This window comes from Telopea speciosissima, chromosome 2, assembly GCF_018873765.1.
Source record: "Telopea speciosissima isolate NSW1024214 ecotype Mountain lineage chromosome 2, Tspe_v1, whole genome shotgun sequence".
Taxonomy (NCBI): domain Eukaryota; kingdom Viridiplantae; phylum Streptophyta; class Magnoliopsida; order Proteales; family Proteaceae; genus Telopea; species Telopea speciosissima.
Genome location: NC_057917.1, coordinates 15,070,433 through 15,214,611, shown reverse-complemented (window position 1 = coordinate 15,214,611; position 144,179 = coordinate 15,070,433). Strand labels below are relative to the sequence as shown.

At 40.6% G+C, this 144,179-nt stretch overlaps 5 protein-coding genes and 2 long non-coding RNA genes across 10 annotated transcripts; 5 read left to right on the top strand and 2 right to left on the bottom strand.

Moving 5' to 3' along the window:
• The first annotated feature begins 7,867 nt into the window (after positions 1-7,867).
• LOC122650277 (probable lysine-specific demethylase ELF6) lies at positions 7,868-64,671 on the top strand. Of its 3 annotated transcripts, none has more exons than XM_043843646.1 (8): positions 7,868-7,880; positions 19,757-21,065; positions 21,676-21,754; positions 21,893-21,960; positions 34,489-34,639; positions 42,903-43,588; positions 61,755-62,210; positions 62,378-64,671. In XM_043843646.1, exons 2-8 carry the CDS (start codon positions 19,913-19,915, stop codon positions 64,252-64,254), a joined length of 4,470 nt encoding a protein of 1,489 aa, XP_043699581.1. In that variant the 5' UTR covers positions 7,868-7,880; positions 19,757-19,912; the 3' UTR covers positions 64,255-64,671. The 3 variants fall into 3 exon arrangements, with proteins under 3 accessions (XP_043699581.1, XP_043699582.1, XP_043699583.1); XM_043843647.1 differs by lacking the exon at positions 7,868-7,880 and adding an exon at positions 51,289-51,298 and having other exon boundaries at positions 19,505-21,065; positions 61,765-62,210; XM_043843648.1 differs by lacking the exons at positions 7,868-7,880; positions 21,676-21,754; positions 21,893-21,960 and having other exon boundaries at positions 19,505-21,065.
• Positions 64,672-75,128: 10,457 nt separating this feature from the next.
• Positions 75,129-75,262, bottom strand: LOC122649799. Its single transcript, XR_006331332.1, has 2 exons — positions 75,220-75,262; positions 75,129-75,186 (listed from the first exon to the last, which is right to left on the bottom strand). It is a non-coding gene; the product is annotated as an uncharacterized LOC122649799 (long non-coding RNA).
• A 962-nt stretch (positions 75,263-76,224) lies between these two features.
• Positions 76,225-76,905, top strand: LOC122650484. The gene is made up of 3 exons (XM_043843896.1): positions 76,225-76,787; positions 76,830-76,860; positions 76,896-76,905. Exons 1-3 carry the CDS (start codon positions 76,280-76,282, stop codon positions 76,903-76,905), a joined length of 549 nt encoding a protein of 182 aa, XP_043699831.1. The 5' UTR covers positions 76,225-76,279.
• On the top strand, positions 76,879-119,343 carry LOC122651573 (BEL1-like homeodomain protein 8). Of its 2 annotated transcripts, XM_043845014.1 has the most exons (5): positions 76,879-77,304; positions 77,353-77,719; positions 88,610-89,016; positions 89,104-89,164; positions 118,579-119,343. In XM_043845014.1, exons 1-5 carry the CDS (start codon positions 76,919-76,921, stop codon positions 119,092-119,094), a joined length of 1,737 nt encoding a protein of 578 aa, XP_043700949.1. In that variant the 5' UTR covers positions 76,879-76,918; the 3' UTR covers positions 119,095-119,343. The 2 variants fall into 2 exon arrangements, with proteins under 2 accessions (XP_043700949.1, XP_043700948.1); XM_043845013.1 differs by having other exon boundaries at positions 76,879-77,719.
• Positions 107,439-130,800, bottom strand: LOC122651576. The gene is made up of 3 exons (XR_006331474.1): positions 130,542-130,800; positions 125,722-125,725; positions 107,439-107,450 (listed from the first exon to the last, which is right to left on the bottom strand). It is a non-coding gene; the product is annotated as an uncharacterized LOC122651576 (long non-coding RNA).
• Positions 122,603-123,374, top strand: LOC122651575 (probable acetyltransferase NATA1-like). The gene has a single exon (XM_043845016.1). The coding sequence runs from the start codon at positions 122,622-122,624 to the stop codon at positions 123,315-123,317; it is 696 nt and encodes a 231-aa protein (XP_043700951.1). The 5' UTR covers positions 122,603-122,621; the 3' UTR covers positions 123,318-123,374.
• LOC122651574 (probable acetyltransferase NATA1-like) lies at positions 129,766-130,675 on the top strand. Its single transcript, XM_043845015.1, has one exon. It carries the CDS (start codon positions 129,803-129,805, stop codon positions 130,496-130,498), a length of 696 nt encoding a protein of 231 aa, XP_043700950.1. The 5' UTR covers positions 129,766-129,802; the 3' UTR covers positions 130,499-130,675.
• Positions 130,801-144,179: the final 13,379 nt, after the last annotated feature.

Here is a 144,179-nt window from a genome sequence, read left to right as displayed (position 1 = left end):
ATGCCGGCGAGTAATGTTCGGTTGGACACTTCTACTTGTCCGTTTGCTTGTGGGTGCGCGACCGAGATTGGTCGGAAGTCAATGTGGAAGTGCTCGCAGAATTCTCGGAAGGCCGGGTTGTTGAATTGCGTGCCATTATCAGTGATGAGAACTTTCGGTAGCCCGAACCGGTAGATGACCTTATCTCGGAAAAATTTTTCCATGTTCTTCTCAGTGATGGTGGCAAGAGGCTCGGCCTCGACCCACTTGGTGAAGTAATCGATCGCCACTACTACGTATTTTCTGTTTCCCGATGCCGGGGTGAAATCTCCGAGAATGTCCATTCCCCACATAGCGAATGGGATTGGGCTCAGCATTGAGGTTAATTTTGTTGCTGGTCGGCTTGGGATTGGCGCGAACAGTTGACACTTCTCACATGTTTTCACGTATTTCATGGCCTCTTCTTGCATTCTTGGCCAATAGAATCCTTGCCGAAGTATCTTGTATGCAAGAGCTCGGCCGCCCATGTGACTCCCGCATATTCCCTCATGCACCTCGGCTAGTGCATACTCGGCCCCCTTGGGTCCCAGACATCGGAGAAGAGGGGCCGAGATTGCCCTTTTGTAGAGTACTCCGTCGATCATCGAGTACTTGGAAGATCGGATCTTGACCTTCCTTGCTTCGTCTCGGTTCCCCGGGAGCAGGTCATTCTCCAAGTAGTTGACAATGGGGTCCAACCAGGTCGGCCCATCCTCTTCAATGTGCTTTATGCTTTCGTCTTGTAAGGATGGCTTCTCCAATATTTCTATGTATACTGACCGGCTCAGATATTTGAGGTCGGCCTCGGCCAACCTAGATAAGGAGTCCGCCGCGGCATTCTCTTCTCTCGGTATTCGAGTCATCTCGAAGTGTTCGAGCTCGGAGATCAGATCTCGGGCTCGACCCAGGTATGCTATCATCCTCTCGTCTTTTGCCTCGTAGTCTCCGTTGACCTGGTTGACCACGAGTTGGGAGTCTCCTCGCACCTTCAACCGCTTTATACCCATAGCTTTGCTGACTCGAAGTCCAGCTAGAAGGGCTTCATACTCGGCCTCATTGTTTGAAGCGGGAAACTTGAACCTTAGGGCATATTGGACCAGAAAGCCTTCGGGGCTTACAAGAATTAGGCCGGCCCCGCTTCCTCCGGAATTGCTTGAGCCGTCAACATTCATTGTCCAAATCGGGTCGGCCGTAGCCCCGACCTCTTAGACTGCCTTTTCTTCTCCAACCTCATGTTCGGGCCCCGTGCATTCAGCAATGAAGTCGGCCAGGGCTTGTCCTTTTATCGCCGTCCTCGGTCGATAGCTTATATCGTATTCACTTAACTCAACTGCCCAGGAAATCAGCCGTCCCGAAACGTCGGGTTTGTGTAATATCTTTTTGAGTGGCTGGTCGGTCAGTACCACGATCGGATGAGCTTGAAAGTACGGCCTTAGTTTCCTTGCAGCCGTGATTAGGGCGAATGCTACTTTCTCGAACCTAGAATACCTTGTCTCGGCATCAACAAGAACGTGGCTGACATAGTATATCGGCCTTTGAGTTCGACTCTCTTCCCTGATCAACACCGCACTGACCGCTACGGGAGTGGCGGCTAAGTAGACTTGAAGCTCCTCTTTTGGTTCAGGTCGGCTGAGAAGAGGTGGGTTCTCCAAATATTTCTTCAGCTCTTCAAAAGCTTCTTGGCATTCGGATGACCAGATAAAATCTTTTGGGTTCCGGATATTCTTTAGGGCCTTAAAAAACGGTAGGCACTTGTCGCCCGATCTCGACATGAATCGCGCCAACGCCGCCACACGTCCGTTTAGCCTTTGTACTTCTCGGATCGTCCTTGGAGGACTCATCTCTTGGATTGCTCTGATTTTTGCCGGGTTGGCTTCGATGCCTCTGACAGAGACCATGAAGCCGAGGAACTTTCCCGAGGTCACGCCGAATGCACACTTGGTAGGATTCAGCTTCATCTGGTTCTTCCTCAATACGCCGAAGGCTTCTTCCAGGTCGGCCAAGTGGTATTCGGCCTTCAAACTTTTAACCAACATGTCGTCAACGTAGACTTCCATGTTCTTTCCGATCTGCTCGCGGAATATATAGTTCACGAGGCACTGGTATGTCGCCCCGGCGTTCTTCAATCCGAACGGCATGACCTTGTAGCAGAAATTCTCTTGGTCCGTTCGGAAGGCCGTGTACGACTCGTCCTCCTCATGCATCATGATTTGGTTGTACCCGGATTACGCATCCATGAAACTCAGCAACTCGTGACCTGCCGTGGCTTCAATCAAGAGGTCGATCCGAGGTAATGGGTACTCATCTTTTGGGCAGGCCTTGTTGAGGTCGGTGTAGTCGACACACATTCTCCACTTCCCGTTCGGTTTAGGGACCATGACGACGTTAGCCAACCAGGTCGGGAATTTCTCTTCTCGGATGAATCCTGATCGGCGAAGCTTCTCCACCTCTTCCTTGATTGCCATTTGCCGATCAAGTGCGTAGTTCCTTCTCTTCTGCCGGATTGGTTTCCGACCCGGGTCCACATGGAGTCGGTGCTCAGCTATGTGTCTGGGTATGCCCGACATGTCAGCGGCCGACCAGGCGAAGACATCGGCGTTCGCTTTTAAGAAAACTCCGAGCTGCCTCCTTTGATCTTTATTTAGTAGTGATCCGAGCTGGACCACTTTGGCTGGGTCATCTTCGCTGAGATGAAGTGGGGTCAGGTCTTCTACGGGTCGCCCTCTTCTCTCGATAAGCTCATCCCGCTGATCTTCGGGGAGATGTTCGACGCACATGGCCATTCCTCGAACATTACCCTTGTTTTGCTTGACGAAGGTAGCGTAGCACTCTCGTGCCTTCTTTTGGTCGCCTCGGACCTCGCCGACACCATTCTCGGTGGGGAACTTCATCTTCAAGTGAGTCGGGGAGATGATGGCTTGGAGGGCGGTCAATGACGGACGGCCGAGTATGGCATTGAAAGCCACTACCGACCGTACCACCATGAATTTGACTGGGATCGTTGCCTGGCAGGGAGCTTGCCCAATTGTGACAAGTAGATCGATCGAGCCCTTGATAGTCGCGGCAGCTCCCGAGAACCCGTGAAGCGAGGTTCCTTCGGGCTTAAGCGCTGCGTCGTCGAAGCCGAATTGTCGATACGCTTCCAATGACATAAGGTCCACGGATGCGCCGGTATCGACCAATACACGGTGTACGGGTCTGTTCGCAATTTCTACCTGCACCACTAAAGCATCGTCATGAGGTAAACTTATACCTTCGAGGTCGGCTTCCGTGAAGGAGATCGTCACCGCCGGCTTGAGTTTCTTGGCGGGCATCTCGGCTACTCCGACAAAGCGAGCGTTTGCCTTAGCCTTTCGAGTACTCTCTTGCCCGGGCCCCCCGAGGATAGTGTATATGGGGGCTCCCTTGTCATTGCTCGGTCCGGATCCGTCCTCCTTCTTCTCGGCTCGGATCTTGTCATCATCTCTTTCAACTCGCCTGTTTTCGGCCCTAGGCTCGGCTCTTCTTTGATCTCGGTCTTCAGGCCGCCGACCTCCACGATCTTCTCGGCCTCCTTTGACATATCGCTTCAAGTGGCCCGCTTTTATCAGCTCTTCGATTTCTCTTTTCAGCTGATAACAATCTTCGGTGTCGTGACCGATGTCCTTGTGGAATTGGCAATATTTGTTGGGATTCCGAGATGACCCCGCTTGCATCGGTCGGGGTCGGCGGATGTACCCCCCATCTTGTATTTGCATCAGGATCTCCTTGCGAGATGCATTCAATGGGGTGTAGTCGGGGCTCCGAGCTCGATCCGACCTGTCCGCTCGGCGATCCATCCTTGGCCTTTTGTCTTCTCTTCGGTCATCTGTTGTCGGCCTTTTCTTGTCGGTACGACCTTCGTTGCCCTTCCGGGCCTGGAGGACCTCGGCCATATTTGCGAACTCGTTGCACCTCTCCAAGAGCTCGGCCAGGTTTCTTGTCGGCTTCCGGGCCAAGTCCTTGATAAGGTCCATGTCGGCCAATCCGTTGCTCATAGCCGTATGGGCCGTGGCCTCATCCAAATCCTTGATATCTAAGGATTCCTTGTTGAAGCGGGAGACGAAGGCTCGGATCGACTCGTCGGGCCTTTGTTTCACGCTGAGGAGGTTGACCGTGGTCTTCTTATGTTTCATGCTACTCTGGAAGCGCGTGACAAAGGCTCGACAGAGTTGAGCGAAGCTTCTTATGGAATTCGGCGGCAACCAGGAAAACCATGAGGTCGCCGCGCCTTTGAGGGATGCAGGGAAGGCTCGGCAAGAAACGATCTCAGTTCCCCCGTACATGGTCATCATCGCATTAAAGTAGTTGATGTGATCTGTCGGGTCGGTCGTCCCGTCATACCGGTTGAACGGGGGAGGTTTGAAACCGTGTGGTAGCGGCGCGGTCATGATCTCGGGAGGATAAGGGTGACGCCCGACCAAAGAGTAGGCGTCCGGGGTCGCCTGTTTCTTCAACCCCTCCACCTGCTCGGCCAAATCTCGTAGCCGCTTCTCCAGTTCGGTTTCAGGTGCTTGGCCAACCAGCTCCTCGGCCCGGGGTTGATAGGATCGGTCGTCTCGCTGTAGTCGGCCATTCTGGTCGGCTCGGTCCTCACCGTCCTTCCTTGTTCTCTTTTCTTCTTGGAAGTTGGACCCTCGGGGACTCCCCTGTTGTTCTTCTCGGGGAGGTGAGCTTGGACGTCGGGGAGTATGACGCGATCCCTCTCCATGTCTCGGTGCGCGCCTTTCAATCGGGTCTTTCCTTTGTTCTCGGAATCTCCTCGGCTGTTCTTCCTCTCCGATCCGTCCAGAAAATACCGACCTCCTCGCTATCGAGCCGGCCGGTTCGATTTCCTGCCCCGTTCGCGGGCTCTGGTGATGTTCTTGTTCACCCCGCCGAGCGCCTCTGGGACGCGGAGGTGGAGTCTTCTGATGAGACGGATGCGAGGACGCGGCTCGGCTCGGCTCGGCTCTACGCCGGCCACCATTTTGCTGCAAGTTTCTTTCAGCGCGCACCGGAGCTGGAGGGGGCGCGGCCAGCGGCTGGCCCATCAGCCCTCCTCGGGCCATCTGGTTCATGAAGGTGCGCAGCATCTCGTTGGTGTGGAGCATCTGCAGCTGCAAATCCATAACCTGTCGATTATTTGCCGGGGCTTCTGGGTCCAAATTTTCCGGCAAGGGTGGCGGTGCTGGTAGGCCGTTCCCGTCCAAACTTGGCTCGGCCTGTACCAGGCTAGCCGCTGCCGTGGTTAGCGCACCTCCTCCATTCCCACTCTCTGGAAGGGGAATGGTGCCCGTGATGGGCTGCATACCCCCTGCCCTAGGGGGTCTTCTGTTTATCCCCTGCCGAGAGGTTTCAGGGGGCGGTGATCGCCTCGTTTGCACAACAGGTGAGCCATGCTGCCCTGACCTCGTGTGCACCATTATTATTGTTCTGGGAATTGGTAGAAACGACAAGGCTTGCTGATGTCGTTCCCACAGACGGCGCCAAATCTGTTGCGTGTGAAAACCTCCGGTACTTGGTTCGCCCGCGGAGGAACCTGCAAGAACCAAGCAATGAGCGCAAGAGGGCCGGTGTGGCTCCGGCCTAGGACTCTCCGATGCTCAAGTCAGGTCTTCAACGCGACAGCGTAACTGCGTAGTAAAAAGCAAGATGTGGAATAGAGCTCCATACCTGGGTATTTATAGAGTAAGTAGGAGATGAGACGGTTGGGAGAGTCCTAGTATGGTAGGAGTCCTTCTTTCGGAAGGTTCTCTCGCGTAGAGCGGAGTGGAGAGTTATTTTCGGGGTCGGACTCTTATTAAGGTAAGAGTCCATGTAGAGTGTGATTCTGTGTTGCGCTGGGATAGTGGCTCGGTCCTTATCCCGTGATTCTCGGGATGTGCTGACGTGGCCCGGAGATCCCCGGTGGGGTGCTATGGGAGCCTCAATGGAGGAGGGCTCGGCCTACGAGGTCGGCATGTGGGGTCGGCAATGGAGGTCAGCCCGAGTGGAGGTTGGTCTCGACCATGAGGTCGGCTAGGAGTCCCTGGCTGACCCGCATACTCTCGGCCTCAGTCACCGGCCAGCTCGCTCAAAATAGGCTTTGTCAGGTGACTTATCGGATATGGGGTCGGCCCAATTTCCTGCTCGGCCCAACTCGGTTCTCGGATTGAGGTCTGGTCGGCCACGTGGCAGCCTCTGATAGGTGGGGTGTTTTATGCCTCATCAGGGCCATAGGTCTTACCATACATAAATCAACATATATATCATGGCTTCTAAGATTGATGAATGGAAACATGAGCGGGGGAGATGTTTATCACAAAATTATGTGCATGGCCACCCTAGATAGAAAGCATCATGAACATGAAGTTGGTGAAATCCTTCCTTTCCATTAATGGCTCATAATCTAGAAATATATTATATTATTAATATGACACCAATCGATAGGATCCTTGTAAATATTTCTTCTTCGTTTTTTGGGTTATTAAAAATATATAACGAAGTTCGGAATTCTCCCTACCCTAAATGGAGTAAAAATAAAATAAAAAATACACGAAGAGAATTCCACAACAAAATCAACGGTTTATCCTTATAGTTGAATCAATTTGAAAAGAATACAATACAGAGCCAGCGTAAAACAGTCATACATCTGAGCTACCCGAGAGTACCGAGCCAACTGCGAGGACTGGTCAAAGGACCATACCCCTACTAACCCTTACTGCTACTACTTCATTTTCAATAAATAAAATAAAAACCAATAAGAGGTCATGAGTTCAAACCACCTTGGGGCCTATCCCCATCCCCTATCCCCCTATTAAAGCTCTCAAATTCTCAAAAAAAAAAAAAAAACAATACGTTACGCTCTTGCCTCACCCTCCGATTCATACCTAAACATTATAGAATTGTGAGTTTCGAATTCTTGGCTCACAGAGCTGGATCATGTTCTTAAACGTCACGCTCTTGTCTTATTCCTGTACTCAATAATTTACTCCAACACATAATCCCCTGTTGAAAAGGTTCAATTCAACAATATTACGTTCAAATCATATATATAATAATCTGGGCCTACTTCTAGTGATTCTAGCGATCGGAGGAGGACGAGACCTTGACAAAACTAATTTAGCATTTTTCCCCACTTTGATTTTTGAGAAGAAACACATCAAAACCCACGGCGATTCTTTGAAGCAATGAAAAGACTGCACTATAAATATTTCTGCATTATTGCATCAATAAGCATGCTTAGTTTGAAAAGTAATATTACAAATATAAATAATTTAAGCCGCCTTAGATTTTTTATTTTTTTTTGGTAGAAAAGCCGCCATAGATTCCAACAATACAAGGTTTGCACATTTGCATTTAGTTCAACACCTGAGTGTGAACATAAATGACAGAAAAACAAAGTAATCATTAAATGCAACACGCACCAAGTTCTACCTCTCTAGTTCATCATTGAATGGCTGTGGACGACAAGACATCCAAGAGGATGTCCTCCATGGTTTGAGGTATCGATCAGTATCTTTTCGGACGATACGTACTGGTTTTGCATGTGATCGATCTCAATAAATTGCCAATATCATACCGGTGACTTGGTATGGACAAAGGTTAAAATGATCAAAAAATCCATTTTTAAGAAGAGAATTAGGGACAGGGGTGGAGGTGTAATTAGGAACAGGGAAGGTGAAGTGGTGCCGGGCTTTGCCAACTTCTACGGTAGATGCACCAACACCTTAGCTGAACTGAGATCTTTGAGGGATGGCCTAAGGCTCTGTGACAGCTTAGGATTCAAGGAATTTCATGTTAATTCGGACTCGCCGACAACTGTGAAGTGCATAGAGAAGGGAACATACGGGAATTGGAAGGGATGGTATTGGTTCCAGGAGGTGTTAGGTTTGGTAAGCTCTCCAAAACCGAAGATAGAGTTCACTTTCAGAGAAGGAAATAGGGCGACAGACTATCTGGCGAATTTAGCTTGTGAACAGAAGAAGGATTCCACGTTCTATGGGGAATCACAGTTGCCTCAAGAGCTGCGGCAAATTTCTCATGAGGACGCTATAGGTCTTCCAGTAATTAGGCTTTAAGATTGCCAAGCTTGTAGCGGTGGGTGTGAGCTCTATTAGGAGCGTTTGAGAGAGTGCGAGTGAGCCTCAGGGCAGCTTGGGTTTGGGGTAAGGCAGGTATGTCCCCCCCTCTTGTACTCCTATTCTTTTTTATTATTGAAATAAATTCGTAGGGGCTGTCCCGGGTCCCAGAGATTATTTGGGGTAAAAAAGAAAAATAAATAAAAAAAAGAGAATTAGGGGCAAAATTGTCTGATAAAGCCGATCCATGCCGTATCAATTTTCGAATTGATTGATACACATTCTGATACAGGATTACCTCCAATCTCCAACACTAGCTTGACCAAGATTTTAAAACACAGAATTGGCAATGAAATTGGTCATTGGAGATTTCGATTCAAATCAAATCGAAATCGATCCAAATCAGTGCTCAAGAACCCTAGAATAGGTCCTCAGATCTAAAAACAGGTAATTTCTAGGATTTTGGATGTAAATCGGACATGTCGGATCGATGGAAACCAAACTCAATCACGACCGATTTCCATTCGAATTGGCCAATTCACCGATCCAATTCCCGATTCAACCATGAGCATGACATCATTTGGCAATGCAACAGATAAACAACTGTGCTGCATTGACCTTGATTGGATGATTCCACAAACTTAAGTTGCTAAATTCCCATAATTTCCTCAACCCATCATTTAAATGGTTCTAGAAAAAAAAAAAAAAATTGGAGTTATCTGTGCGTCCCACTAATTATGCCTCATTTTGTGGTTGAGGTTCCATGACCAATACCTCTGGAATCAAAAAAATCAATCCAGATCCACTCCCTTAACCTTACAACTCTTACTATATAAGGACCTCACCTTCTCTTTCTAAGCCATTCAAAATATCTTTTTATTTCTCTGTAAAACAGCTACCTTCATATAGGTAAGAATGAAGTTGGTAGCTTTCTCCTGATGGTAAGCACTTGCTTGGGGGCACAAAGGAAAGCTCTGGTGGATGAAAAATATGGTCAAGAAAGGCTCTTGGAGGAAGAAGAGATGGGAGGGCAAGGACACAAGGATAGCAGCACATCTGGATACTCTCCAAGGGATTCAAACGACCATCATGGCATGACCCGAGATGACTTCAACAAGCCGACTGGCTCCCCAGGAGGAAGTGGTAATGGTAAAGGGTAATACTATTATTAGAACTAGTAATTAGAGGTATCTATGGTGAGAGCTGGTGTTCCTGCTGGTTTATGTAACTAAATAAAATAATCTTTGGTCATGGATCTGCTTATTTGATGAAGAAAGAGATCCGTAGTTGCTCTGAAAGAGCATAAATATGTTGATCGTAAGCACTGATGGGTATTTAGGGTTGTAAATATTGAGTAGATATTGTTGTTCCCATTCTCAAAGCTAAAGAGGGTCGTCGTTTGGTGCGATGGCAAGGTCTTGTTACCGTCAATGCAGTGGTGCTGGTTTGAATCCTGGGAATCAGCCTCTCCATTAAGGGGACAAGGCGGACACTTGGGAGCCTTATGCACTAGAAATGGCCCTTTTATTCTCACAGCTAGACTCTCTTTTTTTTTTTTTTTTTATAATGGGGGGAAGGTAACAGCCAGGAGGCTCAAACTCGAAACCTCCTAGTGAGCATGGGCATCAAGCGCATCACAGCTCACCAACTGCGCTAGGCAGCTGTTGTGGCTCACTTTATACCTTTCTCGCCCCCCCCCCCCACATCAAGCATAAGGAGTGCAGATCAGGTCCTCGTATGAGGACTGGCCTTGGGACCTTGGGACCACCCACATGGAATCCAAGGGATCCCCAGAAGGGTCAGTGACTTCCATGTGGGTGGTCCCAAGGTTGGTCCTCGTACGAGGACCTGATCCGAGCTCGAGCATAAGCTCAACTTCTAGTAATTTGTCATACTTTTAACTATGGATGTATCTTATTGTTACCAAGTAAGTGAATTTAGAAGTTGTAACCTTATTTTTTTTTTTTGGTACTATTCTCAAAATCATTTAATGCACTATTTAAAGTCTCTCCATTAAATACAACATTAAATGATTTGAAAATAAGACAAGGGGCAAAAAGAAAAGATTACAATCTTATTGTAATCAACCTTAGTTACAACAAGATACATACATATATGCAAAAACCTCAGCTATAAAATAGGGGCTATGGAATCTATGAACTACTCCTCCCAATTACCCTTGGGCCTTGAAAATTCTCTGTTTTATTAATTTTCAGATTGTAGATGAGTCAGGGTCCAAATTTTGTGTACAAATAGGTTATGTAATTCTCCATCTACTTGTCAAATTTGAACCCAATAGGAGTTTGGTCATGTGGTAAAACAAAGCTTCGAAATTCATTACTTTTATTTGCAAAGCAAATAAATAGCTGATAATACATGGAAAGATGTCGATACATGGGGGTAATGACTTAATTTTGCTGTAAAATATGAAATGGCCAATCCAAACTATTTCTTTCTTAACCAAATCATCCTTCAATGTGCCACATTAGATTGTCAATCAATGAATGCTTCCGTGGTAGATTGACCATAAAACTTTGACCTTTTTTTATAGGGTTTCTTCCCAGTCACTATGCCTATGTTGCTTCCGTTCAATGGGAGCGGTAAAGTAGAGACCACCTCTTCTTCGATCACCCATTTACCATTCACGTTTGAAAAACAACTCTAAGCTTATGCTCTCCTTGTAGGATTCCTAGAAGAAATGTTTTGTTGGATACAAAATGGGTTGGGGAGACATTTAAGGGTGACTCTATTAGTGCTACTGCAAAGCTGGTCTTTTGTTGCACTATTTCTCATATTTAGATGGAATGGAACTTCCGCCTACCTTGGAATAGAGCCCAAACCAGACTGGTCATCCTCAATGGTATGTGAAGCGATATGGAGGCTATATGTTGTACTGATCCTCACCAGTCCCCCACCCAAAAAAAAACCCTAAAATCAGCAAGAATGTCTATCGATCTTGTGGAGCATGGGGGGCGCAACCAGTTTGGTCTCATCCTAGTTTATTGTTCCATCGTGGTGGTTTTTCTTTTGGAATGCTATATCTTCATGTGTTGGTGAGGTTGTGAGGTTGTATCTTTCTCCCCCTTTTTTGTTTCTTAGCTTTTGTCATGGAGGCTTCTTTGATTCTTGGGGCTTGGTCTCCCTTGTTAGTCAAATCATCTACGGCGCCTTGCCCGTAGCAGCCTGAGTAGCGTACAAACAGGGTGCCTTGCAATGACCGCCTTATCCCTACCTGAACGCTTTGCCCGAGCGGGGGTAAGGCAGTCATTACATTGTGCCCTATTTGTGCGTTGCTCAGGCCGCTACTGGCCGTAGATGATCTAGATCCAAAAACAACGCCCAGAAATGGGATTTGCAGGAAAAAAAAAAAAAAAAACGAAAAAGAACTAAAGAACTAACACACAACACAAAGGATTTACATGGTTCACCCCCAAGAAGGTAGGCTACATTTACGGTCGGCGATAGAACTGTTTCACTATTTCTCTGAAGCAATTTTACAAACCATCAAATCTCACCTTAACCCTCTCAACGAGATAAGAACCCTTTATAAAGAACCCCTAACCCAAAAAAGAACAAAAATGCCCTTAGAAGCCTAAAAGACCCAGCCGGTCTGGTTCGTAGCAGAACTAAACATACGTCGAAATACATATCGATTCGAAGGTCTCAACAAGCTCTACAAGAAACGGTGCCTTTGGCACTGACATATGCACTTTTAGGCCTTTACGGCACATTTTGAAGACGAAACGGCCCTCCAAAGATCCCCCACTACACTTTCTAGACTGAGATCAGGCTTCACCAATAACATCCATTTGTATGAACATTTATAGAAGATATGCAAAGATGACAACAAGAAGTATTTTCAGAATCCTCCTCCCCCATTCATTTACATAAATATAGGTGATGGGTTTGCCTTTGATGGAATTGACTGATGATATCTTCCCAAATATGGATTACTACGGGTAAGCAGTGAAATTAGGTATCTGCTAACACAGTTAAATACCAGAAAATGTCTCACCTAAAATTGATGGGAATTAACCAGAAACATCTGAGAGAGTATCTTCCCTACCTACTGTGCTTGACAAGACCATTGTGCTTGATTGACTTTAGCTGGTCTTGGGCCATCCACTGCCAAACGATCCTTCCCCTCCCATTTTAGTACCAATTAAGAGACAAGAAATTTGTCAATCCACCATCATTTAAATTGCATTAAAAACATTTAAAACAATTTAATTCCACAATATCTAATTCCCACTCAATTATGCCTCATTTTGGTGGAGACCCCATTAATTAATCCTTTACACGTTTTCTTTTCTATATAAAGTGCCTTTGAGTCCCTTTGCTCAGCCACCATCACTCCCTCAAACCACTCTTCTTCTTTTAGTTTCTATCGTTTGAAGATGAAATCTGTAGTAGTTCTTCTGTTGCTGATGATGATTGTAAGCTCTTGCTTGGCAATACAAAGAAAGGCTCTGATAAAAGAAATAGATGGGCAAGCCCAGAAGGGCCAGAAGCTTTTTGAGAAAGCTGTGGGAGTAGAAGGTGAAAAGGAAGGTAGTACAGGTGGGTACCCTACAGGAAGTAGCCTAAACAACCACCATGGCATCCCTCGACAGGACTTCAACAACTGGAGTGGAAGCCCTGGAGATGACGGTGGAAATGGTGGTGGGAAATAGTAATAAGGCCCTGTTTGGCAATTAATGTTTATTTATGAGTAAAGTTCTTATTTGGACGAAGAAGGACGTCTACCTTTCATGCAAACCCATTACTAGGCGGGCATGCATGTGTGCATGCAATAAAGCATCCTTAGGGGAAGGTAATCCGTTGGATGTCCATCCAGGCTAGCCGTAAAATAGCCGTTATATATAGTTATCGATGTTCATGTATGTTTCTTTAAGTAAGTAAAGTTTGTCTTATCAGGAAACAAAATGAAAAGTTTGTCTTAAATCAATGGGATGCTTAACCTTATTATTATCATTTGGAGAAAAGTTTTCTATGGTGGAGTGTATTACTGCCAAGCCCAGAATTAGTTGGGAGGGGGGAATGATCGCCCCGCCCCTTACAAAAGACGAAAATCCCGCCCCCTATGATGCTTTTGCACGTCCTCTCATTGGACCCTGTGCACGTGTAAAGGTCATACTCTCCTGCAAAGAACCCCCAATCATATCATTTATATGGTTTGTATTTGCCTTTTTTTTTTTTTTGCTAAAATAAAAATTCATTCAGATAAAAACAAGATTTTGATACAAATTACCAGAAACCAAGGAGTGAAGTATGATCATAATGTCTTACATGCCAATGATAGGGTTTTCTTAACTAGAGGACGGGCAAAACCAATGGATTCCCTAGAGATAAAGTTGTAGACATAACTTACAAGACAAAAGGATAAATTCAATATATAACCTTGGGTGGAGAAGAAACCACCAGTGAAGGTATGACAGACAAAGCTCTATACGTGCCCAGTTTGATGTCTAACACTTTTATCAAATTAACAAGTGGGTATGGCTTAGAAATTCTCCGACCTTCCATTCCAACTTCGCTTTCGACACTGAGAACTTGGCCAGTGTTCGATCCATCCTCCGGCCCATGAAAATGAGGAGAAATGGAGAATTAAAAATAACAGATCCAATGGGTAATTGAGCTTCCAACATAGACTCTTCATTGTCATTCTCAATAGCCTGTACGATACCCGTCGATTAGTCATAGCTTCACCAACAATAATGGAGGAAAACATTGACGGCTCTAAGGTAGCAAGTAAAGGGTTGTTGTCGTTGTCATGGAAGATAAATCCAGACCTCCATTTGAGCTATTAGACCAAAGAGATGCATCACATTTAAGCCATAAACTTGGACTTTGTTGTTCACGTGGAACGATGACAGCATCAATTAAGAAGATATACATCATCTTCAAACGCCTACGAATTTGTTCTAGCTTCACTGAACCACACTTTGTTTCCATCAAAAATAGCAAATCTAGTTTATCATCTTGGGAGAGATATGATTGAGCAAGAAGCGAATTTTCAGGACGGCAGCATAACCGAAATGTTAACCTCAAATTAAAAGACATAGCTTACCAAACAAAAAATACTAATTAAAAGACATAGTAAATTCATGAATAAAAGATCTGTACCATACACCTAGTATTGTAACAATGGGAGTGCATGTAGGGGTATCAACATGGGTGCGTTTTTTTTTTTTTTTTATCAAGGGTAGGACGGTAGATCCGTACACTCCCATGTAGAGGTGTTAATCGGTTGGTTTGGGCTAGTTTCGGTCAGGCCTTATTAGTCCTCCTTACTTTAGGATCCCGCACTGTGATCAGCCTGTTTAAGTAATTGATCCTCATAAGCTAGGCATGGTCCTATTTGTAAACGTTCAGTAGAGTATCGGTCCGGTCTATAATCGAGCTTGTACTAAACGTGCTAAATGTGTCTATAAACGGGCTCATACTAAATGGGCTATAATCGGGCTACACAAGTGTGGTCCATATAGCTCCTAATGAGATTCAATTGGCCGGGATGAAACAAGAAGTTACTTGAGAGACTGGTCCTCACTGGGCCAATGCTAAATGAGTAATTATTTGGAACTCTATGAGCCTCAATCTCTTTTTTTAGTAGAATGAGCCTCAATCTCTATGGGCATATATATGATGGCGCCATTTCGAACAATATAAACGAACTTGATTATATGCTTCATTATTTGTGGTTCATCAACTTCATAGTGCAATATTATTCAATTATCAATTCTATGTTTTTACTCGGCCCGTAGTCCTTTATTTATAGCTTCCGTAATGCAAGATGATCAATTAATCAAGGAGATTAAGAAAAGGTATATTTGCGATAAATTAGAAAATTATTGGGTAATTACGGTAAAACAAATGGTTCATAAATGGGCTTAAACATGTTGGTCCTTAAACGTGTCGGACTCGATCGGATACCCATAAATGATAGTGATAATTATAGGAACTCGAAGCCAAATGAGACCTAAGATAGGGAATGGGATGAGTGAAGGATGATGGGTGGGGTTCAGGGCAAAGATATATACTATCCTATTGGTATGGTTGTTATCCATGTAACAATGGAAGATGATGTTTTTGAAATCATTAAACAAATGTGAGCCATTCATTTTTTTTTACGTATATATTTATTTTAATCTAAACCGTCTATTCCTACTCAGTATTGGGAAGTGAACAGTAATAACTAGAGCATTGGTACACATGCATAACATACATGAGATGTGTGACAATATAAAAATGGGGCATTTTGATTGAATTACAACCTGAAAAATTGACATGTAGCTAATTTAGATCATATCCTCCCTATGAAATGTCAAAATGGACACACTACAACAAAATTTGTTTTGTTTTGTTTTTTTTTTTAAGGAAACCTCGTATAAGGATGTTCTGGATACATTTTACCAGGACAATAAATTTTATTTTTTTTTAGAAAATTGTAAACATTTGGTTGTATAGTTTATTTTTGATTAAAATGAATAAACTCTTGGTATATGTTTAAAATTTTGTAAGTAAAGTATATTTAGTTTTATAGGAAATAGGTTAAGAAAAGAGCAAAAAATTAAATACGAGGAAAAAAAATAATTTAATATCTTTTACCGGCATTTCACAAACGTCTCAAGTACATATCATCTATCCACGTGGTAGAATAGATACATTGTGCCATTTGGAAAAATATCAGACCATTGAGACAATAATAATAATTCACCTTTATCTTATGGATCGAGTTTTCCTCCACCCATAGAGGACTGTTCACCCACCATCCTAAGGTTCACAAACCCCTATAGGATTTAGTATATTCCCAAAATATCCTCTCGATGCCCTCTCCTGCCTTGCGATGAATGGGATCTTATATATTCACCGTAGGTGGAGGAAAACTCGATCTATATCTTATTATCATTATTTACATCATTACTTTTGTTCTATTTTTTTTTTCTTTTTGATCCATTTTTTTCATTCAAATCATAAGCTTAAAAACTTTAGGTCATCAAGTCATCCAACTAATCATGGTTTTTGGTATTAGTTTCGGATTGGTCATATCGGTCGAATCGTATTGGTGTTGATCATAACGATACCAATACCAACACCTCACTGTATCAGTGGAATCAGAACAAAGGAGGGAAAACTATCCCAAAAACCTTGTATCAAATTTGAAGGGAAAAATTTGGCCTCTAGTCAAAGTTATTTTTGTTGCTCAGAAATCATGCTATGAGTTTCTTTTGTTGGCCTGGTTGTTTCTAATTCGATACCTACTTCAAGCTCGGCCTGGTCTACTTCAAGCTTGCCCTGGTATCCTTTACCTATTGGATGGTTTAAACTCAATTGTGATGCATCCTAGATTCTAGAGAGGAAACGTAGCGGGTTGGGCTTTGTCCTTCAAGATCATCATAGTTTCTCGTGTTGCGGTTTCAAAGCCTGTTCAATTCAATGATATGTTGGTAGGAGAGGCAATAGCCATCTGTGAAGGTATAATGGAAGTTCTCTTAGATGGTGCTTACAAGTAAGTTATTGGTGGAGTGTTATTCATGTTTACAAGCAGGTTCTCTCTCGACCTTGTCGATTTGGATGATTGTTGATGATATCCGACAGCTTCCATCATATATTAATCAGTGTACTTTTCATTTTGTTCCAAGGGATGCAAACTTTGTTGCAGACTCCCTTGCCAAGAGGGTCCTGTCTATTATAGATAGGACAATTTGATCCAATTACGATCTTTGTGTATCTGATGAGGTTGTTTCGAGAGTGTAATATATATGATCATCTATAAATGTTCATTCTACCCAAAAACAAAATTTTGAAACATAAAACAGTTCAATTTGATTTGATACGAATTGATACCAGTATCAACCAAGACCAATACAGTTACCTATACCAGTAGGGGTGTCAACGACTCAAAGGGCCGGGTTAGGCCGGACTTGCCCTAAACCCTAGCCCAATCCTAGGAGCCTTAACCTAAACCCAAGCCCAGCCCTACCCTGCTAGGGCCAAGCATACCCTCAACCCAGCCCGACCTCGGCAAGGTTTTCTCAAGCCCAGCCCGGCCCGACATACCTCAGGCTATAAAAAAAAATTATGTTTGTTTTTTTTTTGCAAAGAATCTGTTTCAAGACTTGAACTCCTAACCAACTAGTCACAATAGAGAAACATTGATAGTTGCATCAAAACATGTCTTCTATTTCTTATATAAATATATATTATATAATACAGTGTTGAGCTGGCCTTGCCAGGATCGAGGCCTCAACCCAGGCCATGCAAATATAAAATCCAGCCTGACCCTTGCTTATCCTCAGGCCCAACCCAGCCCTGTCCAGGCTTAGGGCGGGTTTGGGCGGGCTCAGACTTGCCTGGTTTTTTTAACACTGGACCATGCAGCTAATGCCATACCCAACAAAGTTTTTTCTTTTTAAAGGGAAAAATGCAAAGACCTGTGTGCTTCTAATTTTTTTTGGGACGCTGTTTTCTGTGCCACAGCGCAGGCTGTGCCCAGACTGCTCCCAGGCACATGGGGTGGGCGCAATGACCACCTTACCCCCTGAGTGGCAGGCCCATGTGCCTGAGCGCACCCTACGCTGCGACATAGAGAACATTCTTTTTTTTCCAGAAGTAAGGCAGTAGGCTAATCTGATCCCAGTTTAGACCTGAGCTGTTCAGTTAATGGTTACCACCTCATGTCCTCATGCAAGAGAAGCCCTTACATATTTATATGTGATAATCAGAAATCGTTTTCCATTAACAAAATATAACCATAGAAGAAGCCATCGTTCCGATATCCGATGGCTTGTGATGGGTCTGTGACAGCCGGGGCCGGCCCATCAAATCATGGGTCGTTTGTTTGATGGTGAGTGGCGACAAAATCGCCATAGGCCCCAAACCCGGCAAAGATTGCGTTTGTGCCCATCTCTCTGATCAAGATCTGAAAGTATTTAGTCTACCGTAGAGTTTCCCTTTATACATCATATTTTTGGGGTGTCAATCTATCGGTTTGATTCGGTTTCAATTGAGTTGAGCCGGTTTCGGTGTAAGAAAAGGATGAATTGGAAACCAAACCAATAAGGGAAGGTTTGGGTTTAACTTGTTTTGGTCCAATTTAGATTCTGTTGAATCCAGTTTCTCTATATTGGTTTGATACCAAGTTCGGTTTGTGTTCGATTTACATTAAATAACTATACATAATTATGAGCGGGAAAAACATACATTTTTTTAATGATTTTCAAGTTGGTACCAATTTCTTATCGATTTTGGTTTGATTTTCCATGTTCAGTGAAGTTCCGATCGATTTTGATGCAATCCAATGTTCATTCGGTTCCACAATAGTCTAATCTGAAACCAAACCAATAAGAAATCATTTCGGTTTGATTTGGGCTATTTCAATTGCTTCGCTCGGGTTTCACCGGTTTGCGCTAGGATTTGACCCCCCAAGTTCCATTATATCAGCATTCAGCAATAGTAAGGCTAGGGGTGTCAACGGGCTGGTTCGAGCCGGTTTCGGTTCGGGCTTTTCGATTTCGGTGTGACTTTTATAGAAACCGAAACCAAACCATTAAGAAATATTCGGTTTCGGTGCGATTTCGGTTTCGATGCGGTTTGGTTTCGTGTCGATTTCGGTTTATGATAACGGGTTGATATCGATTTGGATTCGATTTGGTACCGGTTTTATATAACTAGTAAGGTCCAATTAGTGCTAATTTTTCTTCTCTTTCTCTTTTAAGTACATAAAATATTTCAAATACAATGCATATTTGTATCCTATGTCCTATGGCCTATGGATACAATTGGTTGCGTAATCACTAACAAAGGATATGAGATAAAGCGAGAAACTATCACAACATATTTAGGAGGCAATGGAGCATTAGGCATTTACTGATTTACTTATTTACTTATTTATCGGGTTAGGTCGGTTCGATTTGGGTTCGGGCCTAACGGTTCGAGTTACCGGTGCACCGTCGGGCTAGCCCAAACCAAACCAAACCGTTTGCCTTTCTAGATCCACAAACCGAACCAAACCATTAAGAGTTCGATCCGGTGTGGTCCGGGTTGGTTCGGGCCGGTTTCATCGATTCGGGTTGGGTATTGACACCCCTAAGTAAGGCCATCAAGAAGCACGGCTGGAAGCTAACTTGCGCAGGTGGGGTTAGTACACTCATAAACCCCAAGGACTCAAGGAGATCTGTTGAGGCTTAGATACTTTGATTCGAATATATTTTTTTTTTGGGTGGTGGGTGGTGAGAGTAGTTTTGATCTAATTTGATATTTGCTTATGTTTCAGTGTTTTGTTAGAGTCCCGGGAGCGGCCGGAACTGTAAAATCCCAACTGAAATCGTACGGACTAGAAACCGAAGCTTCACTTTCGCGCTATACAGTAGCGGCGTATGTTAGAGTAATCTAAAGATTGGGATTCTACAATGCGCATGGATAGAATGTTCCTCGAAACCCAGGCAACCGGTTTTCAGTTATCCGTAAAATCGAGTCTCTCTCTCTCTCTCTCTTCTCCCCTGTGTTCTTCCTTCTCTCCGAGTGCTTCTATGCTTCCTTAACAAAAACCCTACTTATTCCGTAGCCGTTGAAGCCTTACAGGTTATGTTCTTCATGTCTTAATTGCAGTATTAGGTTTTTAATTTATCTTATCATGTTAGTTCTCTTTTCGACTTAATGTAGTTTCATTCAATTAGAGACTCACATGTACCATCTATCAAATTTCTTCAATCTAGGGTTTCAATCGAGTAAGCTATTCATGTTTTATTTGAAATTTCGATTACCTGTTGTATTGGATTGACTTTGTGGGGTTATTTATATTTTCGTTCGAGCTCTGTAAATCTTGTTTATTAATGGGTGATGTGGATATACCTGCTTGGCTAGAAGGTTTGCCTTTGGCACCTGAATTTCACCCCACAGATACTGAATTTGCTGACCCAATTGCTTACATATCAAAAATCGAGAAGGAGGCTAGTGCTTTTGGAATCTGCAAAGTCATCCCACCGTTGCCCAAACCTTCCAAAAAATTTGTTTTTTCTAACTTAAATAAGTCACTCTCTCGGTCCCCAGAATTAAGCCCTAATGCTAATGCCTCAGCTATTTCTCCTTCTGCTGAAATGGGTTCCGGGTATAAAGGGAATGATGGGGATGTTCGGGCTGTATTCACAACAAGGCACCAAGAATTAGGTCAGAGCATAAAACGAACCAAAGGCCTTCCTCCAGTTCGGCAGGCATCAGTTCATAAGCAAGTCTGGCAAAGTGGGGAGGACTACACACTGGAACAGTTTGAGTCCAAGTCAAAGGCTTTTGCTCGGACTCACTTGGGTATGATAAAAGATGTGTCCCCACTTGTTATAGAGGCATTGTTTTGGAAAGCATCTTCTGAGAAGCCCATTTATGTGGAGTATGCGAATGATGTGCCGGGCTCAGGCTTTGGAGAACCGGAGGAACCATTTTGGTATTTCCATAGGCAGAGGAGAAATAGGAAATTCTATAATAAACGTCGAGGAAGCAGTACTGCTAAGGATCAGGAAAGGGATATTGTAAATAGCTCTCACAAGGATATAGAGAAGGATTCTCCTATGAAGACTGATTCTGATCCATCTTTGGGGAGTTTGAACCCCTCTTCAAGCTTATCAACTCCTCTACTAGATGAGGGTTCAAAGTTATCGAAGCAAAAGATTCCAAATACTTGTAGTGACAGGGAAGGTACTGCTGGCTGGAAGCTTTCGAACAGTCCTTGGAATCTACAAGTTATTGCACGGTCACGTGGCTCACTTACTCGGTTTATGCCAGACGAAGTCCCTGGTGTTACTTCTCCCATGGTTTACATTGGCATGTTATTCAGCTGGTTTGCTTGGCATGTGGAAGATCATGAGCTTCACAGCATGAATTTTCTCCATACTGGTTCTCAAAAGACTTGGTATGCGGTTCCTGGTGAATATGCCTTTGCTTTTGAGGAAGTTGTTCGTGGCCAGGGTTATGGAGGAAATATTGACCGCTTAGGTATGCAACTTGATTTTTTTTTCTGAGTAATTGATCCATCTAATGAATATTGTATTAGAAAGTCATAGAAACTTCTGCTTGAATATCCTGCCTTGAGGCCTAAAATATATTAATCCCAATGGAAAATTTTCAAATATCCATACATTTTGGCAAAAAGAAAAAAAAATATAAAAACTTCTGTACTTCCAGCATTCAGTTGGTGTATGTAATTTTTTTTGCTTCTGTTATTAACAATTTCAGGGTGCAAAAATTAGCTGATTTGATGACTGTAATCCCTCTTTCTTTCTACCATTGACATATGGACCTTGACTAATAAATGAATGCCTCGTGATTTATACTTTCAATTTTTTCCCCTGTCCAATGCAGAAAATTGCCATACACCTCCCCACCCCCTCTCTGCTGTCTTCTGATTTTTCTGTAAGATATTTGCTTGTTTTCATGTGGTAAAATTTATGCTTTATGAATCGATGGATACTTCTTTAATTGTCTTCTTATGAAACCTTACATTTTTTATTCTCATTTGAATTTCAAAAACTGTGCCTTCAAATGTGAACGTAATACCTTCTATCACTGTTGTATGTTAGTCAAGTCTATTTTGTTTTCTTTTCAGCTGCATTGACACTCTTAGGTGAGAAGACGACTCTATTATCTCCTGAGGTAGTTGTTGCATCAGGGATTCCTTGTTGCAGGTGGTTACTACTTATCTAGAATTATTCTTTGATTGTTCTTCCATCAGCTGACACCTATAATTAGACTGACGTCTTTTTTTTACTGGTCATTTATCTTTGGAGAGTTTGACTAATTTTTATTTGTGGTTCTATCTATAGGTTAGTGCAGAATCCTGGCGAATTTGTTGTGACTTTTCCAAGAGCTTATCATGTAGGATTCAGCCATGGTAAGTTTCTAAATGGACTTTTTGTCTTTGATCTTACAAAGTATAGCTTTTGTAAGTTTGTTTCCTGTACAAACCTTAATAGAGTATTCTAACACCTATAGGTTTTGGGTTAAGAAACCATATGTAAACCAGAATGGCGGGAAAGTAAGGAACAGCCAGAATTAGGGAACAATTGATATCTTAATCAAACTCAGTCTGATTAAGGCACTAGGCAGAAACTTAGGTCGATGACTTAGATTGGCAGGTAGAACACAACCATATAGTATGATGCAAATTTGAGGGTCAGATTACAAAATATGGAAGAATCACATTTTTAACAGATTACCAACATCCAGACAGGAAATATAAATACCAGAATTGGAAACTCAAAAATTTAAAGTAGAGGTATAGAAACTGAAACTGAAATAAAAAAAACAGAAAACAGCAATAGAAACTCAATTTAGAAATCCATATTTAGAATTTAGAGTTTCAGTAGGGTTTCGAAACTAATGGAGAAACTGAGAATTAGAAACTGAATATTTTAACGGCAGAAATCTGATTAGTTGTATAGCATTCACAAGAGCAAAGCAGCCTCAAAGAAAAGTGAGAACTAGTGTTCGCAAGGTTGGGAAAAGTGCAGAAAACTGACCTGAATTGATTGGAAAGAAGATAGGGAAGATAGAAGGTAGATATAATCAGGAATCTACTTGATTTACCTGCCAAATCCACAGCAGAAAACAACTATTGAATCCACAGCAGTCCACAAAAGCAACACTCTTTGAATCCCAGAAGATTAAGCCTGAGATCCACAGACCAAAGTAACAGCCAAAGCCTTCTTATTCATATTATTGGTGGGTAGGGCTGTGGCCCCTTACATACTTATATAATAGTGCTAGACAGGCTCAGACTCAGACTCAAAAAAGGAAAAGTCAAAACCAAAATTCAAGAGGAAACATGAACTGGCTAGGAAACTGAAATAATAGGAAAACAGCTTGAAAACAAGACTGGAATTATAATAACCTATTCCAGCCGAACTACTACCAACATAAAGTCCTAATTAGAATCCACAATTGCTGGTTCATTGGATGTACCAGAACTGAACCACAGGGTCTGGAACTGAACCACAATTACTTAACCTATTAGGTAACTGAAATAGGCTCAAAGCAGAGTCCTAATCCAGCCCCACTAAACACATAAAAGAAAACTACTAAAATCACTTAAATTGAACCATAGTTGAGCCGGTTCAATTTATGAACAAAAACACCAAAATAAAACTAAGTATGGAACTAAAACAATTATTTTCGTATGCAACTCTATTACCCATACTTTAGGTCTATAAAAGTGACCTATTACATAGAAAACCCTTGCGATCAAAGGCCCAACATATTAATAACCGAACCCTAGACTTATTCCTAAGCAAAGAAGCCCAATTTGGTGATATATCTGCATCAAGTAGACTACCTCCAAAGTAAGCTATTGGGTTGAGGAGTTCTAGGTCTAGTTTGATTCGTGTTTTGAGTTATCTATTTAAGCATATGTAAGGGCTATGCCTTGCACACGAATTTGATGAATGAGATTAGGGCTTCAGCTTTTGGTTCTGTGGTGATTCAGTACCTCCCTGCTGTGGTGATTCAGTAGGATCCCTGGTGGTGATTCCAAGGTAGTCTTTCAGGTGGCGATTCCTGAACACATATCTTCGTCTTCTTTTTATTTTTGTTTTTCCATCCATTAAATCAGGTCAAATCTTACCCGTCTTATTTCTGTGCTTGGTTTTTTTTCTTTCCATTTGGCTTTGCCAGTTGAATCTGTATCTGTTTGGTTGGTACTTATTCTGTTATGATTTAATTCTCCCTCCTGAAGTCTGTCTAATATTCTAGTTGAAGTTCAGTTCCGGAATATCCTTTCTAGTTTGATTTCATCTTTCTTCCTGTAGTCAAACTCTTCTAGGACTTCAATTTCTGATTCTAATTTTACAATCAGGTTTCTAAATATTTTTTAACTATATGGGGTATAAAAGTAATAGAAGTGGAGTGGGCATAGTAGTGGATAAAGACTTAAAGAAGGATGTGGTGGCTGTTAAAGATTTGGAGATAGGATTATATCCATCAAACTTGTGTTGGAGAAAGAGGTTGTCAATATAATAAGTGCTTACGCACCCCAAGTAGGGTTGGATGAAAATACTGTTACAATTTTGGGAGCTCATTAATGGACTAGTGCAAAGTTTTAGTCAAGGAGAAAAGATTATTATCAGGGTGATCTGAATGGACATGTTGGGAGAGATCATAGAGGCTATGAAGGTGTACATGGAGGTTATAGTTTTGGAGAGAAGAATGAGGAGAGGATATCAGTTTTAGATTTTGCGATGGCTTATGATTTATCCATTGTAAACACTGACTTTGAAAAGAGAGAGGAGCATTTAGTTGCCTACAAAAGCAGTCATCATTGTAGCTATGGATTTCTTCCTAACTAGAAGGTTCGATAGAGTGTTATGTAAGGATTGTAAGGTTATACCAGGAGAGATCCTAACCACTCAATATAGATTAGGGGTCGTGGATATGCGCCTCATTTCGCAGTATTGTAAGAAGGGGAAGCTTATTTGCCCTAGGATAAGTTGGTGGAGCTTAAATGGAGATACAACTAATTTAATGATAAAGTGGTCATCTTGTTGTCAAGACGCTATGTGATCCAAGGCGTTCGAGGTACTTCCTAAGCACTTAAGCACTTAGGCGGCGCCTAATCAGTGCCTAGGCGGTCTAAATCGCGTTCCATTATTATTTTTTAATATATTAGTTATATACTTATATTTACTACTAAAATAGTCTAATAGCATAACAAATTGTAATATTTTCATTAAAAAGACAGGGGGAAAGTTTTCATACACGGGCATGTAAGCATGAACGGTCGTGTCCCCTCTCACAAAGAGTTGAAAAAGTCATAAATCCCCACCCATTAATTAATGCCTTGAAACTCCCACCCTCTCACATACACGACTTACACAGCCGTGTATGAAAACTTCCCCCAAAAAGACAAGTAATAATTAAGATTTAAGAAGCAACTAAAATAAGAACCAAGATGCCAAATTATAAACATATAGCAATATTCATTGGAAAAAAAAACAAATGAATAAATTAAGACCATCACAATATATAAAACAGAATTATAAATATAAAGAAAAAAAGATGAACGGGAAGAAGAATCTATCAATATATGCTAATTTAACAGCCCATTACACTTTACAGCATAGGTACAGTAGAAGAACAAAGGGAAAAAAAAGGTGCAGGAGGAGGAGAAGATGAATGGGAAGAAGAATTTACTGCAATCAAGATGCCGCTGGTCAAGAAGAAACAACAAAATAGAGAAAAAGGAAAAAAAAAAAAAAAAAAAAACCCCTCAATAGACTAATCGATGTTGGAGGAGGAAAAGAAGAACAACGAAAAAAAAAATGGATAACAATATGAAGAGGAAGAACAGAGAAAAAAATCACAAAAGAGAGGAAGAGAACTTACCAGAGAAAATCTGAGGTTGCAGTCTTCACCAGAACCAGTTTTCTGGTCGCCGGAGTTGCTAGAGCTGGAGCTTGAGCAGAAAAACAATCAGAATAAAGAAAAGAAAAGAAAAAACAGAGAATAGTCGATGTCGGAGGAGGAGAAGAAGAAGAACAGAGAAAAAAAAAAATACTAACAGAAGAAGAAGAAGAAACATAGAAAAAATCGCAAAGAGAGGAAGAGAACTTACTGGAGAAAATCTGAGGTTGCAATTGTCACCGGGGCTAGGTTTGTGGTCGCCGGAGTCGCTGGAGCTTGAGCAGAACAACAATCAGAATAAAGAACAGAAAAGAAAAAACAGAGAATAGTCGAGGTTGGAGGAGGGGAAGAAGAACTTACAGGATCATCGGAGCCTAGTTCATGGTCGCCGGAGAACTTACTCGACTATTCATAGTTGTCACGACGGTTAGGCGACCCAAGGCGGTGGAGAGGGTCAAAATTCAAGGCGTCCAAGGCGTCCGCCTAAGCGACCAAGGCGCTGCCTAGGCGACACCTGACAACTATGCGACTATTCTCTGTTTTTTTTTTTTTCTTTTCTTTATTCTGATTGTTTTCCTGCTCAAGCTCCAACGACCACAAACCTGGCCCTAGTAACGACTGCAACCTCAGATTTTCTCCTGTAAGTTCTCTTCCTCTCTTTTGCAATTTTTTCTCTGTTTCTTCTTCTTCTTCTGTTATTATTTTTTTTCTTTGTTCTTCTTCTTCTCCTCCTCCGACCTCGACTATTCTCTGTTTTTTGTTTTCTTTATTCTGATTGTTTTTCTGCTCAAGCTCCAGCAACTCCGGCGACCATAAAACGGGCTCCGGTGACGACTGCAACCTCAGATTTTCTCCGATAAGTTCTCTTCCTCTCTTTTGCGATTTTTTTCTTTGTTCTTCCTCTTCATATTGTTATCCATTTTTTTCATTATTCTTCTTTTCCTCCAACATCGATTCGTCTATTGAGGGTTTTTTTTTTTTTTCCTTTTTTCTCTAGTTTGTTGTTTCTTCTTGACCAGCGGCATCTTGATTGCAGTAGATTCTTCTTCCCATTCATCTTCTCCTCCTCTTGCACCTTTTTTTTCCCCCTTTGTTCTTCTACTGTACCTATGCTGTAAAGTGTAATGGGCTGTTAAATTAGCATATTAATGGAGCTCTAGATAAGAGACAAAATCCCACTAGAGGCCAAGCAATAGGATCTAAATAAGGCTGCTGGTTGGCTGGGCAGAATTAGGGTTTTTAGGTTAAATTCTAGGGTTAGGTATGGGGGAATGGGGTAATGTATATCTGATTTTAATAGGCAGCCTTTGGGGAATCTATTAAAACAGATTTTTAACAAGTTTTGAAACAAAATTCAATTTCCAGAATTTTTAGGGTTAGGGTTTGGGTTTTAGGGTTTAGAATCTAGGCTGAAACTAGGGTTTATAATGGAAATCTGCACCAGGGGTTAGGGTCGAGTGTTCAGATGTGTAGGAGGGAGGTTCGAGTGAAAGGGGCTTGGATTTGAATGGCTGGAAGTATGAGATCAGGATTCTAGGGTTTGGGGTTTTAATAGGGTTTTATAGAACTAGGGTTTTAAGTGAGAATTTGGGACAACAGTTCAGTTCAAGTGTAGGACTGATGGAGGGGAAGCTGTGATCAGAATTTGGTAAGATTCTGACAAGGGGTTGTTGCTGGATAGGGCTTAGATGATCTAGGGTTTTAAAAATTCAAACAGAAAATAAGAGGGATCGAATGGGGGAAGAAGAATGGATGGAACAGAAAATTAAGCTTCAAACTTACAGCAGGAATCCGCCGGTAGCAGCTTGAAAATTGAGGGAACCTCCTGATTTTCTCGATGCAAGGAGTCGCAGGAATCCACCGACCCTATCCACCTTGAGATCCACAAGGATATCACTCACAAAGGAGCAGGAGCAACAGCAGCAGCAATCGGCAACAGCAAACAGTAAACAGTCTTTTTCTTATTCAAAATTCAATGTGGGGGAGCCTCCACGATTTATTATATTTATAATATGGCTAATGCCAAGTCCTACTACAAATTAAAGTCTTCTCCTTCACAAAATCGTGGAAGGGAGAGGCTTAAATCTAACTTAACTAATTTAAAACTGTAAATTGACTAAGATACCCCTACTAACTTAAGTTAAAAGAATCTAACTTAAAACAACTAATTTAAAAGAAGATTCCATACTAGCCAATAGGATTTAAGGACCTATTAGCCAATAGGAACACTTCACTTAAATTAGACCAATTGAACCAATTGGGTGCAACCAATTCTCAACGAGTTCAATCTAAAAACAAGAAAATAAACTAAGTATGGAGAATAATAATCCTAATCTATGGCTCCCTGATGCAAATCCTAGCCTCCTCAAATAGAAGAAGCCACCCTAAACCTAGGGTTTTAGTAGGAGCCTTAGCTTAGTTTAGTTTATTTCCGTATTTAGTTTTTATTTTGTGTTTTTAATTGAACCGGGTTAAATTGGTTGCATCCAATTGGTTCAATTGGTTTAATTTAAGTGAAGTGATCCTATTGGCTAAGAGGTTCTTATATCCTATTGGCTAGTAGGGAACCTTCTTTTATTTTAAGTAGTTTAAGTTGTTTTTAAGTCATTAGGACTCTATTTTGAGTCTATTTCTAGTTTCCTAGTCAGTTTAAGTTACCTAATAGGTTAGGGATAAGGTTAGGCCATTACTTTTTAGTGTTTAAGTCTATTTTTGAGTCTTCTATATAAGTTTGTAAGGGAGGCCAGCATTGGATACGAATTTGATTAATAAAACTCAGCTTTATGCTTGCTGCCTTTGCTCCATCGTGAGTGTGCCTTGTGAGTAATATCAAGGTGAAGGGATTGGTGGATCTCCAATCGACTCCTTGCATCGTGAAGATCGGGAGGGCTACTACTTATCTCCTTGCATCTTGCAAAACGGGAGACCCCATTGTTCATCTTCAAAGCTGCTGCCATTGAAGATCTCTTCAAAGCTAGTAAGTTTGAATCTGAACTTTGTTTAAACCTTCTTCTTCTCACTCCTCCCTTAAATAGGATTCCTCCATAACTTCAAATCTGTCCATTAGTTTCAAACCAAACTTTCAACATACATCCCTTACATCATTATTGACACTCAATCCAAGTTTCATCAAACCCCCACCACCCTAAACCCTAGATCCTGAAAACACTCCATTTTCACAAGGCCTCTAACCTGAAACCCTAGATTTTCAACTTCATCCAAATCAATCCAAACCTACACCAATAGACTCCTAAAAACCTGCCCATCATTACCAAATAAAACCCTAGCTCAAAACCCTAACCCTAACCCTAGTTTTACCCTAAACAGTCCCAAATTTGCCTAATTAGCAAACAGTTCCAGAATTCTGATCTTACCTGGCTCCTATTAGGCCTTGCCTATGTAGGACTACATTACTCCCTAATCAAGCCCTAAGTTCAGGACTTCTTCTTCTTCTTCGTCTTCCTACTTGGAGCTGCATCACATATATTGATAGATTCTTCTTCCCTTTCATTATTTATTTATTTATTTATAATTCTGTTTTATATGTTGTGATGGTCTTAATTTATTCATTTGTTTTTTTTTTCAATGAATATTGCTATATGTTTATAATTTGGCATCTTGGTTCTTATTTTAGTTGCTTCTTAAATCTTAATTATTACTTGTTTTTTTTAATGAAAATATTACAATTTGTTATGCTATTAGACTATTTTAGTAGTAAATATAATATATAACTAATATATTAAAAAATAATAATGGAATACAATTTAGACCGCCTAGGCGCCGCTTAAACGCTTAGGAAGCACCTCGAACGCCTTGGATCACTTAGTGCCTTGACAACTATGATCTTGGCTAACTAACCTCTTTAACAAGATTATGAGCTCAAGGAAAATACCAGATGAATGGAGGAGAAGCATTGTGGTGCCGATTTACAAAAATAAATATTCAGAGCTGCAATAATTATAGAGGCTTAAAAATTATGAGTCATACTATGAAAATATGGGAGAGGGTTATTTAAACCTGCTTGAGATGAGAAACTAGTATTTCAGGGTTAATTTGGCATGTACTAGAGAAGAGAAGTGTTTCAAGTAAATATGTGGACATGATTAAAGATATGTACGGCGGTATGGTGACTAGTGTGAGAACCTGGGGGGGGGTTAAGCTAGTGAGTTCCCAATTACAATTGGGTTACATCAAGGATCAATTTAAACCCTTATTTGTTTGCGCTTATCATGGATGATTTAATTAGGGACACCCAAGATGAGGTTCCTTGGTGTATGCTTTTTTGCTGATGACATTGTTTTGGTTAAAGAGACAAAAGCAAGGATCAACGCCAAGTTGGAGTTGTGGAGATCAACCTTGGAATCAAAAGGTTTTAAGATAAGTAGAACGAAGATAGAGTATATAGTGTGTAACTTTAGTTACAATTGGACGGATAATGAAGTGAAAATTGATGAGAGGGAGATTTCGCAAAGTATTTATTTTAGGTATTTGTGTTCAATCATAAATAAAGAAGGTGATATGGAAGATGATGTTTCACAGAGAATTAAAATAGGATGGCTGAAGTGGAGAGGTGTGTTTGAAATGTTATGCAAACGACATATTCCTTTAAAGCTTAAAAGGAAAATTTATTGGACAGTCATACGATCGGCTATGAAGTATGGTGTGAAATGTTGGGTAGCTAAGAAGCGTTATATACTTATATAGATAAACTAAGTGTAGCAGAGACGAGGATGTTGAGATGGATGTGTAGCAAAAATAGGAAGGATAACGTAAGGAATGACCATATTAGAGATGATTCGGGATTAGCCCTGATTCAAGATAAGCTATGAGAAAGTCGTTTGAGATGGCATGACCATGTACAATGGAGGCCTGAGGATGCTCCAATACAAAGGAGTGATCTGATTCAGATTGAGGGAACTAAAAGAGCGAGGGGCAGGTTTTGAAACGGAGATACTATCACAAACAAACCAACAAAAAATATTTAGAAACAACAACTCAGCTTATCCCAACTAAATGGGGTCGGCTACATGGATCCTTGCCCTCCATTCAGCTCTATTTGAGGTCATACTTGTTACAAGGCCTAAGCTATGCATGTCTTTCCTCATCACTTCCCCTAGGGTCATTTATCAAACTTTCTGTTTAATTACCTGGTAATTAAATTCTTGTTTCTGCTGTGTTCTCAGTATCCTTACACTAGTAGGATTCTTCAATAATTCAGATTCTGACCATTGGATGGATCTGAACTTTTGATATCTTATTCTCTCTGTTAAGTAGCACACTCGACCAGCATATTGGCTCAATCCAGCTTTCTATTGATCTGTTATTTAATTTCTCCTATATTCTGGTTTTTTTTATCTTTGCGATTCTAGAAATTATTTGGTGATGTAAATCCCAGCCCTTGGGTGATTAGATTCCCATCAGATAGACATGCATGCTTGACAAACAATATACAATTTGCCTGTTGTAATATTCGATTAAGGGTAATTCTGTCCTAGGTACTATTGTAATGTTGCCCTAAGGGCATTCTTGTCTTTCCTCCATTTTCTATTATTATAAATAAAGTGGGCTGTGTGTCATAATGACACAAGTCATTCCCCAATTCCCAAGATTGATTCCTTCATGGTATCAGAGCAAATGACGATCTAACCTAGGGTTTCGTGTCCTTTTGGATGCCTAAGAAGATCACCGACGCCTCCTCCCCTCACGTCGCACCACCTCCACCAACATCACTGCCACTGTAGCACTGCCGCCACCACCTCACGACCTAGCCACCCTTTCCGCCTCCGTCTCCGCCTCACCTTTCCCTCTCGCGACTCTCTCTCTCTCTCTCTCTCTCTCTATCTTTCGCGAGACACACCGCCGGGTTCCCGTGGTTTGACTGGCCATTTGACTGGCACTTCCGTTCGTCCCACTACTGCTTGTAAGGCTCAAGATAAATGGGACATTGATCCTTCTTTGATCTGGATCAGCAGCAAATCGTCACGTCCACTGTGTTCCTCTACTGCCTAACAGCCTAAGTTCTTGTTCCAACTTCCGACCTTGTACAGCAGTAATTTACCAAGAAAGCACAAAAGCTGGGTTCTCCAAGCTTCGCTGGCGAAACTAGGCATAATGAGCTTCGGCCCATTTACTTCGAATATGGTATTTATACTTGAGGCAAAGTAAGTAATGTCTTGGCTGAAATTTCGGCGAACTGAAACATTGGACTGAAACCGCGAAATTTCGGTTGAAATTTGTGCATTTCTCAGTGTCACAGTGGGTTTCATTTTGACCGTTTGCAAAACCGAAATATTTCAGTTGGTTACGTGAAATATCGGCGAAATTATGTACCATGGATGGATGGGCTATGAGAAGTTTGCTATGAGTCCCCCCCCCCTCCTCTTTACATATTTCTTTATTTAGCTTTGGATAAGTGCCTTATAAAGTTCATTTTGGCTACTGATGCAAATGTCTTGTGGTAGTTCTAGCCAATATGTCTGACTGATACCCTTTGCTTGTAATGTCTTCATATATCTTGATAAAACCATCAGCCTTAACACTTCGTTGGGAATTAATTTACATGCAACTAGATGTTTTCTTTCTTTCTTTCTTTCTTTTAAAAAAAAAAATAGATAATAGATGTTTCCCTTTTGAAAATGACCCTACTTGCGCTGTATATGTTTTACAGGCTCATCCCTATGTATCCTTGAATTCTAAATCATTTCCCTTTTGGAAGGTTTGCATGTTCCAATTTCCTTTTTCTGCCCCACAATTTATCCTTTTTTAGACATTCCATCACTCTTGGTTGGATATTTCGTTGATATATTGGAAGCTACAGAAACTGATGAGATGGAGACATGGAATCATAGGAATCAAAACTTCAGAAGGGAATATTTGTGTAAGAATACTGTCGCTTTCAAACAGTAACATGTAATGGGAGTCCTCAATAGATGGAAGATTGAAGTCCTCAAAGAAACAGGGATAGTTACATGTGTATATCAGTAGATGAAGAGTAGTGTCATCTGGTACATGTGTAACTATGCCTGTTTCTTTGCATTATCATTTCCACTGGTTTGTAAAAAGTGAAACAGTGACTGGGGTGGTCAGGGCTAGTGCCTGGAGGGCATCCAGTGATCTTTACAATCAAATGTATTTGGTGGAATATCAACTCAAACAGGGAGAAAAAAGGAAAAATTCTCTTCAACAATGACAATACTGTCACCTATAAAGAGGTCTGGTCAGCCAAAAAGAAAGAAATGGGACAGATCCTCCTCCCCCCCCCCCCCCCACCACTGGGAGATGGGGGGCACACATCCATATAAATAAAGTTTTTTGTGAGTGTGGATGATGTACTCGTAGGTTTCTTCTAAGATGGGTGCACAAGGAAAATGCACATGAGGGCTTTAACATCTAACTTTGTGTGCTTACTATTATAGCCTTATAGGTATGGTGACTAAAGGCCAGTCAGGATGAATAGTGTTTACAGAGCATAAAACCTGAGATTCCACATGGTCTATGTCTTTATAAGATTCGAGGAAATAACAGCAGGTTAAGAATAAGAATATTTTCTAGAACTTCAATGACGGAGAATGAGCTCTAACAACTTGAAGATTTCTAGTTTTTGATGTGCCTACATAGGTACATTAATATACATTCCTCTGCTCAGAAAGATAAGATTCTAAGCTGGAGAAAAAAAGGAGGCTGCTCCCTCTCGCTGTCAGACCACAAAATTTTAATAGGTCTATTAATTGCCATTTTGTAGAATTTTTTTTGGGTGTGTGTGTGTATGTAGAACAGCCATACTTAATTTGATACACCCCCCTCTAGGTGTTTCATATTGAATGTGGTTAATTTGGTGATCAGGATGACAAAAAGTAGGAGGAATTGAGGAAAAATATCATATTTATTATTAATCCAAGGTTATAGACCATGACAATGGTCAGAAAAGTCATAGATCATGATGAATACCAACAGTTACGACTTACGACACCATTTGGTCCTTATTGTCTGTACTACTAGACAGAAGGCTGCAATTGAAGCAATAAGCTTAGGAATGTTTCAGGCACCAGCCTCACAACAATGTGTGATAGTCTTCCTTGTAGTCAGGTCATATGAACTACAAATAGATGGTTAAAAAGTTTCATTCAGTGTTCTAGTGAGAGTAGTAACAGACTAAGATTTGTTAAACTATTCACTGCCATACTGGTAAGCATTGGCTGGTTTTCAACAGCTTATCGGTGGCTAAATCACCAGATACATGTCAGCTACTCTTTAAAACCTTAAAAAATCATATAAAATTGTCCAGTTGAATGATTTTACTGAGATTTGTGGGACTACAAAGAGTTTTTATTACTTTAACTCTTGTTTTGGTTAGAAGTGAAGTGTAATAAAAAAAAATTTAATCATTACTAAGAATAATTACAAACCAAAAACATATTAAATATGGTAACTAACTTTCACTTTTCAACCAAAAAATTTCTGAAAAATTTTCCACCTCCGTTCTCCATGTTGTGGGCCCAACATGTTTTTACGTTCCTTACATTAACTCTATTTTCAACACCTCAGTTGAAAGTTTCTTTGATAATTTATTTCATTTTATTTTACTTCACTTTTAACCAAATGGGGCCTAAATGGTGATGTTCTAGTTATCATGAGAACTATGACTATATTTTTGGAAAACTACAACAGAAATGATAGTATTTAACAAAGGATTTTGATGTTTTTTCCCGAAACAATAGGATTTATACAAAATATGGTCATATTTGGAAAAAAAAATGTTTTTCCCAGTAAAAAAGGATGTTTATTGGTAGAAGTGAAGATTTTCTCGCCCTCCCCTTCCAGAAATTTATTTATTTCTTTTGCGCATGTTGAAGGGGATTCCATCATGTTTGCCATGCAAATGAGATTATTAGAAAGCTCTCTAAAACTAACTGTTTTTCTTTTCTTTCTTTTGCAATCTGGGGTCCTTTTTTATTCATTATTTAATTTTTTTTGGTTGAAAGGTTAACACGTTGGATTCTTATAACCTTTGCTTCTTTGGGAGAAGGTTTTAACTGCGGGGAAGCTGCTAACTTTGGAACTCCACAATGGCTCAAGGTAGCGAAGGACGCTGCAGTGCGTAGAGCTGCTATGAATTATCTTCCCATGCTTTCCCATCAGCAGCTGTTGTACTTGTTGACCATGTCATTCGTTCCAAGGTCAGCTTAAAATCTTTCTTCCATACTTTAATTACTCAATTTATTGATTAAAAAAAAAGGGTATTGAAGTCAACCTACTGTTGCTTTAGAAACTTCTTTATTCTTTCTAATATTTTTCTCGCGTATTATTACTAGAATCAAAACCATGAGCATTCTACGCACACTGTTAATTACTTGTACTGGTTTGTTTTGCATTCCTGAATATGTTATCATATTTCTTGTCAAGAGTGCAAAGATGGCAAATGGAGCGTTTGAGCATGCCACATGCAGAAAAACCTGTTTTCGTACCCTTCTTTTTCCCAGATTATTTTCATAGAAGATCTTATGGCAATCCCGGGTTTCGGAAACCCTATTTTGAATCATTATGGGCCCACACAAGAGTAGAAAGCTCAAATCAAAGGATTAGTGACAAAACAGTAAATAAGTTGAAGTTTACAAGTGTTGAGAATTGAGAGAAAACTGACTTGTGTCTCTTAGACACTAGCCACCTTTATTTATAATATAGTGATAGAAGGTACAAGTACAGAAATGCCCCAAAGGAAACAAAATAAAAACCCTAATGACATAAATACCATTATACCGATAACAGCCTTCATAGGAGAGGAATAGGGATTATGCATATACTGACTAACCAAACTGACTGCATATGCAATGTTTGGGCGAGTATGGGAGAGACAAATAGGACGACCAACCAACCTCTGATATCTGCCCCTATCAACTGGTTCACCATCCTTGTTCTTGAGATAAGCATTGGCCTTAAGAGGAGTGTCAATAGGCTTGCATCCCAACATCTTGGTTTTTGAAAGATGGTCCAAAGAGTATTTTCGTTGAGAGAGAAATACACCCTTGGTAGATCGAGTCACTTCAATGCCTAGGAAATATCTTAGCTTGCCCAGATCTTTGATCTCAAATTCCTTGCCCAGGTATGCTTTTAGTCTGGCTATTTCAACTAGATCACTCCTTGTGACCACAATGTTGTCTACATATACGATGAGAATAGTGATGTGATCGCGTACACGCTTGATAAATAGAGTGTGATCAGCATTGTTCTGTTTGTATCCCATTGACACCATTTCCCTGTAAAACCGACCAAACCAAGCCCTAGGAGATTGCTTCAGCCCATATTATGCACGTTTCAGCTTGCAGATTTTTCCTTGAGTTGCATTACTAGAGTAACCAAGAGGAATGTCCATATATACCTCCTCCTCAAGTTCACAATGGAGGAAGGCATTCTTAACATCCAGTTGTCTTTTAGCTCCCATCCTAGGTTAACTCCACTAGAAATGATAACTCTGATGGTGTTCATCTTTGCAGCTGGGGCAAAGGTCTCCTGGTTGTCGATCCCATAAGTAAGTTTGGGTGAATCCCTTGGCCACCAAATTAGTTCTGTATCTGTTCACAGTGTCATCGGCGTTTTGTTTAACTGTGAATACCCATTTGCACCCAATTGGTCTCTTATGGGATGGAAGAGTTACAAATCCCATGTGTCATTTTTTTTAAGAGCCCTCATTTCTTCATTCATTGTCTCCTTCCATTTAGAGTTTGATATGGCTGCCTGCCAATTTTGAGGAACAGAAACAGAGGACAAATAAGACAAGAAGCAAGATAGGAAGGCGATAAAGAATTATATGACACAACATGGGAGATGGGATGCTGAGTACATGTTCTGCGTCCCTTGCGATTAGTAATGGGTAACTCTAGAGTAGGGTCAAGAGAAGGAATACTATCACTTGGAGGAATGGGATTACCTGATTGAGTGTTGGATCCTAGATCAGGAGTAGACAATTGGCCAGGCATAGTGGTAGTGGTGGTGTCAACTTGCATAAATGGAGCAATGGTCATATCATCACCTCGTCGCTTGGATTGAGAATGAGAAAAAACTTGAAGAGGGTTTGGCTACCCCTGAACCGAAGAATCGGTTCCAACTGTGTCTGTTATCCCCTTCTCAATCGAACTTTCCTCCTCCTGGAATAGTGGGGTACTAATGTACTATCAAGAGAACCCACCAAAGACACATCTTCCCGTAAAGCTGCAGACTCCCCCTGAAGAGGTGTAACCACTGGGTAATAAGCTTCAGTTTTATGAAAGACAACATCCATGATTACCAGCACATGACGGGATGGTGGGTGGTAACATGTGTAAGTGTGTAACCCTTCTGTGTAGCAAAATACCCAATAAAAATGCACCGAAGGCCTCATGGATCAAATTTCCCTTGAAGTTGATGATTGCGAGGAAAACACACAACCAGAAATTTTTGGGGGGAAGCACAAAGGAGGAAGATCCAGTAAGCATCTCAATAGGGCAGCGGGACTTCAATACTCTCGATGGCATTCGGTTGATAAGGTATGCTGTCGTAAGGATTGCTTCACTCCTATACTGAACTGGTACATGCATCTCAAACATAAGTGATCTGGCCACTTCCAACAAATGCCTATTCTTGCGTTCAGGCGTTCAACAACTCCATTCTGTGCAGGGGTATCCACACAATTTGTCTGATGGATAATCCCATAGCCAGTAAGATAGGACTGAAAGGCACCATCAACATTCTCCTTCCCATTATCAGTTCTAAGAATCTATATACTAGCATCATATTGTGTGTGAATCAAACAATGGAATAGTTCAAAACATTGAAAAACTTCACTCTTGTGTTTCATCAAATATAACCAAGTAAGCCTAGTATGACAGTCGATAAATGTAACAAACCATCGCTACCCAGTAATAGACCCACAACGGGTAGGGTCCCACACATCAAAGTGAATCAAAGCAAACAGAACTAAACTTCTATTATCTGAAGTAGAATAAACACTCCTAGTTTGCTTGGCAAAGACACAAGCATCACTAGATAAAGTGTTTGAATTACACTGTTTAAATAAAGCAGGAAAAACTCTAGCTAACGTTCCCAGTGGAGGATGTCCCAAATGCCTATGCCACTGGTAAATTTCAGACAATGCAGAGGTGGAATCAGTGTGATTTGCTTTAGGAGAGATTTCCGAAGCGGAACCACTGTTAAGCAGGTAGAGACAATCACTCACTTTACCACTGTCAATCGTTGCCCCTATCACCAAGTCCAGAAAAACACCGTATGAAGGGGGGAAAATTACTTTGTAATTCAGATCCCTAGTAATGCTACTAATTGATAAGAGTTTAGTAGAAAAGTTGGGAACATGTAAAACTGATGAAAGGGACAGCATGAGGGAACATTAAATGGTGCCCTTTCTTGAAATAGGGAACCATCGGCAACCCTAGCTTAATCTTTACCTGAAGATGGAGAATACTGGGAAAAATGGGTGGAAGAACCAGTAATGTGATCTGTTGCCCCTGAGTCAATTATCCAAGGGATGGAGGCAACAGATGTTCAATGGTCACCAAAGAAAATACCTGAATTAGCATAATGAGGGTCAGAGGGAACTGGCATAGAAGCAACTGTGGCAGCAGAAGATGAGGGCTTTAACTTGGTCATCAAATAATGTAGCATCAATAACTCATCCTATGTTAAAGAGGCACCAATTGAGGTAGTAGCATCAGATGACTCAGTGTGATTGGCATGGGACTGATTAGGCTTACCAAGACCTTGCCGACGAGGATTGTTGGGTCTCCCATGAAGTTTCTAGCAAAACTTTAGTGTGATGCTCCTTCCCACAGTATTCACACTTCACAAGTTCCTTATCAGTGGTATAGCTGTCACTGGAACTTGTAGAGCTGCCACAGGGCTGAGTACCAGAACCAGAGTAAAGAGCACATCTCTCCTAAGTGAGGGGCTGTAACATGGCAGAACGCCGGCTATCTTCAGACTGAACCAGCGAATAAGCTTGTTCTAGAGATGGGAATGGATCACGACCAAGGACATGAGCACGTATCTGATCAAACTTAACATTAAACCAGCCGAGAAATCATAGACACGGAGCTTGTCGTTATGCTTCTTGAAAGGAGCACAGCATCAGTAGAACAAACAGCTTGAAACTTGAAAGGCATCATGAAAGTCTAGTTCTTGTCATATTCCTCTCAATTCAGATTAATATTGAGAAAGGGACAACTCCTTTTGCTTTGTCTCATGGATCTTCTTTCTCAATTCAAAGACTGGGGCATCATTCCCCACCAAGGGATATGTATCGTTGGCTGCCTTCCAGATCTTGGCTGTCATGTCCATCAAGAGAAATCCCCGAGCAATAGGACTCAAGAAGAAAAGACATAACTAGGAAGATGCTCAGGTGATTTTTTCTTTCTGGGATTCCTTGGGAATTGCTACAAATTTTGAGGCAGAATTCCATGCTCTTATTCTGGGTTTGAAATATGCTGGAGACCAATGTCTTTCAAATCTTTGGATCAAGTGTGACTCTGTGGCTATGTCTTTGCTGGTATCTCGTATAAAAGTTCCTTGGTTTTTATGGCAGTGATGGTGTGGGTTCCAATCCTTCCTGGACTCTATTGAGTGGAAAATCTCTCACTGCTTCCGTGTAGCGAATCCCATAGCTGATTTCTTGGCTAAATCAGCCTGCTTCTTTGCAAGTCTCTTCTGTGATGGTGTCGTTCCTGCCTTTGATTCAGGATCATCTCTTATTGGATGCGCACTGTAAGTTTAGATTTCGCTTGGTCTATCCCTGGATTTTTATGTTATGCTTTTGGCGTTTTTATTTCCCTGTTGATGGCAATGCCAAAGGTGGGGAAATATTTTCGCTCCTTTTGGGCCTTGTACTAGGCTCATAGCCTTGTTTTTTTGTAATATTTTTTATTTTTCTTCTCTTAATATACATGATTCTTTTAGCCAAAAAAAAACTCCATTTCTTCTTAGTTGCACCAGCAGTAGTAGGCTTCTCAGATTCATCTGTAAGATACTTGAAAAAACCTTGGGAATCGATGGAGAGAAAGCAGGATCTCGACCACATCAAGTAATTGCTCCCAGCCAGCTTGATGGATCTAACAGGGAATGAGGGAAAATCACCATGGGATCCACGACTCCCCCCTTCCGAAACAATGGATGTAGCCAAATTCTCTGTATCAGCCATAACTGCTGAACTCAAAATGCTCACGAATCAATCTCAAGAAACTCTCCAACACATGCTACTCCACTCGTACTCATAGTACTATATCTCGCGATATATCGGTATCTCGGGCCTACCGAGATATCCGAAATATCCGAAATTTGGCGCAATTTCGCCTCCATATTGCATTTTTTCTGCAATATTTCGGGAGTCCATCTCGGTGGGTATTTGGCCATATCTAGGCTTGATACTTTATGGACACCCTTATTTAAGCTAAATAAACACATTTAAACCTTCATATTGCAAAAAAAATGAACTCAAAGTGGTGTTTTGGGTTTGTTCCCTTGATTGACTGTATACGGTCGGACCCTGTTGTATAAAATAGTTAAATACATATTGTTTAAGTACTAAAAGACATAATAAGAAATTTAAACAAAGTAATGAAACAAAAATAAAGTCAAATGTAGCCTTTAGTTTAAACTTTAGAGTTTAAACTCATACAGTCATAAGTGCATAAGTCATAACTCATAAACTTCATAATAGTCAATAGTTTAATACTTACACAAAGTATTTTTACGAAATTTACCGAAATATACCGAAATGTACCGAAATTTACCGAAATATACTGCTCAATACACAGTATTTCTACGAAATATACCGAAATATACCGAGATATACCGATATTTCGCCGAAATTTACCGAAATTTCGCCGAAATTTGAACTTTTTTCATTTCGGAAGCCCATTTCGTCTCGGTAGTGTCGAAATTACCGAAATTTACCGAAATTTCGGCGATATTTCGCGAAATTTTGTACCATGCTCGTACTAGCCACCTTTATTTATAATAAAGTGGTAGAAGGTACAAGTACAGTAATGCCCCTAGGGCAACAAAATAGAAACCATAATGACATAAATACCCTTACACCCATATTACAACAATGAGAGAGTGGCAAGACTGTAAATAAAAGGAACCTTAATATAGTTATTAAGGGATAAAGAAGAAAGGATATAAGTGGGCTTATAAATAAAGAGGTGGGATAACTTGGAACAAAGTTAAAATAAAGGATAAAGAGCGTTAAGGGATAAAAGGGAGGGTATTCACAAAACAAAAGAAAAAGGTTAAAAAGGGAACCATCAGGAGCGGAGGGAGAAACCAGTGTCATCTTCAACCTCTAAACCCCCAAACGAGAGGCAGAAACCAGAATAGGTTTCGATTGAAAGAGCTCCCTGTTAAGGCCTCCGTTCGACTCAAAATGTTAGGATTAATTTCCCAATCCTTAAGTCCTTAACCTGCTCGAACCCTTCAATCACAGCCCCAACAAAGTATCCAACAGCAAACTAAGACATGCTGAAACAGGCTGGGTGATAGTTGCAGGATCAGTCTTGATCTTGAAGAGAAATCTTACAGCAGAAAGGGAATTGGGTGGTGTAAGGATCTAGAACTTGGGTCGCCCTAAGATAAGGTCTTAGCACCCAAAAATTCATAACCAATAGATGAATAATCAAGGAATTCTTTCAAATGGTACTCAGCCCAAGTATACCGCCAGAAACAGAGTAGGGCAGCAAGAGATGATAATAGTCGGTAAATAATACGAAACGAGAAAGAAGGGACAATGGAAGAGAGGGGAAATAACACAGAATGGAATGTAAGAGGCAAATGAGGAGTTAAGGAAGGGATGAAAGAACCTGAGATAGAAGGAAGGTAAGAAGATTGTACCTGTGATGAGGAAGGGAAGGGGAAACAGTCGATCAACTTAACAAAGCACCCAAGCTCTCACCAGAGTATGAACCCAACCAAATTTTTTTTCATTCCAATCTCAATGATGGGTATATGCTTGTATATAAAAAAGAAAATCAAAAGACTCCTAAAATGGAATGAAAACCCAAACTAACTTGAACTCAAACTGTACCTCCTATTCCTATGTAATCTACTCAAAGCCAAAAAAAAAAAAGGCGTACCCAGTGCACGAGGCTCCCACCACTGCGGGGTCTGGGGAGGGTCATAATGTACGGAGCCTTACCCCTGCTTTCGAAGAGAGGCTGTTTCCAGACTCTACTCAAAGCAAAACATGATAAAAGAAAAGATTACAAGTTAAACTCCAAATAAATAAATAAAGCACTAAAAGGGCGTACCCAATGCACAAGGGCTCCTGCCACTGCGGTGTCTGGGGAGGGTCATAATGTACGCAGTCTTACCCCTGATTTCGCAGAGAGGCTGTTTCCAGACTCTAACCCGTGACCTCTTGGCCACAATAGTGCAACCTTATTGTTGCACCAAGGCCCGTCCTCTGTAAATAACTGAAGTACTACCAGCCTTTATTAGAGCAAAAACTCTGGCAGATTCCGTCTGGGCTTGGGTTTCCAATCCCGGTCGTGTTTGTCCAATCACTTGAGTGCCGCTACATCAGGATCTATTTCCTATAGCCCTAAAAATCCAATAAACCTAGCGTCATATAGCTTAAATTGTTTCCATAGGGCACATGATTGTTTCATTTTAGGTAGGAAATTCTGTTCAACTGGGATTTTTGTTTTTTTTTGTTTTTTTGTTTTTTGGTATTTTATTTTGTGTTTGGATGTTTTTATGTTTTGGGGTATCAAAGCTCAACAGCATAATGAACACAACAGAGGCTTGGATGGAGACCCTAACATTGGAGGTGGGGACTTCTCAACCATGGAGGTGGTCCTACTTTTTTTTAATCAGCGATATTGTTGATCTTTTCATTTGCTGTCTTATTGATTTCTCTTCAATCCTGCATTGGTTGACTGAGTGATTATTTTCACATAATACTTACTGTCCAGGGCCTTTCTTGAATCACGTCAAGGGCCTCAAGGTTGATTAACATTCTAATAATGTCTATTGAATTGGGTCTTATCACTACCTTTCTGACAAATCAAGTCAGAATATCTTGCGATCTGCTACTTTAAGATTTTGTAGTCATCCAATGGCCCGGTGAACATTGGACCATCTCAGCAACAAGTTTCAAGAAGTGCTAATGCATTTCCAACATTTCATTATGTATGAATACTGATTAGATTGGTCAAGAATGAATAGGATGTTGCAATGCTTCATTTATCTTGACCTTAAAATAATTGTATATGGAGCTTATGGATTGGAAGATTCTATGAACAAATTTGATTTGTAAGTTTTAATTGATGCATCCTTTCAAATATATTTTGCCTATGTGCCTCAGATTATTTTCTGTTATTGTGGTGTCCAAACATGTAAAGTGGGCACCTAATCCTGTACTTCTCTCGTTTGAATCTGCTGGAATTATTTTCATGTCAGAGTACCTAGAGCCTTTCTTCCAGGGGCACGGAGTTCCCGTCTACGAGATCGTCAGAAGGAAGAAAGAGAGCTACTAGTGAAGAAAGCATTTATAGATGATATGTTGTATGGAAATACTATATTATCGGCACTTCTGGGGAAAAACTCTGCTTACTATGCTGTGCTATGGGATCCTGAGTCTTTGCCTGCCCCACGTAAGGATCCTCAGTCATTTTCTTTCTCCACCTCTCCTGATGCCCCTAATTTAGTGGTTGATGAGAGAAGCACAGAAATCTGCCAGTCTGATAAGGGAACATCTTTTCTAGAGAATGTTCTTCACAATGGTGCTGCTAATGTTGCTACTATTTCAAATGGAAAAACGTCCTCTGTTGATGGCAAGAATGAGAATATTTGCAATAATCCGGTGGATGAAACCAGATTGTGTATGGAAACGGCGGAATTGTATGTGGATGATGATGATTTGCCATGTGGTTTACATGTTGATTCCGGAACACTGGCATGTGTGGCCTGTGGTATTCTTGGTTTTCCATTTATGTCTGTAGTACAACCTTCTGAGAGAGCATTGAAAGAACTCTTTGCTGCAGATGGTCAATTGGTTCCAGAAGGCCTGGGAATTTTAAGTTCTAGAAAGTTGCATGCTTCTTCAAACCAGGATGATAGTGGCAAAGGTTCATCAGGCGCTACAGGTACACACTTTTTTCTTGTTTCTTTTGTTTCATGTTATTTCAGAATTAAATGAAAAAACAACGACATATTAAAGATGGTAGATACTTTGTTTAGGACCTCACACAGACCTTTAATATCCACCATTCATCTTGTTTGACTCGGTCAGATGGTTCTAACCATCCAATAAATGCATTCTGAAACACAGAGAGGTTACAAACAAACCTTGCATCCCATGGGTGAGATGAGGCAAGTGATGCAGTTAGAAGATGGATCAAATAGAGATTCTTTTGTAATTTTCTTTTTCTTTTTCCCATGTTATTAGAATTATAAGAAGGTAAGAGTCCAATTTTATTTAATTTGTCTTCTGTTTTGGATTAGATTAGTTATGATTTCAGTTTTACAGTAGGATTAGGAATTTTATTTTATAGAAGGGCTTGTAACCCAACGATTTGGGACAGATTTTGGATTCTAGGAATTGAAAGAAGTTTGTTTAATGCTTGCTGCCGAGAGCTGTGGTGTGCGCCCCCCGTTTCATTCCTCTGATCTTCTCTCTCTTTCTCATCCCTCATGTCCATTAAGCTTTATCACCTTCTTCCTTTATTTCCGTTTACCCTTCACTGATATGCTCTGTTCTGGGCATGTATGCAATCCCCGTCAGTTTGATAAACTCCTTTGTTAGTCATCTATTAATTCTGAGATTTTGGGTGAAGGGTATACTCACCTGGAAGATCAGAAACCCTGGCTGGACCTTCAACTACCACTGATTTCAAGTTTCAGAAATCTGCAGTCCAACTGTCCAAGTAACACTTGATTTCCACAACTTTAGTGGTTTGGATCGAACTAGCAGGCCCAGGCAACAACAAATCTGGAGTTTCAAGGCTGTTTGAGACAGATTCCAAGGCTGCAGTTCGATTTCTTCTCCTGTACGCTGTCGTGATTCTTTGGTTCCAAAGGTTGAAGAAAACCTCAATCGTGAGTTGTGTTTCTAATTCCATTTTCCTGACTTTCCAGTTTTGTCCTTCTCTCTTTCTTTTATTCCCGTATATCCTTATTTTGTTCTTGCTTCCCATTCTGTCCCCTTTTTTTCCATGTCCACAGTCCTAAGTAATCCTTCAAATTTTTGGTTATTTACAATTGTGCCACTATATCTTAGATTTGAGCTATCTATTATTAGGGTTGGCCCATAAGCGATCCGAATTTGGTTTTGGAATCCCGGATCCGCTTCAGTAAGCTAAGCTGAAACAAAGCAAACACTAGGAAACCTACAGAAACCGAATCGCAGTGAACCTAAATCTGAGAAATATGGCAGAAACTAAATGGGATTAGAACTAGTAAACCATATATCCGAAGGGGCTGAAACTAACATAGAGTAGAGGTCCCAATGGGAGGAGTATAAGGTTGAAATATCAATGAAAATTGATGGTTGGATTAGGAGAAAGAAGCAAGAACAGAAATTAGAAACTAAGGAGAGAGAATTATAAACTTGAAGAAAAACCACTTGAGGTCACAAATGGTTGCGTGGATGAACACTAAACTTGGAACCAATGTAGAGAAGGAATAGGGGAATAATATACTAAAACCTGGAAGCAAGAACATAAAAGTAATAAAAATGGAGTGGGAGTAGTGGTGGATAAAGACTTGACGTGGTGGATGTGCAAAGATTTGGAGATAGGATTATATCCATCAAGCTTGTGCTGGAGAAAGAGGTTGTGATGCAGGTCCAAGCATCCGCAAGAAGAAGAACCAGCCCTAGAAGTAGGGCTGATTGTTGGAGCCTTTGTTTTATTCTACAGTTTTCCATACTTAGTTTTTTTTTTTTGTAAACTTAAATTGAACCGGTTCAGACCATGGTTCAATTTAAGTGATATATTCCTATTGGCTGTTAGGGGATTTAATCCCATTGGTTGTTAGGGAATATTTTAAGTAGTTTAACTTTAATTTAAGTTCCTCTCCCTTCCACGATTTGTCTAGGAGGGAGTATTCCTTTTTGTAATAGGAGTCAGCTTTAGGATTTCAATTTCTAAGCTGAATAGGTGTAAGGCCATTGGCCATTGATTATAAATAAGAATAATCGTGGGAAGGCTCCCCCCACAGTTCAGATTTCAAACTGCAGTTTATGCTTGCTGCCTTAGCTGCTGCCTTGCTCCATTGTGAGTGTGCCTTGTGGATCTCAAGGTGAAGGGATTGGTGGACCTCCAATCGACTCCTAGCATCTGTGAAGATCGGGAGGCTCTCTTTTATCCTTCAAAGCTACTATCATTGAAGTTCTGCAAAACCAGGAAGTATTTTACAATTTTCTGCAATCAACCTTCTTCTTCTAATCCTCCAACCTAAGCCTGCTTACCCTCCATCAATCCATCTAACCCTAGGACAGTCTAAATTCTGTCCAGCTCCATTCCACCATTAGATCCACTCCAAACTCACACCACAGTTCCAGTAGCCCCATTCCAGTCTCATCCTAACACTTAAACCCTGATCCCCCTCAACCTCCATTAAAACCCAAAACCCCTAAAATCTGTCTAGACCTATCCAACCATCCAAATCCCTCCAAATTACAGTCGAACCACCCTAATACTGCCTCTAACACTCTACCAAAAGCCCATCCCTGAATTCCCATTCTGAACCCTAAATTTCATCATCCCCTTCTTTCCCGAAACCCAAAACCCTAATTTTTTTAAATTTCAAATCCTCACTCAAACTTCACTACACCTACATCATTAGACACCTAAAAACATGCTTAGCTTTACCAAATAAAGTCTGTAGCAAAACACACTTGAAGAATACCAGAACCGAGAAGAGAAGAAGAAGATGGGAAGAGAAGAGAACTGTCAGATATGATTGTTTCCCTCATAAGGCTTGTATTTATAATCTGAAATTACAATGGAAAGGGGAACTCCTATTCAAATTAGGAATTTCTAATCATGATAGGATTCCAAGTCACAATAGGAAAATAACAATAAAACTAAGACTAATAATTCAAAGTAAAACTAGGACTAGCAACTAGGACTCATAACTCAAATTAGAACTAGGAGTTTATAATCCTAAACACAAAAACCAAATCACTGTTCATGTGAACAGTCCTTCAACACTCCCCCTCAAGTTGGAGCATACAAATCACCTAGACCCAACTTGGAACAACTTTGACAGAAAGTAGGTCCAAACAGTGCCTTTGTAAACATATCACCAAGTTGATTGGTAGTAGAAACAAAAGGAGTAACAATCAACTTCTTCAGAACAGCATCCCGAACAAAGTGACAGTCAACCTCATTGTGCTTTGTCCTCTCATGAAAAACAGGATTACTTGCAATATAGATAGCGGCTTGATTATCACAAAACATTTGCATAAACTGATTGATGGGAAACCCTAATTCCTGGAGTAAAGATTTGACCCACATCAACTCAACAGTAGTATGTGCCATCACTCGATATTCGGCTTCAGCACTGGATCGGGCAACAGTGGTTTGTTTCTTGCTTTGCCAAGTAACCAAGTTTCCACCCACAAAGGTACAATAACCAGAAGTAGGCCGTCTATCACCATCAACACCGACCCAATCAGCATTAGAGAACCCAACCAGATTAGCATTCCAATTAGGTCGATAAATAAAACCTTTACCAGGAGCACTCTTCAGATGGCGCAACACACGACAGGCAGCATACCAATGAATTTTCTTTGGACACTGCATAAATTGACTAATAACCCCAACAGCAAAGGATATATCCGGGCAAGGGACTGTAAGATAAATAAGTTTACCAACCAATCTTCTATATCGATGAACATCTGAAAAATCCTTGCCCTCATTGGATCCAAGTTTCTGATGAGGATCCATAGGAGTATTTGTTGGTTTGGAAGTAAGCATTCCAGTGTCGGTCAGAAGGTCAATGACATATTTCCTCTGAGACAAGCTAATACCTTTCTTGCTTCTCAAAACCTCAATACCAAGAAAATACTTGAGAGCACCCAAGTCCTTTATTTGAAAATGCTGATGAAGATATGCTTTAACTTGGGCAATACCAGAAGCATCATTACCAGATATAATAATGTCATCCACATAGACGACCATCACTACCACCTTAGAATCCTGACGGCGAACAAAAACAGAATGGTCAGAGTAACACTGCGAGAATCCTACCTTAGTAACAATGGAGCTGAACTTATCAAACCATGCTCGTGGAGATTGTTTCAACCCATAAATTGCCTTGCGAAGCTTGCACACTTTGGTAGAAGACTCCCCCTGAGCAACATACCTTGGAGGTTGCTCCATATAAACCTCCTCTTGAAGATCACCATAGAGAAATGCATTTTTTATATATATTTGATATAGGGGCCAATCAAATTAACAGCTAAAGAAATAAGGATCCGAACAGAGTTCAGACGAGCAATTGGAGAAAAATTCTCAAAGTAATACACACCATAGGTTTGAGTATAGCCTTTAGCAACCAGGCGGGCCTTCAGTCGTTCAACAGAACCATCCGGATTGTATTTGATAGTATAAACCCACCGACACTAAACAAGATCTTTCCCAACAGGTAGTGAAACCAGAGTCTAGGTATTGTGAGATAACAAGGCATCCATCTCGGTGTCCATGGCAGACTTCCAACCAGGATGAGAGAATGCCTCATGGTGGGTGTGAGGAATAAAGTTAGTAGATAATGCGGAAGCAAGTGGGTGATAGTGAGAAGGAAGATGAGAAATGGTTACATAATGCTCAATAGGATAAACCGGTTTTTTAGTGCAAGAACAAGTACCTTTGCGAAAAGCAATGGGTAAGTCGATGGAGCCTTCAGCATCGGAGGCAGATTGAGTGTCGGACTAAGCGGCATCCGCTGTATTACAAGGTAGCTATGTGGCATCCGCTATATCACTAGGTAGGACTGGAACTGTAGGAACAAGATCTGTGGGTAATGTAGTAGGAGTGGGTATAGGTGGCTGAACCGTGGGAGCAGGTATTGGTATAGTGGTGGAAGGTAAGGTTGGTGAACGACGTCGACAACGATGATAGACTTGAATTGGTGAAGGAACAGAAATAGGAACTGGTATGGGTGGACCTAAAGGATCTTCATTGTACACTATACATGGTACAATGGAAGAAGGAAAATAAGGAGTATGTTCAAAAAATGTGACATCTGCACTAATAAATTGTTTATTGGAAATGGAATCAAAACATTTATACCCTTTATGAGTACGAGAATAACCAAGAAAAAGGCATTTAACAGACCGTGGAGAGAGTGGAGAATGTGAACGAAACACACACCGCCGAAAACACATGGTGGTGTGGAAAACAAAGGAAGATCAGGATGAAGAATAGAAAAGGGAATTTTATTTTGTAAAACGGAAGAAGGCATATGATTAATAAGATTACAGGACAAAAGAACGGCATCACACCAAAAACGTTTAGGGACATCCATGTGGATCATAATAGAACGGGCAACTTCGAGTAAGTGCCGATTTTTGCGTTCGGCCACCCCATTTTGTTTTGGAGTGTACGAGCAGCTAGTTTGGTGAATAATACTATGAGTGAGGCAAAAATCAGAAATCACAGATTGGGTGTACTCCAAAGCATTATCTGAACGAAAAATTTGAATGGATTTGATAAATTGAGTTTTTATTTCTTGATAAAAAATTTTAAATATAGTAAGAAATTGAGTCCGGTCCTTTAACAAATAAACCCAAGTGGAGCGAGAACAATCGTCCACATAACTAACAAAGTAAGAAAATCCTAACCTATTACGAACACGACAAGGACCCCAAATATCAGAATCAGAATGAACTAAAGAGAACAATGAAGAACTTCTAGGTAAAGTACAAGCAGGAAAAGACGAGCGATGATGGTTGCCTAGTTCACAAGCCAAGCCTCACATTCAAGGTGAGATGTGGACTTGCAACTAGGGACCATTAATTGAAGTTTAGGTAAGGATGGGTGACCAAGGCATAGATGCCATTGCATGGGAGATGGTATGGTAGTAGATGTAGCAGCAGTGGAAGGTCCGGTGCCATCCAAGTAATATAGTCCATCATGCTGAAGCCATCCACCAATCTTCTTCCTTGTCTGAAGGTCCTGAAAAACACAATAAGAAGGATAAAAGGTTACAGAACAATTAAGGGATTTAGTAAGCTGACGAACAGAAACAAGGTTTAAGGGTAATTTAGGAACATGAAGAACATGAGAGAAAGTCATGGATGATGTTGGAGAAACAGTTCCATGACCAGTTATCTTTGTAGAGGATCCATCAGCAAGAATAACATTGGAGGAGGTTTGAATGGAATTTATGGAGGAAAATAAGCTTGACTTACCAGTCATGTGACATGAAGCACCTGAATCGATTAGCCAAGAAGTAGAAGAAGGAAAAAATACAACATTACCTTTATAGGCTAGAGTGGCGATAGAGGAAGAGGCAGATGTAGCTTCAAGTTGTTGGAGGCGTTTGACTAGTTGGTTGTAATCCTCACGAGACATAGAAGATGAAGTTGATGAACTTTGGTTCATGTCACTGTTAGGTTTCTCAGTAGTAGTGTCAGTGGTGGCAGTATTGTCTAGTTCATTCACCCAATCAGGTTTTCCATGCTTTGCCCAACAAGTGTCAACAATATGATTAGGTTTTCCACAATAAGTGCATTGACGGACAGATTTGTCAACATATTGAGTACCTATACCTCGTCCATTAGATCCACGGCCACGGCCTCTAAATTGGCCACGACCACGGCCCCATCCACGATTGGCAACAAAGGCTGAGTTGTCTTTGGGAGTATTGTCAGGTTTGGACGGATTACTAGACGGTTAATAAGAGAAAAAACTTCATTAAGAGAAGGAACCTTCTCTCCAGTGAGTAGTTGACTCTTCACAGACTGGTAGTCAGGGTGTAGTCCAGCAAGAAACTTCGCAACATGGAACTCAGCTCTTTGTTGCTTTAACTGATCAAGATTAGTGGTCAAAGGCTGATGTATTTGTAATTCTTCAACCATGCCCTTATAACTAGCAAAATACTCATTTAAGGTTTTATCTCCTTGTTGAAAGTTAAATAATTTCTCATAGAGATCATATATACAGGAGATGTTCCATTCTTGGGAGAAGCTTTCACGTAAGTCATTCCAGACATCCTTAGCAAGGGAGTGAAACATAACATTCAAGGCAATAGCGGGCTCAACACTATTCCATAGCCATATCTTGACAATAGAGTTTTCGCACATCCACTCCTCATGAACTATGAAGGTGGTAGGATCTTTAGGATCACGATCAGGTGGATCATTTGTAATGTATTTCAGTTTGCCCTTAGCATGTATGTAAGCTTGAACTGCTTGGGCCCATAATAAATAATTTGAAACTCCTGAGAGTTTGATAGTGGTAATCTATACTTGAACATTATCCGTTGGTGGTTTAGGATCAGCCATAGATGTAATTTATCGAGTCCAAGTAGTAACAGTAGCAGCAACCAATCGGCAGTAGTAATAGCAGTAACGAATCGGCAGAAATAGGGTATGTAAACCCAAAGTGGCAGCAGGGAATTGCAGCAGAAATAAGAACCAGCAGAATAAGGGTTGAAAGAAACCCAATAATAGCAGTAGTCAATCAGCAACAGTAGGATTTGAAAACCTAAAAGTTGCAGAGAAAATCCTATCGGCAGAGATAGGATGTAAATAAGTCTGTAAAATTCCGTACCTGAAAATAGATGTGATGGATCGATTGGAGTAAATAAAAGGCTTCACTATGAAACAGAACAGCAGATAAAAAAGGGTTTCACTTTGGATTGCAAGCAGCAGCAAAAACCAAATCACTGTTCACGTGAACAGTACTTCAACAAAGTCCAACCCCATTACCCTAAACCTAACCCTAATTCCTAATTCCTCGATTCTGCCCCAATCGGCCAGCAGGTTGACAGTTCCTGGTTACTTGGCTCCTAGTAGACCCTTTGTCTATCTAGGACTACATTAGGTTGCCCATATAATTAGTGCCTATCACCCCAAGTAGGTTTGGATGAAAGTACAAAGTTACATTTCCGAGAACTCATGGATGGTTTAGTGCAAGGTTTTGTCCAAGGGGAGAAGATTATTATAGGGGGTGATCTGAATGGACATGTGGGGAGAGACCATAGAGGCTATGAAGGTGTCCATGGAGGTATGGTTTTGGTGAGAGGAACGAAGAAGGGATCTCAGTTTTAGATTTTTCTGTCGCCTATGATTTATTCGTTGTAAACACTTATTTTGAAAAGCGAGAAGAGCATATTGTTACCTATAAAAGTGGGCATCATATTAGTCAAATAGATTAGTGGTCATGGATATTTGCCTCACTCCGCAAGTTCGTAAGGAAGGGGAGCATATTTGCCGTAGGATAAGGTAGTGGAACTTAAAGGGGGTCACCTTGTATTCATTCTCTAAGAAGTAGTCAAACAAGGAAAAAGGGACTGTGAGGGGGACACTAACACGATGTGGAATGAGACGACACTTGTATTAAGAATTTAGGAAGGTTGCCAAAGATGTCCTAGGGAAAACGAAAAGAAAAAATCATCTCAATAGGGAGATTTGGTGGTGGGACGATGAGGTTCAAGCAGCCATTAAGACTAGGAAAGCTAGCTTTAAGACTTGGCAAAGGACTAAAGGTGTAGAGGATTTAATAAGATATAAGTCTGCCAGAAATGAAGCTAAGAAGATTGTGGGGAAAGCAAGGGCAAAGAAGTATGTGGATCTCTATAACCATCTAAACACAAAGGAAGGAGAAAAAGCTATCTATAAGATAGATAAAATAAGGGAAAGGAAGAGTAGAGATTTTGATCATATTAGGTGTATTAAAAGTGACGATGGTAGAGTGCTTATAAGGGATGAGGACATTATGAAGAGATGGGAAGAGTATTTTTACATCCCGAAATGGAGACATTTCAAGTAGGAGTGATCAAGAAGACTGCATTACTCAACAAGACACCACACGCCATAGATATATACGAAAGGTTAGGGTGTCTAATGTTAAAAAGAAGTCTTAAGAAAGATGAAAGTAGGCAAGGCACCAAGCCCAGATGGGGTCCCAATAGAAGTATGGAAGAACTTAGGAGTTTGTGATTTACCTTGGCTAACCAAACTGATTAACAAAATTATGAGCACAAGGAAAATGTCAGATGAATGGAGGAGAATCATTGTGGTCCTGATCTACAAAAATAAAGGTAATATTTAGAGCTGCAATAATTATAGAGGCATAAAACTAATGCGTCATGCTATGAAATTATGGGAGAGGGTTATTGCTACCCATCTGAGAAGAGAAATTACTATCTCGGAGAACAAATTTGGATTTATGCTAGGTAGATCCACAACGGAAGCCATTTACTTACTCAGGAGGCTCATGGAAAGATTTAGTTTGCAAGAAGGATCTCTTTATGGTCTTTATTGACCTAGAAAAAGCATATGACAGAGTCCCTAGAGAGTTAATATGGCATGTACCTGAGAAGAGAACGGTGTCAAGTATGCGGATATAATTAAAGATATGTATGAGGGTGTGGTTACTAGTGGGAGGTCAAGGTAGTGATTTGACTAATTTCCCAATCACAATTGGGTTACATCAAGAATCATCTGCGCTTATCATGGATGATTTAACTAGGAACATTCAAGAGAAGGTTCCATGGTCTATGCTTTTTGCTGATGATATTGTTTTGTTGGATGAGACAAAAGTAGGGATTAACACTAAGTTGGAGTTATGGAGATCAACCTTGGAATCAAGAGTTTTTTAGATAAGTAGATTGAAGACGGAGTATATGGTATGTAACTTTAGCCCCACTACGAAGGATAATGAAATGGTGAATATTGAGGAGAGAGAGATACCACAAAGTGATTATTTTAGATGTCTGGGGTCAACCAAAAATAAAGGTGGTGGTATAGAGGATGATGTTTCACACAGAATTTAAGTGGGATGGATGAAATGGAGAGTTGCATCCGGAGTGTTATGTGATTGTCGCATTCCTTTACAACTTAAAGGAAAATTGTATATGAGAGTGTTATGACTAGCTATGATGTACGGGGTAGAATATTGGGTAGTTAAGAAACAGGATATAGATAAAATAAGTGTAGCAGAGATGAGGATGTTGAGATGGATATGTGGTAAAACTAGGAAGGATAAAGGATTGACCATATTAGAGCTGAGTTGGGAGTTTCCCCGATATTTGATAAGCTGTGAGAAAGTCGTTTGAAGTGGCATGGCCATGTTCAAGGGAGGCCTTAGGATGACCCAATATGGAGCAGTGATCTGATCCAGATCAAAGGAACCAAAAGAGGTAGGGTCAGGCCGGAAATGACCCTAGGAGAAGTAGTGAGGAAAGGCATGCATAGCTTAGGTCTTGAATCAAGTATGACCTCGAATAGAGCTGAGTGGAGGACAAGGATTCATGTAGCCGGCCCCATTTAGGTGAGATATTGTTGTGTTCCTCTCTTTGTACTGTTATTATTTATTTTCTTTGGGTTTGCATGATTCCATGTAGCTGACCCCATTTCAGCTAGACCGAAAGTCATAATATTGCATTTTTTCTATGAGTTTTGCTTGGCCATTTGTGGGTGTAAAATGCTGAAATGACCGAAATACTGAAACGAAATGACTGAAATTTCGACAAAACAGTACATTTTTTAGACCGATTGAGATTTCCGAAATTTCCAAAACGAAATGACCGAAATTGCATTTTTTTCAATTCGATGTTGCATTTCGTTTCGACTTGACCAAAATACTTGAAATATTCGAAATTTCAACCGAAACGAAACGAGATTTTGAACTATGGTTGTTGTTGTTGTTGTTGATTTGACCAAAGGCTTCACCACCTTGGGTTGCCACTTGCTTCACCACAAGGGTTGTGATTCATTCACCACAATGCACACATTCACATAGAGCTAGTTTTCCAAAACATCAAATCTGTGGGCTAGTGTATCCTTAGCCCTTATTTATAATTGCAATGGAATGATTACAAGAATAGAAACCCCTCATGTGTGGGGAACTATTTGGCTGCGAAGAAAACACTAGAATAGAAACTAGGGTAGAATCCTTTTAGAGGATCCATTGCTATAACATGCAAAATAGAAAGTAGCAAAATCAGAAACTTCTTCTATTAATATCTACCTTAACCACTAGCAACTCATTACATGGAATTAGAAACAAAGAAAATAGAAATAAATTAAGGGATAAAGTTCTTTGCACTGGGGGCGCAGGGTACGCCAGACACATGTGGGTGAGTGAAATGACCCGCCCACCCCCAGCCCCACCCCATGTGTCTGGGTGCAGCCTGCTCCCAGATGTGCTCCCGGACAGAGAACGTGCGCTCATAAATTAAAGACAATCTCTAAGAGAATATATTCAGCAGCATCCAGTCTCCAAGTGGGACCCACACAAGATCTGATCCCGCACATTAAGCCCACGCATGTATGATAATAGAGCTGGTTGACAACCAGCCCAGCTGTCAAGGCAAAACCAGAACCAAGCAACCGTGGGCTTCTTCCTCCTACGGTAGCCCTGTACTGCATCAGTGGGTAAATGGGCTCACAAAGTTCAAAGCCATCCAGTAACCCACCCGCGTGGAAGTAACTTGCCTGACTTACAGAGATTGAACAAAAAAATAAATCACACCAGGAGTGAATACCAGCACTTAGCACCTACTAAGCACTCTTCTAGGGTTAGCTACAACTAAGCCCTAGGCCTTTAAGTCAAACAGCACCAACCTTATGGAGAAGTAGAGGAGCAACAACTCAACTTTTAATTTAAAAAAAAATAATATAACCAGCAAATAGTTCTGGAATCTGGACGTACCATGACCATTACATAGACTTACATTGCTTGGAAAATAAGTAGCGAATCTATTTTCTAATTCTTTGTTACAGGGTCCTAGAACTAAATAAATACTCCCTACTTTGGATATGAGATCACCTACTATTTCCTAACAAGAATCAGAACAAAGGGAAGCTTTCAACTTTTGACCAAATACTGAAGTTAGAAAAACTCTAAGAGAATTCTGGAAACTTCAATATGCACTCTGATGCAACCAGTAGCATGCTACTATCATGCTCCCATGCTTAAACTATGCAGATTGTTCAATGCTTATTCCACATCACCTTCCTTAGGACAGAAAATAAGTTGAGAAAACAGCCCAGCAAGATATGAACAATTGGTTCTATGAATTCTCTTCCTGGATACCATTGTTGATCCTTTGGGGAGGTTGGACATGTAGAGATGTGCTCGACTTCTGCCAGACTACTAATTAAATCTAATCGAATAAGGGAAATTCAGGTATGGGTACCCAAACCGTTCTACAGGTTTGGGACACCCTAATATTCCATGTCTTATGTTAAGATGATCAGGACCCACTATTAGACGGTTCCCATCCTAGGGGATTAGGTAGAGAAAATTGAGCATAAATGAATGATTCGAAAAAATATTTTTTTATCATTCATTTGGATGGTCAAGAATTGTTGAAATATGGTTCTAGAATGTTCTAGATAATAGCACTTATATCAGAGGGTTAAGAGTCATTTCATCAGAGTGATTCTTTCTCAGTATAATCTCTAATGTGGGATCATGGGTCCTGAATGTTTCAAAACATGACATGGGGCACATATATTGGGAGCAGCAGACCTTAACATAGGTCTGGTAGGCCCAGGCCAGGGACTTCCCCCATTGAATAGAACCATGGTATTTGACTGTAATTAAGCCTGCCAATAATATTTACTTGGAATCAGGTATCCCTTTTCCATTTTTGGTTCTGGAAAATACTGTTATGGCCCAGGGACTATAAAGCTGTCACAGTCATAGTTTTTTTTTTTTTTTTTCAGTCATAGTTATTAACTGGTGACTAGTGTATTTTGGAAACCTGGTTACCTATCTACCAATTTGGTCAAAATTCAAGCTGGAAGTGAAGAAAAGAAAAACCGTTGCAGGCCACGATGCAATGGGTAAGGTTGTGTAGAAACCGCTTCCTCTAAAAGGCCGACCTTGTAGGAAAGGGAGGAAACAATATGTATATCATACAGGAGCTCTAACACGGCAGACTATCCAAAGGGGGACACGGGTGGATAAATAATTTAACACCTGCCCGCTCCCAGGGGGACTCGATACTGTGACTCCTGCCTGCTCTGATACCATATAGAAACCGCTTCCTCTGAAAGGCCGACCTTGTAGGAAAGGGAGGAAACAATATGTATATCATACAGGAGTTCTGACACGGCAGTCTATCCAAAGGGGGACACAGGTGGATAAATAATTTAACAGGTTGTTCTATTGCAACCTATGGTTGTAGGTTGGAACAAGGACACGGCCTCTCCACAAAAAAGTGGGGTTATGGCTGCATACATATGCCCCTCCCCAGACCCTACAATAGTGGGAGCCTCATGCACTAGGTATGCCCTTTTTTTTTAAGCTGCTGCAGTTTCCCCATTTCTTTTCTTCCATGTAGACTTTTATGTCCACAAACAATGAAAACTCACGAGTAATAGTATCACAATGTTCACATTTTCTGGATGAAAATCTGCCATCGTCCTGTTATTTACATTGCAACTACTCAAAAGGTGCTTTCAAGTATGACATTACGAATTTGGTCCCTAACTAAAGGCCAATGTTTTGGATCCAAAAGAAAAAGGATATACTATCATCCAAACCCCAAGGAGGTAGGCTCAGTTAGCGAGGACCACACCTCACAACCAAGGTTTAAAAACTCGTATCGTTTCGATGTTTGCGGTCAGGTTGAAACCACCGAAACACAAAAATTTCGCCGAAACCATGCATTTTTTCCCAGCTTATGTCGATTTGATGTTTCAGTGGGAAAATGGCCGTAGTAGGCTCTAAAACTTAAGGGAAACCTTGTTTTAGGCTAAATAATCAAATGTAAACCTTCAAAGTGCAAAAAAATAAAAAAATAGTCACACAAAGTGGTGCTTTGGATTTGCATCCTTGGTTGACAGTAAATGTTGAACCCTGTCTTATACCTTATGTAATATTGCCTTTCTACACGTTTTAGTACTATAAGACATAATTGGCAAGTAAAACAAGTAAATTATGCAACAATGGAAGGAACATAATAGTGATTAATTATTTAAGAAATTGTTAAATTAGAAACTACAAACTAAAAAGTACATGAGCAATAGAAAGGCACCCAAGTACAGTGAACAATACATAGACACCCAAGTCTTCCATGTTCCAACAATACAATATTGTGACTATTTTTACTGATATGAACTATGACGTGTTGGATCGAGTCCACTCATGGTCCAATGGAGCTGATGTGATTTGTCCTCCAATTGCATGACTAATACATGCCACGTCATTCTGAACATGAAGAAACGAGAGTAGTCCTCCACAGCTGCCCCGTAAATGGTCTCATCTACATACTGCAGGTAACCTACCCTTAGTTCAGGGGTGTCAAAATTGAGACCGAATTGAATAAACTAGCCCAAACCAAAATGTCCTGGACCGAACTGCACCGATGTCTTATTGGACAGGTTTCGGATTGGGGTATTACGACCCCTAACCCGAACAAAACCACTCAGAAACCGAAAGAACCTGAAACCAAACCGAAACTGATGCAGAGCTGAAGCACTACATCCACAAGAAGAAGGGAACAAGAAGCTGCTGTCCAAGTAGTAGTAGTAGTAATGATACTTCCATTTTAAATTGAACCGGCCCAACCTGTTTGAACCAGTGATTCAATTTAAGTGACTTAAGTCACCTTTTTTTTTATTTAATGTAATTTGCTTTTCTTTGGGTCCACACCTCCCACGATTTAGTCAAGGGAGGTGAAATTAGAGCTAGTCAGGTAGGAGTATTCACACTCCTAGGCTGAATAGGAGTAAGGCCAATGGCCACTATAAATAAAGGATTCGGTGGAGGGGTTATTCTATCCTCTGAATTTTGAAAAATTGCTCTTGCTGCTCTGCAACTTTGTTTCTTCTTTGAAGATTTGTTTTGTGTCTGATCAAAGCTGGTGGGATTGGTATTTGATCCAATCGACACCTTGCGGTGTGAAGCTTGGGTGGTTCTATCCTTTCAAGTTTTTCTGTCCAAGATCTGATTTTTATTCAAGTTTCAACTCCTAACAAGCTGCTGCCAGAGAGTTTCTGCAACAACAGTATGTTAGAAGTGATCCCCATCCCCTCCATTCTTCTTCTAATCCTCTACAGCCCCAACCCTAGTTTACCCCCTTTTGGTTTCTTAATCTTCCCATAAACTAAAACCTGCACAGACCAATCCACCCATCAAAACAACACCAAACCAGAACCGAATTACCATATCTGCCCCTATAGCACTTGTTTTAAACCCTAGCTCAATCCTCCAGCTCTAAACCCTAGATTCCCCACTTTTCCTCTTTTTCCAAAACCCGAAACCCTTAACATAAGTTGCTGCTCATTCAAGTTTAAGCACTTCCATCCATCAAACATCTATGGACCTTCACTGATAAACTCCCCTACTTCCACTTGACATAACCCATACATCAAACCCTAACCCTAATTTCACCAAGAACCCTATTTTTAACCTAGCCGATTCACCTGTTCATAACAGTTCCTGGTTGACTGGCTCCTAGTTTGACTTTTCAAACCTAGGACTACATTAGAAACTGTCTCAAAAACCGGACCAAAACCAAACCGATCTACCCCGATAAGAAACTGATAACAACCCGAAACCCATTAAAAAAAAACAGGTTTTCCATAGCTTTTGGATAAATATGTATGTTAAACCGAACCCAAAACAGGCCGAAACCGAAGCAGACCCCGATAACAAACCTATACAACCCAAAACCAAAACCGAAATTTCTTAGTGGTTTGGTTTCGGATTCACCATTCCCGAATCGAAACCAGCCCGAACCGACCGATTGATACCCCTACCCTAGGTTATAGATCACCGTAATGTGAAGAACTAGCCACTTGCCACTTTCAAAAGTTGGTGTTGGCTGCATGTACGGTTGGTGGGCTGGATAGGACAAGTTGTCGACAAAGGACGATCTAGTATGCCCCTAAGAGTGGGCGTCATACTCAAAACTAGGAATGGATGACGAAGATGCATGCTCTCCAATGCCAGTGAAACGACCATATGGACTGTACTTTGACTAGCTGCTCTCTCCAATAATCCACTTCCTCTGCTATCCCTTATACTCATGCCTCCAAGAGTGCTAGACAAGCTATCAACATCCATACAGTCAGCCTGCTCATCTACTCAGAACTGGTGATGAGGCCCTTTCGGGTAGCCTGTACGATGGACTGGACGTGTACCATGGTCAATATCGTATGTGGCATGATGAAATTGGGTCTCCCCAGTTAATTGAATCTGCTCTGGCTTCTACACCGCCTTTGCCTGGTCATACTCCTCTGAAGTCCTGCATATCTATCACCTCCATCATCATCATCATCGCTGTCGCAACCATCACCATCTTCGTCTCCATCACCTCCATGAGTAGACGGTGGCAAATGCAAGTCTGACCCCCTGAGGAAGTGGACCAGTCAAGGTCCTTCTCATAATCATCCCTGCCAGGTGTGGGATCGAATGGGTGGGGTGTTTGTGAGTGTATCTGACCGTCTGTAGCCATGTACTCATCCATATCAACACCCATTTCACTAGCTACATGGGGTTAGGCCTACCCCCAGCCGGATCCATCACTGGCTCTCACCTCTATTTCTCACCCACTCCACCATGGGATCCTCATCATCTAACTCGATCTGGAAAATGTCGGCGAGCTCAATTTGGTTAATGTCGTTCTCCATAGCCATGCGTATGCGCTACATCTTCAGGCTCATCTTATAGTGCACATACACCGAGTGAGACATCATGAACCTAATCGGTTGTACCTCTTTGAGTGGATGAGAGAAAAGGTACTCCAGTTTTGAACATATCTTGGATAGGACCTCGATTGCTATCCTCATCAAATTTTTTACCGAACCCCCGTACAACACCCACCATTCATTAGCATTATAACAAGAACACACGTTATTTGCATTTCACAAGTTTAAATACATATGTAAGTAAGAGAATATACTAAATTGCTTACCAGCATCAGAAGCATTTCGGCCAGAAAATTGATTACATATGTAAGCTCTTATCTTTCCTTTCTATTCCTTCGTTTCTTCTTTCTTCTGTTTTCTTTGTTCTTTTATTCTTTTTTTCTTTCCTGTTCTAATCTAATGTAACTGGTTTCAGTAGAGAGTTCGATCTCTCTCAGATCAACTTCTTTTGGCCTCAACTTCTGGGATCTGAAACTCACCTTAAGGGCAACTGAAACCCTAGAACTCTGGCCCCGAACACTACCCCTATCGCCAGGATCATGCCTGCCACCAGGTTGGCTCTGAAACTGTCCACTAGGCGTCCTTTCAGCAGATTCCCTTTAAATTTAAAGTTGCTGAATCACTTGATTGCTTGCTGGAATTAATAGATCAATAAATCAGTAATGTCCTCCTGAAATTTCAACTGAATCAGAGATCAATTGAGATAGTTCTCCCAAGCTGAAGCACTTCTGTTCTTCCGACTCTATTCTATCAAGAGGTTGAAGACAACATCTCCATGTATTTTACTTGGTACCACATGACCTCTATATTTACAATAAACCCCCTCACTTGCTATCATTACGTAGCAATTCTTCTATTCATATTTTATTTCCATTCAAATCCTAACTTGACATATAATTCCAGAATTGCCCTCTTCCATTTTGTATTAATACCTGATTTGTTCCCTATTTAGTTATCTTACTCTTAAGGGCCTGATTTGTCTCAAAAATTACAAATTGCCATTACTGTTAATTTTTTAGCTGTTTCTTACTTGGGTGAGCCGATAGCGACCTACAGTCAGGGTTTGAATCCTGGGTTGCTTAAAAAATATGTTGTACAGGGCAGACCAGCAAAAATAAGCATATAAGAATTAGCAAACCTATACAAGAGATATGATGCACAAGTTATAACCCTTCCCTATACAAAACAGGTTTCCCACTGAGACCTAATGTCAGGAGTATTAACCAAACAAATTTCAGAAATCTGACACACAGTAAAAGCTACTTCATTCTGCTGCTCAAATTCTTGATCCCATTTTCAGCTTCAGATTCAGGACTCTGACACAAACTTTTATTCTGCTACCAAGCCACCAATTACTTTCTTCTTTCTTTTTTGGTTATAGACATTGTAAAAGTATAAATCCATAATGAGATATAAGTTATTTACAGTATTTGATTACTAAACTATTGTTCTTTTTTTATAATATTGTGCAGATGTAGAAAGTGATATAGATCAAAATCAAAAGGGGAGATTGTCTTTGAACTGTGAGAAACATATTCGTGAAACAGAAGGCCCAAAATCAGGGTCAGGTATCCAATTAATAAAAAATGGAACTGATGCTATTACTTCACTGTCAGACGCAACAGAGAATGGAGAGTTGAAAGGGACTAATTCAAATCACCACCTAAGTGGGACATTTTCCAGTGCCAAACTGAACCAGTCAATGCTTGGCCAAACACAAGATCTACATATTGGTCTCTCAACTTCACAAGCTCCTGAGGGTAGGCAAATACCTTCTACAGTGAAGGCTGATATTCGTGCTGACAAGTGCTGGAATACATCTAATGGATTTCTTAGACCACGGGTCTTCTGTTTGCAGCACACCCTTGAGGTTGCACAAATGTTGCACTCAAAGGGTGGTGCAAATGTACTAATCATTTGCCATTCAGGTGCAATTTTTTTTAGAGTTGCTGGTCTTTTTATTCGTTATTATTTCTCTTCCCCCCCCCCCCCCCCTTTTTCTATTACATATGGCTTTGAAATTCAAGATCTGCTGTTTTGTCTATTTGCTTAGTTAAAGGTGACAAAAATTTGTCTGGTGATTTGATTGCTGCAGACTATCTTAAAATAAAGGCACACACAGTGACCATAGCAGAAGAAATTGGCACTCCCTTTAATTGTAAAGACATTCCCTTGGAGCGTGCATCCATAGAAGAATTGAACTTGATTAATATATCAATAGACGAGGAAGAACAGGAAGAATGTGTGGAAGACTGGACTTCAAAACTTGGTCTCAACCTCCACTACTTTGTTAAGCTCAAAAAGATGTCTCCATTGAGCCGAGAACAGCATGCACTGACCTTGGATGGGTTGTTCTCTGAAATGAACCCTGGTCGAGACATCTCAAGCGTAAAGTGGCAGTTCAGGAGGTCTCGCACACATCGCAAAGCAGCAACAGGTTTAAGTAAATCCAAATTATCTGAGAACTCTCAAATGAAAAATAATGATATGATTATGGGACAATCAGGTGGCTGCAAGGTCATTTCAGAAAATAAAATTCTTCAATATTCAAGAAGGAAATACCATGCTGATCTGAGTGGTACAGTGGAAGCTAGTAGGCCTCGTGGCCATCCTAAAAGGAATATGCCAAGAGATGTTTCAGAAACTAATGATGGGAACCTAGATGTGGATGGCAAAAAGGCATCTGAAGACACTTACTGTCCTGCTGAGAAAGGAGGAAAAAGTGTTGTGGACTCGGCTGTTTTTTCTACTGTTGAGAACTCCAATACGCTGCAAGAAATCCAGCAAAATGAGGAAGCCAATAAGGTGAGAGAATTTTGTGATCCTGTGCCGGCTGCAGGTTTGACTGCTGGTATCTCCATATTTGGAATTTCAGAAGCACAGATAGATAAGCATAATGCTGAGGATACTAACATGGATGGTGAAGCTTGTAATTTGGTTACTCAACATGGCTCTGAAATGCAATATGACATGTCTGCTGATGAAACCAGCAAGATGAGTAAGAGTTCTGATTGCTCTAATGAGATCAGTCGGGTTTCTGACCATATAGAATTTCCTGGTTCATCAACAGTTTCCATCCCAAGTGAGAGAATTTTTAAAGCAAAGACAGACGAAGCAAGCACAATTGACAAGTCTTCCAATTATATGACACCAGATAAGTCAGAAATGCGGCAAGATATCCAAACTGCCAATGGAACTGGCTCTGATCTCAAGGTTTGTGTTCATGCTAACTCTATAGGTGAATTTAGTCTTCCTATTTCAATGCTTGAAGATTCTGAAGTGCCGGAAGAGATCCAAGCTACAGATGAACCTAAAGGGAGCGTGGAGATTCATTCTTCCCAGAGCAATATTGAGGAAGATATCCAACCCTCCATTTCAGAGTCCAGGCCAAATAGAAAAGAGGAAAATAAAAGGAAAAGAGAAGTACAGATAATAGAAGACCAATATATTTGCAATGGATTTATTAAGAGCCCATGTGAGGGATTGAGGCCAAGGACCAGGAGAGTTGCAGTTTCTGGGAGTGGGCCCAACATCAAGGGAATGTTGGACGAGAAAGCAGTGACGAAGGTGAGGAGGCAGCAGGTTGGTTCAGCTGCTTGTAAAGAAAATAAAGACAAAGTGCAGGGTGCTCACAGATGCGACATTGAAGGCTGCCGTATGAGTTTCAAAACAAGAGCAGACCTGCTGATGCATAAACGAAATCGGTGCCCACATGATGGGTGTGGGAAGCGATTCAGCTCCCACAAGTATGCGATGCTTCATCAGCGGGTTCATGCTGAGGAGAGGCCCCTGAAATGCCCATGGAAGGGTTGCAATATGTCCTTTAAGTGGGCTTGGGCAAGGACTGAACACTTGCGTGTGCACACAGGGGAGAGACCTTATGAGTGCAAGGTGGTTGGGTGTGGTCTTACTTTCAGGTTCGTGTCAGACTTCAGCCGACACAGACGAAAAACAGGGCATTATGTGAGCTGACCCTTCTCTTTCTTCCTTATTCTGATGGATGGGGGTGGGGGTTGTTAAGGATGACAAATGTGTAGGTTAGTGGTAGAAAGGTTGGTTTTGGACTTGCTGGAGAGGACCAAAACGTTTGATTCTATGGTTGGTGGTGTAATGAAACCTTGAAAGTTTGCATGTTCCAAAAAATGGTGTGGATTAGGGAGGGCAGCATTTTGTAGGAATGTATACATATTCGAACTAGGTGTTCCGAAAAGGAGATGGATGCATGTCATTTCTGTTTGCCCTTAATGGGTGGTGGTCATCTGTAACAGGTTAGAGTGACAGGAATATGATCCGGCTGGGACTTGTGGTGTCCATATTGATGTCTCACACAGAAAAGGGGGATCGTGATGACACATGCAGGATGATCATGACCTGGTTCCATGGGCATAGGTTTGTCTAGTGCTCCATTGATAATGTTTCATGTGTTAATTTTCTTCTTTCGGTTTTCCTTTCTTACCTGTCGGGATTTTGAACCCTCCCCTCCCCCCCCCCCCCCCCAAAAAAAAGAAAAGAAAATTCTGAAATTCAAATTCATTGGAGAATCAAAAGTTCTTGTAGTAGTAGTATAACTAAAACCGTGCAGTTAATTTTTTGGGGGGCAAAAACACCATAATCATACGTCACACTTCTTTGACTCTATTGTAGTTAACCAACCACAGCACCTTTTTGGTTTTGTTGAAGGTACTAAAAGAGCTAGGGGCAGGCCTAAAATGACCCTAGGAGAAGAATTGAGGAAAGACATGCATAGTTTAGGTCTTGTCTCTAGTATGACATTGAATACTGCTGATTGGAGGGCAAGGATCTTTGTAGCCAATCTGAGTTAGTTTGTATATGACAGATTTGTCGTTGTGGTGGTTGTATTTCTTTTCTTTTACTTTTTTTTCTTTTAAAATTTCTGTCTTCGCAAGGATCCGTGTAGCCAACCCCATTTAGTTGGGAGAAGGCTTCATGAGGTCATCATTGTAGTTAGCTCGCATCTTGAGAGATCCGGCTTTGGAAGCCAGTCTATGTGCAACACTAATAACATGTCTTTCTAGTTTTATCCTCAATACAGACAAAATGTGTTAGAAGGCTATGAATGTCTAGTAAATGAGAAAATAACTCCCATGGCCATGGATGCTTGTGCTTCTTGTCAGCCAGTGCACCATCTCTTGTGAATCTGTCCATATTTCTAGGGAGCTACATCAGCCTCATTGGTTTTGGGATCGAAGCTTCCATCAGTAATTACTAATGGATGATCCTTGGTATGGAGCTCTATGCAGTAAGTAATGAGAGTTGGTTTGTCAATGATGTTGGTAGTGTTTATGGTGAGTGGTATGAGACCAAGTTCCATTTCCCACTTAGAGATATTTTTTAGGATGAGAATGGGATTGGGTCTTTTCATTCCTAAAGATAAGATTATTCCTTGCAATCCATAAGAAATACTCTGTTATGGATCCCATGATTAGAATTCTTCTGACTTCCTGCTTTGGTATGTTTGGGTTTGAAATTAGTTGAAGATCAGATCAAACATGTTACTGAGAAGGAATTCAGTTTGAATACATAAGAGTACGTGCAGCCAATATTCTTTGACAAATTACATGACAAATGGAGATGCCAATCAGTTCATATTCATTGTTGCAGAAGCTACACCTATAATCTGTTAGCAATGATTCTTTTTTAGTCAGATTTTATGGTTAAAACTTCTTTGATGATGTATGAGGCTGCTGTTTTGGTTGTGAGGAGCCCTGATTTTGAGAGGAGTGATCAACTGATCAGAACATGGAGTCCTCCAAGGAATCATTATAATTGTATCTGCAATATCTTTTCGAAAGATATTGTAGATTAAAGAGAGGTTCCATTATTCCCTATTGAGCATTAGATGATAGACTTTGGAAATTAGGGGATGAGTTTGACATGACTGTGGACATTGTAATACCTTTGGCATTTGGGAATCCAAGGGTCTTTCCATATATCAATGTTTTTGCCATCATTAACTCTCCAACAAATCATCTTTTGCAGATCCAGTACAGCACCCTTCAAACTGTTCCAAATCCAGGAACCTGACATTGTTAAAATATTTTGTTTTTAAGATCCTTGCTCACATTTGTGTGGGTGTTAGAGATCAATCACCAACCATGTTGAATGAGAAGGGCTTTGTTATGGATGTGTTTTTGTCTAATTCCGAGACCTCCTAATGGTTTGGGTTTGCAAACAGAAGCCAGGATGTTAAGACAAATCTCTTTTCTGAAGATTTATGGCCTCACCTGAAACTTGCATTTATAGAACTTAGCTGTTTGCAAACATATTTGGGGAATTGGAAGAAGGACATATAATATGATGGGGGATGAGATTAAGAGAAGATTGAATGAGAGAGAAAAAGAGGGATTCCTACATACAGGTGTGATTCTACTTTTGACTAATTTAGCTTGTCTCCAGGGAGCCCAGCACGCGCAGGGTGCTGCCAGTCGTTGAGCTGTGCACCACACATCCCTAAGTGTGCACCGAGATGTGTGCGGCACAGCTCAGCCGTTAGATGTCCCCTAGCAGCACTTTGGGCGCACGCCTCCTTGGAGATGATGTTGATCCACTTCTGACCTGCTCAGGGTTGTTAATACTAAGATGAATACCAAATTTGGAGATTTATGTTGCCCTAAAGATCCTTGAAAAGGTTTAGAATAGATTTGATGGTCAAAAATATCACCATCTGTGGCTCGACAGAATATGAAAGTGTTCATCAACAAATAGAAGGTGTGAAATTTTTTAAGTACGCTGAGGTACTTTAATCCAATTCCGTAATTGTTATAAACTGTAGGGACTCAAGGGGGGGCATTCTTGACGAATTCCCCTTGAAGGGTCAATAGATTCAAAATGGCTCCCATCAAGTTTAATAGAATATGTATAAGTGATGAGGTTTCAAATAAGATCACACCATCGTCGGTTAAACCCTAGAAATTCAAGTAGCCTATCATATGGATTGAATTGTCTTTGTTATAGACAGATTGGAGTGAAAGAGGCTATCGACAACAAATTGCGGAGTGCAACGGCAGACTCAAGTTGCAGGTTTTGGTTGGATCACTCGAACCGAACAGACCCAGTTCACCCTTCGTCCAATCCATACTGGATTGAGTTGAATCAGTAAGAATTGGGATCGGATGATGTCGATTCGGATTCAACTTGGGTGATTCACCCGATCCGACTGAACCACGATTCCTTAATCCATGGTTTTAATCGTGGGGTCAGGGGTCATATCCAAATCCAAGCCGAAACTGAGTAAAGACTATCAATAACCATCAGATTGGAATCCAAGAAGAAAAAAAATCCTCCCATATCTACCGACAGAACATAGGAAGCGCAAGAGAACACTTGCTGTCATGTCACCTATCACGACTCTTTACGTCGTTTTAGAAAGCGGAATTCAATGTTTGAGATTGAAAGACAAGAAACCAAAAAAAAAAAACTGAAAAATGTAGGTCCCACACACCCTGGATCTTCCTCCGATGATTGAACAATTCAGTATCTAATCTCTACCAATGTCTACATATAGGAAAACTTTATATATTTGGTATTCTCCGTAAATGGTGAACTTAACTTCTCTAAAGTCTTCAGGTCTGTACGATTTTTTTGTGAGGTGAGCCCTATAAAGTAGTGCACAGGGCACCGACACAAATACGCTAATAACTAAATCCAAGCTAATAGGAAACAAGAAGCCAGGGCCCAAAAGCTGCTTATTTCAATTACCTGTGACAATAAGCATTGGGCATCCAAAAAGAAGGGGAGCCCACACCTCAAATACGGTCAAGGACAAGTTTCTTGGGTTGGGTTGGGTCGGGTTGAAATCAAAGTTATAGGTATCAATATCGTTCTCTAGGCATCACTAGCCCTAGTGAAGTATAACTCATCACTATTTGTCTTTTGGTAGTACATAGGTTAAATAACCCCACGTACATCTTGAATTGAAATAAATATAAAATAGTTTTATACTAATAACTCTTTGAAAATTGAAAATTGAAAATTTTGGATGTTGGAAGGTACCGTGTCGGTCGTGCCTTTGCTTCTGTTGCCTTTGCGATTTCTCTAGAGTATCAGCAACCTGCCGTTAAAATGGGTTTTCTTCCTGTCACTATACTTAGTGAAGTATAAAAGTTCACTACATGACAGTACATGGGTTAGTCCTTGTAATAGAGGATCAGACAAGCATCTCATTAGTAAAATTTCAACTTAAAATGGATCACTTTTTAGTTATTACAATCGATCCATATCAGTATCGTATTGATATAGATTTCCGGTGATACCGATACAAATTGACCGATTCACCAATACAATACCGATACTTAGAACCATGGTTGAGTTGAGCCTTGGAAGAGAGAATATTTAGAATCATGGTTACTGCAACAAATCAGCAGGACAAGAATAATTCATTCCTAGGGTCATTGTCACAGAAGAGGTGTCCTGTTTACTAGTCCCATCTTGGACCAATTATTAAAGCTGAAAACTTGAGTTGCGCCACAATGGGCCCAGAGCAACTTTCCTAGTTGTCTCTTAGTCCCTTACCTAACAAGATTTAAATTAATTCCATGGACCATGGTGAAGTTCAAGATTTCTCATCCGTGGCTAGAAATATGATGAGGGGAATGATTGAATGTTTGAGGGCCCAAAATTGGGCATAACTTACCAGAGAATAAAAGCCTAGTTTTGGAGCAGGTTTGGTCTCAGCAATTGGGCCGCCTCTAAGTTAGGTCACCTTTCTAATTAGCATTTAGCAACTCTGATTTAGGACACCAGGAACGTGAGCTGGTAATCTGGTTGGGCCACCCAGTTAACGACTGGTGGAAGGTACCTAGATGCCCTTGTTAGGGGGTACAATGTCCTGTATTTTGTCACTTGTGTTTGTAGGTTGATTTCGAAGGGCCGTAGCTCACCACCCATGTTACCTTCATTACCGGGCCTCGACAAACTGGCTGGTTCATGATGGGGGTTCAGGGTGGCAGTTTCCGAGAAAACTTTAGGGCCACGTGGATAATTCGGTAATGTGTGCCTATGTAGGTTTCACTATAAAATTATAGTGATAGTTCATTCTCTATAATCTAAGAAACACACGAGGATGAGCGACTGTGACCCTATTCTCCATTGACAATGAAACAAATTTCATCTCATTGTGGACTTAAGCAATCTTATCGAACCACGTATACCCTTGCATTGTGTGATAGTTTATTTGCTATTTCTATTTATTTATTGAATCGTTTTATGTTTTAGATTTCACATAGGGATGTAAATGAATAGCCAAAATCCGTTTCCGTATCCGTGTCCATATCCATTTAGCACTATGCGAATCCATCCGAAAACTAAACGGATACAGATACGGATAGGCTATAGCTATCCGAAAAACTATATTTACATGTAAACGGATAAAATATCCGATCCGTATCCGTGTTCGTATCCATTTAGCACTATCCGAAAGCTAATTGAATGCGGATGCAGATATAGCACTATCCGAGTTGAATCCGATCCGTTTACATCCCTAAATTTCCACAACCCTCATGTGGTAGGTTGCATAAGCTAAAACTTGGTTGTACTCACATGTCAAGTTGTATCCCAAACAGAGTTTTTCAAGTAGTAAAACAAAACATTGACAAATGTAGGACTATGAAAAGTTGTCACCTTCAATTTAGGTTTGGCTCAAGCCCAAAACAAGCCTATGGGATAGTGCTCTATGCTCCCAAACGTTTCGACTTGACGGGCTAGGTCTAATTTGGTTCGAATCCGATGCACCCCCAGAGGTTGACATGTGATCGAGATCCTGTTCAAACGTCGAGGATGGATGTGCACACCTGAGCGTGTTGTACATGCAATGGAGAGAAAGATTTCTAGCTCGGGTGTACACATTCATCATCATCGTTCGAACGGCACCTCGGCCACATGTCGACCTCTATGGGTGCACTAGAGAGGAGCCCAATCCTTTTGTTTCCCAAGTTTATTTCAAGTCAAAATATAATAATAATAATTTTTGAGCATGTTATAGGTTTTAAATCAAATCAAAGTTGCAAAAAATGACAAAAATATCATTAACCTCTAATATACAATAGGCCGAATGTTCTATGTGCCGGGGGCGTAAGCTGCACCCAGACACATGGGAGTTTGATGAAATGACCACCCTGCCCCTTAAATGGCAGGCTCATGTGTCTGATTGGGCGTAGGTTGCGCTGCGGCACAAAGAACATCAACCCTATACAATAATAGAGATCAATAGCAATTTTTTAATTTTTTATAGTTTTGAATTGAAACTTTACCTGTTTACCAAAAAAAAAGGGCACTGAAACTTTAACTGTGAGCAAGATTATTAAACTATTAATTGGAATCTGAATCAGGCCTAGCCGATTCCAATTTAGTTAGAATCTGCCTGAACCCTAGAAACCTAGCATGGGTCGGGCACTCTAGATGGTTGGAATCGGGATCAGGCTCAGCCGATCCTAAGCTGTAGGCTCATAATATATTACGAAAGTGCATATCAAACACAGCCTCAAATGTCCCCACCTTATAATTGTGTTTGCAAGTCTACATAAGGTCTCCAATACTAGTAAAGGGCACCACCAACACCTGCTCAAGGTTGGAGAGGAGCAAAGGAGTTCGCCTTATTGGGTTTGATTCCATTTATTGATCGTAATTTAGGGTGTAAATTTGTCTGATTTTTTAACGATTCCGATCCTAAGGGGCCAGGACCAAAACTAGATCAATAAACTAATTGGTTCCAAACCTGAGGTCCGAAACCGTTTACTAATGGGGGCTGGTTCTGGTTTCTAATTGGTTCAGGCACTATTATAGGGGCCTTTATCCCCTCAATTTGCCTGCCCGTCAATTTTCTCAATTCCATCTAATAGGAAGTGAAAATGACCACCCTACCCCCTGCCTGAATACACTGCCTGGATGGGGTCCACCTTTCTCTATTAGAGAGAATTGAGAAAATTGATGGGCAGGCAAATTGAGTTGATAATTTTCCCCATTATAGTATCTCTCAAAATTCAAATAATATATTTTTCTAGATATTCAAATAATTATATATTCATTCAAATAACAAAAATATACATTATTGGGTTGGGGTTTATAAATAGACCCAAAACAGTGATTCTCCCTTAGCTTGACCATTTTACCTCTGACTTCCTCCACCTAGCATCTATGATCACCATGTCAGACCACATGTCCATCCTTCCCTGCAATCTTGCCCCACCATGGAGCCTGATCCGTCGTAACCATCATGGTGAAAGGATACTCGAGCATTTAATTTAAGGATGTCAACGGATATTTGAAAATCCGTATTCGATCCGCGTTTGTATCTGTTTAGGAGGATCTGAATCCGTCCGAAAACTAATTGGATATGAATATGATAATCCCCCTATCCAATCGATTATTATCCGATTTGTTTAGTAATCTGATGGTAATAAAATGTCTGAAATATATCTTTGTGTCCGTTTATCGATTAAGTTTTTTTTTTTTTTTTTTTTATAATAATTTTATAAGTTAAAAAAATGTGATTCTTTTTTATAGATTTTCTATTGGTTTATATATATTGTTTTATGCATTGTGATATATGGTTTCACATACCTATTAAAATAAATACAAAATAAAATCAAAAATAAAAAACGTAAGAAAATCAAAGACTAACACGAATAGAAGAAAGGATAGTTCCTAACCTCTCAAGTCTCAACCCTAAGTTTCATCAACGAAAGGATAAAGATGTCAATGGATATGATATTATCCAAATTCATCCGAATATAATAATGCCACTATCCGATCTAATTTGATCCGTTTACATTCTTAATTTGATTTAATAAACGGTTCCTAAAGTGATTTAAAAGGTAGATCGTTTAGGTTAGAACCGGTCAATCCTGGTCGATTCCATTCGAGTCGGAGTAGCCGATAGGCCTGATACCTTTCGGGCACCAATTCGGTGTCCAATTCCAACCCATAGTGATGATTATTTCTCTCCTCCATTGAGATTTGAGAGGGGTAGTTTCGCCAACAAGATTATCAAAGACATCCTTCAAAAGAAAATGAAAAGCTCAGAAAGGAGCGAGAAAATGGGCTTTATAGGTATGATGTAGGAGTAGTAGGGTTTCTGTAGTGACGTGATAGGATGACGTAATATGATAAGGGGTTGTCGTCAAGTGAGTCTTTGGCGCGTGTTTTTTTTCTTTCAATTTTTTGGATCCCTCGAAAATTTTCTCCTTTATTTATTCCCTAAATAAATTCCCGATCCTTCCAATTAATTTAATTTAATTTAATTTTAGCAAGATTCTATAATCTCATTATGTTTGATGTAATGTAAAACCATTAATTGGAATTCAGCTCATTTAATGCATCTCTCTGCTCCCATTTTTTGTGGGATCCACTCATTTATTTCTTTTATATTAACGCATTGTCCTTCTCTTTTAATTATGATATTATAAAACACATGTAAAGGTTTAACAGGTGTAGATAGTTCAGATGTCCTGTCAACCGTCCGATAGTAAACAAAGTTAGTCCAGCTTGAGATGAAAATCCCGGTCTTATCGTAATTTTGGTATCAGAGAGTGAGAGTTTCTGAGCGTAAAAGCATTTCCAATCGCCAGTTCTAGCTAGTCTTCTAGGAAGACAAACGAGACTTGAAAGACATGTCCGTACAGTTCTACTGTTTTTCTGACCATCTCTACCCCTTTCTCGGTAAACGGTGAAAACATCTCAACTCCAACAAGCAAAAGATCTGGCGGAGCACCACACTCAAATCCATAAACCCAAAAAATACAAAATTCCCAATCAAGAACTCGAAAGCCTGTGAGTCTCACATGATCCCATTTCACCTGAACTCCCCGTTTTGGGAAATACAAAGTTAAAAGAGTCCCAATCAAGTATTTTTGCACATGTTTGGTGTAATCTCATTCCCTCGTTTGCTATTGTGGGTTTGTAAAAGAGTCCATGGTTTTAGGTATCGGATAAACGGATACGAATCAGCCGTATCGATTTATCTGTATCAATATCGACTAATACTGATACTGATATCTCGATCTCGTATTGATCAAATGGTAGGAGTTATGGAAAACATATCTAAAACCTGATTTTTAAAGAAAACTACTGGCAAATATAATTTATACGGGTGGATCCATGATGATCTATGTCGACACTCGATCATACCTATATCGTGCACTAAAACAATTTAAGAGTCTTATCAAATTGGCTAATTAATCATGGTTTTAGTTCATGGTATCTGAACAGGTATCACTCAGTTCCAAATTAATTTGGAGCAGATAGGAATTGGTCAAATTGGTACGAATATCGATTGAATCAGCTAAAAATGTGCTCATTTCTTAATTTTCGATTGATACCAATAATATGTATTAGTTTCATATCAATACCTAAAACCATGCAATTGATTCATATTAGAATCAGTCGAGATCAATCTCGATTCTCCTCAATTCTCAAAAATCATCACACATTTGAAGGCCCAACCTATCATCTCGGATATTTTACAATTATCATCTTATTTTATCGTGTGTTATTTTACTCATCTTCCTAAAACTGCTTTCTAGTGCGCATTAATGTAGTAGCAAAGAATTTTATTTATTTTTGGCAATTATAACTATAAAAAATAGGCTAGCCAATTGAGCGGATAAAGGCAAGAGCTAGATTGGATTTTTTAATTAAGAAAGCCCTATCTATTACATGTACGATATTTTGATCAAATTTCACTTTGTGGTTGGAAGAGCCTTGTATTCAACGTACCCTTATTTGCCCAAAAAAAAAAGAAAAGAAAGAGAAAGAGCTCTAATTGGGTGTGTCTGGGGAAAATTATCTCTTGTAATTTTCTGTCTGATCTAATTTCTTAGTTCCCATAATAAGAGGGGGGTGGACCCCAACCGGGTAGAGTGTTCGAACAGGCATGAAATGGTCATTGCGGCCCCTTTTGTTAGGGGTACTAAAGAAATTGGACCGGACAAGGAATTGCAATTTGCAAGAGATATAGATCCGTGTGTATGATGTCTTGCCCCTACACGTGAATAAAATGATCGTCACACCCCCATGAAATTATACAATATCCTGAAAACACGTACTCTGCCACTGTGCCCCCACATGGGGCGGGCGAAATGACTGTGGCGTCCAAAAATATAAATCACATATTTGAATATTTCTATCTTACATTCTCACCATCGAATACTTGAACAGTTATTTCTACCTAAACAGTGTAAATTTTAAGATTTAGACGCTGACGTTATATCATATTTTAGTATTTTCTTTCACGTCTTTTCGATTATTTTGTCCTTCGTCTGTCTTTTCACGTGTACACTGTACACTGTAATCCCCATATTAAACGTAATCCTACCCTATACATAGGCTAATGTTCTTTTACGACACAAACACGAGGGTATTTTCGTTAATTCGAGAGTTATTATGGGATTTTTATGTCATTTTATCACCTTTTCATTACCTGCCTACGACGGTACATTACTTACATACTTCCCTCGCCTGCGCCATTCTTTTAAATCCAGTGGTACTTTCGTAATTTACTATTAAATGAAGGGTTGGATTTTGGTTGGTTCCGCATTTACTATCCATCGCTTTCATTAGCTTTTCCTTGTCTCTCGGCTGGGCTTTTATAACGCGCGAAACCACTTAATGAAAAAAGAAGTCTCTGTAGCGGTTCGGAGGTTGAGGGGAAAACTCCTTTCTGAGTTTCTTGATTTGGAGACTTTCGGTGTTGCATTTACACCAAAAACACCATCAAATCGTGTCATTTCGACGTTAAATGTAACGTCTAGAGAACGCCAGTGTGGAGTCTACTGCTTGCTGACTGGGAAAACGTTAAAAAAAATTAACGGCGTTTGATTATCTATCTTCTGTTCGCCATTATCGTTTTCGAGCTCGCTTGTACGAAGCTTTTTGATTAGCTTACCTTTGCTTGGACGTCTATTCGGATTGCTTCTGGTGTACAAAACTACTGTGTTTTCCGCTTTCAGTGGAGTTTTTATTCAAAGTCTACAACGATCTTTACACGAAAGGTAATGATGAATCGTGTTGTTATTCACTGTTCATTGCAAGATTCTACGATTTCTCATCGCTAGATCTATTTTGATTTTCCGTTTTACTGTTTATCAGTGTTTAACTGTCCTCGATGAGTCGATGGTTGAGGAATCATCATATTTTGTATTCTTCTTGCTTCAGGAATTATTGATTGTTACGGAGCTTTGAAAACTTATTCATGGATCCGGTAATATGAAGTTGCGATTACCGAGTTTAATTAATTCAGATTGTTTTTGAGTTTTTTTCTGACCGAAGTTTGACACTGTTGTTATCTTCTTTGTAAGGTTAGGGTTTTGTTATTTAGAAAATACTTTTGAACGCTTGTGACTTTTACTTATCAGTTCCTACTGTTTGCTTTACATTGGGCGGCGTGCCTCAGTTCTCGTGTTCTCTGAAACTTTGGTTCCGCTTTTTTCATGATATCTAAAAGCTTTCGTGCTTAAGTTACCCACAGTAGTTAAATTGCACTCTTCTGGAAACTTTTGGAGTTTGAAATTTATCACTTATGAGGTATGTATGAAGCCTTTTGTCTGAAAGCGCACAAGATTCTTACACAAATAGCAGTGAAGCGATGTGTTTGTGTGCTTGTGTGTGAGAGAGAAAGAGAGAGTCTCGGTCTTTTTCCTTCACCTTTGATGATTCATGTGATGTCATGAGAGTCTCGGTCTTTTCTCTCTCTCTCTCTCTCTCTCTCTCTCTCTCTCGCTCTCGCTCTCGCTCGGCTCGCTTTGCTGTGTTGCTTGGGTTGTGACGAACGTGATAGATGGAGAGTGAGAGGGCTCTGATACGAAAGTAAATGAATCGTACACAAATATAAATTTACTCTTGTAGGTTTGAAGGCGTGTGAGCCTGAATGTTTTCTCCTAATAATGACGGTTTGACGCTAACTGATTTAATATTATATGGTGTTGCAGGAGTACGATTTGAGATTTTTTGAACGCTTGATCTTGGAGTCTATCGAGTAAGATCCATGTCTGACAGATTCGAATCGGATAGATGTTTCAATCAAACAAGAACGAGCTTCGAGACTTCACTGTTGGGGTTAAGCAACTTTAGGCCCGAATCGCATGTAGCTCAACAAAGCCGCCGTGACAAGTTAAGGGTTCAGCATCATTCAAACCCATCGCTCACTGAACCTGATTTTCCAACCCACTTGGTACAGTTATCTCCAGATCTTATTCAAGTTAGGAATGTTAGGAGTTGTGATCCACTTTATGATCCAGCAATGTTTTCTTCCTTGGGAATGCTAAATTATTCGATGAACAGTCATGGTTTGTTAGCTCACAGGGATGCAATGCTGCAACAAGAAGCAAGTGTAGATCGAACTGGTAGGTTGGTGGGGACCGATGATGCCCCATTTGTTTCTCATCCAGTTCATTCTGAGTTTAACCCTCCAGCTAAGGCTAGTGAAGTGAACAATGCTGGGTACTGGAAAGGTTTTGGGTCACAACAAAACTGTGATTGGATTGTAAATTATTTGAATGGGTCAACAACTACCAATGGTTGCAATCAAAACCCCTCATTTGTCGGGGGAATCTTATCAGGAACCAAGCCTGCCTCTATTGGTTATGAAATATCTGATCAAGAGAGTATTAAACAATATGGAGAAATGCAGTTCAGTTCTCCTTTTTACCAAAATACCCTTCAGGAAGTTGTGACTTCTTCAGGTATTGGGAGACAAGGTTTTGAAATGGGTTCTAGAGTTAGGGAAGCTGGCTCATGGGTAAATGATGGAAATGAATTGGTTCTTTTTCCATCTTATGGAAACCAGAACAATGGTTCCAGTGTTAATACTTCTGCTGAAAAGAGTGATTCTATGCCGCAGGGCCTATCACTGTCACTTTCTTCACATCGACCATCTGAATTGCTTACGGTTCAGTTTGGAGGAAGATTTGGGTCTGAAGATTTTCAATCCCAAGCTAATGGTTCAAGTAGTTCTCAAGATTCAAAGACTAGTGGTTATTTGTGTTCAAGTTCAAGTTCAAAATCACCTCTTACTGTCGGCTATGGGAGTATCATCCAAGGAAATATGAGTTCTTCTTCTACATGTGTTAGACGAAGTACGGCTCCTCTTGGCCCCTTCACTGGGTATGCATTGATTTTGAAATGTTCTAAGTTCTTGAAACCTGCCCAATATCTTCTCGATGAATTTTGTAATGTCACGGGCCCAAGGTTCATGGGGATGTGTAAAACAACAGAGAAGGGTTCAAGAAACATTATCAGTACATGTGATACCGCGAACATTGAGATTGAGATTGGCCCTAGCGCTGGGAGATCTGGCATCTCCTCTTCTTCATTCTACGGTTCTAATGAAGCTAGTGGTGAATGTGGAAGTGGAAGTGGACCTTATCAATCATGTCATCCTGAGTTCCAGCAAAGGAAGGCAAGGCTATTATATATGCAAGAAGAGGTTAGTCATGCTTTGCTCCTGCTAATAATTGCCATTTAGTGAATAGAGTTGTATTATAATCATGACCTATGGAATTTTTGGATTTCTTTTTCTTGGTTACAAGATTTACTTTAGCTTGCTGTTCAATCACCATGGTGAGAACCAGTCATTTAGGATCTCCTTTTTCTTCTTATGTATGAATATAGTCATAGATGTTCCCCACCAAAAAGTGACTTCTTTGATTTATTTTATTCTTCCTCTTGGCATATATTTTTTTTAAATGAATGTAGGAAAAATTCAAGGTTATGAATGTATGTATGTGTACGTGTATTAATGTGTATAGTATGACATGCAGCAAATTTAGATGAAAAAAAGTAATATTTACCCCAACATGAAGTTCAGTTACTACACCTTTAACTGTTGTAATCAAAGATAATTTGTGTATAGGAAAATATGAAAGATACATTTTGGTATGTGTGTGTGTGTGTGTGTGTGCATACATTCATGTCTTGTGTATGGTAACATATTTAGAGGGTGGACCTTGACGCAACGGTAAGGTTGCTCCATTGCAGCCTAGTGGTTGTGGGTTCGAGTCAGGAAACAGCCTCTCCGTGAGCGGGGTAAGGCTGCATACATTATGACCCTACCCATACCCCGCAGTAGTGGGAGCCTCGTGCACTATGTACGCCCTTTTATGTAACTTAATGACATTTTACTGCAAATATATACTTTATTGCTGCATTTGGTTAGTGGTAAGGTGAAATGATGGGAAGTGAAATTAAAACAAAATAAGAGTGGAACCTTATCTAATCATGATAGTGTAACTAATTTAGAAATTTAGTAAATATGGTAATTTTAATTTTTCAACAGTTTTCAAAATAGACTTCTTAGCCTTTTTCCATGCTTTCCTATTCAGACCTAAGTAATTTTGGTTGAAAACTGAAGTAAAATGTATTAAGTTTTGCTTTAGTCACAATTGTAGTTGTTATGATTAGTGCAAATTTTGGTTTATTTATTTTTATTTTTATTTTACTTTTACTAGCAACCTAATGGAGCCTATGGGGAAAATTCAGAATAATCCCAGGTATTTTGTATGGTAGAAAACATCAGGTCCAAATTAAAGCAAGTACTGTTACCACTGACCACTAAAGGTGCTTGAAGTTAAAGTTAACACAAGAAAACAACATCAAATATGTTTTAATCTATACTCATCTTCTTTTGAAACCCTAAATGTTTCCTTTTTATTTATTATTATTATTATTTTTCTTTTTTTTTCCCCTATGACTTGTAATTTCAATTTGTAACTCTTTTGGAGTCACATGTTGTGAGTTACAATGTTACAACACCAAGTCACCAAAGTTCCAACTTTTCTGTGTAATAATGCTAGCTGTCTTGTGTTGTAACATCATCTGTCTTCTGTTGTACCAGCACTTGGTCTTGTTAAAACTTGGGCAGTGCCATAGCATACTAGAAAAATATTTATATATCAAAGCCCATACATATAAATATAAATATAAATATATATATATATATATTGTTTTATAGGTGGGCCTTGGTATAACGGTAAGGCTGCTCCATTGTGACCAAGTGGTCATGGGTTTGAATCTGGAAACATCCTCTCTGCGGAAGCAGGGGTAAGGCTGCGTACATTATGACCCTCTCCAGACCCCGCAGTGGCGGGAGCCTCGTGCAATTACATATTATTATTTCAGTTTAAAAACATCACCAGGGTAATGGAAGTATAAAAAAAAACCTTTTAACCTAGGAAAAAAACACAATTTTTGGGGACTTGATTACTCAACCATTATTTGTTTATAATAATAACCATATGATAGTCATTGATGATATGCCTATATAATGCTGTCGCTATATTGTCCTTTTTGTCCAGTTGGTAATTAATTTGAGAATATTCTACACTCTCTTCTGTTGCCCAAGTATTGCAATCAATGCTGAATTGGCACTCATATTTAGGTCTGCCGGTTGCATGTAGAAAACTTATTCGACGGTAATAGCTACTCTTCTTCTTGGTGTAATGCAAAGTAACGGATTTTCAAGGAACATATAGAAGAACAACAAACTGCATTCTAATGGTGTACTATGACATTTACCTCTGCATTCTAATTGGTGTGTCTTTACATAGAGATCCCATCTTTCTGTATGAATGGTACTTTATAGTTATGATGCATAGCTTATTAATCTCATAATCTGGTGGATGTAGTGTCAACTGGCCACTTTACTTTCACCGCAAGTGGCAATTTAGCTTCCTTATGCCAAATATTACTTGAGATTAAAGTCATTTTGGATCACTATGGAATGTTATGTTCAAGACTCCCAGCAGCTGGCATGTATTGCCGTATTGGGCATGGGTACCTCACTTTCAAATTGTGCATCTGGATAATGCGGTTCTTATAAACCCTAAATCTCAATTACTTAGTTTTTTTGTTGATTATTTTTTGTCATGCTTCTATCTGAAAATTTAAAACAGGTATGCTTAAAACTCAGGCTCGTGCCACATTATTTTAAAAGAGTAACTCTCTCAATATGATCTGTGTTATTTAGGCCTAGTAGCTCAAAGAAAGTAAATTTCAAACATCTTACTTGAATGACATTAGAAATTATCTAGTTAGCTTGATGATTTTTGCAATTGGGGGAACTTGGGTGATTTAATGATTCTAGCAAGCAACATTAAAAGAATTAAAAAAAAAAAAATCAAGAAAGATGAATAATTGAAACCCAGTTATACATACCAAGATAAGCAAGTCTTATGAAGCATATATAAAAAACAATGTGAGATGTTTTTAGTCACACTATGATGGATGATGACATGGTGAAAATAACTTGCTATGATGTACGGGGCAGAATGTTGGGCAATTAAGAAATGCCATATAGCGAAGCTATGTGTTGCAGAGATGAGGATGTTAAGATGGATTTGTTGCAAAACTAGGTGATGTGGGAGTTGCCCAAATCGGTAACAAGCTCCGAGAATGTCGTTTGAGGTGTTTGGCCATGTGCAACGAAGGCCTGGGGACGCCCCAGTAAGGAGGAGTGATTTGATTCCGATTGAAGGAGCTAAAAGAGCTAGGGGCAGGCCTAAAATGACCATAAGTGAGGTTGTGAAGAATGACATGCATAGTCTGGGTCTTGTGCCAAGTATGACCTCAGATAGAGCACATTATTGACACCATGTAGCTAAGATTTTCCTGATTTCCTGGGCTATCCTCATTCCCCATACTTTCATTTTTCATTTTCCGGTTCCCTACTTTGTTTTGAAAGGATCCATGTAGTCGACCCCATTTAGTTGGGATAAGGTTAAGTTGTTGTTGTCTGATGTTTTTAGGACTTTCACTTGTGAAAGCACTATCTATTTTGTACAGGTTTCTCATAAGCTTTATATGCAGTTTAATGAGCTTAGGGAAATCTCTGATCAAATCACACTATTATTAGGTAAGGGTCACAAGGAAAATAAGTCCTAAAAGGACTAGAATACCCCCACGGTAATCAGGTGAACATAATTCAACACTCCCCCTCTAAGTTGGAGCATAGATGTCAAACATGTCTAACTTGACTAAACAGGATGAAATAATCTGCCAGCCAACCCCTTAGTGAAAACATCAGCTGGTCACCTGACTTCACAAACGGAACACAAACCAGTCCTCCTTCCAACTTCTCCTTGATAAAAATGCCTGTCAATCTCAACATGCTTAGTACGATCATGTTGTACTGGATTATGAGCAATGCTGATCGTTACCAAGTTGTCACAATACAACATCATAGGAAAACGAACAAGAAAACTAAGGTTTTTTAGTAAATTCTTGAGCCACAACAACTCGCAAATACCTTGTGCCATAGCACAGAATTCTGCTTCAGCACTAGAATGAGCTACCACATTCTGCTTCTTGCTGCGTCAAGTAACAAGATTCCCACCTACAAAGGTACAATGCCCAAAGATAGACTTTCTGTCAAGACAACCAGCCCAATCAACATTTGTATAGGCCTCTATCCATAGGTGATCATAAGGAAACAGAAGAATCCCTTTCCCTGGAGCTTACTTCAAGTAGCGAAGAATATGAAGAACAACCACCATATGAGAAGAGTAGGGGTCATGCATACACAGACAAGACTCATCGCTATAGCAATGTCAAGACGTGTATGCGAAAGATAAATCAGCTTCCCCACCAAACGTTGATACTGGCCCTTATCAACTGGTTCACGCTCCTCCTTGAGCTGCACATTAGCATCCATAGGTGTATCAGAAGGATGACAACCTAACAATCCAGTCTCAGACAATAAATCCAGGATATACTTACCTTGAGAGAGAAAGATGCCCTTTGAAGATTTGGCAACTTCAATCCCAAGAAAATAACTTAGTTTTCCTAGACCCTTAATTTTGAACTCTTGTCCAAGGAAGCTCTTCAGCTGACTGACTTCATTACCATCATTTTCGGTTACCACAATGTCATCAACATAGATTATGGGAATGATGATTTTTTCACCAACCTTTTTTATAAAAAGAGTATGGTCAGCATTACTCTACTTATAACCCACAGAAACCATAGCCTTGTGAAACCTGCAAAACCATTCTTGAGGTGACTACTTCAGTCCATAAAGTGCACGCTTCAATTTTGCAAACCTTGCCTTGGTTTTGTCACATGAGAAACTTGGTGGAATATCCATATATACCTCCTCATCAAGCTCTACATGGAGGAAGACATTCTTCACATCCAACTGTTGCAGATCCCATCCCGGATTTACAACAAAAGACAACAACACTCTTATAGTGTTCAGTTTTGCAATTGGTGCAAAGGTCTCCTGATAATCAATCCCAAATGTTTGAGTGAACCCCTTTGCCACAAGTTGTGCCTTATATCTATCCACAATGCCATCCACTTTCTGTTGTATTACAAACACCCACTTACATCCAATTGGTCTTTCCTTGGTGTAAAGGTTTCCTGATAATCAATCCCAAATGTCTTAGTGAACCCCTTTGCCACAAGTCGTGCCTTATATCTATCCACAATGCCATCCACTTTCTGTTTTACCACAAAAACCCACCTATATCCAATTGGTCTTTCCCTGGAGGAAAAACCATAAGATCCCATGTATCATTTTTTGTAAAGCTTTCATTTCTTCCATCATTGCTGCCTTCCACTTTCCATTTGCCAAAGCTTCCTGCCAATTCTAAGGAATACAAATAAAAGAAAGAGAAGATACCAAATGCACGAAAAAAATGGAGAAAGAGAGTTATAGGAGAAAACATGAGATGGGATGCTGAGTGCAAGCCCTAATACCTTTGCGAAGAGCAATAGGTAACTCAGGAGAAGGGGTCTTACCAGATGGAGAAGTAGGCTCTGGATCCAAGGTTGGGAACTGGTTGGGTATTGGTGCTACAGTGGATTGAAGTTGTTTGCTTTTGATGCAACTTCGTTGATAGACTTTAAGATTGGGATCCTCAATTCTCTTTTGAAACTCGCCTATGGTTTTCTAAACTGGAGTAAGCTCCCCTTGAACAGGAACTTCATCATCACCATTATCCATATTCTCCCCTTGTATAGGATCCCCTTCACCCAAGGTCGAGGGAGGGGTAAGAGTAGGTGGAGAAGACTCAGGTTGGGCATATTGAAGAGGGGCCTCAAGAGTCCATACATCTTCACTAAAACTCTCCCCTTGAAGAGGTGGTGATGAATAATATGAAAGGGTTTCATGGAAAATAACATCCATACTCACCATAGTATGTCTGGTGGGTGAATAGTAACACTTGTATCCTTTATGGGTTGCAGAGTAACCCAAAAAGATTTCGAAGCCCATGGGGCCCCAGCCTACCAGGGGATCGAGTATCCCTAGCATAACAGATACATCCAAATACCTTAGGGGGAACCACAAAGGAGGAGGAGCCATATAAAACCTCAGCGAAGGTACGAGAGTCGAGGACCCGAGTAGGCATCCTACCTATTAATGAGGTAGGTTGCAATGAGAACAACATCCCCCCAATATTGGGTTGGAACATGGCGAGCAAACATAAGGGCTCTAGCCACGTCTAATAAGTGGGCGGTTTTTCCTTTCTATCACTCCATTCTGGACTAGGGTATTGACACAACTTCTCTGGTGTATAATCCCATGGTCGGCTAGGTATTTTTGGAACTGACTTTCCAAATATTCTTTGCCATTGTCACTCCTCAAGATTTTGAGGATGGCATTGAATCGAGTCTGAACTGTTTTATTTAAATGCTGAAAACAGGAGAATGCCTCACTGTTAGGAAATCATGTACATCCATGTATTCCTAGAGTGGCAATCTATAAAGGAGACAAACCAACGATGGCTAGAAAGAGAAGTTTTGGGATTAGGACCCCACACATAAATATGAACTATATGAAAAAGAGCAAGACTTCTTTTATTTGAAACTGAATATGTTAAACGAGTCTGTTTGGCTAGAACACAAGCCTCTCAAAAGAAGTCATCCTTATTACATTGCTTAACTAATGTTGGAAATACATGAAATAAACTTCCTAAAGAGGGGTGACCTAATCGACAATGCCATCGTTGAATTCAGAGGAGATCGAGGAAGTCTGATATAATTGAGAGGGTAATGTAGTCGGAGGACGACAACCATCATCAAGTACGTACAATCCACTGTGCACTCTACCACATTCAATTGTCTTCCCCTTCATGGTTCAAGAACTCGGTTTCCCCCAGCCAAAAAATCGAGTTGGTGCAGGTTTTTTTTTTTTTTTTTTTAAACTCAAAGGCTGGTTTTGGTGGGTTTTAGACCTAATTTGGGCCTGAAAGTTGGTACTTAGCCTATTTTAGGCCATTTAAACATTATGACACCATCTGATTTTGCAAAATCATAGTCCAAATGGGAGTTTCACTTCAGACCTTAGGTTGGTAGGCGACGACGTACTAAAATACCCTACTCTGGACATAATTTAGTATTAGAAAGCAATCAAAGCATTCAATTAATGTAAAACAACTTAAATAAGCATTAGAAATGTAAAGTAGGGTACTTTACATCAATCTTAATATATATGATATACCTCTATCCTTCCAAGCCATGTTTCCGTAGCCAGTAAGACTCAAACTATGCCATATAGGATTCCCATGTCAAAGTGTTGTTGAAGAAATGCGTGTAGTCTACCACACAACCTAGATGAGTGTTGTCATCCACTATCCAAAGGTACCCTATACTAGGGTATAGAAGAGGCGGTTGCGATGGGAATAATGGGATCGATCCATTGCTGCTGCCATTAGGCATGTATGGCTAGATTGGGACTGTGAATAGGTCGTCAACAAACCCTGCTTCGAGTGTCAAAGTCATGGCCATAGTGTACTCACTGCGACTGCCCATAGCCACTATATTCGGAACCGATGCTCTCTTGAACATAATCATAGTCAAACTGAGGTTGAGATTCATGCCATGACTGACGCTCACTAGTAGTTTCTATACTCGTGCTTCAGAAACTCTCCACCATGGTCTTCATACTCATGTCCTCATCCTGAGCTTGTGACTGTCTACGACATGGACGTATCCTGTACGTAGCAGGGGCACTATGGTCTTGATCCTATGTGGCATGAGCATATTAAGTCTCACTTGTGAAACCTATAGGCTCCAACTCCGTCTACTGCCCATACTGGTACTGCTCGAGCATCCCCTCATCATAAAATCCACCACTGGTTTTCCGTCGAAACAATGTGGCAAAAGCTCAAAAATCAGCTCACCAATGGTTTCCCTCTCGAGTTCACCGAGACAGTTCTGTCGAGATCTTTTCCGTTTTAAACATGGGTTTGTCCACATCTCGGTTGAATCGAGGTCTCAACTGAGTCCATGTAACTTTGTATTTCCCCTCCCATCTCGACTTGCTAATTGAAAAAATGAGTTTTAAGCGAGATCTGGGCGAGATCTTTCCGAGTTCTTGAACCATGTTCCCCGTTACCAGATCTTGAAAAACACAATGGGACAGGAAAAATGTTACTTTGCAATTCAAATCTCTAGTAAAACTACTAATGGAAAGAAGATTAGTAGTAAAGTTATGAATGTGTAAAACTGAAGATAAAGTAATAGAAGGGGAGCAACTGATGGAGCCTTTTCCAGAAATAGATGAGAAGGAACCATCAACTACTCTGACTTTTCTTTGCCAGAAGTGGGAGAATATTTGTGGAATAGGCTGGAGGAGCCAATCATATGATCAGTGGCACCGGAGTCTATAATCCATAGATTGGATACTATCAATCCACAGTGAACTGCGAACGAATACCTGAACGGGCAAAATTGAAACTTGATGGGATGGAAGAATTGGTAGGAGTCAATGTAGTAGATGCAGCAGAAGCCTTTAACATACGACGAAAAGCCTGTAGTTCTTCCTGGGAGAGACCAAGTTCAGTGGTGGGAGCTGTGGCAACAGATTCAATGTGATTAACCTTGTTTTTAGATTTACCACGACCATGTTTAGCCTCTAAATAGCAGGTTTTCCATGAATTTTCCAGCAGGTAGCTTTAGTATGATATAAATTGTGGCAATGTTCATGTTTCACAATCTCCTTAGCAGAATCAGCAGCAATGCGGGAAGACCCATCAGACATGGGAGTAGAACCAGAACCGGTTTGGAGGGCCGATCTCTCAGTTGGGGAATGGAACATAGCAGCTCTGCGGCTTTCTTCAGTGTGAACCAAGGCATGAGACTGCTCCACGGTTGGGAAAGGGGACCTGCTAAGCACTTGAACACGAATCTAATCGTATTCAACGTTCAAACCAGCAAAGAAATTATACACCCGTACTTTGTCCACATGCTTGCGACAGGCAGCAATATCAGAAGCACTAGCAGGGCAATAATCTGCATAGTGGTCTAGTTATTTTTCTTATGTATCTCATACACCTGTGCATCGTTTCCCATCTGGCCATAGTTATCCTTGGCTGCTGTCCGTATCTGAGTGGCAGTATCCAATAACAAGTATCCCTTGGCAATGTTAGGTTGCATTGAATTTATCAGGAAGGACATTACCAAGGAGTCATTGGATACCCATCGATTTTGTGCAGTACCAACCTCAGAAGGCTTTGTTGTAGAACTGGTAATGTGTCCTGTGAGCCCACGACTAGCAATGGTAAGGTATGTGGATTGAGACCAAATCAGATAATTGGTTCCATCAAACTTAAAGGTAATGGCAGACATGGGAAGGTAATCATTCCGAGGATGTCCATCAGGTCCAGAAGATGCTTTACTTGCCTCAGACATGATTGAAGTAGAGATGAAGCAGAAAACAAAAATCCAAATCGATGTAAAGAGAGAGTTTTCACAAAATCTCACCAACCGGTCTTCAGAATGGCCCCAAATTTGGATTGAGTTCTATTCTAATATAGTCCAAATAGTCCTCAAAAATCCATCCCTATCTGAACAGTATAGGTTGAAATCGATTTCCTTCAGGGTTTTGAAAAAAACCTAATTTTAGGTGAGAATTGACAAAACTTCCAAAATACCTGTCGGTTGTGGCTGAAACTGGGGTCGGTTGCTCTAGGGTAGGCCAAACACTCCAAATATCAGCAAAAGCAGACAACAGGAACCCCTAAATCGATATTGTTAAGGTTTTAGAAAAAAACCTGAATTTGGAAATATCGATATAGGTAGGTCTTCAAATTGTTGATGTAGATAGATGCTTGTCCAAGGAATCACTGTTGTTCTTGATCTTCTAAGAAGGGAGAATTGATCCTCAATGTTGAAGTCTTCAAAAATCGCAGGTGGTAGAGGCACAGCTTCTTTCGATCGTGATTAATTAATTCATTAATTGATGAGGTGATGTAGGGCTTCAACTAGATCCATGGATTGCCTCATTAGTGCTGCCCTTTGAAAAGAAAAAAAAAAAAAAAAAGCAAAAGAGGAGAAGAGAAGAAGATCGATGGAAGGAGAGAGGAGGAGAGGAAGGTGATAATAGTAGGGGGTGTGTGTGGGACCCTAATTCAAACCTGCTCTGATACCATGTTAACGGGAAAAATTAGGACTTAATGCTTGGATGATTTAATGATCACCCCAACCTCTTATTTATAATGAATGAAAGAAAGTTCACAGGACAGAAATACCCCTACTATAGCCGACTCTATTAAGAGAGTCAGCTGTACATAAAATAGGCCCTAAAAGGACCAGAATACCCCCACGGCATTTTGGTTAACATAATTCAACACATCCTCAAGTAAACTATTGATTACAGCCTACATTATTTCTGAGATCAATAGATACCTTTTTTAACCCTAATTACCATAATACCCCACTCCTACCCCAACTAGGAATCAACTAATAAACCTATTTTCTGCCCCCTTATTAGGGTGCAACTTTCAGCAGCCTTTCCTATCCCAACTTTTGAATCATCCTTTGATTAAAGATCTTGTTTGGCTACTGGTTTGAGCAATCGAATCATTACTACATTAATCCACCACTAATATCTTTGGCCACTTTTTGAAGGAAAATTTTGAAGCCAGCTTGTTCTCTTCCAGATCCAGTTGATTACCTATAATGGGATAAAAAATAGGATGTTTGCAGAGTAGTCAAAATCATTATGGGAATTGTCAAATGACTGCCAACTTGATTTGATCGCTCCTTCAGTTGCCATTTTTGCAGAGTAGTCAACATCATTATGGGAATTGTCAAATGACTGCCAACTTAATTTGATCACTCCTTCAGTTGCTATCATTATTCACATCAATTTATTGTTTAATTTTTTTTTAATGTTATTACTCAAGTAGAGTGGGCATTAGCTAGAATATCAATTCTCAGGAATTATTTATCTTAAGATGCACGTGACTATATGATGAACTTTATTCTCAAAGTATTTGCATTTGTAATATGATATATCTTCTGCAACATGGATTATCCTCATAGGCCAATCACATAGTTGATTCAATGATGGATCTTCTTCTTATTGTATTCAAAGATTTGCAGAAGGTATAAGCAGTACCACCAGCAGATGCACATTGTGGTATCATCATTTGAATCAGTAGCAGGTCTAAGTGCTGCCACCCCGTACACCACCTTGGCTTTGAAGGCTGTTTCAAGGCACTTCCGGGGCCTGAAGAATGTCATCTCAGATCAGCTTCAACATATAAACAGGGCCATTGGGGATGATTTGTCATCCCCTACCACTGGTACAAGTAGTAGTAAAGGTGAAACAATTTTACCTATGCTAAGATTCAATGACCGTGTTGTTCATAAGCAAAAGTCAGGTGGGGACAGTCCAGGCATCCTTCAACCCCAACAGCACATCTGGAGACCACAGAGGGGCCTCCCAGAACGTTCAGTTGCTATTCTTAGAGCATGGCTGTTTGAGCATTTCCTTCACCCGTAAGTGCTTTCTCTCCTACTCTCCTCCCGTGTGTGTGCACCTTGCACTCTCCTTCTCTTGTATATAATGGTGGTTTATTTTTTTAGGTACCCAACTGACACAGACAAGGATATGTTAGCTTCTCAAACTGGTCTTACACGAAACCAGGTGGGTCCTTTTGATAATAATTAAATTGGGGTCCTTTCGATTCAGAGTTTGTATCGAATCTGAATTGGTTCGAACATTTGGTAAAAATCATGTACTTTTAAGAGTCAGCAAATGATTCTTAGAAATGTGTCACTTGGGCTGAAGAATTGGGTCCTTGCAAATAATTCAGGAGCTATTCAATTTGGCCCAGAAAAATTCAGAACCATTACAAAACGTCAATTAAAAACTAAGAAATAGACTACTGTTTTGAAACATAACCAATTAATACCTGAATTAATCAGAACCTAACTTTTTGTTTTTTTGTTTTTTTTTCCCCCCCATATTCTGCTTTTCTAACCAAATTTGACCGCTTTTTTCAAGATTACAAATTATATTAAACTTTTTTTTAGCATTCTTAGTTATTACTGAATCCAAATTTGCTAACTATAGATATTATAATTTACATCAGTGTGCTATATTCCTCATGTTTTGACATAATAATTGTAATAAGGAAAATGTAAAATCACATAAGTAGCCATTGGTTTGAGATATTGTAGAGCCAAATATTGTTCCTGTTGAAAGAATTAGAATTCACTATGGTACTAACCAGATTAGACTTTCATATCTATAATTACCATGCAGATGGTATGCCTAGTGGCTGCGCATTACCAGAGACATTGGATTTTACTAGATTTTGGATCAGAAACGGCATATGGGCATCCTTTATGTGAATTTTCATGGATCAGAAACCCTAGCCTTTCAGAACAGAATGAATGGCTTAGGCTTTGGTAATTTTTATTTGTAGATAGTACAAATTTACAATAAATTATGCCGTGATACAAAAAAAAGGAAGGTAATATTCAAATGAGAACTTTTAACATAAAAGGAGGATCCTAGTATCTTAAACATAGGAAGAAATAAGGCCTGATTGTCTGGTTTTGTTTCCTCCAACTAACTGTTTTGTGTGAGTAGAAACTCTATCCTTATCATTCCCCTTCGAGTGAAGGTAGAATAATCATGAACACCAAGCTTGGATGGGAGAGATAGAAATGAAGCACGGGCAATAACTTAGGTAAACATATCGCAAGCTGAAGCGGAGCTGGAACGAATCAAGTAATTAGTGTCACACCCTGGCCCGGTTAATAAGGGCCAAGTGTGACTGGATGTCTCTGACAACCAACCAATCCCCAAGGATCACAAGTGCAGTACCCTATTCACAACCGTTATCACAATACAGTAAATTTAAACGTAGCGGAAGCAATTTAAATAATAGAAATAATATCAATAATAGAGAAGACTAAGTGATAATGCATTCATATATATATATATTAAGTGAAGTTTGAGTTACACTGTACAATTCACACCAGTAACCCAAAACAAAAGGATACAAGATCTATATAATACTAAAGTATACAAAAGTGATTTATAAAACAAAAGAGTGGGGAGATAGCCTGGACTGTCAGGCACATTCAAGAGAAAGCACAGTCGTCACACGAGCATGAGACATCGTGCTCCACATATAGCGGAGCCTCAACTCCAGGAGTAGTAGGAGGATCTAGAGTGGATGTAGTTCCGACAGAAACACCGGCAACAGCAGAAGAGTCATCTGAAAAATAAGGAATTCCACAGGGGTGAGCTCCATTGAGCCCAGCAAGGGAAACACAAGCATATGCAGATAGTCCATGATGAATGACTTAAGTTAAGTATGCTTTTAACATTGATACTAGGTCTCATGGGGTATAAGTACTACTGTAGTAGATATGATATCCTTGGTCCGGGAAACACATAACCAAACGTCGGTCACCCGAGCGACACCAATCTACTACGGTGGGGACCCGGCAGCTCAGGCATTACACATCTGGCGCTAACGAACCCCCAAATGCTAACCCTACTATTTGTTCCCATTCCTGTAGTATTCTTCGGTCATGGGACAGTGAATGGCATTCCGGAATCATCCCTTTGAACCTACCACGGGTTATCCAACACCTCTTCCCTGTTGGTAAGGGTCGTAGCACTGGGTTCATGTCAATCCTAACCATATGCATTCTAATATGATGGTATATGCATCAATAAGAGATAATACAGTACAACTGTCCAGCAACATCATCATAAATCATAGTATTTCCAATAACAAGTAATATGTACAAATGCGAGTATGTAACCTAAATCATGCACATCTAATGCAAAGAAGTTTAAAGCTAATAAAACTATATGAATAGAGTTATAAGAATGATGCATGATATTAAGTCACAATAAAAAGAAATTAATAACATAAACATACCAAAATTAAAGTCAAATTCCCTTACCTAAGGTTGGATGAATATCCAGACCAATCTAGCCTCCAAACTCACAATGACAACCTTACAAGTTGACTAGACGGTCCTAAATAGACATCAAATAGCATATATTAAGTATAGAAGAGAAACTAAGTCAGACCCTAACAAACCAGGGCAAGCAAAACATAGCAGGGAGCAGCCGGATTCAGCCAGATACAGGGGCCGGACGTCCGGCTGGGTGCCTGCAACAGCATCCGGCTGGACTTCTAGAAATGGGGTTTTTGTTTATTAGGGCTGGATCTTGTCATGCACAGCCTTAAAACCTAAAATTGGTTAAGGGGAAAGGAAGGGCATACTAATTGGGTTATATCCAACTAATTGCATGTTCAATTGGTTGATTAATTCACTAATTGTCTAGATTGTAAATTGGGACTGAATTGAGATGAAAGCTCAACAAAAATGAAGGAGAAGGAGAGAAATTAGGGTAAGACAGAACTTGAGTTGTGTAACCTACCTGAAATTAGATTGGAGATGATGATGAATTGATGATAGCTCCAATTCCAAGCTCCAAGTATAATCCCCAAGGTCCAAGCTTTCAAATAGACCAAAGCCTTAAACCTTAGGCTTCTTCGCTTCTCCGTCCTTCTCTTTTCTCTTCTTTCTCTCTTGTACTCAAGCTGAAATCGATTTGGTCTTGTAGTTATAAATGAATCAAAGGCTAAGTGTCCTTTATATAGTTAGTCGTATTAAGGGCTGTTTGCTCGAGTCTAAGTAGAATTAGTTTTGGAAAATCTATTTCTCTAATCTAATTCTATAGAAATAACTATATAATTACCTATATCTAAGTCACATATTTGATGTCATATGACATAAATAGGAAAGTTAGCTAGGGTAGACTATGGGGAATTGAATTCCACACTGGGGGCATGGGTCCCACAAGTGGAAAATACCATTTTGCCCCTAATACATAATTTAACAATTATATTATATATATACATATAAGAATAGGTTACTACTTACAATTCAGCTTAGGAAATGGAGAGTTTCTGCATGTGTGCATCCAAGCATGTTTGACACATGTAGCTCAGATGTAGGCAGTTTGCAGAATCCTCAGACTCAAGAATAGCTAGCTGTGATGACTCCCCAAAATCCTCCATAGGTGAGTCGAGGAGTTGATCCTAATCGTCCACCGATGCAGCCCATAGCATCGAGGCAACCATTGACACTGAACCAGAACCTGAAATCACACAAGTCCAAATTTCAAATTTATAGTGGATTTCACAATAAGAGAGCCAACAGCCAGTTTTTCATGAACAAAATGGTAATTAAGTTCAACATGCTTAGATCGAGCATGAAAAACAGGATTAGTAGAAGAAAAGTGCACTCAAATTATCATAAAACAGAATAGGAGCATGAGGAAGAGGTACGACTAAGTCGTGAAGTAAATAAGTAATCCAAGTTAATTCAGCGGCACTAACAGCCATGGAATGGTATTCGGCCTCAACACTAGAAAGGGTGACAGTGGGTTGTTTCTCAGTACACCATGAAATGAGATTCAATCCAAGAAATACGCGTGAACACAGCCCGATTTGCATCATTAAAGCCATAGAAATTAAGATACATTGTGCCAAATTCAAAGACCGAAATCAACCGTCCCTTTAACATAACACAAGATGCATTTGAGTGCATGTCATAGAAAAATATTGATAGGCTCCCACAAAGTTGCAATAATAATTTGCTTCCACCAAAGAACCTGGAGCATCTAAATGTAAGTGATGATGCTGTGGTAAAGGTGTAGCAACCGGCTTACAATCTGTTGTAGGGGCCCAATCAATAATATCTCAAGCATACTTGGACTGAGAGGGGAAGAGTACATAACCCATGTGGACAGCATGCAAGCCCAAGAAGTAGTAAATATTGCCCAAGTAATTAAGAGCAAACTCAAACCCAAGGATACGAATAAGGGTAGAAATCATCATAGAATTCAAACCGGTCACCAATATGTCATCCATGTATACCAACATTATTGGAATACTATGAGAGATGAATGAAGAATAAAAAAGGATTAATCTGCCCGACTGCTATAAAAATCCAAGTCAAGAAGAAATAAAGGGAGACGATCAAACCAAGCACGAGGTGCTTGTTTCAAACCATACAAGGCTCGTTTCAAAAGACAGTTGATCAACGAACCCGAGAGGTTGTTCCCATTAACAACTGTAACTAATAGAACAAGGCGAATTGTTATTGGCTTAATAACATGTGTAAAAGTCTCATCAAAGTCTATTCCTAACACTTGAGTATAGCCTTCAGCAATAGACGGACCTTGAACCATTTATCTGAGCCATTAGGCTTAAGTTTGGTCTTGTACAACCAACAAGAACAAACAATGTTTTGTTAGAGTTCATGTAGTAAGGATATTATGGGTACTTGGATTTACTTTGTTATAAGCTTGTATTTTTTCCTATTTTACCTCCCTAGGTGCTCTTATATTAGTGTGGGGTTATTGATGTAATTCCACATAACATTGACAAAGTTAGTAACTATAGGGGAGAGAAATCGATTCTCTCTCCAAGGTATTCCATGCACTCTACTTTCTCTCATGTTCTTCTCCTCTCCTCTTCTCTCCTCTTATTCTCTTCTATTACTTTGAACTTGGTATCGGAGCTGGTTTGAGAGTCGACCAGCAACTTCTCTCTCCATTGTGCCTCTTTTTTTTGGAAACCTAGATGAGTAGAGGGATCTAATAGAGGCTACACCATGTAAGAAGATTTGTTTAAGCCATTCACTCTTCAACTAAAAGACATATGGATGAAGATTTGAAGCTATAGAATCTGATTTATGAGCAAGAAAGCCAAAACATGGGTATTGTCAGCCCTGTAGTATCAATTCTTTTTCACTCCTCAAGGTTCTGTTGAAGGTGAGACCAGTTTTATTAGAGTCGTCCAAGGGTCTCCTTTCAACCCCTATGACCTCGGTCTTAGAAGTTGTGAATTGTTAGTTTGCAACTTGTTTTCGTAGCATTACATAGTACCGCTAGATTCTGTCTTCTTTGTTCTTTCGTCTTGAATGATATGTTTGATGTTCACCCAAAAAAAAAAAAAGAATGATATGTTTGATGCAATCTTGTGCTATTTGTTGGTGAGTTATCCTATTTGGGACTTGAGTTGTAAATGGATGAACATACACCTTGAAAGGTGCCTTTGATTCAAGTTGCATCAAGTTTTGTGGTTTATTTATTTGTTGGATTTTTCTGAGTACTGGGAAGGAGTGTCTCGGTAGAGTATGTACTCTCCATCTGGTTTGGGTATCCAACCAGCTTTCCAAGCTTGTTCACATAGTGTCGGAGGTTAGTGGACCTATGAAAGCCTCAGCTAGTAGTTCGAGTAGTGCCAAATGCAGTCTGATTGCCTTTGAGAACTCATGCACCCAGATATCTATTGTTAAGTTGGACAATACCAACCTTCTCAATTGGCTTACTCCATGAACTTCTCTATGATGTTGGGAAAGTTATGTTACATCAATGATACCATAAAGGCACCTCATTCAAGTAATCCAACATATCAAAAATAGGAGATGGAGAACTCAACTGTTATGACTTTGATTTTTTCTATGAAACCTGAGATTGGTAGGAGATTTATGTGAAAGGAGACAGCCAAGGATATTTGGGATAGTGTCTCTAAAACTTTTGACTGAGTGGGTGACTTGGCTAAGGTCTACCTACTTCTCCAGAAGATTATCACAATGAAGCAAGGAGGAGACATGACTATCTTTGAGTATTATAACATAGTTATTGGCCTCTGGGAGGAGTATGATCACTCCAAGGACCTCTAGCTGTCCAATCTCAAGGATGAGGAGAAGGTCTATAGAACATTTGAGACGGAGAGTGTCTTGATTTTCCTTGGCGGGCTGACCCAGAATATGAACCAATCCGGGTGCAAAGCTTGGGTATCTTCCATCTTTAGATGAAGCATGTGGCTATTTGCTAAGTGAAGAAATTAGAAGAGTGGCCATGGAAACTGCACCATCTCTTGAGAGATTTGCTCGTCTCTAGTTCGCAAAGGAGTTGGCATGGTGACGGAAGAGGCCTAGTTTCAGGTTGTAGAGATGACAAAGATAGACTCAAATGTGACCACAGTGGCAAACCCAGACATAGTGGGAAAATTTATTGGGAACTTCATGGTCGTCCCTCTAGACGTACTCCTGTTGGTATATGAGGTGGCAAGACCGGGAATCCAGGGCACATACTGTGATGACTAAACCGAGTTTATGGGAAATTCCTCTGGCCTATATTCGGATAGTTGTTTACTCACAATGGAAGATCTTACATTTTTTTTTTGACGAGTTATATCATGGTTGGGTGGTTCCTCTTTTGCAACGACTGTGTCAGATTCTTTGGCTGCAGCCTTATAGGCTACTACCTCAGAACCTTCCTCCTCTTGGGTCATTGATTCTGGAGCTACTGACTGGTATGTCTCAGCATTATGACTCATATTCTGTCTACTCTGGTAGGGAGGGATAAGGTTAAGGTTGCTAGTGGCTCTCTTTCCTCTATCTGTGGTAAGAGTTAATGTGCAGGTTACCTCTTTTATATCTCTTCTCTGTCTCCATGTTCGCAACTTTGCCACTAACTTCCTCTATGAGTCAATCAAATCCTTAAATTGTCGTCACATTCTTTCCTTCTCATTGTGTTTTTCAGGATTTGGAGATGAAGAGAATTATTGGCGGTGGATGTGAGGAGAAAGGGCTTTATCTTCTTTAACTTATGCCATTTTTTTTTATGACAACTTGTTAGGAAAACACATGAGAGATTAATGCTCAAGTGAATCAATGTGATTCCTTAAGCCCTTTATTTATAATACTAAAACATTAGTACATGGACAAATATGCCCCTATAGAATATAAACAAAGGAAAAGAAAGAATAAACACAAGAGAAACATAAGAGAATAAAACAATAAGAGGAAAGGACCAGAATACCCCTTGGCTATATATCTAACACTCCCCCTCAAGTTGGTGCAAAAATGTCACACATGCCCAACTTGGCTAGAATAGGATGAAACACTTTGCCACTCAGCCCCTTTGTGAACACATCGGCCAACTGATCAGTAGACTTCACATAGGGAACACAGATTAGTCCAGCTTCAAGTTTCTCCTTGATGAAATGTCTGTCCACCTCCACATGTTTAGTATGGTCATGTTGGACAGGATTATGAGCGATGCTTATGGCAGCCTTATTGTCACAATATAACATCATTGGAAGTTGGACAGCAACCCCAATATCTTGCAACAACCCCTTAAGCCACAACAATTCACATATACCATGAGCCATCGCACGGAATTCAGCCTCAGCACTAGACCGTGCCACCACATTTTGTTTTTTACTACGCTAGGTGACAAGGTTCCCACCTACAAAAGAACAATATCCAGAGATGGATTTCCTATCACTTGAACCAGCCCAATCTGCATCAGTGTATGCCTCAACCTTTAGATGACCATTGGGAGATAAAAGTATCCCTTGTCCCGGAGCAGACTTCAAGTATCGTAAGATGCGAAGAACTACCTCCATATGAGAAGAACAAGGGTCATTCATAAACTGGCTGACCATACTAACTGCAATGGCAATGTCGGGTCGAGTGTGAGACAGGTAGATAAGTTTGCCCACCAACCGCTGATAACGACCTTTGTCAACCGGTGTGCCTTCTTTCTCCTTGAGTCTTGATGTAGCTTCTATGGGAGTGTCCGAAGGACTACACCCTAGCAGCCCCGTTTCAGACAGTAAATCCAGAACATACTTTCTTCGAGACATAAATATGCCCTTTGAAGAGCGAGCAACCTCTATCCCTAAAATATATTTCAGAGTCCCCAGATCCTTAATTTCAAACTCACGGCCAAGAAACAACTTCAACTTTTTGATCTCATCACCATCATTGCTGGTGGCGACAATATCATCAACATAGACTATGAGGAGAGTAACCCTATCACCCACACGCTTGATGAACAAGGTATGATTAGCATTGCTTTGCTGGTAGCCCACTGAAAGCATAGCCTTGTGAAACCTACCGAACCAAGCTCTAGGTGACTGCTTCAAGCCATAGAGTGCACGCTTTAGTTGACACACCTTACCCTTGGTAGCAGGACTTGAAAAACCTGGAGGGATGTCCATATATACTTCTTCCTTTAGTTCACCATGGAGGAAGGCATTCTTCACATCCAACTGCTGAAGATCCCATCCAAGGTTCACGGCATAGGATAGCAATACCCTTACAGTATTGAGTTTTGCTACTGGTGCGAAGGTCTCCTAGTAGTCAATGCCATATGTCTGAGTGAAGCCTTTAGCAACTAGACGTGCCTTGAATCGATCCACTGTACCATCTGCCTTCTGCTTGACCACAAATACCCATTTACAACCCACTGGTTTTTTTCCCGGAGGAAGAGCTACAAGATTTCACGTATTGTTTTTATTCAATGCTCTCATTTCTTCCAACATTGCTACCTTCCACTTCCCATCTGTAGATGCTTCTTGATAATTTTTAGGAATGGAAACAGAAGAAAGGGAGGAAACAAAAGTACGAAAAGAAGGAGAAAGAGAACTATAAGAACAAAACGGGAAATGGGATGTAAAGTATAGGTCCTGGTACCTTTGCGATGAGCAATGGGTAGATCAGAAGAGGAAGGCTCACCAGGAGAAGGAGGATCCGGATCCGGAGTTGGCAATTGGATGGGTATCGGTGCTGTAGTGGACTGATTCTGCCCTCTGTTAGAACATCTTCGGTTATAAGTGAGAATGGTGGAATTGTCAATGGGCCTCTGAAAGTGACGAATGGTCATCTGTACTGGAGTCAGCTCCCCCTGAATAGGAATATTACCACCACTTGTTTCCATGATCTTCCCTTGTATTGGATTCCCCTTAGGTGAAGGGACAGCAGCCGCTGGAGGCTGGACAGCAGCTACGGGAGGCTGGACAGCAGCCATGGGAGGCTGGACAGTAGCCACGGGAGGCTGAACAGCAGCCGCTGGAGGCTGAACAAGAGCCGGGGAGGGTTGGTCGGTAACTATAGGTGATGAAGTAAGGGGAAACCCAAGAGTATGAACCACATCTTCACTAGAACTCTCCCCCTGAAGAAGTGGGGAAGAATAATCGGAAAGGGTCTCATGAAAAACCACATCCATAGTGACCATAGTACGACAAGAAGGAGGGTGGTAACACTTGTAACCTTTCTGGGTTGGAGAATAACCCAAAAAAATACACCGTAACCCACGGGGTTCAAGTTTGCCAGGGGACTTAGTATCCCTAGCATAACAGACACAGCCAAACACCTTTGGAGGCACCACAAAGGAGGAATCTCCAAGTAAAACCTCAGATGGGCTACGGGAATCCAGAATCCGTGAGGGTAACCTATTAATAAGGTAAGCTGCAGTGAGAACAACATTACCCTAGTATTGGGATGGAACATGTCGAGCAAACATCAGTGCTCTTGCCATTTCCAATAAGTGGCGATTCTTTCGTTCAGCCACACCATTTTGGGCCGGGGTATCAGCACAACTAGTCTGATGTATAATCCCATTATCAGCAAGGTACTTTTGAAATTGGGATTCCTTATACTCAGTTCCATTATCACTCCGTAAAACCTTGAGAGTGGCCTGGAACTGGATCTGGATCATTTTAAGAAAATGTTGAAAGCAAGAAAAAACCTGATTTTGAGTGTGAAGAAGATAAATCTAAGTATTTCGAGAATGACAATCAATGAATGAGACAAACCAACGATGTCCAGAAATAGAGGGTTTACGACTAGGTCCCCAAACATCAGAATGCACCAAATGAAAACAAGAACTCCTTTTATTTGATAAAGAATAAGAGGTACGTGTCTGTTTGGCCAGAACACAAGCCTCACAAAAAAAAATTATCCTTATTACATTTAGTGACCAAAGATGGAAATAAATGGGCTAAAATTCCTAATGGAGGGTGACCTAATCTAGAGTACCATTGGTAAAGTTCAGAAAAGACCAAGGAGTTCTGATGTAGTGGAGAAGGTATTGGTGGAGAGAGACGGCCATCATCAAGCAGATACAGACCACCGTGTACTTTACCCAATCCAATCGTCTTCCCAGATGCCAGATCCTGAAAAACACAATGGGAAGGGAGAAAAGTTACCTTGCAGTTAAGATCACGAGTAATACTACTAATGGAAAGCAGGTTAGTAGTAAAATTAGGAATATGTAAAACAGAAGACAAAGGAAGGGCGGAAGTGCAGTTGATGATTCCCTTTCTAGAAATGGAGGAAAGGGAACCATCAGCCACTTTGACCTTGTCTTTCCTAGAAGTGGGAGAATATCTATGAAATAAGCTAGATGAACCAGTCATGTGATCTGTAGCCCCGGAATCAATGATCCAGGGATGAGAAGCCACAGAAGCACAATGACCACCAAATGGGATACCTGACCGGGCAAAATTTGAACCTGAAGGAGCAGAGTAATGGGCAGTAGCAGCGGAAGTAGTAGAGGCAGCAACAACGGAAGACCTTAGCACATGTAGGAAGGCCTGTAGATCGTCCTGGGATAGACCAATGTCTGTAGCTGGAGCTGTAGGAACAGATTCAGATTGATCTGCCTTGCCTTTCGGTTTCTTCTTGGCATCGCGCTTGGCTTCAAAGTCAACTGGTTTCCCATGAAGCTTCCAACACTTGTCCTTGGTGTGATAAGGCATGTGACAATGGTCACAAGTAACAGAGCCTGGAGTAGAACCACCAACAGATAAAGGACCAACAGGGGCAGCAAGAGCTGGGGCAGCAGTCTGAACAGCCGATCTGTCAGAAACAGGAGGATGTAACATAGCAGCCCGGCGGTTTTCCTCTGAAGAGACCAGGGCATAAGACTGCTCAAGTGTGGGAAAAGGAGAATGGCCCAACACCTGAACACGAATTTGGTCATACTCAACATTCAACCTGGCCAAGAAGTCATAAACCCTGATCTTGTCAACATGTTTCTTATATGCAGCTATGTTGGCAGGTGAGTCAGGGTGATAATCCGAAAAATGGTCCAATTGCTGCCAAAGGCTGCGGAGAGTGGCATAATACTTAGAGACAGTTAATTCCCCTTGAGTAGTATGAAGGACTTTCTGGCGAAGTTCATAAACCTGAGCATCATTACCAAGCTGCCCATATGCCTCCTTATAGGCAGACCAAATCTGAGAAGCTGTATCAAGGAGGAGAAATCCTTGTGCAAGGTCTGAATTCATAGAGCCAACCAAATAGGACATAAGAAGACCATTGTTGGAAAGCCATCTAGTCAGGGCAGCACTAGGAGCCGTCAGCATAGGCATAGAGCCATCAATATGGCCAGTGAGGCCACGGCCAGCAATAGCAAAAGAAGCAGATCTAGACCACAATAGATAGTTGCTGCCATCGAACTTGATAGGATTAGGATGGAGATCACGATAATCTGACTTTATCATGACTAACCTGATCAGAGTTGGCAGTCGAAGTAGTAGTAGAGTCACCCATAGTGCCGAGAAGGGCTGTTGTGTAGAGAAGTCCCAAAAAATTGCCAAGGCAAGGGCTAAGAGCAGAGCCGAGTGCCCCTTTGGGATGGGAAACACACCAAAAAAAAAAGGCAGCAGCAATAGAGGAGCCCCCCCCAAGATCGATGGTGTTAGGGTTTTTGGAAAAAAACCCAAAAAAAAAGAATCGATGTGGGGAGGGAAGCCCAAAAACTTTGCTGCAGATGTAGCCTTTGTGAAACTGTCCAAAAGCCTGCAGAGAATAGCCTTGTTGAAGAAGAAAAATCCGAAGAAGCGTGAGTGAAGCAGCCCTAATCCCAATATCGATAAAGCACGGGGTTTTGTTGGAAGAAAACCCGAAAGGAAGTGATCGAATGGGAGAAGGGGTCTTCGATTCTGTATGAGGCTGTATAGTAGCAGTGCGTGTCGCGAAGTGCTCCAATATAGGAGAAACAGTCCCAACAAATAGTAGGGCCTGATCTTCAAAAACTTGGAAACTCCAATTCACGCAAGAGAGAACCAGCAGCAGCCATCGAGCAGTATTATTAGGTCATGGAAAAGAGAAAAAAGAGGTGGGAATAGGGCAGCAACTAGATCATGGGATCACCTCTGCAGTGCTTCCCTTAGAGAGGGAGAAGAAGCAAGGAGAAGGGGGAGAAAAAAAATCGAGAGAAGGGAAAGAGAAGAAATAACGATGGGAGGGAGGGAGTTTTTGAAAACAGGTCACAGAAATCGTGGCTCTGATGCCATGTTAAGAAAACACATGAGAGATTAATGCTTAAGTGAATCAATTTGATTCCTTAAGCCCTTTATTTATAATACTAAAACATAAGTACATGGACAAATATGCCCCTACAGAATATAAACAAAGGAAAAGAAAGAATAAACATAAGAGAAACATAAGAGAATAAAACAATAAGAGGAAAGGACCAGAATACCCTTACGGTATTCTGGCTATATATCTAACACAACTCAATCATGTGTGTGGGCATAGTGACGACAACTCATTTGATTTTGTGATGCTTTTGCATCAGTATTTTGGCCGTCCCTCTTTTTGTAGTGTGAAAAAACAATTGCCACAATTGTTTTCTTCTATTTCTAATTCCCATTTATGTCAATGTGAACTATGTTTGTTTTTTAAACACTGTTGTTCTTATCCTTATCATGGTAATTGGTCTATTTTTCCCTTATATACTGTGCATTCTAATGTTTGGGGACCTGCTCCCACCACTTCTTTATTTGGTTATCGCCATGGTTCAAAATTTCGCTAAATATCGCCAAGATATTGGCATATTTCAGAAATCTTGACACTACCAAGACGAAATGGCCATTCGAAATGAAAAAAGTACAAATTTTGGCAAAATTTCGGGATTTACATGGCAATTGTGGATGACTACACTTGTTTCTTCTCCGAAACTATACCGTGGTCCATGTATGTCCTTCAGACAGAGAGCAATGGACGTAGACTCCAGCGGAGCATGAGTAGGGTCGATCCAATAAGCCATAGCAATTAGTACTAGGATTTGTTTTATGACAGTTGTGAGTCTTGTGATTTGTGAGTTGTGACTTCGTGTATTGACTATTGAGTATTGAACTAATGACTTTTATGGAGTTTCTTTTATGGAATTTATGAGTTATGACTTATAAACTTATGCACGTATGACTTTGAGTTTAAAGTTTAAACTAAAGATTACATTTGACCGTATTTTTGTTTCATTACTTTGTTTAAATTTGTTATTATGTCTTTTAGTACTTATACAATGTGTATTTAACTATTTATACATCAGGGTCCGACTGCATACTGTCAATCAAGGGTACCAACCCAAAACACCACTTTGAGTTCACTTTTTGCAATATGAAGGTTTAAATGTGTTTATTTAGCTTAAATAAGGGTGTACATGAAGTATCAGGCCTTAATATGGCCAAAAACCCATCGAGATGGGCTGCTGAAATATGACAGAAAAAATACCATATTTCGGATATTTCAGAAATCTCGACCTGCTTGAAATGGCGAGACAAGACGAGATCTTGAACCTTGCTTATCGCTAATTCGCTATATTGTTTCATTTCTTGATGATTGCTACTGCACTACATGGAATTTTTTTGTTAAAACACAAAAGCGATGTTTACGATGCTTTCAAAAATTTCTATCAGATGATTTGCACTCAATTTGATACTAGACTCAAAATCGTTTGTTCTGATAGAGAGAGGAAGAGTATATGTATGGTGAGCTCCAGAACTTTTTTACTGATTTGTCCATCAGCTTGCTTGTGTTGACACACCCCAACAGAATAGGGTGGCTGAGCAGGTAGATCACCACTTATTGGAAGTTATTAGGCGCCTACTATTTGGTATGGATGTCCCTAAGATTTTTTGGTCTGACACTCTCCTTACTGTTGTCTTCTTGATGAAACGTATGCCTTCTAGTATCCTTGGTTACAAATTTCCTTTAGAAATTCTATCCACCCCCCATGTGTTTCTGCCTTTTCTCTTCCTCCCAAAGTGTTTGGATGTGTGTGGTATGTGCATATTAATAAGTTTTCTCTGATTAAACTTGATCCGAAGGCCCTTAAATGTATTTACCTTGGTTATGCCCCTTCAACGAAAAGCTATTGGTGCTACCATCCATCCTCTAGGAGGTGACTTCTCTTTAAAGATATAACCTTCTTTGGATCTGTGCCCTTCTTTACTCCTCATCTGCTTCCTCTTCATAGGGAGAATAGTGGAAGTGAAGAGGTTATTGTTGTTGTCCACTCCTTTCAACCCTTGCCTATTCCTCCATTTCTTTTTGATGTGAGGAAACACAAGGATGTGGATGTTGATGTATTAGACCATTCAGGGGGAGCTGATATTGAAAGGGAACTTAGCATTAGGTTGACAAAGAGAAGAAGTTACTTGTATACAAAAAAGACCAGCTAAGAATACTTTTAGGATCCTCATCCAGAGCTCCACCTTTCTCGATCCTGGTATCAATCTTTCCCTTCCTTCTGAATTAGATCTCCAATTGTTGTTTGAAAAGGAATTAGAGGTTATACTATTCCCATAGCCTAGTTTGTTTCCTATGATGCTCTCTCCTACAGATGTTTTGTTCGTAGTTTCTCTTTTCTTAACTCCTATTCCCATGAAACTGAGGCCAAGTCTGACCTAAAGTTGTCACACCCCGGCCCAGTTCATAAGGGCTAAGCGTGACTGGATGTCAATCCTCTAGGATCGCAAGTGCAGTACTCTATTTACAACAATTATCACAATACAGAATTTAAACGCAGCGGAAGCAATTTAAATACTAGAGATAAAGGCAATAATAAAGAAGACTAGTGATAATGCTTTTATATATAGAAGTGAAGGTTGAGTTACACTGACAGATTCACACAGTGACCCAAAATAAAAGATACAACATCTATATAAAGCTAAGTATATAAAAGTGTTTTATAAACAAAAGAATGGGGAGATAGCTTGGTCTGTCAGGCATTTCAGGAGAATGCATAATCGTCACACGAGCACAGGACATCGTGCTCCACAAACAGCGAAGTATCAATTCCATGAACAGTAGGAGGGTCTTGAGCGGATGAAGCTCCCACAAAAACAGCCGTAGCAGAAGGAGTAGTATCATATGTAAAATAAGGATATCCACGGGGGTGAGCTCCACTGAGCCCAGCAAAGGAAACACACAAGCATATGCAGATAGTCATTGATGAATGACCTAAGTTAAACATGTTCCTAACATGGATTCTAGGTCTCATGGGGTATAAGTACTACTGTAATAGAATGATAACCTGGGTCTCGGAAACACATAACCAGACGTCGGTCACCCGAGCGAAACCATTCTACTACGGTAGAGACCCGGCAGCTCAGGCATTACACATCTGACGCTAACGAACCCCCAGTGACTAACCCTACTGTTTATTCCCATTCTTGCAATATTCTTCGAATATGGGACAGTGAATGGCATTCCGGAATCATCCCTTCGGACCTACCACGGGTTATCCAACACCTCTCCCCTGTTGGTAAGGGCCGTAGTACTGTGTTCATGCCAATCCTAACCATATGTATCTTTAATATGATGGCAATATGCATTCATAAGTGTAATACAATAAGCTGTCCAATAACATCATCATAAACCAAGTAATTCCAAGAACAAGTAATATATGCAATGCATATGAGGATGCATCCTAAGTCATGCATAGCTAATGTAAATAAGTTAAAAGCTAACAAACTAAATGAATAGAGTATAGAAATGATACATGGTATGGCAGTCATAATAAAATAGAATTAATAACACAAACATTCCAAAATTAAACTTAAATTCCCTTACTTGAGATAGTTGATAATCCTAGCAAGATAGAAACCCAAAAGCCCAAGTAATCCACCCCAAAATAGAGTAAAACAGTCCTAGATAGACATCAAAACATCATAGATTAGTTATGGAAGGAGCCCTAGGTCCAAGCCCTAATATCTAGGTTCAAAACTGGGCCAAAACAGCGAATCGGATTCACACCTGGGACCCTACAGTCGACCGGTTGCAAGCCTGCAACTCCATCCGGTCCAAAAGCCAGAATTGGGGATTTTTGCTATCAAGCATAGATCTTGACATGCATGGTTTGGTTTTGATGGGAAGAGGTTCAATTACAGGGTATCTTGCTAATTGGGTCAAATTGGACCCAACAACAAGTTAAATTTGGGGATTTGGTCAAATACTTATCAATCCCTAAGCTTAGGGCTGAAATGGGTTGTAGTCCATGAAGTGTTCAAAGAAGAAGAAGAGGAATTAGGGAATTTCAATTTAGGTTAAAGGCTTACTTGTACTTGAAGATGAAGGAGATGGTAGTACCCAACTCCAATATTGATAAACTTCTATCAAGGTATGAAGATCCAACCAAGTCCAAGCTTTCTTCTCTTCTTCTCGTCTCTTCCTTCACTCTCTCAATTTCTCTCTCTAGGTAGATTCGGTTCTTGGTTTAGTAGAGAAAGAAATGAATGAAATACCAAGTCTTTTATATATAAGAGGGTTGCACTAAGGTTTGTTTGGTTCAGTCTGTAGTGAATCAGTTTTTAAAATGTGTTTTTCCTAAATGCTTTTTATAAAAATAAATAGCTAATTGACTATGTCCAAGTCAAAAAACATGTGTCATGTGACATAAATAGGAAGGTTAGCTAGGGTAGGCTATGGAAAATTGGATTTCACACTGGGAACATGGGTCCCACACGGGTAAGTTGCCATTCTACCCCTATAATTCATTTTAAGTAAATAAACTATATATAAACATATAGGAATAGAATTATACTTACAACTCAGGCTATGCAATAGAGAGTTTCTGCATTTGTGCATCCAAGCATGTCTGACACACGTAGCTCAGATGCAGGCAGCCTGCAGAACCCTTAGAGTCAAGAATGGATTGCTATGATGACTCCCTGGAATCCTCCATAGGTGAGTCAGAGAATTGATCTGCATCCTCCACTGATGCAGCCCACAGCATCGAGGCAACCATAGACACTGAACTAGAACCTGAAATCACACAAGTTCCAAAGTTCAAATTTATAGTGGATTTCACAAAAGTAGAAGGAAGCTATGAGTAAGGAAATGATGTTTCTTGAGAAGAACTGTTCTTGGAAGCTTGTTGATATTTCGAAGGGGAGAGTTCCAGTTGGAATTAGATGGGTCTACTCAATTAAGTACCGATTAGATGGTATTATTGAGAGTTATAAGGCCCGATTGATGGTCAAAGGATATAGTTAAGTGTACGGAATTGACTATATGGAGACATTTGCCCTTTTGGTTGAGCACAATTCGATAAGAATCCTCTTAGCATTGGCAACCAATAGAGACTGACCATTGTTTCAGTTGGATGTGTAGAGTGAAGAACTCCATGGCGATTTGGGAGAGGAAGTGTATATGCAAACCCTACCAGGCTTCAAGTTTCCCTCGGCTAAAGGGAAGATATGTCTTCTCAATAAGTTTCTATATAGCCTCAATTCCTCAAATAGTCCCCGAAGGCTTGGCTCGAGAGGTTTAGACAAGCTAAATTGAAGAATGGATATACCCAGAGTCAGGCTGGCCATACTCTATTTACCAGAAAAGGTAATGGTACCATCACAGCTCTAATTAACTAAGTGGATGACATTTTGGTAATAGGAAATGACTGGGAGGAGATGAAAAAATTTAAGTTTTACTTATCCCAACAGTTTGATATTAAAAACCTTGAACACTTGAATACTTATTGGAAATTGAAGTGTCAAGGTCATAGAAGGAATAAATATTTGTCAAAGGAAGTTGTGTTGGATTTGTTGACGGAGACATGATTGTTGAGCTGTAAGCCAGCATACTCATCGATTGATCAAAACCATAAGTTGGATGAAGGCTATGGACCATCGCTAGTTGAAGGAGGGAAGTACCTATTGATGTATACATTGACGCTGCCCATCCCTAACATTTCGAGCTTTTAGATGAAGCAGTTGCGAACATGGTATTGGAGCAAGGAGCTCAAGTGTTTAACTTCTAGGAAGTGAATCAGAAGAGTTTTCCCTTCACTTTTCTTCTCCCTTGGTGTTGCGCGAAGGAAATGTCGCGTGAGCTTCACGAGCAAGGACCATGGGATCTTAGCTTGCATGTGCGGGGAGTATTGATGTATACATTGACACAGCCTTTCCTTAACACTTTGAGCTTTTAGGTAAAACGATAGTGAACAATACCAAAGGTTAGTGTCGTAGTTGATTTATCTTTCTTTGACTCGCCCTGATGTTACTTGTTGGGGTTGTGAGTCAGTTTATGTATGCTCCCAAGCATAGGCATATTTGGATGTTGTGTATTGCATCTTCAAGTACTTGAAGTCTAGTCCAGGAAAGGGGCTATTGTACACCAAACACAACCATTTGAGGATTAAACGCTACATTGATGCTGATTGGGTAGGATCTACTTCTGGCAGAATATCTATATTAGGATATTGCATATTTGTTGGTGGTAACCTGGCTACATGGAGAAGCAAAAAACCGCCTACTATATCAAGTGCAGAGGCAGAATTTAGAGCCATGGCTCATGGAGTGTTTGAACTTCGGTGGTTGAAAAGGTTGGTCCAAGATTTGGGGTTTGATATTGAGAAACCCATGCAACTTTAGTGTGATAACGACTGCATAAGTATAACTTGCAATCCAGTGCAACATGATTGGACAAAGCACATTGAGATGGATCGGTATTTCATTAAAGAAATAATGGACCCTAGCTACATCTGCACTCCTTTTGTGAAGATAGGCGATCAATTGGGCGATATTTTCCCCAAAGGGATTAACTCTCTCCAGTTCAGTACTGTACTGAGCAAGTTGGACATGTATGACATTTATTCTCTAACTTGATGGGGAGTGTTAGAGTTTATGTAGTAAGGCCATAAGAGTTGGAAGTTAACAAATGTAAAGAATAATGAGAAATATGGAGGAGGAGGGATGAAGAGAAGATGGTGGAAATGTTGTGTGTTGGAGTGATGTCTCCTCCACACCTATGTTGCTTCATTACTAATATGAAAGAAATTACATACACCTCTCTAGGGAGGTAAAAAGTAAAAACAGGAAATTACAATATAAGGCAATTAGTTAACAAACTAGTTCCTACAATACCCTTACTACACAAACTCTAACACTCCCCCTCAAACTGGAGAATAAATGTCATGCATTCCTAGCTTGCATAATAGAGCTCCAAACTGAAGAGAAGTAAGTCCTTTGGTGAAGATGTCCGCCAATTGATCACCAGTCTCCACAGAAGGCGTGCAAATGCAGCCAGAGTCTTTCTTCTTTTTGATAAAGTGCCGGTTCACTTCGATGTGCTTTGTTCTATCGTGTTGCATTGGATTGTGAGGAATGCTTATAGCTGCCTTGTTATTACAGTAGAGCCGCATAGGTTCATCAGTATCAAATTCTAACTCCTGAACCAATCGTCTCAACCATGAGTTGACAAACACCATGACCATTGCCTGAAACTCTGCCTTTGCATTGGATCGAGCTACAACAGATTGTTTTTTGCTTCTCCATGTGACCAAATTACCACCCACAAATTTGCAGGAGCCAGATGTAGGCCTTTTGTCTAAGATGGATCCAGCCCAATCGGCATCTGTGAAACCTTCAACTTTGAAGTGGTTGTGTCTGGCATACAATAGTCCTTTCCCTGGAGAAAGACTTAAAGTATCTAAGAATGTGGTATACAACATCCAAGTGTCCACTTTGGGGAGCATGCATAAATTGACTCACCACTCCCACAACATAAGAAATATCTGGGTGAGTTAGAGACAGATAGATGAGCTTCCCCACTAGTGTTTGATACTTCCCTGCATCAACAGGAGATGGATCACAATCTTCTCCTAGTTTATGATTTTGCTCAATAGGAGAACTTCTTGGTTTGTAATTCAGCATTCCTGTCTCTTTCAATAAATCAAGAACAAACTTCCTTTGACATATTTTGATTCCTCTTTTGGACCTTGACACTTCAATTCCTAAGAAATACTTCAAGGGACCCAAATCTTTAATCTCAATTTGTTGAGCTAGGTAGGTCTTCAGCCTAGCTATCTCAGCTCCGTCATCTCTAGTAAGACAGTAACAACAATGTCATCAACATAGACAATAAGGGCTGTAATAGTACCATTACCTCGTTGGGTAAATAAGGTGTGATAAGCTTGATTCCGGGAATACCCATTCTTCAGAATAGCCTGCTTGAACCTCTTGAACCAAGCTTTTGGAGACTGTTTTAGACTATATAGAGCCTTTTCAGGAGACACACCTTCCCTTCAGTTGAAGGGTACTTGAAGCCAGGAGGGGGCTGTACACTTCCTCTTGTAAATCACCATGGAGGAAAGTATTTTTCACATCCAACTAATATTGTGGCCAATCTGTATTTGTTGCCAATGATAAGAGAACCCGTATAGAATTATGCTTAGCCACAAGACCTAATGTCGCCTGATAGTCAATCTTGTACGCCTGACTGTACCCTTTGTCCACCAATCGGGCCTTGTATCTTTCGATTGTACCATGTGATTGGTACTTGATTGTGTAGACCCATCTGCATTCAACTATAGAACTCTCCCCTTGGGAAGATCAAGTAGTTTCCAAGTACAGTTCTTCTCAAGAGCCATCATTTGACATGGCTTGCTTCTACTTTGGGTCAGTCATAGCTTCAATGACATTTTTTGGAATAGAAATAGAAGAGAGGGCAACAATGAGGGCAACAATGAAGGCAACACCTGTAGGAGAAAGAGCATCATAGAAAACAAACTGGGCTACAGGATTATTGCAAGCTCTCTTTTCTTTTCTAACAGCAATAGGGAGGCCTAAATCAGAAGGAAGAGGAGGGATGTTACCTGACTAAGGAGGATGTATCTCAGAATGTGGATCCAAGGAGGACTCTTGGCAGGTCTTCTTTTGCTGTTTGTTCTTTCTCTGGTACACAATGTGGTAATCCTTTTCATTACCAGAACCACCACATGAACTATCATCAATAACACCAACAACCCCTTCTTTATGTTTCCCAATATCAAACAGAAATGGAGAAGTAGGAAAAGGTGGGAGGAAAAGAGTATCAACAGCCTATTCATTCCCACTATTCTCCCCCTGAAGAGGATGCTGAGAAGTGAAGAAAGGTATAGATTCAAAGAAGGTGACATCTTTGGAGAGAAGTTGCCTTCGGGAAGAGGGATGGTAGCACTTATACCCTTGGTAGACGAGGAATATCCTAGGAAAAATGCATTTGAGTGCCTTGGGGTCAAGCTTAATCCTAGCAGATTTATTGACATGGACATAGCACACACACCCAAAGACCTTGGGAGGAAGAGAGAAAGCAGAAGTTTGGGGAGACAATGTTTCCGAAGGGGATTAGGATTCAAGAAGTTTAGTGGGCATGCGGTTGATTAAAAGGGTAGTAGTGAGAAGAGCTTCGGACCAAAAGGTTTTAGGAACATGCATGCCAAATAAAAGACTCCTAGTGACCTCTAATAAATGGCGATTTTTTCATCTCGGCTACCTCATTCCATTGGGGTGTGTTAACACAAGCTACCTGATGGATAATGCCATTATCAGTGCAAAATTTTTGGAGGTCACCATACATGTACTCCCCTCCTTTATCAAAACGAACGATTTTGATTTTAGTTTCAAATTGAATAAGAACCATCTGATAGAAATTTGTAAAGGCAGCATAGGCATCACTTTTATTCTTCATGAAGAAGGTCCAAGTGGATCGAAAATAATCATATCAACAAATGAAACAAAATAACGGTAACCAAATAAAGATGTAGTGGGAGAAGGTTCCCAAACATCAGTATGCACAATATGGAAGGGAACGATGGATCTATTGCCAATGTAAGGATAAGAAGAACTACAATGTTTAGCAAATAGACATGGTTTACATTGAAATACATGGGAAGGAGGAATGGAAGAAAACAAATGTGGGAATTTTTGTCTCATAACACTAAAGGAAGGGTGGCCCAAACGTTGATGCCTCAACATCACAAAGTCAACGGTACTATTGTCACTACTTTTACATACGTAGGACTGAGCAATAGGTGGGGGTGATGATCCTGGATCAAGAAGGTAGAGTCCATTTTCCTCCCGTCCATTGCCAATAATTCACTTTTACACCAAATCCTAAAAAACACAATGAGAAGGATAGAAAGTGACGCAAGAAGTCAAGGATTTGGTTAGATGACTTACAGATAGCAGGTTAGTGGCAAAGTTAGGAACATGAAAAACAAATTCAAGAGAAATAGAAGAAGTGATTCGAACAGTAATTTTAACATTTTACTAACCAGAACAAATGGTGTAGGAATCATAACATTGAGACATACCAGTCATATGGTCTATGGCACCAGAGTCAATGACCCAAGAGTGTGTAGATGTAGAGGCCTGTAAGGCGGAGACCGAAGAATCTAACTCCGTTGGAGTAGTAGAAGAGTGGCCTAGTCGATACATCATCCAACGTAGTGCTGCCATATCATCTTGAGTGGTGTTTGTCTGCACTCGAGAGGGAAGTCTCATAGGTTCAACCTCAATCCTCATGGAAGGTGTTCTAGCTCCCCCTCTCCTGTTGCCATGCATACCAGGTTGACAGCCATGAAGCACCCAACATCTCTCTTTAGTATGCCCAAATTTCCCACAATGATCACATATGAATCTATCACTGTCATTCCCTCGGGGTAAAACTTGGCCTCTTCCTCCAACACCTGACATAATGTAAAAAATGGGGATGATACACAAACCAAATGGGGAGTACATTACCCAACAAAGACAATTCTTCCCAGGGGAGACTTCTCTAAACAACCTCTATCGATTCACTGATCCAAGACAGGTTGAAGATACACACCCACAAGATAAGTAACACCCAAAAAGCAAATGGGGTAAATTCTCAACCCAAACGAAAAAAAGATATTCTCAACACTGGGAAACAAGATCCAACAGGCATACAGTTCAAAGAAATTCAACTCGGCCACAACAACTTGAGGTGTTCAAATGGTTTTTCTCACCAACACAAAGTAGCTGGAAGCATAACAGATCCACATCACAGGCAAACCAGAGGAAGGGAACAAAGCTGGCAGTACTATGGAGATTCTGAGAGAATGAGTAGTGTTCCTTCAGCACTTCACTTCAACAACCAAGACCACATGGGAACAAAATTAACCCCTTGGGCGATTATAAGAGACTAAGCCTTACTCCCAAAGAATGCTTGAGGAGGGAGAAACCGGAACATGACCAATAGGCTGGCGGTAACAGTGGGAAGGTCTCTTTGGCTTTTGAATGAGCTTCACAGTCTTCAATCTTCATTCATAGGGTCTTCTTTGTGATGGAGAAACTCCATTAGTGTTTTCTGTGAGTGTTTCTGGACCTGGTATAACCTCCACACGATACAGTCCAAAAAATAACTAACATACAAGAAAAACCAGGGGAGGCAGTACCTTGATTCAAGAAAGAAAGGAGTTGTTGCTCAGCCACCCTTCTTTTCATGAACCGAGGGCAAGAGGAAATCCAAATAGATCCTACCCCAGCCTCAATGGCAGCTGAATGAGAGAGATAGGTTCATTTGACAAAAAAATCTGGCGGTAAAGGGAGGAAGCTGCCAGATTTTGGTTTGAGCTTCAAAAACTCTATTTCTTCAAGTGAGACCTCCTCTTGATGTTCCAATGAGCTTCAAACATGTTCATATCATGGTTTCTTCAAATCTTTCATATAGTATTCTCTTCCTTGGAACCCCTTTGTAACCTAGGGTTCCAAAGAGAGAGAGAGATGAAGGGACAAGAAGATGACTCGACTCTCAAACCAACAAAGTGAGCTCTGATACCAAGTTGGATGTTAACAAATGTAAAGAACAAGGAGAAAGATGGAGGAGGAGGGTTGAAGAAGATGAAGCAAAAGAAGAGAGGAGAAGAGACAATGGTGGAATGTTGTGTGTTGGAGTGATGTCGCCTCCACACCTATATTGCTTCATTACTAATATGAAAGAAATGACATACACATCCCTAGGGAGGTAAAAGGTAAAAAAAAAGGAAATTACAATATAAGACAACTAGTTAACAAACTAGTTCCTACAATACCCTTACTACACAAACTCTAACAGTAAGGGTATTATGGGTACTTGGTTATACTTTGTTATAAGTTTGTATTTTTCTTTTACTCTTTTACCTCCCTAGGTGCACTTATGTTAGTGTGGGGGGTATTGATGTAATTCTACATAACATTGACATGTTAGTAAATATAGGGGAGAGAAATCGATTATCTCCTCAAGGCATTCCATGCACTCTACTTTCTCTCTCTTCTTCTTGTTCTTGTTCTTCTCTTTTATTACTTTGAAATCATTCATGTTGGGTATAAGGATCAAGAAACGAAGTCTGATTATTAGCCAAAGCTTGTAATTTTGGATGCATTGCATCAACCCAATGCAGAGATTTAGGGGCTGGCCACAAAAACGTAGGTTCTGCAATATCTAAACCATGGGCAGCCAATGCATGCGGCAGAGTAAGCAAGCTACCTTAGGGAATGCGTTATTCAGGTCTCTGAAGTCGATGCAAACCCGAATTTGCCCGTTCTTCTTGGTCACTGAGACAATGTTTGCCAACGAATCGGGATCTGGATTGGATTTAACCATACCATGCTGTGCACAGATAACTAGATGACGATCAGGTTTAATAATGTCGCCAACAGATGCATCACATAATAAAGAATTAGTAGAAAGCTGAGTAGATACTATATATGCACGTGTCTGAAGTAGAATCTTGGATGAAATTGGTGGGGAAACATCGTGGCTATCAGATGAAGGTGCAACAATAGAAGTATCAAGATAAGTATCTGAAGAAGTGGATTGCCTGAAATAATAATGATCAATTGAAATATGATCGGCTGAAGCAACCTGATTAATTGAACCAAATCATTGTCAGTTTATCAAAAAAGCAGATGTGGATGGTTTTTATTGTAAATCTCTGCAACAAGTTGGAAATCTGATGTAGAAGTAATATTGGAATCAAGAGCTTCTGATGGTGATACTAGTGGCTCCCCCTCAGCTGAAGAATGAGATACGACAGGAGGAGAAAGAGAAGCTGTCCAATCAAAGGAATCTGGATATGTTGTTATAGGTTTGACCTGTGAAACACTAGATGGAACTGATTGAGATTCCGAAAATGGATAAACAGTCTCATCAAACACAACATTCTGTGAAATAAAAGCACACCCAGTAGAAGGAAGTAGAGACCAATAACCTTGTGCAATGGACTGTAACCAATAAATACACAAGCAAAGGTCTTTGGCTAAAATTTATTGTCAGTAGAGGCTTTTATATAAGGGAAGCACCAACAACCAAAAGAACACAGACCACTATAGTTTGGCTCCTTTCCAAATAGTTATTGATAGGGACTGATACCTTGCAACACGGGAGTAGGCAACCAATTAATAAGAAAGATCACAGTGGAAAATGCATCAAAAGATGCTTTGGCATATTAGCATGAAATAGCAATGTCAGTCCAGTTTCAACACTACACCTATGTTGCCGTTCTACGACACCGTTCTAATCCGACAGTCTCAAGATCATAAAGAATTTATTTTTCTCATGTTAACCTTCATCACATTGAAAGTCGTGAGAATTGATTTTTTACTAATTTTTTGAAACTTCAGAAAATATGAATAGAATTCAAATTTCATCATAAATGATAAAGCCGGGTAAACTGTGAGTATTCATCTACAGATAGAACATAATATTTATCTGGAGCTGGTCCCCATAAGTTGCAGTGGATCTTTCTGAAGGAAAACCAGAAATTTTATTGTTTAATTGAAGCGGAAGCCTACAACTCCCATTTGACAGCTACTACAAATTGAGGAGTGTTTGAGCATCCTACTGACATCAATTATACCATGCTAAGACAAATATTTTTAAGATCTTGGAATGAGGGTGACCAAAGCTTGGGGACCACCACAACCCATCTTGTAAAGGTTGTTGTGCCTACTCTATATTGCTGTCAGCTTTCCCGTCTCCATTTCCTTCAATACCATTTAAAGAAATTTAAAATATGCAGTAATGATCCTTTGTGAACTGGCTGACAGAATAAATTCTTTTTGAAATTCAGAACAACAATAACATTTCGAAGATGTAAATTCTCCGGTTGAGCAGAGAAATTAGCATCGCCAAGATGGATTTTATCAATTCCATCACATGTCTAGGAAGATAAAAGAGTACCTGTATCACTGGTCATATTAGAAGTGGCACTGATATCTGTGTACCAAAATAGATCAGGGACTTCATTTAAAGCTATAGCTGCTAGTGCATGAGGAACATCATCTGGCTGATGAGAGTAATCATACTGGTACCAACACTTGACAACAGATGGTTAGGATGACCAAAAATTTGACAACATATAGGAGGACTAGGAAGGGAACCGAAAAATGGTGTAGCAGGTACAGAAGATTTGCCATTGTTCTTAACATTAAGTGGTTGTTGAAACTATATCTGCCCATAGAATTAGATAATAGGTGCTGAAGTCTAGCGGTATGACCTTGTTGGGGCTGTTGAGATCACTAATATGAAACAAATTTGTTGTTTAAATTGTCAGGAATAGGTGGTTGTTTTAAAGAAAGTTCTGTCCACTAGGAATAAAACAACGTCCCTGACTGTTAAAGCGATTATAGCCATTTCCATTGCTTGGATTTCCTCTCTGCTACTGTCTAGTGCCTCTTTGTAAACAAAGGCAAGATTCTGGTCGAGTGTCTCCTCCTTTTCATCAAGATAGGCTTGAAGTCAAAGTTAATGATTATGAAGGGCACTCCCAAACTGAGAAAAGAAGGAATATGGTTCCCTAGAGAACTTTGTGTCTAGAAATTTAATGTACTTTGGATCCAGTCCAGTAGCAATCCAGGAAACTTTGTCTTCGTCTAAAACTGATTTTTGAATTGGAACCAGTTCATCACAAAAGGATTTGAACCGTTTGAGATAATCCTCAACAGAAGACGACTCCTTCTTGCAAGCACGCAGCTTCATTTGCAACATTCGTTCTGAATCCTTTGTAACTTGTGCAAAAGCAACCTCTAAGGCTTTCCAGATATCTTTTGCTGTGGATAAACCGGTAACAACATAAAGAGAACACTCTCTAAGAGATGGACAGAAAACCAATACTTGACAAGGCTGTCTTCTTTCTTCCAAGTACTGTAGGCTGGATTTACCTTGTCTTCTTTGTCCTCGAGAAACTGAGATGGAGGGGATTTAAAGATGTCTTACTCGCTTCCCTCTCCTTCAAGTATGGATTGGGTTCCACATCAGATAATTCTTAGAAGTCAATTTAAGTGCAACCAAGGTTCTAAAACTCGGGTTTCGACCTGCCAGAAACCGAGTTCGTCTCGGTTTCGACTATATCTCGGTCGAAACCTGGAACTTTCTCTAGGCTAACTCGAACCTTGGTTTCGAGGCCCAGAAGTTGTGTTTTTTGTCATGATTCTTGTTGTGCTGCATATTTTTGACATTTTAAATCCAATCCATGCATTAGTTTCACATAGAGAACACTAAAAATAATACTTGTGGTTTTGATCCAAGTTTGATACTTTATATTGTTCTTGGACATGGTATCGAATAAGGTTTGATCGGAACATAACAGCTTCAATATAAATCAGATTTAAGCATGGATTTGTTAGAAAGCTTTGTTTTGACAGCTTTCCAACAAGTCCAAGATTGCTTAAATCTGGTCTATATTGAAGGAGTTATGTACCGGTCAAACTTAATTTGGTGTGTGCAAATGCTGTCAAAACGTTCTGAATGAAAATATTTTTTTTGGAAATCAAAACAAATGAATATTTTACCGCACTTTTGGGTTTTAGCAATGTTTTACCATATTAAGATTTATGGAATTTTTAGATTTGAGAAAAACCTCAGCATTAGAAAGTTGAAAATTGCACCTACCGTTGAAAATCCAGTTTTTGTTCTTGAATTGGGGGGGTTGACTTTTTTTCCTTTTGGAATTTTATTTTTTAACTATTTTTATTGGATTCAAATAGGGGATATTTGTTTATTTATGAATAATATCTTAAGTAAATGAAATACAAATACAAAAACATTTACTTAATTGATATTAAGCATAAATTAGTGTCTGTCCTAGTTTCTAGCCTGGTTACTGGCATACTAGTATCTATACTGGTTTCGAGCCAGGTTTCCCTAAGTTTCGATAGGCATAAGTGTCAAAACTTGTGAAATTACCAACATCTCGGTCTGGTTGAAACCATCGAATTTAGATTGAAACCCTGGATTTTTTAAAATCACCCTTCAACTTGTCTCGGAAACCTGTGAAACCGAGTCAACTCGGTGGTTTTGACAGGTTTCGGTCGAGTTTTTCTTCCATGAGTGTAACAAAGCTTAAAAGATGATGCAAATCTTGGCTGTAATCTTCAAATATGAAGAAGATGATGCAAAAGAAAAGAAGATAAAAAAGACATGTTCGATCGACGTGAGCCCAAGGACCCTTCTACTCTGAAGTCTAGTGCTCTGAAGCGTTGAGAATTTTCATGGATCACATTGCATGTTCAGAACAGAATGAATTTCTTAGGCTCTGGTAGTCTTTATTTATAGAATATAGAAAGAGTACAATTAGTTAAGCTGTGATACAAAAAGGTGAAGTAATATTCAAATTAGAACTATCAACATGAAAGGAGGTTTTTGTTATCTTAAACATAGGAACAAATAAGGCCTATCAATCTGCTTGATTTCCTCCCTGATTATCTTCTTGATTCTTGCTCCTTTCATCTGTTTTGTGTGAGGAGTAGAAACTCTTACCTTTATCACTTTTTGTCTCCATAATATCATAAAGCACATGCCCAACCTTGATGCTTCCATGCATGACATCTGTTTGGGACTTTGATCAATGCATTATTAGATCATGGGTTGTTAGTTGTCCATCTTGTATAATGATCGTTTCTGTTAGTACTTGCATCACACTGGTGGGTTAAGTATGGGTGAATGGGAAGTGACTTGTCGGTTTCCATGCGTGTCCATTACTTAATAACTTCCCAATCATGGAGTTGGCAGTCAAAGGCAAAGATGTTTAACTCCTGTTACCATTGCTAACTGTTCAGCGTTAGATTGAATGGTTTTTCTTATTATGTGATATATGTTGCACCCAATGGGTGCTTGGCCGTGACATTCAATCATCAGTGTCACCAACTGTTGGATTATATTTTACAGGTATCAAACTGGTTCATCAATGCTCGAGTGCGGGTATGGAAACCTATGGTTGAGGAGATACACATGCTTGAAACCAAAGGATCTGCTGAGGCCAACCTGACTTCCAGTAGTAATGTTGGTGAACCTGTTGCCACCAGTGGTAGCACTGAGCCCATGGGAGATCATAACCTAAACAAGTTCACAGTAGATGCAGTGTCTGAGAAAGGATCCGAATGCTCGGGAGTGGTAGCATTGCCAAACAGGGAGGATGATCAGAGTTCTGAACAGTGTAAACAGGGGAAGCGTTTGAGAATGGAGCATCAGTTTCCAGCAGATGTTTGTGGGGGCTTGATGGGTTTTATGCCATACAACCAACACAGGCTAGAGATTGGGGGGGTAGGAGCTGTGTCACTCACCTTAGGTCTTAGACACAGCGCCGAGGGTGCACAACAGCTGCAGCATAGGCAGGAAAGACAACAGGAACATCAGCTAATCAGTCATTTTGGGGCTCAGATGGTTCATGATTTTGTGGGTTGATTTTGGGCTTAAACCTGGAAGGGGGTGGGGGGGGAGGGGAGATGGGTGAGGGAAGAGAGGAAGAAATGTTGCTATATATTTATTGGCTTTGTACTTGCATGAATAGATTTGATAGAAATGATGGCTGAACAGGTTATCTAGGGGCAGTCGAGCAACCCAAAAGATTCACTTGGAATTGATGTATCTGGTTTTCTATCGATGGAGTTGGTGTTGAAGGCCCACTGTGGGTCTCTGTTGATGTGGGAAATGATATTGAAGGGGAAGAGGCACATTGGGTTAACTTCTGTTTCCAGGTAACAATGTCATAAGACTCGTATGATGATTCCTTCATATTGTGCGAGGAATCAGATAATTGTTTATAGAGCGCGAGAGCTCTTTGAAGCAAAACAACTCTGTACTTTTCCTTTGCTGTTGCCTTTTTCTTACTTGTTACTATATACTACCTTATAGGCTTAGATCACTCCTATGAACTCATAGTAAGTGGATGATTTTGGCCTTACTGAAGGATAGATATTGCCTTTTCGGGGATTGAACAGGGCATAATTTTTTGGACTGGATAAGTGCTATCGAGCTTAGTTGTACAATAGATGGAGCCAGCTATCTAATGTGGCATTTTGCTATGCTCGATTTGTATGTGCTGCTTAAAAATTTTTTTTTTTTTTTTTCGGTGCTAGAATTTAGCCCACTAGGGGTGACCCATTAGGGACATACCCACAAGGGACCAGGAGGGGTTTACGAAGGATCAATACTTATTCTAGAAAAGACTAGGGGTCTCGAACTCGAGACCAACATACCCCAGGCACCACTACAATTATAAGTAGGGGTGTCAAAAAAAACCCTGCTAGTCTGAACCAACCCTAAACTGCCCTGAGCCTGGATAGGGTTGCGTCGGGCCTGTGTTCTTGCCAGGGTCAGGCTGGGTTTACTGTTTTCCTGGCCTTGGCAGGGCTGGGCCGGGCCTAGGTTGAGGCCTTAGCCCCCAGCCCGACCATGTAATACCTCCATATTGGTATCGGTATCAATTGACATCAATATTGATACTTAGAACTGTGGTTACAAGTGGCAATCAATGATAGGAATGGGTGGGTCCACATTACAGACAACCATCTGGCTAATAAAGATTCACACAAATGAGTATGTATTGAAGGCCAAAGCATGGTTCAAAGTTTTACTCAACCACAAAAATGGTAGCAACTTCCATTATGTAATATTAGAGGTAGTGGTATGCAAGATTCTAAAACTCGGGTTTCGTTTAGTTAGAAATCGAGTTTGTCTCGGTTTCGATCATATCTCAGTTGAAACTTGGGATTTTCTCGAGGCTAACTTGAACCATGGTTTTGAGGCTCAAAAGTTGTTTTTTTTTTTGTCCTGATTCTTGTTGTGCTGCCTATTTTTGACATTTTAAACCCAATCCATGCATTAGTTTCACATAGAGAACACTAAAAACATTACTTGTGGTTTTGCTCCAAGTTTGATACAATATATTGTTCTTGGACATGGTATCGAATAAGGTTTGACTGGAACATAATTCTTTTAATATAAAGCAGATTTAAGCAATCTTAGATTTGTTAGAAAGCTTTGCTTTGATAACTTTCCAACAAGTCCCTTTCTTAATTTGGTGTGCGCAAATGCTTTTAAAATCGTTTTGAATGAAAATATGTTTTTGGATATCAAAACAAATGAATATTTTATCGCACTTTTAGTTTTTAGTAATGTTTTACCATATTAAGATTTATGGAATTTTTAGATTTAAGAAAAACCCTAGCATTAGAAAGTTGTAAATTGTATCTACCAGTGAAAATCTAGTTTTTGTTCTTGAACTGGGGAATTGGTTTTTTTTCCTTTTGAAATTTAATTTTTTAACTATTTTTATTGGATTCAAATAGGAGGTATTTGTTTATTTATGAATAATATCTTAAGTAAATGAAATACAAATACAAAAATATTTACTTAACTGATATTAGACATAACTAAGTGTCTGTCCTGGCAGTTTCTGGCATAAATACCTGTTTGTCCTAGTTTCGAGTCAAGTTTTTTCAAGTTTCAATGGGCATAAGTGTCGAAACTACCAAAATATGGTCGAAACCATCGAAACCCGATCGAATTCAGGGATTTTATAAAGTCTTCCTTCGATTCGTCTCGAAAACCTACGAAACCGAGTTAACTCGGTGGTTTCGGTCAAATTTATCTTCCATGGTGATATGTACCTTATTTTATATAATCTTGGACATTTTTTTCCTCATGTTGTCTGCTTGCTTAGTGGGTTGAGAAGAACCAAGCAGACTAGAGCTAGCTGTTTTTATATTTGTCTTCTGTTTTATTGATTTAGTGAGATAATTAACACTTCATGAGAATAACGGGTTAAACATCAAAACGGGTCTTCTGTAGCGCAATAGGGTTTGTAGCGCACCATCCGACAGCCCACAGTGCTCGGACACGTAGTCCAACACATAGGTGGGGTGTTGGGCTACGTGCCCAAGCATTGCGGGCCGTTGGATGTGCGCTACACTCCCTGTCACGTTAAACATTAGGAAGATCTTTCTTTTTTGGGAGAGAAATTCTGATACTGCCCAATTATATTAGCCACAGGTCTGGCCAATAGCGGGAGTGGGGAGAGGAGTTTCGGTGAGTGTAGATTCGTTTACATAGGATTCACATTATTAAACGGAGAGAGAAATTCTGCGTTTATTTTTTTCTTTTTTTTTGGGTATAAAGTGAGGGATGTGTACATGTACACAGATTAGGATTTTAATCCTCTCCAATTCCTAAAGCTTAGGGAAGGATTATTTTCCACTGATTGTTTGTCCATCTTTTTTTTTTTTCCTTTATATTTTTGCTCTCCATTTAGGTGTACCATCATCAGATCATACCAGAAGCAGGAATTGAGGTATTAGTATTGGATCGGCTGGATCATATCGGTATCGCTGAAGGTCAATACTGATCTTGGATTGAGAATATCAGGGAAAAAAAAACACTTGCTTTTTAATGAAAAGTAAAGGTAAAATTGACTGATCGGGACCAATACCGAATGACCAATACCGATATCTTAGGTCCTTACGGCAAGAGGTATCTCTAGTGGTCAGCACTTTCCTCCCATCCCCAATCGGATCGGTGTGGGTGGAGATTGATACCGATTCCTGATCGATCCTTATCAGTAGACTAGTATGGAACAAGGAACAAGGGTGAAAATGTTTTAAAAAATTGGATTTTTGTAAGAATACATGGCCATACAGGGGTAAATCCCCGGCCCCAGCCCCGGCACGGGTCCGGCTGCCGATCCAGATATGCACTGAGTAAGGAAATATAAAAAAACAGATGGTAGAGAGAGAGAATATGAGATATGGGTTGACCCGCCCCAGACTCGGAAAACCTACCCGCGCCTGCGCCTGCGCCCGTGCCCGTGCCCGTGCCCGTGCCCATACCTTGCTGGCGACGCCGCGCAGAGACTATAAATACCTCTACTTAATCGATGACCCGGTGAGTTGTGTGAGAAGCGACAGGTAAGAACAACACAGACAGACGGAGCAATGGCGGCCGCAGCTCCACCACTGCCCCCACAGCCAACCCCAGATCCACCCATGACATTGCCTGAGAACCCCATCGGAAACCCTCTGTTCGTCAGGATTAGCCTTGCCATCAAAGACGACCTCCCACATATACACAAGCTCATCCACCAAATGGCGGTGTTTGAGCGTCTGGCCCACTTCTGTCACGCCACCGAAGCTTCCCTCTCCTCCACACTCTTCAACTCCCCAACCTTCCAATCCTTCACCGTCTTCATCCTCGAAGTCTCCACTCGCCCCTTCCCAGAGGATCTCCACCACAACAACCCTTTCTACCCTCCTGTCGTTCGCATCATCAATCTCGACCTCCCGATCGACGATCCAGAAGCCGAAACACTCCGATCGGGTGAGGGTGTTGTGGTGGCTGGGTTTGTTCTCTTCTTCCCCAACTACTCGACCTTCTTAGCCAAGCCTGGGCTCTACATAGAGGACATTTTTGTGAGGGAGAGTTACAGGAGGAAAGGCCTTGGGAAGATGCTTTTGTCGGCGGTGGCGAAGCAGGCGGTGAAGATGGACTACGGGAGGGTTGAGTGGTGCGTGCTTGATTGGAATATTAATGCTATTAAGTTCTACGAGGAGATGGGCGCCAAAATGATGCAGGAATGGCGGATTTGTAGGTTAACTGGTGAGGCTCTCCAGGCTTATGGGAATTCAGATTAGGATTAGGGTTTTAACTCCTCCATTGAAGAGAGGGGATTGTGGAGGGTTTAGATGATATAAGATTTCGTTTAAGAAATGCGGGATGTTACACAACATATCTTAATTAATAGCTTCAATACTATACAATGTCGTCAGATTACATAATTGCCTTTTGTTTTATTTTTATTCAGTCAAATGAATACGCCACCATGAGAATATATGCTTAAACATTAGGAAGATTTTTTTTTCCAATTATAATTTTTGCTTTCCTTCTTTTCGGTGTACTATATCAACTGATTAGAGGGCCTCTCGAGATCATGATCATCTATTGCCGAGCTGCCCGGCAGGACCGTGCTGCTGAGACACAATTAAGGCAGGAAAATGACAGTCTTATCCTCACTTAGACAAGGCGCTTGGGCAGTGGTAAGGCGGTCATTTTCTGCTTTACTGTGTCTCGACAGCACGGTCCTGCCGCACAACTCAGCAGTAGAGGATCCAAATTGTTCTAGAACCGAAATCAGCTCGAGTGGTTTGCACTCTAACAGGAATCACCAATACACTAAATAAGAAAAGAAAGGCTACGTTTGTTAATCCTCGCAGAAGTTTTTCTGATGTTCTTTTGTTCTGTGAAATAAATTAAAAGAACAGAAACGTGTTTGGTCTCCAAACACAAAAAGGGGAGAAACAAGCAAAAAGGGAAAACTCAAAATAAACAAATTGATACCCTACCCTTGGGACTCTCTCATCATCATAGCTCTCTACTGTAAGCTAACACCTTATGTTTATATCTTTCTCTTTTCCTTCTGAAATGAGTCTATCTCTCTCTTCCTCCCTTTGAGGGGTAAGGGAGTCATTTCAAAGGGGAAAGAGAAAGATAGATACGTAGGGTGCTTGCATATGATACTGCTAGCACACCCACCTCTCTTCTTTTTATTTTTTAATAATGAAAAATAAAATTAAGGATTAAGATATACAAAGTTTGTTACACACAAAAGAGTGTCTATGTATACGGGCGAAGTTAGAGAAAAAGGAACATAACTCCAAAACCGCTGCAGATTAAGTTATATATATAGGAGTGTGCTTTAACATATTAGAGATACTCAAAAGATGTCCTCCTAAGCTTTTTGGCCATGGAATTGTGGGGGTGGGTAGGAGTTGAATAACGTCCTTGTTGGTGCACCAAAAATCCCCGATCTCCAGATTGAGAGATTCTACCTTTTCTAATCCTTTTTAAACTGAGAATTCCAGCATGCTTGTAGTAAAATTTGTCCTTCTAACAAAATGGAATAGGTCCATCCCTCTCCCTTTTTTGATTATCTCTGTAACTGATATTCTAACCCAGTTAAAGGTGTTGCAGCTGGGTTACTTCTGAATTTCAATAACTGCTGATGATCATTATTCATGAGATTAGCTAATACAGGTATAGGCCATAAACTATTCTAATTCCCACTGATTCCTCTCCTTTGGTTTGTTAATTTAATGTCAGAAACCTTGCTCTACTAGTTGAAAGTTGAAACCTTTTTTTGATAGGTAGGTTGGGGGGGGGGGATGTAGGATGTGAACCAGGAGACTTGAACTCAAGACCTCCTGGTAGCAATGGGCCTTTACACACCACTAGCTACCAAGTGTGCTAGGCACTTGACAACTACTAGTTGAAACTATTCCCATTGATTCCTCTCTTTTGAATTTTTTGACCAATGCCTGCTGCAAACCTTGCAAGATCCCTCTAGCCTTCGGTGCCAACATAGTTAGGGATGTAAATGGATATTCGTAAATCTGTATTCAATCCATGTTCATATCCGTTTAGGAGAATCTGAATCCGTCAGAAACTAATCGGATACGAATATGATAATCCCCCCATTCGATCGATTATTATCCGATTCGTTTAGTAGTCTGACGGTAATAAAATATCTGAAATATAACTCTGTGTTTGTCTATCCTTTTAAGTTACCTTATTGGATTTTGTTATCTTATTTTTATAAATTTATAATTTAAGATAATATGATTCTTTTTCTAGATTTGCTATTGGTTTATATATATATATATATATATATATATATATATATATATATATATATTGTTTTATGCAATGTATACATGGAATTACATATCTATTAAAAAAAATCAAAAGTAAAAAACGTAAGAGAATAAAAGATTAAGAAAAGTAGAAGAAAGGGTAGTTACTGAACTCTCAAGTTTCAACCCTAATCCTCATCATAAAAATGGTAAATATGTCAACGGATAGTTGAAAAATCGTATTCGATCCGTATTCATATCCATTTAGGAGAACCTGTATTAAAAAAATCACTATTCGGAAATTATCCGAATCCATCCGAAAACCGATAAGATATTATCCGGATCCGTCCGAATATAATCGGATACGAATATGATAATGCCACTATCCGACCAAATTCGATCCGTTTACATCCCTAAACATAGTCCTTAAAAAATCTTGACTCATAGTCCATCCAGCATTAAAGGTAGTTGAATCCAAACTACCATCGCAAATGATAACTGGTTGATCCTCAGAAGGCAGATAAGTAAGCATGTAATGGCATAACATGAATATCGGAAATAGCACATGATGCAAAAGGTTAAAGTAGGATTTGGGTGTGATCTTGATTCTTGACAATCAAAGTAGGGGAAAAGGAAATGTTATTGTAAATAGCACTATTTCGAAAAATCCAAATAAAAATTCATTGTAAATTGTAATAGAAAATAAAAAGATTTTATCAGAGTTAGATAATGAAAAGGAACTGATAAGAGACTCAAACCATTCAACAAGGGAGAGATAAAGAGGGTTCTCTATTCAAACCTAGTGGCCCAACAAACCAAATGTGTTTGGAAAAATTACAAAAGATAAAAAAGTGTCACATAGTTCTACCCTCATATTTAGGGGTGCAAGTTTAGCCCTGATGGCCCAAGCCCGCACTGAGACTGAACAAGGCTTGGGTTGAGATACCTTGGCCCAAAGGGTGGGTCAAGGTTGGAAATTTTCGGCTCTAAGTCAAGGCCGAGTTGGGTCAGGGTTGAGGCCTTGGGTTGGGCCCAACCCGGCCCAATTTGACCCTGTCTTCTTCTTCTTCCCAATCTGGCCAGACCATGCATCTCCCTTCCCCCTCCCCCCCCATGGTCAAGGTCGATCAAGGTCAGCTTGACCTGACCCTGAGGGCGGGTCAAGGTTGGATTTTTTTTGCCTTGAGTCAGGGTCGGGGCGGGCTTGGGCCCAGCTAAGGGTACTCAGGGTTGGGCTGGGGTTTTAGAAGTCCTGGTCAAAACCCCAGCCCAACCTGACCCTGTTGCAGCTCTACACACATTTACCAAAAAGTGCAACAAGGGTCAATTGGAGTTACTTAAACTAGTCTATCCCTTCTAAGAATCTCATTGATCGATAAGAGTTTTCCAAAAATATATTTTGAACAAGGATGAACCTTTAGTTTCCAAAGAAACTTCTACAATCTCTTATTCCCCTGAGGGTTAGAAAGATCAGATTCCTCCTCAGATAATTAACCACTAGTTTAGTAGTAAGCTTACCAAATCTAGACAGCAAATAGAACCATTCAAAAGCAGAAGCTTGGGAGAAAATTGTGGTTGTAACAATAGCTTGAGCTAAATTAATAAGGAAGACATGAAAATCAAAATTCTATATGATTGTTCCTATTATGACTATTAGACGATTCAACGGCTGGAAGACAATGATCTTTAAGAGAAACAATCCAAGGGACCTGCGAAACTGGGAAGGAGGAGTTGTCAAACACCCTTCAGCAAACCAACTTTTTCAAATCAGAGAACCTTTCTTAAGCATCATATCATAGACAAGAGACCCGAGTTAGAGAAATATTTGGCTTTCATACCCTGTATTCCTTCTCCTTTATTCTATAGATAGCTTTTTTTTATCTCTACCGATGCCATAATTGAAATCTAGAAGGATGACGTGTCACTAGGAGACATTCGAACCACCTGAAACCAAAGAGAAAGAGAGCACAAGAGAGGGAAAGAGTTGGACTCCGGTGGGACTCTGCGATGCTTAAGTCATAATTCTGACAATGGCAAAGTTTGGAACAATGAGAGAGCAGTGGTGAATACAACAAGGCAAAAAGTTTCATACACGGTTACATTGGATTTTATTAACCGTTAGATTCAAGGGTTTTAATCTGAACCGTTCAAGGATAAAGTACGGTTTATACTCCTCCTAAACAGATACATTTTCAAATAGGTGTAAAAGATTGCCTTTGTATTTATCAATAATAATTTAAAAAAAACCAACAAAACAACTTCCATGTTTTTCTCTGCAACTCCCTCTTAATCTATCCTCAATCAAACTATAACTGGAAAAAGAAAATTTAGAAAGACGATCCAAGACGATCCTCTAGACTGCGGGCTTGTGAAACCATGAGAGTTCAAAACCCATGGCCATTTCATGGTGTATCTCAGAGAAAGAGCGATGATGATTCCGGCGGCGGCGGCTTCTTGCAACCGAATTGGAACCATTTTGTCGATTGTACACAATCCCGGTATATATGAATAATTTAAATCTCCCACAAAAACGTAAGAATATTGGGAACTCGAAGAAGAAGAAGAACCATTGATACATGGAGAGGTATTCACCAAGTGAAGAGAAGATTTAATAACTGTGATTGGGGTTTCACAACTCAGGAAAATTATATAGTTTTCCAACTCATAAACCCTAGGGTAGAAGAAAGGGTCTGTAAAAGTGAAGTTACCATTACTTGTCAAGAAATTAAGAGGTACCGAGGAGCAATTTTGAAACTGGAGACCGGAATCAACCACTCTCATGGTCCGGTTCTGATAAGAGATTGCTTCTACATAGAACTTCCCTGAAAACATGTATAGAACGGTGCGGTTATTCTCACATGGGAGGTTGCATCGAAGGTCTCCGCAGTCTGGAGGATCGTCTTTCAAGCGAAAAGGGTAGCTGATGTTGACAAGGTTCCCACATGAAGAAGAGTTGCAGTATTTCTGAGCTTCACAAGCCTGCAAATTTCAGAAGAGATTGTGGAACTATTTCCATTCTGTTATGTGAAATTGAAACGAAAGAAAGAAATAAGCAAGGATTGGTACAAAGGGTGAAAAGGGCGGGAAGAACACAGGACCGGTGCTCTGTTAACAGCTCCGACGATGGAAACGGCGGTAGCCATTGTGAGATCCGACTGGTTGTGATAGAAGGTGTAGCGAACTGAAAAGAAAGGAGAAAAAAGGATGAAAAGATTCATGGTCGATTGAGAGTTGAGATTGAGGTGAAGAAACCGTGTTTTGCGGAAGAGAGGAAGAGAGAAAAGGTTTGTTTTTGGGCAAGAGAAAAGGGAGTTGCAGAGAACCAAAAATATGGAAGTTATTTCGTTTTATTCTCACAAAAAAAAAATATCTTTTTTTTTTTTATTATTTGAAAGAGTAACCGAAAGGTAACCGTATAGGATAAGTATTTATTATTACTTTATTTTTGAACGGTTCAGATTAAAACAATTCAATCTGACGGTTACTAAAAACCAGTGTAAAAGATTCCTCTTATACACGACTGTGCATGAAAACCGTCCCCATAAAACAATATGAAATGTTGTCCAGCCCTCTTACCTGAGGATCCACCTTCGTAAATATAGGAGGGGTGATGTGTGAATTTGACTTCTTAGCATGGCGGTAGAGAGTGTAGGTCAGGCGGTGGATTGTATAGGTTTTTTTGCAAATGATGGTTAGCCCCCAACCTTACAATGATAGAGAGAACGCAGTGATGCACCCAGGCTGATTGGATGTAGAGGAACACCCTTGCGTCTCTTACGAGCTACATAGTTTTTTTTTGGGGGGGAATTGGGAGCTTTTTATATATAATTTACTTTTTAGGGGGGTGGGAAATAGGGACTAGGGAGGGGGAAAGGTACCAGTCAGGAGACTCGGAGACCTCCGGGTGAGCATAGACATGAAACACACTACATCGTGGGAGTCCATAGCCCCGCCACATGTCCTTTAGCCACAAGCGAGTCTTTTATGTATATCAACTAATAACTTGTTGAAGTGACAGAAATGCTTATGGTAAAATATCTTTTAAATGTGTTTTTATTTCTTTTTGATTTAGAAACACTTCTCTTGCCCCCTAATACCAAACACATGTCACTTGCTCTCCGCAATCATAACAAAAAGAAAAAGGTTCTCTAAACAAGCGGCATATGTAAATGCAACATCACCGCGGCCGTGTGCCAAAACGATTTTGAACATAGGTAGACAGAGAGATCATTTCATGAGAGAGAGAAACACTTCCCTGAAACAAAAGTAACAATGTAATCCAATTGGTGTAGATTGATAGAGGGAAAATATGAGCTACGACTCGACCCGTCCCGGCCCGAGGTCGGACCGGCTGCACAGAGTATATAAATACCTCTCTTAATCGATACGAAGGGTGTTAGTGTGAGAAGCGAAAGGTGAAAACGATCTCTCTCGAAGGAGCGATTCGATTGAAGTCACTGTAACTGAGAAAGTCTCGCAGCGGCAGAGCAATGGCGGCCCCAGCTCCACCACTGCCTCCACAGCCAACCCCAGACCCACCCATGACATTGCCTGAAAACCCCATCGGAAACCCCCTGTTCGTCAGGACTCGCCTTGCCAACAAAGACGATGTCCCACATATACACAAGCTCATCCACCAAATGGCGGTGTTCGAGCATCTCACCGACCTCTTCTCCGCCACTGAAGCTTCCCTCTCCTCCACACTCTTCAATTCTCCACCCTTCCAATCCTTCACCGTATTAGTCCTCGAAGTCTCCACTCGCCCCTTCCCGGAGGACCTCCACCACAACAACCCTGTCTATCCTCCTGTCGTCCGTATCTTCAATCTCGACCTCCCAATCGACGATCCAGAAGCCGGTGCGTTCCGATCGGGCGACGGTGTTGTGGTGGGTGGTTTCGTTCTCTTCTTCCCCAACTACTCGACCTTCTTGGCCAAGCCTGGCTTCTACATAGAGGATATCTTTGTGAGGGAGTGTTACAGGAGGAAAGGCCTTGGGAAGATGCTTTTGTCGGCGGTGGCGAAGCAAGCGGTGAAGATGGACTACGGGAGGGTTGAGTGGTGCGTGCTCGATTGGAATGTTAACGCTATTAAGTTCTATGAGGAGATGGGCGCCAACGTAATGCAGGAATGGCGGATTTGCAGGTTAACTGGTGAGGCTCTCCAGGCTTATCGAAATTGGGGTTAGGGTTAGGGTTAGGGTTAGGGTTAGGGTTAGGGTTTTTCATCACTGGAAGAAAAGGGGGTTGGGGGGTTTAGATGATAAATAAATGAAGTTCTAGGGGTTCAGTTGTTATAGTTACTAGTTTCAAAACTCATATTGTTGGTGTTTGGGACAATTTAAAGAGTATTGAGGACCATTTTGAGAATGTGGTCAAATTGAGATTTGAAATGAAAAAAAGGGCAGAAGGATATGGATTTAATTAGGGGGAGGGGGTTATTTTGGGTTAGGAGATGTTTTCACAACTTATGTGAAGGTCTGATCCCAGAAGGTTCGTTCCCATCCACTCTTTTTTTTGGGCTTTACCAGTTGCAGAGGATCTGCTTATTTTGAATGGATTTGGGCTTTTACTGCATCTCTCAATTTCATACTTGATAGTGCATTTTCCATTGTATCCTTAGTGCATGAGAACTAAGAAAATGGCTTGGTTTAGTACTTTAGGCGTGATTTGGTATGATTTCTATTTTAATTTCAAGGGGTGATTTCTGTTTCAGAAATTGTTTGATTTGATTTTTGCATTTTATTTCAGTGATATAGAAATAAAGTGGAATAAAAATTCTGAAATAGTTGAGGAGCTGTTTCAGAATTTCTATTTCATTTGATTTCACTCTTGCTCTTTAATGAGTATATGGTTATTTTGATGGGCAAAATAGTGATTTTATGTTAAAAATAAAACACCACCCTTCTTCTCGTAATGGTCTCACCATCACCACTACCCCACCACCACCACTACTACTGTCACCACCTCCCCACTTCTACATCACTTCCATGCCACCTCCACCACTTTCATGCTGAATGAAAATTTTTTATTCTTGAAATATATCATATTGATACAATTAAAACAATTTTAATTTCTTGATCATAAATCTATTTGTCGACTATTTCAGGAAATCAATCTGAAATTGAACTAGAAATGATACCAAATCTGGCTTTAGTTGGTTGTTTACTTCGATTCACTGGTACATTTTGTTTGAGACAGTTGGTTGGTTGCATTTCGATGGATAATTGAATATAGTGTCCATTATATCCATTCCATCTCCAAGATCTCTCTCTCTCTCTACCAAGTAATGGAAAAGCTTAGCAGCTCTGCAGAAGAGCTACAAAGGATATTAACCTACTTGGAAGATGTGTCAGCCTTTAATATTGACATTATGATAATTTAGTTTCAAATTATTTAGAAAATCTTATTTTATTTGAGGGAAAAAAACCTCTGTACAGCCTCTGATTTTATCTCTCTCTTTCCCATATGAAAAGACATATCTGCCAGCGTGTTTTGAGTAGGAGAGAGATAGACACATGGGAGTGCTTGCATATGCCACACTCCCAGACAGAAAACTACTTCTTTTTACTTAAATAACTTTTGGGAATAAGATAATGGGAAATGCACTTAATATTACAATTTTTCACTTCACCGTTTTAGTGGCAACAAGATGCATCGTTTAGATTTAGACATATGAATGAGATGTGAATATATCTAAGAACATTAATGTGGACTATAATTTAGGTTACAGAAAATTTTGGGTTAGGAATTGCTTCTTAATCCAAAGCGTAGTTGGAAAATCAGGTATCTGAGCGAGTCAAACTAGGTCAGTTCCTGTCATATTTTATCTAATTTTTAAGGGAAAAAAATCTCTACTTGGTGGTGTTTCATACGCCCTCTCACAGGGCACTGTGAGATGACTCCTTTGTCCTCTGGGTAGATACCCAGGTGTGCTCACCCATTGGTCTAGATGCTTGTGTAGAAACCATATGACCAAGTAGAGATCTCTTGCTCAAATTTTAATATAATTTAATTCAATATGTAAAAAACCAAAATTGGATAAGGCCTTAACCTAATCTCAAGAAAAATAAAAGTGGGTAGAGGGGTATTAAATACATAAATAATGCCCCAAGTCTAATCTCTCCAGCAAGGTTCAAAATCCAAGTATCAGACTTGGTATCGGTTATGGCTGAAACCTTTTCGGATCGGGATCGGATTGGTATAAATCGGTCAAACCCCTCCCCCAAATCGTTTTTTTATGGATCAGGTCATGTATCAGCCAGAGTTAGTGGGTGTTGTGATCTCGGGATCGATCGATCGATATTATCCGAATCGGATCGGTCAATATCAATTGGTATAGATCAGTATAATATAAAAAAAAATAAAAAAAATTACAAAATTTTGAAAAAATCCAAAAATATTCAATCGGATTGGATCAGATCGACCAATCCAACCGAGTTGGCTGATCTATGGAACGATCCAGTCAAACATTGTCGTATCGGTCTAATCTTGGGATCGACTGATAATGATCCGATCAGGTCGATTCGATCTGAGATTACGAACCATGCTCTCCAGTCTAAGAGGAGAACAAGTAGCAAATCAATGATGACTTTACTAGGAGTGGTTATCTTCGTTGAAAATTTTAAAATGGAAAGAGAATGCCACTCGGTTGTGCCAAACCCTAACATAGGGGCGTGAAATGACCGTCGCACCCTTGGTCATTTTCAAGGTACAAGGGGGTGTGGTGGTCATTTTGTGCACCCCTGTGTCATGGCACAGGGGTGGTGGCATGTCTGGCGCGACCGGGTGGCATTCTTTTTTTTTTTTCCTTTTTTAAAAAGAGAGAGACAGAGAGAGAGAGAGAGGGCTGCAACAAGATTGGGTTGGGTTGGGCGTTTTAAAACCCTAGCTCAACCCTGAGTCCCCTTAGCTGGGCCCAGGCTCGGCCCAGCCTTGACTTAGGGCCAGAAAAATCTAACCCTGACCCACCCTTAGGGTTGGGTCGGGCTGACCTTGATTGGCCCTGACCATTGGGGGGGGGGGAAGGGAGAGGCATGGGCTGCTAGGCTGGGACGAAGAAGAAGAAATTTCTGATTTGGTTGAGTTTCTGACATCCCGAGTCGAGGTGGCTCTAGAGGAAGAAGAAGAAGAAGAAGAAGAAGAAAGAGAGAGGGTAGAGGAAGAGCAAGAAAAAGAAGAAAGTAGAGGAAGAGCAAGAAGAAGAAAAAAAAAAAGAAGAATAAGAATAAGAAGAAAGAACAGGAAAAAGAAGACAGGGTCGGGTTGGGCTGGGCCGGGCTCTATCTAAGGCCTTAACCTTGCCCGGCTCGGTCCTGACTCAGGGCCAGAAATTCCCAACCTAGCCCACCCTCAGGGCCATGGTATCTCAACCCAGGTCCTGTTTGGGCTTAGGGTGGGCTCAGGCCGTCTGGGCCAAACTTGCACCCCTAGATACATCGCTCTTACCGCCAAGCCAAGCATATGGTCGTTAGTCTAGGGAGATGTAGCCTGAAAGAGAAGTGAAGGTCTGAAATGGGCTTCAGTTTTACGCCAAAAAAAAAGAAAAGGAAATGGGCTTCAGTTTAAGGTAGACTTTACCTTGCTATTCAGATTTCAAAGTAGAGAAGGAATCCTTGAAATAGTCGAGAACTGAGAAGGAAGGTTCTAAAACTCGGGTTTTGACATGGTTTCGACCAGTCAAAAATCGAGTTCGTCTCGGTTTCAACCATATCTCAGTCGAAACTTGGGATTTTTTTCCATTGATGGAGAAACCAAGGTTTCGACCCCAAAACTAGGTTTTTTAGGTCTGATTTTTTGCAAGTTGCCTATTTTTCACATTTTAAACACAATCCATGAATTACATTCACCAAAAAAATCACCGAAAATGATACTTACGGTTATTGACCTAAGTTTACTAACGTAACCGTTGATACGATACAGACACTAAAGTGGTATTATAAATTTATAATTAGTTCACATAATTATAAAGTACTTAAACCTTGAATAGGAAAAACTTGTAAACTTTTCTAGTTTTACATCCAAACACCATCATCGTACCAAAATTTCGAGACAATTGTTTTGATTCTAGCCGGTAAGGCTTGTAACAGTCACAATATTCTACTAATCTTCCCATCAAACAAATAGGAACATAGAGAGAAAACATATGGCGAGTTTGTGCGTGAATCTAGCACCATCGATTGTTATACCTCGAGATCCGCAAATGATAGGGTGAGATTCACGCACAAACTTGAAATATGTATCATCATTCATCAATTGGTTTTCATTCAAAAAACGTTGTTGCGTCTGGGCATGTAAGAGCTCCTTTGCTCTCCAATATTTATATAAATATGGAGGGGACAAGCAATGGTATAATTTTATTAGATTCTGACTTGGAAACGTCTCGAACACGGGTCTCTCGCCTCTTCTTCGAGTTTGTCAAATTTTGTGTCCAAAATCATAATGAAATACACATTTTTGGTTTTTTGTGGTAAAATACACATTTTTTTTTATAGCTTGAAAAAAGCAGCCGAGACAACCCACTGTTTCGACCTTTTTTGCACTGTTTCGACCGTTTTGCACTGATTGCGACAGTTTCGCACTAGTTTTGACCGAGTTACGGGATTTTTAAAAATATCAATCCAACTCGTCTCGGAACCTGTCGAAACCGAGTTGTCTCAGCGGTTTCGATAGGTTTCGACCGAGTTTACATTCCATGCGGAGAAGTGAAACTTGGAACTCAGTTTAAGGTACGCTATACCTTGAAATCCTTTGATTACATTTATGTGATCTACAATGCTCTCTTACTCAGGAAGACAATTTCAAGGTTCGAGCACATACTAAATTTGAGACAATTTTTTTTTTTTTTTTAATTATCAAATCCTACCGAGGGTCTATAGGCCAGTATGGGTGATAGTTCGAGAGGTTTGCCAAGGTAGCAACCAAACTCCAAGAGGAGAGGGCAAGAGAGTGATTTTGCCCCCTTTGTCTGGGCACAAGACACACACTCTTGGGTAGAATTCTTTTTCCATATTTTTAATTATGTCCACATATTTACTTGAAACACTTCTCTTCTCTAGTACTTGTTAGATTAACTCTCTAAGAACTCTATCATAAGCTTTTTCTAAGTCAACAAAGTCTATATAGAGATCCTTCATGCAATCTCTAAATCTGTCCAAAAATCTCGTAATTGACTAAATAGATTTTGTCGTGGATTTTGTTTGACAGAAAACCAAATTGTTCTTTGGAATAGTAGTTTTTTGTCTCAGGTGGGTTTCAATAACTTTTTCTTATAATTTTATAGCATGATTCATTAGTTTTATTCCTCTATAGTTATTGCAGCTTCGAATAATACTTCTATTTTTGTAAATCAGAATCAGAATGCTTCTCCTCCATTCATCTGACATTTTTCTTGTGCTCATAATCTTATCAAATAGCTTGGTTAGCTAAGATAAGCTATAGATTCCTAAGCTCTTCCACATTTCTATTCAGACTTCATCTACGCCTAGTGTCTGGGCACCACAAAATAACAATCGCACCCCCAAGAATTTCCACCTTTCCATGGGAGCACATCAATCATTTCATGCAGTCCTATGTCTGGACACAGGACCGCATACCGCACACAATCAGATACCATTTTCTTTCCCTAAAGTTAATTTATTCATGATCAAAGCTTTTTAAGCAAAAAGGGTTGGGCTAATGTTTCAAAATACAAAATGATGATCACGAGAGCCAAAGATCAGCTACAATGTTAGCTTGAGAGTGAACAAAAATCACTGAAGCATCACCCGTGAAGCTATTGCATAGAGACAAACAGTCCAACTAATAACATAAGAGTCACTTTCTATGATTACATGGGAAAACTGTTTTGGATGCTGCCACTTGAAATATATCGTCCGAATAGCTGAGAGGGTCGGCAACAATGTGGTTGGAATGCTGGATCAGGTTCTCGTACAAGAACTATTCTCGTACGCTGCAAGGTGCACAGATAGAATCCACTCATTCAATTGAATTTCATCCATACGTCTTTTAACGTACAATAATGATTCTCGTACGAGAACATGATCTGTGCTCCGCCACAAAGGCATATGTACGACCCATAAACTCCAAAACCAACCAAGCAAGAAAGCAACCATCATGGTCCCGGAAGACAACCCCAATGCCAGAATAGCCTCTCAACCTACCCGGCCACTTATTGCTTAGTTAGTGGTGGTTGAGTTTGAATCTTGATATCTTTGTAGTCCTATATATCTGCTAACAGTCAAATTTGTCTTAAGGTACCAAAACTTCTAGCTAGTTGGTCTTATTATGGTCTATCGGTATCGGATTGATTGTATCGGTCAATTCGTATCAATATCGCCGATATCCATTCGATATTGATCTTTTTTAAATTTTTAAAGTTTTAATACCACATGTCAATATTTTAGGGGCCATATCATCGATTCCGTGGATCCGATTACTAAATCCATAATTGGGATATGAACGTGAGATTCATTACAAGATCATAAGATCATCTGGGTGGGCCTCATGCATTTTGATAAAGGGCAAATTTATTTTCATCGCAGTAGGGATTTTATATCCGACCCATTTTTTGGAACCAAAACTATTTGGACTTCTTGTAGGATTAAAACATGCTACGAAGTTGAAGATGAAAGAAGTTTGGTGCTCTCACAAGAATTTGTCCAGTCTTCTTCCATCTCCATCCCAATCTTCGTGGTTTTTAAAAATCATAAATCTCTTTTTACAGGTGACAGACATTTCTAAAGAAGTGTGTTTTTGTCCATGTGATAATAACAAATTAACTGAGTGGCTGATTTTTTGAACCGATAAGATACTAAACACTAAGTCCAATTTTATGTATAACCTTAATATAAATTTGCCGCCGAAGTAATGTATTGTTTTTTCTTTTCACAAAAAAATTCATTACATATGATGGAGTTGGCCAAAATTATTGTATTTTGTTAGGAACGTCAAATCTCCCATCATTGCAGTACTCTTCATCTGCCCAATTTGTATCCACATAAAAAGTTATTGGTTACCTGTCATAAGATTGCATCAGTACTACATGCGTCATCTTTTAGAGGAAATGGTGATGTAAGAGATAACAAAGTTGATGCCTGATGAGCAATTGCTTTCTTAGTATAGTTTCGATCTTTATCAATTAAAGGGGGAGATTTTTCCCATAAACACTAAAAAAAGGAGGTTTTAGATTTACTCCATGTGAGTCAATTTTACTAGCATTGTTATTAGGGGTGGATATTTTTTTGAGTCCGGCTAAGCTTCTCGTACTTTATTTTTTTTATTTTTTTGGTAGAATCTTGAATTTATTTATTGAAATGACGTGAAAAATGCAAAGTGTCTAAGTTATAAATTTCAGATAATCAAGGAGTGGTTAAAGATCAAGATGTCTCACATGCACAGGACAAGACCATCCTAGCCAAGGAGTTAGTCACATTGTTAATGTTCCTAGGAATATAGGTAAAGGTAATAGACTCAAAATAGGAAGAGGCAAGGCAAGTAATATCTTCAACCAATGGCGCCACCTCTAAAGGAGGCAAGAGAGGAGGGGAACCATTGAGGATAGAGATAAGCTTCAAACAGTCTAACTCTACTTCCAGATTCACAATACCTTAAGCTATAGCCAACAACAAACCAGAACGCAGGCTTAGAGCCTCCCCCATCTGCTCCTCATACAAGAAGTGAAATCTCATTCCTTGTATGCTACTAACCGGACGCGTGTAAGGAGAGTCATAGGATACCTCTTTATACGATAGTTTTTTTTAAGTCCGGTTTGGCATCAAATCAATATTGGTACCGTGTTAGTTTCCAGTACCGGATCGGTATTAATATTGGTATCAATATCAATAAATACTGATACTTTCTATACCGAAACCTACATATTAGGGTTAAGAGATGAATTTTAATGGAATTACCAAGATTCTTCATCTTAATTGTTGTTGTTTTCTTTTATTAGGGGTTCTATTGTTGGGACGGTTTCAATAACTCATTCTCTTGTCCGGTCTTTAATGTTTATATGTAGTTTTTTTCCTTTAAATAAAGTTTTCTATCTCTAATGTCTTTCTACATTAACATATGCATTTGACATTTTTTTCACCATAACCCCCCCCCCTTTTCAACAGAGAAGATTCTCTTTTTTTTTTGGTCAAAATGAATTTTATATATAAGAAGAGTCTTTACAAGCAGTAGCATCTGCATCACACAGTTGCAAAAGCCACTGAGAGGTATATAACCACACAATCGGAGACTCAACCGATAGGGCCGCCCTGGCCAAGGAATCCGCCACAGTATTGGAGGATCTTGGAACAAAGGAGAAAGTACAAGAAATAAAAGTCTTTTGCAAACAAAATATATCATGGCATATGCTATGAATTTCCTGCTCCACCTGTGAACCTTCACATAGTTGATTAATCAATTTTTCACAATCCGATTCAACCATGACACGAGTAGATCCAAATGTAGCCGCATGTAGAAGTCCAGACCGAATAGCAAATGCTTCACCAATGAGAGCTGATTCACATTGAATGCCGGAAGAATAGGCTGAGATAGGAGAGCCAGACTCATTTCTAAGAATAAAGCCTATTCCTCCCCGTTTTGTCTTACTATTCCAAGTAGCATCACAGTTAATTTTAGTCACATTCGGTGGAGGAGTCATCCATTTCGAGCTTGGAAAACTTTGAAAAGTTGAGGAGCCATCCTTAGAATTTGGGTTCAACATAGAGGAGTACACCAATGAGGTGTAACAACAAAAGAGTATCATACATAGAAGGGTAGCAAGGTCATTTCAAGTGAACAAGAGAGAGATAGACATGGAGGTGCTAGCATACCCTATCCCCAACAACTTAAAGAATCTTTTCCCTTTTATAATCGTGAAAATAAAATACTTGTAGTTTATTTAAGTGAACAAAAAACATTATTATAATTCCAAGTGGGGAAAGTTTCTCCAGATGGTCTACCTGAAAAAGAATCTCTTCTTACCAAAAAAAAAGAATCTCTTGAAAGCCATCTCATTTTTACCATATGAAAGGATGATATGGTAATTCTGACCGTTATATATAAAGAGAATGACTTGGACTAACCACGTGTCAAATTGTGGATTCAAAATCAATCATATACCCTCTCATGTATATGCATTTGACTTTTTTTTTGCTAAAGGTCAGCAAAATTGTATTAAAAGTATAAGAAATAGTACAAAGAATGGTTGGAATAGAACTTAAAGAAGAATCAGTGTTCCAAAGAGCACTGTGTCACGGCCCTAGATCTTAGTAAGCAACCGCGCCGGCACTTAGCACTCACTCTAGCACTAAGTCAGCCTTTCACCAACTCTAGCAAGGGACTTGGGAAGAGAACTTAGAGAACACTAGAGAGACTTTGAAAGAATGCACTTGAATTGCTTGAAAGCTTTTAGTACAAGACTTGATAGCTTGCTTGCTAGATTGGGTGGTTGGTTGGTTGATTGGTTGTGCCTTAGCCAAATGAGGCCACCTCTATTTATAGGCACCTCAACTTACAATGTATGGTTAGGATTTGTACAAGTGTTCTCCATCCAATGGTGGAGAACTTTCTAGCCTAAGGAACTAGAATTTTCCCACCTCCTTTGTGGAGGATTCTAGCTCTTTGGAGAACTCTAGAATTGTCCTCCTTCCTTAGATATTTACAAAGCTTTTCTAGAAGCTTCTCTAGAAACTTCCTTGACCATCTTTGTTTCTAGAGGTTCTAGAACATATCTAGATTCTCTTCTAGTGTAGAGAGTTCTAGGCCATGGACTAGGTCTTAGCCCAATGTCTAAGTCCATGGGCTTGCAAGTTAGGCCCGTGGGCCTTTGTTGGGCGGGCCGTGACACTCTCCCCCGCCCAAGTTGGCGACGCCCTCGTCGCAACCTTCTTGGAGAACTTCTGTATATGGCCTGCATGAACGCCTGTATAGCCTCCTCCCGTGTGAAGTAACAACGTCCATTGTGCCACAACTTGAGTCTTCCATGTCTCTCCTCGTATGGGCCAGTGTGTTGGCGAGCCTTCTCCTTAGACACCTCCTTTAGGGACTTGTCGAGCACTAACTCCCCGTCTTTGAAGCTTGTCGGTCGCCTTCTTTTGCTAGCCCTCCTCTTTCTCTTCTTCTTGGTCTTATCTTTGCAAGACCGGGCCACATCCACCTTCCCCTTAGGTGGTGATTGTTTGTGGATCCCTGATGGCCTGATGTCCTTACATCCATCAAGAGTCTTCTTAGTAGGCCTTGCTTCTGCATTTACAAGGCCGCCTTCCTTAGCTCCAACCGATACGTCGAGAGTGGAGTCTTGGAGCTTCTTTCCCTCTTTCTCGAGTCGAATCGCGGTCAAGAGCTTGGCACCCTCCTTAGTCCCTGACACCGTGGGGACCATGCATGGAGCACCTTCCTCCATGATGCACACCGTGTTGATGAATGGCATGGGTATAGCCTTAACCCTTCTAAGAAAATCCATGCCAAGCACCACTAGATAGTCGTCCATGGGCACCACCGACAGATCCAAGGTGCCGCTCCACGTCCCCATCCGCATCTCGACCCCTCGAGCTATGCCTTGTATGGGACGAGCTTGGGAGTTAACCGCCTTAAGCCATCCTCCCTCCTTGGAGACCTTTAGTCCAAGCCTCTTTGCCTCCTCCGTTGAGACAAAGTTGTGGGTAGCACCTGTGTCGACCATGACACGTGTAGGCTTCCCGTTCATCTGCGCCTCCACGTACATCAACCCCTTCTGTGGAGTAGTGACCTTGACCTCCGTCTTGGCCTTGATAGCACCAAGCTGCATTAGGGAACCCATACGAATCGGCTCTTCTTCTTGACTCTTCTCCTCGAGTAGAGCACTTAAGGCCTTCCTCTTTGGGCAGTCCCTAGCCCAATGTGGCCCATCACACAAGAAGCACTTGTCCTTGGGCTTGAACTTATCCTTCTTGTCAAGACGAGGCTTACCCTCCTTGCCTAAAGAGGGTTTGCTGCTACCTTCCTTGGGGTGATGAGCATCAGAACCTTGGTCTCCCCCACCATTCTCCCCATTGCTCTTTCTTGGCCTGTCTTCTCTTTGGAACTCCATCAATGATTCTGCCGCTGCTATGGCTGAAGCAAGGTCTTGCACACCACGGCGTTGCAGCTCTTGTGCAGCCCAGTTTTGGAGACCATCCATGAAGTTGAACAATAACTCCTCGTCGGTCATACTCGGGACATCGAGCGCAAGAGTGGTGAACTCTTTGACATAGTCCCGAATAGACCCAGTATGCTTGAGCCTTTTGATGTTCCTTCTTGCCAAGAAGGTAGCATTGTTGGGATAGAATTGCTTCTTTAACTCCTTCTTAAACTCATCCCAGGTGTCTATGGTGCACATACCTTTTCCAATATCTGCATGTCTTCTGCGCCACCATAGAGTTGCTGTGTCGGTGAGGTAGAGTGTAGCCGTTCGTACCTTAGTAGGTTCATCATCGAGTGCCATTGCCTCAAAGTACCTCTCCATGTGCCACACAAAGTTGTCGACTTCCCGCGCATCTCTCTTCCCATCGAATGGCTTGGGCTTTGGTACCTCCACCCTAGGTACCTCACGCGAGGTAGTGGCTCCCCCAGCCGCTGCCCTCCTACACATTGCCCAATCCGCTTGTACCTCATCGATGCGAGCGTCCATCTTGGCCAATGCTTCCCATACTTGAGCCTTGAAGCTGGCAAACTCTTCCTGTTGGGCGTGCATTATGGTGTTGAGAGTGGTTTGTAGGGACTCCTTGAGCTCCCCCATTTGGCCCACTAGCTCCTCCTTGAGCTCCATCATGTGGCCTTCGAGCTCCTCCCCACTTTGCTCCACAACATTGAGGCGCTCCTTCACCTCGGCCGTTGCTAGCTCCACCCGAGCTAGGCGTGGCTCCATAGCTCCACTAACGTCCACAGACTTGTCCTTGCCTCTTCGCCTCTCCTTGGTGGGAATGGCCTCCCTCCCACGGGCTTGCTCACTCACCATCATGTCTAGCACTTCCGATTCATTAGCTATGATGTCGAATCTACAAGTATCTTCCCTCGCAATCGAAGCTCTGATACCACACTTGTCACGGCCCTAGATCTTAGTAAGCAACCGCGCCGGCACTTAGCACTCACTCTAGCACTAAGTCAGCCTTTCACCAACTCTAGCAAGGGACTTGGGAAGAGAACTTAGAGAACACTAGAGAGACTTTGAAAGAATGCACTTGAATTGCTTGAAAGCTTTTAGTACAAGACTTGATAGCTTGCTTGCTAGATTGGGTGGTTGGTTGGTTGATTGGTTGTGCCTTAGCCAAATGAGGCCACCTCTATTTATAGGCACCTCAACTTACAATGTATGGTTAGGATTTGTACAAGTGTTCTCCATCCAATGGTGGAGAACTTTCTAGCCTAAGGAACTAGAATTTTCCCACCTCCTTTGTGGAGGATTCTAGCTCTTTGGAGAACTCTAGAATTGTCCTCCTTCCTTAGATATTTACAAAGCTTTTCTAGAAGCTTCTCTAGAAACTTCCTTGACCATCTTTGTTTCTAGAGGTTCTAGAACATATCTAGATTCTCTTCTAGTGTAGAGAGTTCTAGGCCATGGACTAGGTCTTAGCCCAATGTCTAAGTCCATGGGCTTGCAAGTTAGGCCCGTGGGCCTTTGTTGGGCGGGCCGTGACAACTGGCTATCTTACACTAAGGAGCATTAGTTAAACCTGTAGTTTGGTCTGCCAAGGGTTTCCCAACTAACTGAATGAGTAATGAAAGTAGGCGCAGCACTCCAGGTTTCTGTTAGCTTTCTTTTGGCAGCCCAGTTTGCTAGAGCATCAGTTGGCAAATTAGCTTCTCTGAAACAGTGAGTGATCCGCCATTGAATGGAGTCCAAGAAGGTCTTGACTGCCCACCATTCCTGAAGAAGAAACCATGGGAAGTTACCTGAGAGGACGGTCATTACTGCAGCTTGAGAGTTGCTCTCAATCCATAACTTTCCCAGATTCAGACTGCTTGCATCTTTGATCCCAGTGAGGAAGGCTTTCATTTCCGCCATATAGTTTGTGCCTATCCCATGGAAAGTAGCAAAACAGCTCATCACAGATCCATTATGGTCTCTAAAAATACCCCCTGCTCCCAAGGCTCCTGGGTTTCCTAAAGAGGATCCATCAATATTGAGTTTCAGCCATCCGTTAGGGGGGTGTTTCCACCTTACCTCAGTAGTGATCTTACTCGGGGTTCTGGCCATTGCAACATTGAGAGCCCTAGCTAAGGTAAGGTCTTGAATAGTGCGAACGATGGCTCCTTTTCCTCTAGTGCAACCAGCCAACTCTGCATAGCAAGATCTCACAACTTGAGAAGGGGTTATTTGTATGTTATCAAAGCGTCGCCTATTGCGTTCCCACCAGATATGCTTGCAACAAGTGATAAGCAATATCCTCCAAGCATGAGGCAAAGGAACTACATTGGGCTTTCTGTGCCACCATGAGAATAATCGTTCAATAGTGGGGAAACCACTGTAGGTTTGATTGAACCCATACAAAATCTACTTCCACACCTGAGTTGAGAAGGCACATTCCAAAAAAATATGATGGCATGAATCACAAGCTGTGTGGCAGAGGTCGCACCGAGACACAACAGGAACAGCTTTGCGACGGACATTGTGATCGGTTGGAAGTGCTTCATACATGAGGCGCCAACCAAAAATAGAAGTTCTAGGGAGAAGGTTAGGGTCCCAGACCATGGAAATCCAGCTCGGTTGAGGGGCCTTGGACCTCATCGCCTCCCAAGTCGACTTGACAGTAAAATCTCCAGTGCTTGTATGTGCTCAGAAGCGTCTGTCATCTCTCTCTGAGAAGAGAATGCCTCCATCAGCAATCTTATTAAAAATATTCTGAAGGTTGAGGTGCTGCA

Bases quoted from the DNA above. Each gene is read 5' to 3' on its own strand.
- LOC122651575 (XM_043845016.1), top strand. From the start codon at position 122,622: ATGGCGGCCGCAGCTCCACCACTGCCCCCACAGCCAACCCCAGATCCA.
- LOC122650484 (XM_043843896.1), top strand. From the start codon at position 76,280: ATGTCTGACAGATTCGAATCGGATAGATGTTTCAATCAAACAAGAACG. The intron at 76,788-76,829 runs TGAATGGGTCAA...ATCAAAACCCCT, and splicing joins TGATTGGATTGTAAATTATT to CATTTGTCGGGGGAATCTTA.
- LOC122651574 (XM_043845015.1), top strand. From the start codon at position 129,803: ATGGCGGCCCCAGCTCCACCACTGCCTCCACAGCCAACCCCAGACCCA.
- LOC122651573 (XM_043845013.1), top strand. From the start codon at position 76,919: ATGCAGTTCAGTTCTCCTTTTTACCAAAATACCCTTCAGGAAGTTGTG. The intron at 89,017-89,103 runs GTAAGTGCTTTC...TTATTTTTTTAG, and splicing joins TTTGAGCATTTCCTTCACCC to GTACCCAACTGACACAGACA. The intron at 89,165-118,578 runs GTGGGTCCTTTT...TATATTTTACAG, and splicing joins CTGGTCTTACACGAAACCAG to GTATCAAACTGGTTCATCAA.
- LOC122650277 (XM_043843646.1), top strand. From the start codon at position 19,913: ATGGGTGATGTGGATATACCTGCTTGGCTAGAAGGTTTGCCTTTGGCA. The intron at 21,066-21,675 runs GTATGCAACTTG...TTTTCTTTTCAG, and splicing joins AGGAAATATTGACCGCTTAG to CTGCATTGACACTCTTAGGT. The intron at 21,961-34,488 runs GTAAGTTTCTAA...CTTTGGGAGAAG, and splicing joins TCATGTAGGATTCAGCCATG to GTTTTAACTGCGGGGAAGCT.